The sequence below is a fragment of the Meriones unguiculatus genome, chromosome 7, assembly GCF_030254825.1.
Source record: "Meriones unguiculatus strain TT.TT164.6M chromosome 7, Bangor_MerUng_6.1, whole genome shotgun sequence".
Taxonomy (NCBI): Eukaryota; Metazoa; Chordata; class Mammalia; order Rodentia; family Muridae; genus Meriones; species Meriones unguiculatus.
Window position 1 is genome coordinate 40,193,197 of NC_083355.1, and position 129,111 is coordinate 40,322,307.

General features: G+C 41.2%; 2 protein-coding genes across 3 annotated transcripts; one reads left to right on the top strand and one right to left on the bottom strand.

The window, feature by feature from the left end:
• The first annotated feature begins 12,125 nt into the window (after positions 1 to 12,125).
• Crlf3 (cytokine receptor like factor 3) lies at positions 12,126 to 50,514 on the top strand. The gene is made up of 8 exons (XM_021630965.2): positions 12,126 to 12,329; positions 28,826 to 29,033; positions 32,528 to 32,615; positions 33,697 to 33,874; positions 37,364 to 37,586; positions 38,863 to 38,995; positions 47,998 to 48,110; positions 48,967 to 50,514. The coding sequence occupies exons 1-8, from the start codon at positions 12,201 to 12,203 to the stop codon at positions 49,221 to 49,223; spliced, it is 1,329 nt and encodes a 442-aa protein (XP_021486640.1). The 5' UTR covers positions 12,126 to 12,200; the 3' UTR covers positions 49,224 to 50,514.
• Positions 50,515 to 58,737: 8,223 nt separating this feature from the next.
• On the bottom strand, positions 58,738 to 106,193 carry Suz12 (SUZ12 polycomb repressive complex 2 subunit). 2 transcript variants are annotated; one of them, XM_021630966.2, is made up of 16 exons: positions 105,667 to 106,193; positions 103,738 to 103,784; positions 103,592 to 103,656; positions 98,034 to 98,102; positions 86,973 to 87,022; positions 83,234 to 83,319; positions 80,280 to 80,511; positions 78,179 to 78,272; positions 74,679 to 74,784; positions 68,841 to 69,018; positions 66,900 to 66,991; positions 66,615 to 66,758; positions 65,878 to 66,035; positions 63,841 to 64,039; positions 63,347 to 63,426; positions 58,738 to 61,602 (listed from the first exon to the last, which is right to left on the bottom strand). In XM_021630966.2, exons 1-16 carry the CDS (start codon positions 105,953 to 105,955, stop codon positions 61,257 to 61,259), a joined length of 2,235 nt encoding a protein of 744 aa, XP_021486641.2. In that variant the 5' UTR covers positions 105,956 to 106,193; the 3' UTR covers positions 58,738 to 61,256. The 2 variants fall into 2 exon arrangements, with proteins under 2 accessions (XP_021486641.2, XP_021486642.2); XM_021630967.2 differs by lacking the exon at positions 98,034 to 98,102.
• Between the last annotated feature and the right edge of the window lie 22,918 nt (positions 106,194 to 129,111).

Sequence of the window (129,111 nt, forward strand, 5' to 3'; positions counted from 1 at the left end):
GCCTTTAATTCCAGCACTTGGGAGGCAGAGGCAGCCTACAAAGAAGGGTTCCTGAAGCTCAGGCAAGAGACTCTGCAGTGTTACTATTAATTAATTAGAGGTAGAGGAGCCGGGCAGTGGTGGCAAATGCATGCGGTTTTTAACCTTTATTTTATGTGCCTTGGTGTTTTGTCTGCAGGTATGTCTGTTTGTTTGAGGGTGTCAAATCTTGGGAGTCTGTTGTGAGCTGCCTTGTGGGTGAAGGGATTTGAACTTGAACCCTCTGGAACAGCAGGCAGCGCCCTTAACCGGTGATCCATCATCCAGACCGCATGCATGCCCTTAATTACAGCACCTTAATTACACAAGCAGGCTGATCACTCTGAATTCGAGGCCACCCTGGTCTACAGAGTGACCAGTACAGTTCCAGTACAGGCAGTGCTCTAACCCTTTCTCAAAAAGAGAGAGATAGTGTAAAGACACCTCATATTGACCTTTAGACTCTACATGTACACCTGCCCTAACTCACACAAACACATACCACATGCACAAATGTACATATATATATATATTTGGTTGTTTTTTTTTTAAAGATTTATTTATTCTGTATAAAACGATCTGCTTACATGTGTGCCTGCATGCCAGAAAAGGGCACCAGATCTCACTATAGATGGTTGGGAACCACTATGTGATTGCTGAGAATTGAACTCAGGACCTCTGGAGGAGCAGCCAGTGCTCTTAACCTCTGAGCCCCTTGTTTCGTATTTTGAGACAGGGTTTCTCTACGAGTTCCTGGCTATTCTGTATTAAAAATTTTTTTTTAATTTTAAAAAATATTTGTTTTATTTTATGTGTGTGAGTGTTTTGCCTACATGTATGTCTATTCACCATGTGTGTGCCTGGTACCTATGGAGGACAGAAGAACTGTCCTCTGGAACTGGAGTTACAGGCAGCTATGAGCTACCATGTAGGGGCTAGAAACCAAACCCAGGGCCTCTGCAAGAGCAACAAGAACTCTTTACAGCCGAGTCATCTCTCTAGCCCTCAGATATGGAAAGCATATGCCCTGTTACTGAGCTACATACCCAGCTCCTGATTTAACCATCATAAACAGTATTCATAAAACCCTGTGGTTTTTACAGTGGCTGAAGATTTAACTGCCAAATGGCTCAGCAATTAAGAGCACTGTCTGCTCTTCCAGAAGACATGGGTCCAATTCTCAGCACCCACATGGCAGCTCACAACTGTCTATAACTCCCAAGAGCTGACACCCTCACACAGACATACCTGCACGCTGAACACCAATGCACATAAAATAAATTAATTATTATGAAAATATTTAACTGCCCTCTAGCATCACCTACAATAGCACTTCTCCTTTCACCAGGTAGGTTAATAAACATACTGTGGCATAACCATACAATGGAATCCTTCTCAACAATCAAACAAGAAATGAGGGCCATGGAGGTAGATAATTGGAAGAGTACCTACCATTCATGAGGGGGTGGGATCAATCCTGGTCAGTGGCAAAAAGAAAAACTAAACCAATAAAAAGCCAAGCATGGGGGCTGGAGAGATGGCTCAGAGGTTAAGAGCACTGGCTGTTCTTCCAGAGGACCTGAGTTCAATTCCCAGCACCCACATGGTGGCTTTCAACCATCTGTAATGTAATCTGATTCCCTCTTCTGCTGTGCATGAAAACAGTGTCCATATACATAAAATAAATAAAGTAAAAAAAGAAAAAAAAAAGCCAAGTATGGGGCAGGGAGTTCAAGCGATGGCTGAGAAGTTAAGAGCACCTGCACTTTTTACAGAGTTACTAAGTTCAGTCACTAGCACCCACGTGGCAGCTCACAATTGTCTATAACCCCATTTCTCAGATATCCAACACCCTCTTCTAGTTTCTTTGGCACCAGGCAAACACACAGTGAAGACACATATATGCAGGTAAAACATTCACTCATCTATATAAAAATCCTGGGCTGGAGAGAAGGCTCAGAGGTTAAAAGCATTGGCTGTTCTTCCTTAGAGGTCCTGAGTTCAACTCCCAGCAACTACATGGTGGCTCACAACCTTCTATAGTGAGATCTGGTGCCCTCTTCTGGTACACAAGTGTACATGCAGACACAACATTGTATGCATAAATAAATAAATAAATAAATACATTATTTTGTAAAAAATAAAATAAAAATAAATAATCTTTGAAAACAAGCACGGGGCCAGAGAGATGGCTCAGCCAGTGGTTAAGAGCTCACACTGAACTTTCAGAGGGCCTAAGTTTGTTGCCAGCACCTAAGTCAGGCAGCTCACAACATGTAATTCCAGATGCCCTGTTCTGAAATTCACAGATATGCAAATACACATAGCCACACACAGACACATATCTATACACACAATTTAAAAATAAATAAGCAAATAAGTAAAATGCCAAGCATGGTGTTGGAGAAATGGCACCATGGTTAAGAGTGCTTGGTGCAGCCGGGCGCAGTGGCACATGCCTGTTACCCCAGCACTCTAAGAGGGAGAGGCAGGCGTTCCTCTGTGAGTTTGAGGCCAGCCTGGTCTCTAAAGTGAGTCTAGCACAGCCAAGGCTACACAAAGAAGCCGTGTCTCGAAAAACAAAATAAACAAACAAAGATGCTTGGTTGGTGTACAATTGTGATCCTGGAATTTCGATCCCAGCATCCATCTAGCAGCCTGGGCATTCTGTGTGTGGCTGTAACCACAGCTCTGAGACCGGCAAAGACAGGAGCATCACAGGGCCTGGCCTCCAACCTAACTGAGAAATCATGAATGCAGGTTCATGGAGAAACTGACTCAAAGGTTATTCCTTTAAGTGACAAAGGAGGTTACCAGATGCCCTCTTCTGCCTCCCAGAGTACACAGAGGCACACACACACACGCACACACACACACACACACACACACACAGAGAGAGAGAGAGAGAGAGAGAAATAATAAGTAAATAAGTAAATAAAATCTTTTGAAATACTAACTTTTTTTAAAAATCTATTTTTATTGATGAATGTTCAACCTGTGTGTGCCTAATCCCAGAAGAGCACATCAGATCCCCTGGAACTGTAGTTCCCTCTGAGCTGGGAATTGAACCTTGCTTGGTCTTCTGCAAGAGCACCCAGTGCTCTTAACTGCTGAGCTACTTCTCCAACCCCCTAAAAATAATATTTAAACAACCCCTCCCCCCAATAAGCACAGGCCTGCGATTCCAGACTTGGGAAGCTAAGGTAGGATAGTTGCTGTGAGTGGTAAGCTAGCCTGAGCCAAATCATGACTTCCAGATCAGCCTGGGGTACATAGAAAAGTTCTGTCCAAAAATAATAAAAGCACCTAGTAATACATGAACAACATAGATAAAGCTCAGAATCCTTATCATGGAGCTAAGAATGGTGGTGCATACCTCTAGTTCCAGCTACTTGAGAGACCAAAGCAGGAGAACTTCTTGAGCTCACAAATTCAGGATGAGCCTGAATAACAGTAAGACTGTTTCCACCTAAAATTCTTTATTATTTAATTTTAATTTAATTTTATGTGTATGGATGTATTGCTTGTATAAACATCCATGAACCACATGCATGTTTGGTGCCTGAGGAGGTCAGAAGAGGGTGTTGGATCCTCTGGAACTGGAGTTACAGATGGGCTGTGAGCTGCCATGTGGATGCTGGGAATCAAACCTGTATCCTCTGCAAGAGCAACAAGTACTCTTAATTGCTGAGCTATCCTTCCAGCTCCTAAAGAAATCCCTTAAAGCAGACTGATGGAGCAACAATAGGTCACTTAAGTACAAGAAATGTGGACTCAAGAGACCTATCTCTGGGGCTGGAGAGATGGCTCAGTAGTTAAAAGTGCTGGCTGCTCTCCCAGAGGACTCAGGTTCAAATCCCATCACCCACATGGCAGCTCATAAACGCCTGTAACTCCAAGATCTGACACCCTCACACAGACATTCATGAAAGCAAACACCAGTACAAGGGATGGGAGAGGTGGCTCAGAGGTTAAGAACACTGGCTTTTCTTCTAAACGTCCTGAGTTCAATTCCCAGCAACGACATGATGGCTCATAACTCATCTACAGTAAGATCTGGTGCCCTCTTCTAGTTTGCAGGCAGAATGCTGTATACATAATAAATAAATTAATCTTAAAATAACACCACTGTACATAAAAATGAATTATATATGTAAAAAAATAGATTTAACTCCAATTTTCACCAGTAATCCTCTCCTTCAAGATCATTTCTCTCACTGTCTTCCATGGTATATTTCTTTTCTTTTCTTTTCTTTTTTTTTTTTAAGATTTATTGAGGGGCTGGAGAGATGGCTCAGAGGTAAAAAGCACTGGCTGCTCTTCCAAAGGTCCTAAGTTCAATTCCCAGCAATCATATGGTGGCTCATAACCATCGATAATCAGATGTGATGCTCTCTTCTGGCCTGCAGGTGTACACATAGACAGAATAATGTATACATAATAAAGAAATAAAACTTTTTTAAAAGATTTAAAGATTTATTTATTATTTATATATCATTCTGCCTACACACCAGATCTTACTATAGATGGTTATGAGCCACTATGTGGATGCTGGGAATTGAACTCAGGACCTTTGGAAGAATAGCAAGTGTTCTTAACCTCTGAGCTATCTCTCTCGGCCCTATGGTATATTTCTATCATCCATCCATCAATCCATTCCTTGAATAATATTTTGTGCTTGGTCTATGCCAGCTGTGAAGAAACATGTGAACAAAACAGATAAAAATCATTGTCTTCTTGGAGTTTATATTCTAGTTAAAAGATACATTTGTTAGAGTAAAAATAAAGTATAGGATAGGATGTGTTAGGTAAGGACAAACATAGAAGGGAAAACAGTGATGGAAGTGGGAAGTAAGGAAAAGACAGGTTTCACTCAGCAGGCTAAGGTCTTTGCTGGACTCCTGATGACCAGAGTTAATTATTTCCCAGAACTCACATGGTGATGAAAGGAGAGAGCTGACTCCCATGGGCTGTCCTCTGACTTCTGCACACATGGCATGCGTGCACTACCCCTCTACACACACAAAAGAAACCAACATTAAGAGGAAAAGAGTCTAGCTCAGCTGTTCAGAACTAGCTGAACAGGAGGAGCTGAGCTCAATCCCCACCATCCATAGCTGCTCACAACCATTTGGAGCTCCAGGCCCAGGGGACCTGATGCCTTCTTTTGGCCTCCATGGGCAGGGGCGCTGCATGAATGGGGTGCACAGACATACATGTAGGCAAAACACACACACAGTGGTAAATGTGTATCTGGAGCTAACTGGGTGTAGTGGCACATACCTGTAGTCATAGTACTTAGGAAGTAGAGGTGAAAGATTATCACTGCATAGTATGTTTGAGGCTAGCCTGGTCTACAGGAGACCCTATCTCAAAAAGATTATATCTGGGTTCATCTGGCCTCTTCTAACCTGAGTTCCTCAGGCATCTTCAGATGGCAGTTAAGCCAGCTGTGAGTGGTTCCTCTCTGCAAATTAGGATGCAACTTCCTTCTGTTGACAGGGGCAGCCACACCTCTTTCATCTGCCTTCCAGTTTCCAACCATTCCCAGGGCTCTCTGAGAAGTCTTTTGTGTCCTCCCGAGCTCCAGTGTTCCTCCTACTCCTGCTTGTAACACGAAAACTCTTTACTATTATTTGACAGATTTTTGGAAAGGAAAGAAGAAAAACAGAGACCACCAACCCCAAAAGGGCAACAAGATCCAGCTCACGGGTTGACTTCTCCAAGAAACTTTCCCAGAAACCCCTGAACACCCACTTAGCCTCTGTCAGAATTCTGTAGTTTAAACCTAAGTTTCCGGAGCTTTCACGGTACTTGATGCCTCATGTGACGCATTTCTGCTTATGCATGCGCTGCCACGGCTGGACTATGAAAGCAAGTAGAGGGCTCATTACTGTTTCTTTTCCCAGTTTCTCTTTAAACGTTTTGTGGATGTGTGTGGAGTGTGTGCAGTGTGTGCTTGTGCAGATCATGTGAACCAGCCTTTGCAAGTAAGCGCTTTGACATTTTCATTTCCTGGTGTTCTGTTTCGAAGAGAAACTACAGCGTAGAGATGTTTCCTTTTGGTGGTGGTTTTTTTGGTTGTTTTTGTTTGTTCAGAGACAGGGTTTCTCTGTGTAGCCTTGGCTGTCCCAGATTGTCTTTGTAGACAAGCCTGGCCTCAAAGTCACAGAGATCAGCCTGCCTCTGCCTCCTCAATTGCTGAGATTACAGGCATGGGCCACCATGCCTGGCTGCTATTATTCTTTTTTTTTCCATCTTTTAAAAACATGATTTTTTTTATTAATTACAGTTTATTAACTTTGTATCCCAGCTGTATCCCTCTCCCTCAACCTCTCCCATTCTTACCCTCCCTCCCTCTTCTCCTCCCATGCCCCTCCCCTACTCCACTGATAGGGGAGGTCCTCCTCCCCTTCCAGCTGACCCTAGTCTATCAGGTCTCATCAGGACTGGCTGCATTATCTCCCTCTGTGGCCTGGTAAGGCTGTTCCTCCCTCAGGGGGATGTGATCAAAGAGCCAGCCACTGAATTCTTGTCAGAGACAGCCCCTATTCTGCTTACTAGGGACACCACTTGGACACTGAGTTGTCATGGGCTACATCTGTGCAGGGGTTCTAGGTTATCTCCATGCATGGTCCTTGGTTGGAGTATCAGTCTCAGAGAAGACCCCGGTGCCCAGATTTTTGGTTCTGTTGCTCTCCTTGTGGAGCTCCTGACCCCTCCAGGTCTTTCTATCTCCCCCTCTGCCCAAAAGTTGGCTATGAGTCTCTGTTATTATTCTTTTCTTTAAAAAAAGAAAACAAGATTGATTTATCTATCTATCTATCTATTTATTTATTTATATTATATATAGTGTTCTGCCTGCATGTATGCTTGCAGGCTAGAAGAGGGCACCAGATCTTATTATAGATGGTTATGAGCCACTATGTGGTTGCTGAGAATTGAACTCAGGCCCTCAGGAAGAACAGCCAGTGCTCTTAACCTCTAAGCCATCTCTCCAGCCCCTCTGTTATTATTCTTAATGATATACACCACTATGTGTCTGTGTGTGTTATGTGAACATGAGTGTGAGTGTCTGGGAGGGCCAGAGGCATCAGGGGCCACCCTATATGGGCACTGGGAAACAAACTCAGTTCCTCTTCAAGCACAGTTTTCACTTGTAACTGCTGAGTTCCTCTTTTTAGTTGTTTTTGTGTAGTGCTGGGATGTCAAACCAGAGGGGACCTTGTACATCTTAGGCATGTACTGTCACTGAACTGTGTCCCCTCTCAAAGTCCCCTTTTTCTTTATAACCTTTTCTCTTGTCATTTTTGTGTCAATACATCCCCCTGCTTGTCCCACTTACTAGAAAAAGGCTAATTCCATCCCTTCATCTGGATCTGCCTAATTTGTGCCCTGTCCCATGGCCAGCTAGCATCTGTCCTTGCCACCCCTGGACTCTCTTCCTCTCTTCTAGGGACAAGATGATTCAGTCTTTAGGAATTTACACTGTAAGATTAACAATAGTAGGGCCTGCCAGGTGTGGTGGTAAATACCTTTCATCCCTGCAGAGACAGGCCAATCTCTGAGCTTGTGGCCAGCGTGGCCTATGTAGTGAGTTCCGGGACAGGAAGAAAGGAGGGAGAGAGGGAGAGAGAGAGGGTGAGACCTTGCTTCTAAAACAAACAAACAAAAACAAGAGTGGATAAATGTCCCCGCTAATAAGACTGATAACCTGGATTTGACTCCTGGGACTCATGTGGTGGAAAGAGAAAAACTGACTTCAGAAATTTTTTTCTCTATTTCCATTTATGGCAGAATAAAAAGAAACAAGCCAATAAATAAATGTAAAGTAAAATTATAAAGTTCAAAATGTGATGCATTTCCAAATTTCATGCCTGTGAAGAGTACTTTCACAAAATTTCATTCAGATGCTCTTTTCCCCCTTTCTTTTCTTGTGTGTAGTAAGGATATTCTACATACAGAGTTTTGCCTTCCATCTCTATAGTAAGAAAATGGGGGCTGGACAGATGGCTTAGTGGTTAAGAGCACTGACTGCTCTTCTGGAGGACTGGGGTTCAATTCCCAGCACCCACATGCAGCTCACAGGTGTCAGTGACTACAGTTCCATGTGATCTGTCTGCAGATATGATTGCAGACAAAACACCAGTGCGCATAAAATAAAATTTAAAAATTGTTAAAAAAGAAAACAATGTTGGCCAGATTTGGCAGCTCACGCCTGTAACGTCAAGGGGCAGTGGCAGGAGGATTGCCTCAAGTTCAAGACCAACCTACTCTACATATCAAGTTCCAGAGCAGCCAAGGCTATGATACAAGACTTAGGAAAAAAAAAAAAAAAGCCCCAACACTGTTAGTATAATGTTCTTGTGGAATGTATACTATTTACCCTTGTTCATTCAAATGCTGATTTCTCTACCCCACTATCTGGTTTCAATCTGGACATTGCATTGTGATGTTTATTATAAGCATCACCTGTCTCAAGTCTGTGTAAACATGCCGCCATTTGTTCTCGGTATTTTCAATAAGACAACCAGCCAATGCTGTGCAATGGAGAGAATAGGGTGGGACATCCTGGTCCAGAGAGGAGGAGAAGGAAGAGAGTGGGGCTAGAGGAGAGCAGAGATTGGCAGAAGAGGACTTGGAACCATGAGGAGAGTTAAGCAGGTCCTAAGAGATGACTAAAAGCAAGTATAATGTGGGAGATCTGAATGGGAGGAAACTATGCAGGCTTAGGAGGTTTAGGATGGAATAACTATTGTCTAGCATTGTGCTCTAGGTTAATTATGTAAATCCTAGTCACGATGTGGTGATTTGGGTATACAGCTGGTTTAGGAATAACCACTGTTTAACTAAAAGATACACCAATATTAAATATTAATCACCAACAACACAAACACAAATATTTAGATAGCCCTATTTTTTACTGAGTTTCTTTATTTTCATTTATTTATTTATTTTTACTGAGTTTCTTGCCCAAACCCTACTATTCTCTTGAACCATTAGACCAACTTTCCCTTCTTTTTACTGTTAAACATCTCTAATGGCCACCATCCTAATGCAAGCCTCTGTCATAATTATATTTATATTAACGCCATAGGTTTTTTTCTTATTTACCCTACTCTTCATCTATTATATATATATATATTCATTTCACTGAATAAACATTTTTGAGGATTAACTGTATGCCAACGCTTTATCTTAAGCTAGATAAGATGGATTCATGTCCTACTTACCGTTTATTTTCCTAAAATATTGGTTTACAAATGACAATTCACAGTGCACATGACTCCCCCATGCACTTCTGTCTTTGTTTTTGCTACATGTTTAACCTAGAGCCTTGGACGCACTAGGTGTGGTAGTTTATATAAGAATAGCCCTATAGGCTCATATATTTCAGTGTTTGGTTCCTATTTAGTGGAACTATTTGGGAATAATTAGGAGGCGTGGCCTTGGTGGAGGAGGCACGTCACAGGGGGTGGGCATTGAAAGTTCAAAAGCTCACTCTAGGCCCACTCTCACTCTGCCTACAATTTATGAATCAGACATGAGCTCTCAGCTACTGCTCCAGTGCCATGCCTGCCTACCTGCTGCCACATTTCCCTGCTATGCTGATCGTGGACTAATCCTCTGAAACTGTAAGCAAGCCCTCAATTAAATGTCTCTTCATAGCAATAGTAATTAAGACACTAGGCACGCACTCTACCACTGAGCTACATTAGTACCATAAATCTTGGCTGTGTGAAACAGGATCTGAGCGGGTAGTTCAGATTGTCCATGAATTCTAGACAGCCAGGCTGGCCTCAATGATCCTCTACATCGGCATTCTGAGTTCTGGAGTAACTGGCTTATGTCAACATGCCTGGCTAAGGAACTATTCAACCTAAATACCAAGGCCCTTGCTCTCTCTTTTTTCTTCTTTCTCCCCTCCCCCCCCAAACATAATTTGTCTGTGCAGCCCTGGCTATCCTGGAACTCTATCTGTAGACCATGCTGGTCTTGAACTGTAGAGATCTGCCTGCCTCTGCTTCCCAAGTGCTGGGATTATGGGAATGTATTACCACTACCTGGCTGGACCTTGCTCTTCTTAATTATTTTATTTTATTTTGTGTATGAGTGTTTTGCCTGCATGTATATTTGTATACTATGTGTGTTACCTGGTGCCAGAAAGGGACATCAGATTCTCCAGGACTAGAGTTATAGACAGCCATGAGCTATCATGTGGGTGCTGGGAATTGAACCTGGGTCCTCTGGAAGGGTATCCAGTGACTCATCTCTCCAGCCCTCTCTAACCCATTTTAAAAAGATGTATTATTTGTTTTTATTTTGTGTATGTGAGGTTCTGTCTGCATGTGTGCATTACACCATATTCATGCAATGCCTGTAAAGCCAAGAAGAGAAGAGATGGGTATAGATGATTGTGCGCTGCTGTTTGGGTAAGCGGGAGTCAAACCCCAGTCCTTTGGAAGAGCAGCCAGTGCTCTTAACCACTGAGCCATCTCTCCAGTTCGTTTTCTTTAATCTTCACCTTCCCATATAGTATGCAGTTCTGTCTTTCTAGCAACACCCATCTATTTGTTTATTAATGAGTCTCCTTTTATTCCTATCTTCACGATTTTTCTTTCCCACTTTATCCTATCTGGGACACTGGGACAGCACTGTTCTTTCCTACTTTGTCCTACTGTTTTCTGCTGATTCCGTTAATAACTTAATTCATTTAGCAGATACCAACTATTTACTAAGGACCAGGCTATGTTATCTTTAGGATAAAACCAGCCCTCTTGGCTACCCTCCCGTTTTTCTTTCAAAAGGGCTTCCCTTGTATTTACTTTACTTTCTTATTTTATTTATTTATTTTTTTTCGATACAGGATTTCCCTGTGTAGCTTTGGCTATTGTGGGATTGCCACCAGCCCGGGATATTTTCCTTACTTTCAAGTGTTCTTTTAGTTCCTCTTTTCTCCTCTCTTCCTTTCCTTACCCTCTTCTGACAGGGTCTTCTATAACTCAGCTTGCCCCCAGACTCACTATGTAGCAACCAGAGAATTATGTTGCGCTCAGGATCCTTTCAAGAGCCAGGATTACAGATTTATGACTCACGTCCAGCCAAAATGTAGGAAGAGCAGTAGTCTGGCCCAGAACATCTGAGATATTGCCTCTAATACAAATTCATTGCATAATCCTGTACAGTATCTGGTCCTGCTGAAGCCATTTACACACCTTTGGTTATTGCTCAGCCTAGGACTCAAATCCAAGCAGTTTTTTGTATAGCTTTTTCAACAGTCCACTTTTACCATTTTAAATAGTTAGGGGGAAAAAATACAAAGACTATGTTGTGACATGTGAAAATTATTATGCCATATCTAAATTTCACTGTTCAAAGGTTTATTTTTACAGCCTCGGTGTCTAGTCTGCCCTCCAGCTCCCGGTTCCAAGCAAACCTCCCTCCCCAGCCTCTCCGGTAGTTGGGACCACAGGAGCATGCCGCCCGGGGATAAGTTTTTACTGCACATGGTCACACCCGTTGACTTGAGAGAGAAACACACACTTCATCGCATGCCAAGTGGATATTTATTAGTTGGCCCTTACAGAAAAAAAACCGTGACCTCACCCGCCTTGGACTTCTGCCAAGATCGCTGTACAGCTGGTCATCACCTGGGCCTCTCTCTTACCTGGTGGCGCCTGCGTCACGGTACCCTCCCAAAATGCCTGCCTCCACTGGCATTTACGAGGGAGGCAGTACAGCGACGACTTTAGGGCCAGAGCTGTCGCTCCAACCTGGGGGTCATCACCGAGCTAGGGAGAATAGATTCCCCTCTGTCCCTTCACTTCCTCCTCTGTGCAGGGCAGATAACTGAGCGCTGTGAGATAAGAAATGGGAAGCACTGGCGTCGCGTTCACGTGTTTTCACCCATGCCTCCACTTGTTTCCTGAGGAAGTGTCCCGGCCGGGGCAGCACAGAGTCCGGAGGAGCCGCTAAGCGGGAGGCCCCGCAGCTCCCACTCACTGGGACCAAGACGCCGTTAGCGCATGCGCTCCCTCCCAGTCCCTCGGCGTCTGTCAATCAAGCGGGGGCGGGGCGTGACGGGCAGGGCGGGGCGGGGCGGCGCTTCCGCTGCGCAAGGCCGCGCGGGGCGGCTCGCGGGAGCCCGGCGCAGTCGGGAAGCCGGCGGGCCGCGCGGCCGGATGAAGGGCGCGATGGAGCCGGAGCCCGAGGTGCTGCTGCAGGAAGCCCGCGAGAACGTGGAGGCGGCGCAGAGCTACCGGCGGGAGCTGGGCCAGCGGCTGCAGGGGCTGCGGGAGGCGCAGAGGCAGGTCGGAGGGCCGCTGCGGGCCTTGGAGGGCGCGGGCGGGAGGGTGGGCGCGCGCCGGGGCCGCCCCGAGGCTCTGACGGGGAAGGTGGAGGCTGCAGAGTTTGTGAGGGGAAGACAAGCTTGGGGGAGCGAGGAAGAGTTCGGGGAGCGCTCCTAAGCCGCCGTGCGGGTCACTTGCTGGGAGTAGGGATGGCGTCCGAGGTTGAGCCACCGGAGCAAAGTCTGAGGGATCTCAGGGATGACCGAAGAGAGAGAGGAAGAGGGGAAACTTGTGATAGGTTCTCGCTTTAGAAAGCCTGCGACCAGTGACCTGGGGACAGTAAAGTTGGAGACGAAGTAGACAGGGAGAGGGAACAAGTAAGAAGAAATGGAGAGGTTGAGCAACAGTGACGTTAATGTTGAATGAATGGGATTAATATTTGAATATTTCACGTGCCCTCCAATGCCTTGAAAATCATTTAGAGCAATCTCTAGACAGGCTAGAACTTAAGGTGAAGGGTGTTGAAGGGCAGAAGGAGGAAAACGAGATGTTTCAGGGAGGGTATACAAAGGTGAAGGGAAGTTGAAAAACAGATTTCAAGAGAGGACTGGTAAAAGAAGAAGCTAAATAGACCTTCAAGTGGTGCAGTTAACCTCTCCACAAGGAAAGGTCTAGGAGAGATACAGGAAAGCCAATGGCTCCTCTTCACTTTCAAACATACACAGAAAAAGATACGATCCTCTGCTAATGCTAGATAAGACAGATAATTCTCAGGTTACTATTAAGTGCTTAGTTTACGCTCTTTGAGCAAATGGAATCCCATTAGAATTTCGCCACGAATGTGTATCATCACACTGATAACTCCCATACTTGCTGTGTAGAGCCTGAAAATGGTGAGATAGTGCTGTGATAGCCTTTGAATGTCGTCATCACGAAGAATTCTCCATAAGCTTTGAGGTTTACGTATTTCGAGTCTTTGGTGTAGGCCAGGCGTTGTCATTTTAGAAAAAGAGGGGGGTGGTGATGAGAATCTAGATATGACATAATTAAACCTGGTAAATACTTTCAAGATCATCAGGATTTCCTTTTGAAAACATCTGCATTATTCCTTCTGCTATCTTGAAATAAATGTTGAAAATCTAGGACTTTTTTATAAAAAAATTAAAATATTCCTTTTTATATAATCTTGTTCAGTCTGAGACTCTCATGCATGTATACAGTGTATTTTACCCTCAACCTCCCACTCAACTCCTTGCAGCTTTTTTGAGAAAGGGTTTCTCTGTGTAGCCCTGGCCATTGTGGAACTCACTCTGTTGGTCAGGCTGGTCTCAGACTGAGAGGTTTGCTTGTCTCCACCACTCAGCATTTTTTTTTCTTGCTAAGCTGCCAAGGCTGTTCTGGGACTCATTATGTAGCCCGAGCTGACAGCAAACTGGAACTCCTCTTGCTTCATCCAGCACAAGGTGGAGGCAGGCAGATCTCTGTGAGTTCCAGGCCAGCCTGGCCTACAGAGCGAGTTCCAGGACAGCCAGGGCAACACAGAGAAACCCTGTCTTGGAAAAAAACAAAAAACAAAGCAAAACAAAAATAAATAAACAATAAAGTGCCCCTTAATAAATGACTAATGTTTCAGCCAGTCCAGGTATCTTATACATGAGCATGGCTGTTGTTTAGCTGCCTCAGCAATTAAGACGAATTAGAGTTGGCAGTAGAAGAATGACATAAGCACCTGGGCGTAGTACTTATTAATGTCTGTGTGTGTGTTGAGTGGATTTTTTTTTAGTGTGATTCCCACCCTAGGTACTTAAATGTTCAGTTTCTAAACCTAGGTAAATGGGTGTGGCTCAGTGGTACAACACTTGCCTAATTAGGTCCCCAGCATTGAAAGAAAAACTAAACCTGTGTTCTTTCATTTTCTACTGATTTATCCGTTGTGTTGGGGACAGAGCCCAGGGCTTTAGGCATGCTGGAAAACTGCTCTACCTCTTGAGCAGTTAAGTTTTGAATCCAATAATTTAGATACAGAGCATCCTCCTGTAATTAGTGTAGTTGCGTATGGTTTTCGTTTTGTTTTGTTTCTGAGAGGCATTGTCTCATGCTTGACAGGAAAGCCTTAAAAGCTATCCATCACAGTTCATATTTCTGAGGAGATTACATTCTGACTACACCAGGTAACAGTGTTGTCTCTTTGTCGGCTGGAATGTGTGTTTTGTTCCAGTTTCAAGTCACCACAGCTACCTGCAGCTCATTGTGCTTGTTCGGATTTGTAGAATAAGGTCCCTGCCAAAAGTCAGTTTTAAGAAAGTTCGGTGTTACGAAAATGTTATCAAAATATTCAATGCCTTTGTTTGGTGGTTAGGATATTTTTTAGAGTTCCAGTTATTTTCATGTTAACTACATCAAATGTGTGGTTTTTTAATAAAACTGTTTCTTTGGGAAGGATGAGAAGGACAGAGAGGAGGGCATGCTGCACTGGGTGCATTTTTACGTGTTTTACCTCCTCCTGACTTTTTTTGAGAGGAGGTAGAATCCAAGGCCTTGTGCATGCCAGGCAAATGCTTTGCTGCTGAGCTATTCCCCAAGCCCATGAATTTTTAAAAATTCACTCAGTAGTTTTTCGTGTACTTATAAAATTGGTTAGCCATGGGGATTGGAGAGATGGCTTAGAGGTAAAAAGCAGTAGCTGTACTTCTGGAGGGCCTGTGTTCAATTCCTAGCACCTACATACAAGACAACTCTCAGTTCTGCACCTCTGGCCTCCAACGTCATCAGGCACACACATTTTACACACTTATTTAGACGAAATAACCAAATACATAGCATAAAATAGCAATTAAAATTTTAATTAATAATTGTTTAGCCATCATGATGTGTTAATTCCAGAATATTTCATTATGCTTTAGAAATACTCTGTATTCATTAAATGTTACTTTGAGTAACCTAATAGCAACCTAAACTGTTGTCCATTTTTATGGATTTATCTACTTTAGAGCTTTCTTTTTTCCTTCTTCCTCAGCTTCCTTCCTTCAGACGGCATTATGTAGCCAATGCTGGCCTTGAACTCTGAGCAGCCGGGTATGACCTTGAATTTCTGATTCTCTTGTCTGTATCTTTCAAGTTCTTGGATTACAGGCATACACAACATCACTTCTAGAGGTGATCAAAACTAGCTACATCCTTAGCCCCTATTCTAGATATGTTGTATAAAGAGAATGGTGCAGTATGTAGCCCTTTATGACAGACTTTCTTGGCTTAGAATGTATTTCCAGCTAGGCAGTGATGGTGTGTGCCTTCCATCCCAGCTCTTGGAATACAGAGGCAGGCAGATCTCTGAGTTCAAGGCTAGCTGGTCTACAGAGTGAGTTCCAGGACAGCCAGGGCTACACAGAGAAACCCTGTTTCAGGGTGGGTGGGGGTGGGGAGAAGAAAGAAAACAAAGAATGTATTTTCAGGGTTCTTCTATGTGGCAGCATTTCATAGTACTTAAGTCCTTCTATGGCTGAATAGTGTTTGTGATATGAATATATGTTGTGTTATTTGTCCATTTATCAGTTGGTGGACAATGGGATTAATTCTACTTTTTGACAACTATGAATTACAAAGACCTCTATACTGTTTTTTGTGTGAATATGTTTTCAATTTTCTTTATAACATACCTATCAATTACTGAATTACATGGTAACTTTTTTCATTTAAGATTTGTTTAACTTTCAGAAATACATGGCATACATTTTATCTTTTCTTTGGTTTCTTTTTTAAAAATTATTTATTTTTATTTCATGTGCATCGGTGTTTTGCCTGCATGTACACCTGTGTGGGGGTGTCTCTGGAACTTGAGTTACAGACAGTTTTGAGCTCTCATGTGGGTGCTGGGAATTGAACCCAAGTCCTCTGGAAGAACAGCCAGTACTTGTAACCACTGAGCCTTCTCTCAGCCCTTTTCTTGCATTTCTTACTATATAAAAATCTCTCATAATTTTTGTTGAATGGTAAGAAGTGGCATATATGAAAGTGGGGGAAGAAGGATAAAAATATTTTAAATTCTTCTGTTAAAAACCTGTAGCAGTTTCTCCTCTGTGGTTAAGTTTAGGCCCTACCCCCTGTTTTCAGAGAAAAGGAAGTTCTGTGTAGGAACGAAGGGTTGTCTCTTAACTTACTGTTTTGTGTTTTGTTGTTTGCTCTTTTTTTGAGACAAGTTTTCTGTTGTCAGGGCTGGCTTTGAACAGGATTTTTAGATGAAGATAATCTTAACTCCTGCCTCTGCTTCTGAAGTGCCTAGAATGCAGACCTATCACCCAGCTAATCTTACCCTTAAGTAAATTAAAGGCTAGAGAATGTTTGATTGTCAGGAAAGCAGATAATATTCACAGCCAGCCTATTCTGATATGGAAACCATTAAGAATCCCTGGAATCTTTGGTACTAAGAAATGACTCTCAAAGAAATTAACTCCCATGCTCTTTAAATACTCACTTGTTCATTCACTCAGTAAATATTTATTGTGTATTAGAAGTACTTCTCAGTCCTATATACTGAGGTCAGGGAAATGAACCTTCATGAATTTACTCCAGTCTTGGTGCCTGACAAATAGGTTATCACCCTGAAAAAAAAATAAACAACAGTTTCAGTCACTGTGTGTTCATTTTAGGATTTTGCCTTGGCTGTATTTCTCCTCACCTGTGCTGTTTCTAGGACACTGGTTTCTGCTTATAAGCACAGTTCACAGGTCAGGGGTGCCAGGGTACACAGGCCTGGCAGGGGCAGTACCTTGAAGACATGGTGTAGTCTCAGGCCTAAGACTTTTGCAGATCTAGAAACTTCGTCTTTCCTCACTGAAGGAGTTTCAGTGTGAGGTATTAGGAAGAGCCCACACCGAGAACTGCCAGTGTTCAGTCTGTGTGCAGTGATAGCTCACCCTCTAAAATGACTGTCTTGCCTTTTCTGTGTCTTTGCTTTAGCCTCCAGGCATTGACCAATGCAAGTCTTTGCTCACTCAGAGTATATGCTGAGATCCTAATTGAGGGACTGTTTGGTGAAGGCTCTACCTAGCTCTGGCCAGTAGTGACCCCTGAGTACTTGCTACTATAACTGTGGCCCATGCCTTGCTGCAGTGACTTATTCTTGAAAAGAATGCAGAACCTTGGCCTTCAGATCAGACCATTGAATCTACTTTAGCAAGATCCCTAGGTGTGATAACACATACAGAGGGCTGGAGAGATGGTTTAGTGGTTTGGAGTGCATACTGCTCTTGCAGAGGACCTAGGTTCTGGCCACAGCAGCCATGTCAAGTGCCATACAGCTACCTGTAACTCAAGCTCCAGAGGGTGCAAAACCCCGGCCTCCACTCCCTTCGTAGGACCTGCACTCACTTGCACATACCCAGTAAATAATATATATAACTACAATGAAATAAATGTATGAAATAAAAAAAATACACATTTAAGACTGAGGTGCACATACTCAGGGTTACAACTTGAGTAGATCTTCCCTGATTTCTAGGGTTTAAACTAGGTTGGTTTTCCTTTTCGGAGGGAGGAATTTTCAAGACAGGGTTTCTCTGTTTAACCTTGGCTGTCCTAGACTGGCTTTCTAGAGCAGGCTGGCCTCGAACTAACAGAGAGCTCCACCTGCCTCTGCCTCCCTAAGTGCTGGGACTACAGCTGTGCACCACCATGCCTAGCTCTACGTTGATTTTCATGAGTTGCCATGTTTTTTTGTTTTCTCCAAGATTAAAATGTTGTTTGGGGCATGGAGGTGCATTTTGGAAAACCCAGCACTTAAGAGGTTAGAGGAGGAGGATGGCAAATTCCATGCTAGCCTCGGGGACCTAGTGGGACCCTGTCTCACAACAGTGTTTGGAATATCATACAGATGTAACTGAGTAACTGATGGTCTTATTTTGTTTGTTTGTTTGTTTGTTTATTGCATAGGGTCCCACTTTGTGGCTTTGGCTGTTCTGGAATTTACTGTGTAGCTCATGTTAGGTTGGCCTTGAACACACAGAGATCTGCCTGTAAAGGCTTGCAACAGCATCCCCAGATGAGTAACTGGTGGTCTTCAGCCAGTGCTTGTCTTTCTGTGACAGTATAGTGGCCTTGAACTCTTACTGGCAATTCTCCTGCATCTGTCTCCTGAATAGCTTGTATTATCAATCCATGCCACCACTCTGGCCAGCATATCTATAATGTGTCCAGTCAATGAATAAGTTTTCTATAATACTGTGTTTTTCTTTTTAATGTACTTTTTGTGTGTTCTCTTTCTTTGCTTGGTTGGTCTTTGAAGTATGGTCACATTGTCTTTCTGAAGGGCTTAGAACCCACTGTGTAGTACAGTGGGTTCAAATTTTGTTATTTTCCAGCCTTGCTTTTGTTTTTGAAGCAGGGTCTCACTGAGCTGCACTCCTGAACTCAGAAGATCCTCTTGCCCTAGTCATGTTACTAACTTGTGTCTGACATAGTGATATGTTATGTTATGCCTAGCTTAGTATTTTTTTATAATTGATTTCAGATTACTTTTTGAAGATTTAATTAGTATCCTTATTATTGTTTTTCTGTGTAATCCTAGGTTCTCTATAGATCTTTATTCCCACAGGATTTGAAAACACGCAGCAAACTAAAGACTCATGGAGAAAAACATAGGTTATTTCAGAAAACCAAGACAGGAAGTCTTAGTAGCTCAGTGAAGAAAAGAAAGCTATTATTGCTGCTTTTATCTCTCACTTCCCCTTCTGTTACCACTTTCAAAACAGTGCAGGAATCTATTTAGATATAATTTGTTACAGCAGTATTATTTTAATATAATTTGTTTTAATTTAAGACACTCAAGGTGGCATATGTCTTTAATCCCAGCAGTTGAGAGGCACACAGGAGGATTTCTCTTAGTTCACAGCTAGCCAGGTCTACATAGAGATTTCCAGAGGGCATTGTACCCACAGGTGATTGTGACCTGCCTTGTGTGTGTTCTGGGAATGGAACGTTGGTCCTCTGCAGGAGAAGCGAGTATTCTTAATCATTGAGCTTTCTTTCCAGCCTATAAGCTACTTATAGATTATTTTTAATATGTATTATTAAATATACATACTTTTTGAAATTTTCATTTATTTTTACTTTATGTGCCTTGGTGTTTTGCCTGCGTGTATGTCTGTGTAAGGGTTTTGGAGATAGAGACAGTTGTGAGCTGCCGTGCCAGTGCTGGGAATTGAACCCAGAGCAGTCAGTGCTCTCTACCTGTGAGCTATCTCTCTAGTCCCTACATCTTATTGTTTTTCGATACAGGGTTTCTCTGTGTAGCCCTGGCTCCTGGAACTCACTCTGTAGACCAGGCTGGCTTCTAACTCAGAGATCCTGCTGCCTCCGCTTTGCAAGCGCTGGTATTATGTATTTCAGTTAGACTTGTTTTTAAAACTAGAGCCTAGGGAAAGAAGACCTGCTCCCTCACCCCAGCTGGGATCAAAGGTGTGCACTACCACTGCCCAGCCTATATTTACACAGGCACATTCTTAACAATCTTCATTTATTTATTTCCTTACTTTGAGAGAGAGAGTGCATGCGTGCACACGTGCATATGTCTGCCCACCATATTCATGCGGTGTCTGCCGAGTCCAGAAAACAGTGGTGGAGCCATTGGAACTGGAGTTACAAGTGATTTGTGAGTGAGCTGCCTGATGAGGTGCTGGGAACTGAGCCCAGGTCCTTCAGAAGAGCAGTGAGGGCTTGTAGCTGCTGAGCCATCCCTCCAGTCTCTCTATATTATGTATGTTTATTTTATGTATATGGTGTTTGCTTGGCTATCAGTGCCATCGTGTGCATGGCAGTGTCTGTGGAGGCCACAAGAAGGTGTCCGATCATATGGGTGCTGGGAAATGAGCCCAGATTTCTCCAAGAGCAGCACATGTTTAGCCACGAGCCATCTCTCTAGCCCCCATCATACATATAATTTTGATAGAGCAAAACTACACTTACTTTTAAACTGAAAGCACAGCCAGTTTGCCTCCTACGAAGTCCGTCAAATGTAGGGCAAGCTTTTATTATCGGGGCTATCAGTGAGCCACTAGTTATTGCAGTTATAGTCCTTTTTAGTTAGGAGAGCGAGTGAAGTTTGACTTTTGCTGAGCTCCAGTTGCCTTATTTGCAAATGAGGGTAAAATACGGTGCTTACTTTTACCTGACCAGTGTGGAAATTAAAATAAGTACAGCTGGGCTTAGTGGTGTAGCCTTTTCGTCTCAATGCTTAAGAGGCAGAGGCAGGTAGATCCTGGAGACTTTGAGGCCAGCCTGGTTTACATAGAGGGTGTTTCACAGCAGCCAGGGCTACTTAGAGAGGCTCTGTCTCAAAAACAAAAGTAAACAAAATAAGTGCTGTGGCCAGTGAGATAGCTCTGGAAGTTCAGTGCTTGCTGCACATGCCTAGGATATGAATTTGATCTCTGAAGCATTCATTGAAGGTGGAAGGAGAGAACCAAATCTACAGAGTTGTCCTCGGCCTTCACATGTGTACTGTGGCACACCTGCTCACTCGCGTCATGTACACACAGAATAATAAATGAGAATTTTAATGGGCTATTTAAAATGTTTAGCTTAATGCCCAGGACCTATTAGCCACAATAATAGAAATTCCTAAAGATTGCTAGTCAAGATGACATCTCTTGCTTCTCTGACTGACCGCTTATTTTTTAAATGTTTGCTATGGTTTTCTCCAACAAAATATGCTTTTTGAATTCTGGTGGTAGCTTTTAGCTGTCCCATTTAATAAGAATGTAATACATTTTATTACAGTTACTAGTGTGGGAAACTTTCTGTCTCTTTCCAAAATGAAAGTTTTTTGGCTTGTGAGGTAGGTCGGCTTGAAACTTGTATTCCTGCCTCAGGTCCTGGGATGCTGTGAATGTGAGCATTTGCCACTATCCCCAGTAGAATGAGGGTTTTTTAGTTGAAGGTCATGCCTTATTACATGCGTTTTTACAACCTCAATTACTGGCACATAATTTGTAGAGAGCCTTCTTAGATTGTAGTGTTGATTATATACATTCTCTTCATTAATCAAGAAGTAAACATCTGTCTTATCATGTGGTTTGGTTATCTCCTGCTGCTTAATCTGCCAAAGTTCAACAGCTTAGGAGCAAAGATTAAATTTTAGTCCTCATAATTTTATCACTAAGGCTGAGGGAGGAGGATTTCTAGGAGTGTGGGGCAAGCCTGAGCTACATAATGGGTTCCAGGCCAAGGCTACATAATGAGATTTCCTTCTCTCTCTCTCTTTCTGTTTTTTGAGACAGGGACTCTCTATGTAGCTGCTGGCCCTGAACTCACAGAGATCCACCTACCTCTGCCTCCCCCGCCCCAGTGCTGGGATTAAAGGGGTGCACCATCATGTCCAGCAATGAGACACTTTCTTAGGTCCCCACCCCTCCCCGCAAAAGCAGTCATCTTTCCTCAACAGTTCTGGAATTTAAGTGGGGTTGAGTTTGGCAGTTCTGGTTTTGCTCAGCAAAACTCTTGGTACTGCTGTCAGATTATAGGGAGTGTCCAAGAGGAATGTAACTTCATTTCAGAGCCTGTGTATTGGTGGGGCTCCAGGAGAGGTCTAAACACCTTACCATCAACCCAGTCTTTCTCTTTCCCCTTCCACCCCACCTATCCCCCCACCCTCTTCTGCCTTTCCCGTTTCTCTACCATGATAGTCACATCACTTTCATGGTGAGTCAGGGCCTCCAAAAGTACCAAAACAGTTGTCAGCTCTTAAGAGTGAGGCCTGGAAATAGCTAGGCATCATTTCCTGGAGTTGCTGTGAACATGTGACCTGCTGCTTGTTGACATGGCTTCTAGGTGGGGAGGACTATACTAGTCCTGGGATTTCACTGTTTCCTCATGCACTGGTATAGCAGACTGCCAAATCATGCCGTAGACTTCTTCTTTTTGAAACTTTTCAACAAAGCCAGGCCCGGTGGTCCATGCCTTTATTTATCCCAGGACTCAGGGTACAGAGGCATGTAGAGTGCTGTGAGTTGGAGGCCAGCTCTACTAAGCGCTACTTAGTGTGTTTCAGGGTAACCAGGGCTATGTAGAAAGAGACTCTAAATCTAAAAATATTTTTTGTTTGTTCTTTTGGTTTTTCCAGACAGGGTTTCTCTGTGTGGCTCTGGCTCTCCTAGAACTCACTCTGAAGACCAGGCCAGAGGGAGTCCAGGACAGACAGAACTATACAGAGAAACCCTATCCGAAAAAAAGAAGGAAAAAGCACTATCACCTGGCTAAAATAATTTTATTTAAAAAAAGGAAAGAAAAAATTTTAAAAGCTGTCATGTTTACCCCTCCCCTCCAACAACAATGAAAACAAATAGCTAGGCATGGTGTTCCCACAGGCATGCTACATTTTTGAAGTTCCTGTCTAGCCAGGACTATTATCTAAGACCCAGTCTTAAAACTGAAATAACTGAACAGCTGAGCCAGGTGGCACACGCCTGTAATCCCAGTACTCTGGGAAGCAGAGACAGGCCATTTCTATGAGTTTGGGCTAGCCTAGTGTACAGAGTGAGTCCAGAGCACACAAGGTTACACAGAGAAACCCTGTCTCAGGAAAAATAAAAACAAAAAAACCCCAAAAAAAAACCACACTCAGCAAAGCTGAAGATGTAGCGCTTGCCTATGCCTAGGTGTTTGTTGTCATTGTTTTCGTCTCTGTCATTAATAATATATTTTGAACTAATAGTATTATGCTAACATATCAAGTATATGGCTGTTTATGAACTCAGTATGTGGCTGTGGATGACCTTGAAATCTTGACTACCTCCTAAGTGTTGAACTATAAACATGTATAATCAAGTCTGGCTAGGGATATCTTTAGATTTAAATACAATTTTTTATTTGCTTTTTCAAGACAGGTTTTTTTTTCTGTGTGGTGTTGGCTGGCCTGGAGCTCGCTCTGTAGACCAGGCTGGCCTCAAACTCAGAGATCCACCTGCCTCTGCCTCCCAAGTGCTAGAATTAAAGCTAACACGCCATGCTAGGTTTAAATATATTTTATGGCCTCTTTAAATTACTTCCTTTTTTTATATTTTATGTTCATTAGTGGTTTGCCTGCGTGTATATGTGTGTGAGGGTGTCAGATCCCCTGCAACTAGAGTTATAGACAGTTGTGAGCTACCATGTGGGTGCCATGTAGGTTCCTCTGGAAGAACAGCCAGTGCTCTTAACTGCTAGGCCATCTCTCCAGCTCAACTTTTATGACTTTAACAGCTAAACACTGGAGGAAGGTATGTCAGTTGTGTGTGTGTGGTTTTGTTGTTGTTGTTGTTTTTTTATCATTGGGTCATATTTTGCAAGCTCATTATCATGTTAACTTATAAAAAGTTAAGTTTAAACTCAGCTTTAGTGAATACTTCATTAGTTTTAATGATCTTGCAGGGTTGATAACAGCATCTTTTAATTTTAGCACTGTGGAGGCAGAGACAGGCAGATAGATCTCTGTGAGTTTCAGGACAGCCAGGGCTATGTAGAGATTTGCCTCAAAATAAATAAATAAATAAATACATTAAATTTTGATCTGTCACACTGGTGGTTTCAGTAGGAGTGACTGAATATAAATTTTATACGTTACAGTGTCTTCCTGGAGACGTTGAGTTGCCTGCCATTTATACTTTCTCTCTTGGCTGGCCTAGAACTTGCTATGTAGACCAAGTTGGCTTTGAGTTCAGAGGTTCGCCTGCCTCTGCCTCCTGAGTAATAAGAGTAAAAGGTATGGTGGCTGGCCATGTATATTCTGAAATCTGCTTTGCTATAAACAGAGATATTGTCCTAGCTCAGTGGTTCTCAACCTTCCTAATGCCATTTCATATAGTTCCTCATGTTGTGATGCCCAACCATAACATTTTTGTTGCTAATTCATAACTGTAATCTTGCTACTGTTAGAACTGAAATGTAAAGATCTGTGTTTTCTAATGATCTTAGGTGACCTGTGAAAAATCATTAGATTCTCACAGGGGTCATGACCCCACAGGTTGAGGAACTCTGTCCTAGATGGTTAGGAAACATTTGAGGGTGACGGTTGTTAAATACATTATGATTTGCGCAGGTGCAGCGCAGGGAGTGTGCGTTATGAAAGCTGAGGATTCATTGTAGAGTTGGTGGAGTGCTTATCTAGCATGAAGCCGGGATCGGATCCATAATCTCAGGTGCATAATCTCAGTACTTGGGGTGGAGGCAGGGGGATCAGTTCAGGGTCATTTTTGAGTGGGCTATATAACAAATTCAATGCCAGCTTGGAATACATCTAAAAAAATAGTTGGTATGATAGAAAGTATCCTCAAAATTTACTGGTTTTCCTAGGAACCATTTATAAATGAACATTGTTTCATAGTATAGAAGTGGCTAGTCTGGAACTCACTGAATACACCTCTAGCTCTTGCCTCCGCCTCTTTGAGTGTTTAGGTTACAGAAGTGTGCCATTATGCTTGGAACTTCTTAAAATCACGTCTATAAGTAAAAACCACCTCAATGGAGAGAACATGGCTCTTGGCGTCAGGGGCAGAGCACAGTGAAAGTCTTGCTGAGCTGTGTGAGTTTTAGTGCTGCCTTTTCCAGTTGTATTCATTGCAGACCGAGAGCTACGGTGCTTCAGTGAGATAAGAGTGAGAACATTGGACCACCTCAAACACAAGGAGACTTTTCTCAGTGAGCTTCTATTTTAAAACTCTTTATAACGCCAAGAAAATGTACTTGATTGCTTATGTGGTTGGATTAATGTTGACTGAGCTTTAAATTGGGAACTGCTTTTGGAAGAAGAAAATGATCTAAGGGTTGAAATGGCAGTGGTTGGTATTCTGTGAACAGAAGATAGCAAATTTACGGTGAGCACACAGGAGGTGGGTTTAGAAATGGATTCTCCCTCCCACGGCCCTCACTGCTGGTGTGTACATACTTCCCTTTCCCCCCAAGGCTCTGAAAGAAAACAACATAACACGGGCCTGCAATGGTTGAGGAGCTTTTGAACTCTTTCTAAAGAGGAAATTGACTTTACCTAACCAGTGCGCTTCCTGCATTCGCTATATCCGTTAAAGGCCCAGGCAATGCCGTGCTGGTACAGTGCTGGTGTAGTCTTCTCTTGGAGAGAGGTGTGAAATGTAGCACGGTGCTGACTTGATGAATCAGCTGTGGCCTTCAAAAATGCAGGTTCTGGGGTTCAGAACCTGGGGATTTAGCTCAGTTGGGAGACTACTTGCCTAGCATGCATGAAGCTGGGCATGGGGGTACCTACCTGTAATACCAGTGTTGGAGAGGTGGTAGAAGGAGGATCAGAAGTTCAAGGTCATCTTGAACTACATATGAGTTTGAGGCTTGGTATCCCTGAGATCTCGTCTTAAAACAAAAAATGAACAACAAAAAATGCGGCAGGTCTAGAGCCCAATACTACACATTGCTAACAATATAAACATTGTAAGGCATTCTCTCTGTAGTTTTTTTCTTCATTTTATTTTTATTTTTCGGTTTTTGAGACAGGGTTTCTCTGTGTAGCCCTGGCTGTCCTGAAACTCTCTCTATAGAAAAGGCCTCAAACTCATAGAGATCTGCCTGTCCCTGCCTCCCTAGTGCTAGGATTAAGGACGCATACCACCACCACACAGTTTGAACAGGGAAATTGTGTGTGTGTGTACATTTCTCTGTGTAGCTGTGGCTGCCCTGGACTCTCTTGGTAAACCAGGCTGCCCTAGAACTCAGGTCCAGCTGCCTCTGCCTCCCTGAGTGCTGGGTTTAAAAGCATGCACTGCCATATCCAGCTTGGATTACTTTATTTTGTGTGTGTACATACTTCTAACTCTGGTCAAGAGAAAGCTGGCAAGAAAATTAGGTAAGTATATAATATGTCACGAAACCACTATTGATTGTAAAGCAAAATGATGGTTTTGGGAACTTTAAAAAAATTTTTTTAAAGATTTATTATACAGTATTCTGCCTGTATGTATGCCTGCCCATCAGAAGAGGGCACCAGATGTCATTATAGATGGTTGTGAGCCACCATGTGTTCTCTGGGAATTGAACCCAGGACCTTTAGGAAGAACAGCCAGTGCTCTTAACCTCTGGGCCATCTCTCCAGCCCCAGAACTTTTAATTCTTATTGCTGGAGATTGAATCCAGGACCTTGCACTGCTGGGCAAGTGCCCTGTTACCAGGGCCTATCCCAGTTCATGTGTTTGCTTTAACTTAACTGTCCAATTTAGAGTTAGTATTGTACTGAGGGGAAATGGACTGTGTTATCCAGATTACATATAAAAACACCTGGTGATTGTACAAACAGCTTAGTTGCTTTCAGAATTCTGAGCTACAAAGACTTTTCTGTCATAATGCCTAGAACAAAGACTCTTAAACTTGGCCCTGTGGACTGAGGACAGTGTGTCTCAGAATGTGGGCAGAAGCTCCAGTGTGCCTGCATCAAGTGAACATTGGCCCTCCTGTTCCTCCTCAGATTTGTTCAGTCAGCCTCAGGAGGAAACCTGGTGATCCGCATTAACAGGGAGCACATGGAATCCCTTTGCAAAGAAAATTTTTACTACTTGCTTCGATTATTGGCCAACCAGTTTAATCAATCATTGATCTCTGTGATCAGTGAGAGACCCTGTTCCCCAAAATGAGGTAGACAGTGATCTAGGAAGACATCTCTGCCCACACATGTGCTCACATGAACATACACAGACCTAAAAGTAAACTAAAAGCAAAGCTAAGTATTGGTGGCACATGCTTATCCTCAAGAGGCCAAGTGGAGCAAGCAAACACAGAAGGGAAGTGTTCTATGACCTCACTTCTGTGGAATCTGACAACAATCCAATTTGTAGGAACGTGGAGTAGGACACTGGTTAGAATATTCATTTCTATGAGGGGGAGAGAAATAGTGAGATGGTGGTCCCAAGGCTCAGTGTTTTAGTGATATGCTGGACATATTCTGGAGCTCTGATGTACAGGATAGGGACTAATACTGTATTGTGTTTTGCAGAATACTAAGATAGAGCTTCAGTATTCTTACCACATATAAAAAAAGTAATCATAGGGCTGATAAGATAGCTTGTTGGGTAAAGGTGCTTGCCCCAAGCTTGACAAACTGAAGTCAGGCCCTGAGGCCCCGCATGATGGAAGGAAAGAACTGACTACCAAAAGTCATCCTGTAACTTCTACATGCATGTAAAGAAAGGCCCAGGCGCTATGGCACAGGAGCACCAGCTCCCTCCCTCTTTCTCTCTCTCTTACACACACACACACACACACACACACACACACACACACACACTACAAAAAATTTTAAAAGTGTTCTTTAACTATATCAAGCTGGGCGTAATCCCAGCATTCTTGGATCTGAGTTTGAGGCCAGTGTGGTCTACAGAGTGAGTTCCAGGACAGTCAGCTAAACAGAGAAATTTTGCCTCAAAAAAACAAAAAACAAAACAAACAAACAAACAAAAAAACGAAAGATGGGCTGGAGATGACTCAGAGGTTAAGAGCACTGGCTCTTCTTCCAAAGGTCCCGAGTTCAATTCCCAGCAACCACATGGTGGCTCACAACCATTTATAATGAGATCTGGTGCCCTCTACTGGTGTGCAGGTGTACATGCAGGCAGAATTCTATATAAATAATAAATAATAATCTTTAAAAAACAACAAAGAATAAGTAAATAAATAACTGTCAAAAAATGGTTAAAAAGATGATTAGCTTGACAGACGTATCAACTGATTATTTTATATCAAAACACACTGTGGAGCTGGAGAGATGGCTCAGAGGTTAAAAGCACTGGCTGCTCTTCCAGAGGTCCTGAGTTCAATTCCCAGCAACCACATGATGGCTCACAACCATCTATAATGAGATCTAGTGCCCTCTTCTGGTGTGCAGGTATACATGTAAACAGAACTTTGTATCCATAATAAATAAATAAATCTTTAAAAAAAGTTGTTCCCTAAAACAAACAAACAAACAAACACTGTATATAATTCAATTAACAAAAAAGTTCTTTGTAAGACAGGGTCTTTATATAATCTGAGCAAGTTTCAAATTTATGAAGCCTCCTGAGTGTTGGTATTATAGATGTGTTCTGACACCCTTGGCTACATTAAAATTTTCTACTAAGCTGAGGTCAGAGGATTACAGGATCAGAGCAAGCTCCAGGCCAGAGCTATACTGAAGACCCTGCCTCATCTCCCACCCCACTGTTTAAATAAGTGTGATCAGGGCTGATGATGCACCTTAAAATCCTAGCACTTGAGAGGCAGGAAGATTTTAAGCTTGGGGCCAGCCTAGGCTACATAGTAAGACCCTGTCTTAATTAACAAAAGAAAGGGGAGGGTGCACTGTGGGTATATAATGACTCCACGGTAGAATACTTGTCTGGCCTGTGTGGGGCGATAAGTTCAACCCCAGCACAGTATCTTTTTCTGATGAGTAGAAGATGGCAGTTGTGTGGTACAGTTAGGTAATTATGAATGATGTCTATGTTTTAACTTTTTCTAGAGATTATAAATTTGAATTTCTGTGTTCTTTTCAGATAAAGGAGAGTGCTTCACAGACAAGAGATGTCCTCAAACAGCATTTTAGTGATTTGAAAGGAACCCTTGGGAAGCTGTTGGATGAGCGGTTGGTGACCCTCTTGCAGGAGGTGGACAATATTGAACAGGAGACCATCAAACCACTGGATGACTGCCAGAAGCTCATAGAGCACGGGGTTAACACCGCGGAGGACCTGGTCCGAGAAGGTGGGCATCCAGGGCACCTGTTACATCCTTACATTCTGGTTGATACCCAGCCGATTTCTCAGGATACTACAGGCTTCTTAACATCTGAAGGGTGCCTGGGATGCTTCTGTCTTCAAATAGTTTATAATACAGGACTGCAGATAAGCTGTGAGAACCTTAGTCTAAGCCCAATCAAAGTGTCGACTGGAATAATTTGTAAAACAAAGAGTGAGTGTTTCAGAAGGTCCTGTGATTATGGTATCTAATTCACAGTTTTTATTTTTTTCCTGAGACAGGATTTCTCTATGTAACCCTACCAGTCCTGGAAGTCTGAAGACCAAGATGGACTTGAATTTATAGAGATCTGCCTGGCTATGCCTCCCAGTTCTGGAATTAAAGGCATGTGCCCTGCTTCACTAATTTAAAAAAAAAAAAAAAAAAAAAAAAAAAAAAAAAAAAAAATATATATATATATATATATATATATATATATGTATACCTGAACGGCAGAAGAGAGCACCAGATCTCATTATGGATGGTTGTGAGCCACCATGTGGGTGCTGGGAATTGAACTCAGGACCTCTGGAAGAACAGACAGTGCTCTTAACCACTGAGCCATCTCTCCAGCTCCTACAATTTTTTTTAAAGGAGTATCCCATGTATCCCATGGATAGAGCTCAGGTCACCAGGCTTGGTGGCAAATACCTTTACCTCCTGAGCCATGTATGGGTTCATGCATTACATTTTCAATCAGTTACTCAGCATTTAATTTCAAATTATCTTCACAGCTTCTTGTAAGTTTTTGTATATTTATTTTTTTTGTTTTGTGTTCTTGAGACAGGATCTCCTTTTACTATGCAGGCAGCCATGAATTCTCAGTAGTCTGCGTGAGTAAGCAGGATGTGTACTAGGCTTATTGGTATGAGCCATCATTCCTAACTTCATTTTGAGATTTTATAGTCCAGTAGTTAGGCAGGTTTTATTGTTATTAAGTCACACATAGGTCTTAGATTGTACATCCCTCTCTTTCTTCCTTGATGTTGACACAGGGCAGGCATTTGGTAGGTATATTAAATTAAAAAGTAAGAGTTCTGCTCTTTGGGGTTTGTAATTCATGAGATTCATGCTGAATAAGATCTAAAATCTTACTGAAGAACAAAAGTGTCTGTCTGGGGACATATAGGATAGCCTTGTGTGGGAGTTCCACAGAGGCTTGAAGAAATTCATCAAGCAAAGGAAAAGAGGTAGCTGAGGTTCTCAACAGAAGTGACTTCAGGAGAAGAGGGAATGTCAAAGATCTTTTGCAAGCGAGAGTTATATAAGGAGAGTAGCCCAGGCCTCACAGTTGCTGTGTAGCTAATTGTAAGCCTCAGTGAGACATGTTTATTTTTACTGACATAATAGTGCCTTTGAGAAAATTCTTTTTAGCAGAACCACAGAACATCTTCCCCTGGAGGCTGTAAATTTGGAAGCAGACCCAGAAGTAGGTCAGCACAAGGCCCAAGTGTGCACACCCATCACAGTGAGGACTGTGCTTTCATTTCTGAAAATAAAACCTTTGAGGCTCATACTTGTTTGTCATAGCACTTAATGCTTGTATTTTTTTTTTGTTCAGAAATATTTCTAATTTTGAACTTTTCTCTCTCCCTCCCAAGAGATAAAAGCTTCTCTGTATTTTTTAATTAAGTTTTTCATTTTATTTTTATAAGCGTTTTTCCAGCATATATGTATATATACTTCTTACATTTGGTGCCTGTGGAGGCCAGATCCCCTGAAAGTGGAGTTGCAGATGGTTGTGAATCGCCGTGTGGGTGCTGGGAAATAAACCTGGATCCTGTATGAACAGTCGCTCTTTTTTTTTTTTTTTTTTTTTTTTTTTTTTTTTTAAGATTTATTTATTATTTATACAACATTCTGCCTGCACATCAGATCTTACTATAGATGGTTATGAGCCACCATGTGGTTGCTGGGAATTGAACTCAGGACCTTTGGAAGAACAAAGAGTGTTCTTAACCTCTGAGCCATCTCTCCAACCCGAACAGTCGCTCTTAAATCTCTGAATTATCTCTCCAGTCTCCCCCTCCTTTTTTTTTTTTTTAAGTGCTTTATACCCAGGCTAGCTTGAACCTCTTAATAAGAGGGTCTTAATAAGCTAATTATCTAATGGTGGCTAGGAGTCACTTTGCTTCTACCTTCCAAGTGCTAGGAACTTTTGAGGGAGTGTTCAGTATGTTTGTTTTTCTTTCAGTAAAGAATGTCATATTCTCTCAGGAAACTTGAGTTGAGGCTGGCAAGATGGCTGATTGAGTAAAGGTACTTGCTGCCAAGCCTGACGCCCTGAGTTTGGTCTTGGGACCAAGTGGTAGAGGGAGAGGATCAACTCCTGTGAGTCATCCTCTGACTGCCACTAGCATGGCATGGTGTGCATGCTCCTACACATACAAATACACATTCACACAAAGTCAGTAAATGTAATTATTTAAAAAAGAAAGTTTTAGTAACTCCAGGGTGCATTTCAACAATATAACAGTATCCTTCATCATTGGGGAGGATGTAGAGTTTGGCCATTTTCATACCCTCTATATGGCATTCCTTATTCTATTGAGTAATTTCTGATGCAATGTATAGTATGCTTTCAAGGGAATCTGACTGCATCATTTGACTTTTTTTCTTTTTCTTGTTTTTTGAGGCAGGGTCTCATTGTATGACACAGGCTTGTCTCAAACGCAGCTGTATTCTTCTGCCTCAGTCTCCTAAGTGCTAGAATAGCAGGCATGTACCACCTAAGGCATCATTTGGTTGTTTAACATCCTGTGTCCTATTGCTGGTCTTACGAGGATTCTTTGTTCCTGTTAAAACTGACAAAGAGGAGCCAGGAGTGTGGTGGCTCACCCCTGGCATCCCTACACTCAAGAGTTGGAGCCAGGAATATCTTGAGGCCAGCCTGGTCTACATAGCAAGTTTTAGGCCGACCAAGATTACATAGTGATATCTTACCTCGAAAAAGTCAGAAAAAGTGCTGGCCAGGTGGCTCAGTGGGTGAAGGAGCTTGGTGCCAAACTTGACAGCTTGAGGTAGGTCCCTGAAAGTCCCATGGTGGAAAGAACTAACTCCCACAAGTTGTCCTCTGACTTATAAACTTATAAATGTCCTCTGCACATGTAAATTATCTCCCCCAGTAAATCAGTTTAAGAAAATGTAGGATGAAAAAAGCCCCAAAGAATTGATAAAGAGGAATGAGAAAATGTCCCTGGCCTTCTCCTCTTATAAACTTGTTTGTTGAGCTAAATTTGCAATTGTAGAACCGTCTCTTTGGTCTGGCAAAATTTTGCCAACCCCTTTTCTCTCTGGCTTACCAAGTCACCTCGACAGTTTGATTGTATGTCACTTGGGAGTTAACGTTTAACAAAGCTGGAAATTCACAGTAGATATGAGTTATGTTGATTACTGTATAGTAATTAATGACTTTAGACTGTGGCTGTTTTTTTACTCAGTTTTCTGACCTTCAATTATAGGTGAGATCGCGATTCTTGGTGGTATAGAAGAACAGAACGATAAATTGTGGAACTTTACCAAAAAGGCCTCACACATTCAGTTGGACAGGTAAAAGGATTTGTCCCTTTTGGATTTATTTATTTATTTTTTAATTTAATTTTTTTAATTTTTATTTTTTCTTATCAATTACATTTTATTAACTCTGTATCCCAGCTGTATCCCGCTCCCTCATTCCCTCCCACTCCCACCCTCCCTCCTTCCTCTCCACCCTGCCCCTTTCCAAGTCCACTAATAGGGGGGGACCTCCTCCCCATTCATCTGACCCTGTTTTATCAGGTATCTTCAGGACTGGCTGCAAAGCCCTCCTCTGTGGCCTAACAGGACTGCTCCTCCCTTCGGGGGTGGGGAGGCCAAAGAGCCAGTCATTGAGTTCCTGTTAGAAATAGTCCTTATTCCCCTTACTATGGGAAACCAATTGGTTACTGATTGGATTTATTTTTAAGAACTTAATGTACTTTGCCTTTCTCCTGATCTTCCCTGTTAAAAAATTCTGATTATAGGAAATAGAGAATCTGTTTTTAAAGGCCTTACTTCCCGTTATCATTACTACTAGTGTTAAACAGTTGTGGTTGAAATCTTTGACGTAGTATTATTATAGATCTTTTTCAATTCCAGTAGATAAGAAAATTGTTAAATTCTAAAACTTCTGGTGCCTGCTTTCAAAGAAGCACACATAATGAAATTAGAGCAATATATAAAGGATTGTCATAGTTCCTGGACAAGAAAAAAAAAACATTTTGAATACCTTATTGAAACCAAATCTTATTTCAGTAAACAAGATCTTTTCATATAAACTCAGCAGTTGTGAGTTTATCTTTTTTTTTTTTCTCTCTCACAGTTTTTTTTTTTTTTTTCTCTCAGCTAGCTCAGGCTGGCCTTTGGCTTGTGTTGCTCCTGTCCCAGTCTCCCACGTGCTGGCATCATAACCATGTACTACCACACAGTTTCCAGCTTTTTGTCTTGCGTATACTTATTTGGGAAGATGAAAGCGCCTCGCAGCACAGGCTTCGGCTTCTTAATTATTTGCCGAGGCCTTCGGTATTCTTCTAGCATGTGACCAGTGTGAAATAATGCTTGCATTTTCATCTGCAAGTTGTGCGCCTTAAACACATGAACTCTGTCTCCTCAGCTTACCAGAAGTGCCTCTGCTGGTTGATGTGCCCTGTTTGTCGGCTCAGCTGGATGATTCTATTTTGAACATAGTGAAAGACCACATTTTCAAGCACGGAGCCGTGGCTTCCCGCCCCCCAGTGCAGATTGAAGAGCTGATAGAGAAACCTGGAGGGATCATAGTGCGATGGTGTAAGGTACCTACAGAACGGCAGAAGTGGCTTCAACGTTACGGACTTGTGATTAGGGGCTTTTAAGATTGTTTTTCATTAACAAATGCTTTTTTCTCTTTCCAAACAAAAGTCCCCCAGCCCTTTTTTCTAAAGTATAGGCCTGTTATGAAGATAGAAAAAACAATTGTTGTTTTTTGTTGTTATTGTTGTTTTGGTTTTTTTGCTTGTTAGTTTGTTTTTGTTTTTCAAGATAGGGTTTCTGTGTGTAGCCTTGGCTGTTCTGGAACTCACTCTGTAGACAAGGTTGGTCTTGAACTCATAGATATTTGCCTGCCTCTGCCTCTCTGAGTGCTGGAATTAAAGACGTGACCCACCATTCCAGCACTTATAGGAGATAGACACAGGTGGATCTTTTTGAGTCTGAGGCCATCCTAGTCTACTATATATTGAGTTCCAAGACACACACACACTATATATACTTTTCATATATACATGTATTCAATATTTATATTCTTTATATATATATGAGTTAACTATATTTTAATTAGAAACCAAATCCTAATTAGCCATTTTATCTTGGCTGTTGATAAGTCATTCAGGGCCAGCAACATAGTTCAGTAGTTAAAGGCACTTGCCACCAAGCCTGGTGAGTTTGATTCTGGGAATCCACATGTTGGAAAGAGAATCAGCTGGGTGGTGGTAGCACATGGCTAACCCCAGCGCTTGGGAGGCAGAGGCAGATGGGTCACTGAACTTTAGGCCAGCCTGTTTTACAGAGTGAGTTCCAGGACAGCCAGGGCCACACCCTGGCTTGAAACTCTGTTTTGATGAAAACCAGAGAGAGAGAGAACTGATTCCCTAACATTGTCCTCTGACTTTCATATGCATGTTGTGGAATGTGTACAGAAACACACACACACATGCCCATACCAGTGTACACAAAACGGCATCTACAAGCTATTTTCTTAATGAATTTTTAAAAAATTGAAGCCTTCATATAGAAGAAAGAAACAAATGCCTTTGCTGGATTAAACAAGGGTTCTCAGTACCCATCTTCTCTACTACTGTCGCCACTAACAGGTCCAACAACAGAAACCCACAGGGACTCTGCTTATTTCCAGGGCTTTTAGTTGCTTTGTTGTTTTTAACTATAAGTGTTCTTATCTGTGTTTCTTTGTGCACACGTATAAGATTTTTTTCTAAAGTATATCTCACTGTAAATTACAAGATCTTCGTGTATTGGATCTGTAGGTAATGCCTGGTGTTTTTAGGTAATTAGGTAATGTAACTGGTTTTTTGAGTTGGTTTTGGAGGGGGGCCAGAGCCTTGCTACATAGCCCAGGTTATCCTCAATCCTCCTGTCTAGGTCTCCCAGGTGCTGGGGTTATAGATACATGCTACCACACCTGGTGTGAATACCCACTGTCTCCGCCAGTACTTAGGATTGTTAGACTTACGCTTTGCCCAAATGCCATCTCATGGTTTTACATTGTATTTCCATGTTTGATTATTGGCCATTCATAACTTTTTTATTCATATCTCCTGCATTTTTTTTTCTGTAGCTGGTCTTTGCTACTTTGTGGGTTCTTCCCTTCACCTTTCTCTACCCCTTTTCTTCTACCCTTTTAACTTTTAACCCCCTAACACGAGATAAAAGAGGAAAAAGGATAGAAAGGAAAGAGATCCCTGAATAAAGTCAGAAGTCAGAAAGGGGTAAAGTTATCACGAGACTGCTTCCTGTTAATTGGGGGCATTGATGTCTTTTAGGTAAATTTGATTTTCACTGTAGGATATCTAATTTCTTGTTTCTTCTTTGCTCCCAACTACTTAACAAACCACAACCAACAACCTACCTATCAGGGCTCTAGCATTTTGAGAAATTCCCAGAATTCCAAACATCACACTATTCCTGCAACTATTTGCAGCTGGCAAAATCACACCCCTGCTAGAGTGTGAGGCAAGTCATAGTCAGCTGCTGTGGACAGTCTGATGCAGCCCTGTACCCCACACCTGGGGTTAAAACAAAAACACATTCCCATAACATTTCTGTGTTTTTCAAAGGAATCACAACTCTAAAATTGTCTCTATTTTTTCTTTCTTTCTTTTTTCCTTCCTTCCTTCCCTCCCTCCCTCCCTCCCTCCCTCCCTCCCTCCCTCCCTCCTTCCTTCCTTCCTTCATTTATTTGATCTGTGGTTGACCTAGAATTTGGTATAGAGCTGAGGCTGTGACTCAGTGGTAAAATGCTTGCCTATGAAAGGTACAGGCTCAATCCCTAGAACTATACACACAAAGAATAAACAGTTTGGTGTGTGGCCTGGGCTAATTTCAGGTTTGTGCTCCCCTTGCCTTGTCCTTCTAGGTGCTGGGATTATAGCTGTGTGCCTCTCTGTTTAGCTGTTCTTTCCCTCAGCTTTTCTTTTTCTTTTCTAATTACGTTTTGTGTGTGTAGTGTGGACATACATGTCCTGTCATATGTCTGGAGGGCAAACTCCTACAGGAGTTAGCTCTCATTCTTCCATGTGGGTGTCAGGGATTGAACTCAGGTCTCCAGGCTTTGTGTCAAGGCACCTTCCTGCGGGGCCGTGATTCAGAATCACTTGTAGTCCAAGCTACCTTGAACCTGCTTTGTAGTTAAGGCTGAGCCTCTTGTCTGCTTTCCCAGCTGCTGTGATTAGAGGCAGGGCTTCCTCCCCCAGCTCCACATTCCAATTTTTTTTTCTTTTCTTTTTTTTTTTTTTTTTTTTTTTTGATTTTTTTTTAAGACAGGTTTCTCTGTATAGCCTGGCTGTCCTGAACTCACTTTGTAGACCAGGCTGGCCTCGAACTCCCAGAGATATGCCTCTGCCTCCTGAGTGCTGGGATTAAAGACATGTGCCACTATGTGCTGCTTCAATTTATTTGTTTGTTTGTTTGTTTTAAAATAAAGGAGAAAGCTGGGAAGATTCCTAATTTCATTTTTGTGAAGCCTGACAAACTGAGTTCAATCCCTGGAGCCCACATGGGAGGACAGAACTGGCTCCCACAGTTGTCCTCTGACCTTTCATGTGCTTTGTGATATGCAAAAGTATATGTGTATACACACACCAATGGAAGGAAGGAACTAGGCATGGCAACATAGTGTTGGGATGCCAAGGCAGGAGGATGATGAGTTGAGTTCAAGGCCAGCCTAGGCAATAGAGTAAGACCCACTCTTTAAAAAAAAAAAGAAAAGAAAAGAAAAGGAGAAGCAACTGGATATGGTATTACATACTTATTGGTATGTATGGTATACATACTTATCTGTAATCCTAGCTCTAAGGAAGTTGAGGCAGGCAGATCGCCAGGACTTCAAGGCCAGCCTGGGCTACATATAGTGAGCCCCTATCTCAAGGAAAACAAAAGGAAGATAGCATGTGGCAAGTGCCTTCCCCCACAATGTTCTGTATTGTCCCTATTCAGCACCCTGTATGCTTTGTCTAAATGTACCTGTTTGTTCTGTGGTTTTTACCTAACTTAAAAATCTTTCTCCATAGGTGGATGATGACTTTATAGCCCAAGATTATAGGCTCCAGTTCCGTAAATGTACTGCAAATCATTTTGAAGATGTGTATGTAGGTTCTGAAACTGAATTCATAGTGTTGCAAATAGACCCCAACGTTGATTATCAGTTCAGAGTCTGCGCCCGAGGAGACGGCCGGCAGGAGTGGAGTCCTTGGAGTGTTCCCCAGACGGGGCACTCCACACTGGTGCCTCATGGTAAGTGCTTACCTTGTCACACCATAAGTTCAAAGGGGTGTGGGAGCATTTACCTCTGTGCTGAGAACGATGCACAGAAACCACTTTGCTAAGGATAATCCTGAGCTGAGGGATGTGGAACCTGCCTTTACTCAGATCACTCCATGTAAATTGTTTTCATCAGATCTTGCCTTTGGAATTCAAGATTGAGCATCACCTAAAACTGTACATCGAAAATGGTGCCTAGCACACTGATTTTTCTAGACTCTTGTAAAAGTGTTAAGAACTTGAAATTGAGACCAATCTCCTCCATTACTGGCTGGAGAGACATACTCTTTTTCTCCTATTTCCTGGAAGAGTTAGGGTCTCGCTGTGTTGCCCTTGATTACCTTGAACTCAAGAAGTCCTGTTTCAGCTTTCCAGGTAGCTTGGCTATAGCTATGTGCCCCATTCCTGGCTACCTGTACACTTAGTAGTTGTATTTTGTTTTGTTTTTCTTTCCTTTTTTTTATTTAAAGATTTGATTTATTTTATGTGTTTGTTCACATGTTTGCTGCTGTTAGGTAAGCCGCTGGAGTGGTTATGGTTATAAGCTAACCGAAAGGGAGTGTTGGGAACTGAACTTTGGTCCTCCACAAGTGTTCTTCACTCTTCAGCTGTTTTCTTTCTTCATTTCCAATGTAGTACTATGGATTGAACTCATATCCTTAGACGCTAATAAACACTTGCTGGATTACAGATCTTGTCCACCCTCATTAATAAGTCATTCTTAGTCAGGTTGCCATAGCCTCAAACTACTAAATGTGAACATAATTTTTTTCAGATCCTACAGCAATTTTCTTTTCTGTAATTTGTGGGTCTAATACCAATACCCTGTTACTAAATCTTTTATTAAGTTTAGCCAGTGAAATGATGATGTGCACAACAGATACTATATGAAAGAGGTTTATTGGATGGAAGGGGGAGTGAGAGAGACATGATAGGGGTAGAGGTAGGACGCTCTGACAGAGAAAGGGGAGAGAGCAGGAGACAGCGAGAGAGCGCAAGAGTAAGAAGGCAATAGACAAAGTGGCTGGTTGGTCCTTTTATGGAGCAGCTGGACCGTGCCTGTCAGGTATGCATCTGTCTGGTGGGTGACACATGATGACATAGGTTGCTAGGCAACCCAGAAGCAGGCTCCCTAAATACTGCCAGGACTGCTCCAAGTAGTTAGTTTCACTCAGCTCTGTTTACTGTGCCTGTATTCAGTATACCCTTGAAAAGACTGTAGTCGTTTTTAATGTGTTTCCTTTTAAAGAGTGGACAACTGGGTTTGAGGGCTACAGCCTGAGCAGCCGAAGGAATATAGCCCTCCGGAATGATGCTGAGTCCTCGGGTGTCCTCTACTCCAGTGCCCCCACCTACTTCTGTGGGCAGACGCTAACATTCAGGCAAGTGGACAAGTGGCAGGAAATGCTTGATGCACCTCTAGCAGTGTATTGGAGTGTGTGGGGGTGTGTGTGAGTTTGAGTGTGACATGTCCTAGATTTAGTCCATCACTTACAGTGTCAGTTTGTCAAGGTTTTTGTTGTGTTTTGTTTTGTTTTATTGAAACAGGGTCTCACTATGATCCCTTCCTGGCTCAGAACTCGAAAAGACTGGACTGGGCTCAAATTCAGAGAAATCTGCTTGCCTCCCTTTTCCTCTGCTGGGATTAAAGGTGTACGCCACCACAGTAGAGGCTTCAAATATTTCCTGTTGCAGTTTTCTCATCTGTGTTTGTGGGGTTATGCATACAATGCTTGGTACTTGATCCATTTGTCTCTCTTGCTCGTGGTAAGTCGGGATAAATAGGATGCCTCATAAAAGTGTTTGTAAAAGTCAGGCGTGGGGCACGGTGGTGCAGACCTGTCTGTCCCTGCAGAACTCAGGAGATGAAGCAAGTCCAGCATGGGCTGCAGAAGACTCTGTATGTCCAACAAAGCAAACCGGAGGCCAAAAATTGTTTTCCCTTTGTCTAAAAAGTAGCTCACCATTGTGAACATACCATGTGTAGAGCTGTAGAACAGAATTGAAAGCAAGCTCTCCTGCCATCAGCTTTCCTTTGCAGGAAAGCTCCTGCTTTTCTATACAGGAAATCGGGAAGTGTTTCCTTCTCGTTAGCCGAGCAGTGTGTTCTGTGGTTATATTTCTATCTAAATAGCCCTCTGTGGAAAACCAAAGCCCGGATGTTTGTTTTGTTTTCTTTTATGCACTTTTGGCAAAGCCCAGTTTTGATTTGAGCGATTTGGAGTGCGTGCCTGGTTTTCACCATGCTCACTTTGTTGGAGCAAAATCTCCTCTAAGGTTTCAGTCTCAAGATTGGATATTTTTGTTTCCTTAAAAATGCTTTTCATTACATGTGTGTGTTCTGGGGGCTCCATACTTGTCAGGAGTCAGTCCTCTCTTTCCAATATGTTAAGTCCTGGAGTTTTAATCCACTTCCTTGGACTTGATGACCAGTGTCTTAATCAACTGAGCCGTCTCACCAGCCTCATATGACAGGATTTTTTTTTTTTTCTGTTTTGTTTTCTTTGTGTAAGTCATAGGAGAACATCTGAAAGTTTTATCTGAGCTGTTTTCTTCCAGCCAAATCATTTGAACTGACACCTCCTGTTATCCATTAAATCAGAAAAAAATGAATCACCAGAAAAATGCCAAGAGAGGAGAAAAATGGGTCTGTGTTGGCTTTCCATTTGTACAATAAATACTTGAGATAATCGGCTCACAAAAAGAAGTGGGCTGTCTGGTTCATCTTCTCGTAGTGCCTTAGCCCATGACCGCTTGGCTCCATTTCTTTGAGGCCCGTGCCAGCAGTCACAGTGTCAGGATTTTCACCCATTTCTAACAGTGCCAGCTGAGGACCAAACCTTTGACACTTGTGCCTTTCAAGCATTCTATATCTAAATGTGGCAGAACCTGCAACCCAAAACCTATCTGTGCCTTACATAGTGAGTTTTCTATGTGAAAATACTCCTGTGTCTGTGTCTGTGTGCAGGTGCAGGTCAGAGAGCTCAAATTAGGTAAATAGTTGCAGTTGATATCTAACTGCTACTTACTCTGTGCCAAGCACTAGTGCATATATTCTCACATACTCCTGGCTGTGTAGCTGGGGAAAACCTTGAACTTCTGATCCTCCTGCTTCCCGAGAACTGGGATAAGCGCTGTGTACTACTCTGCTGGCTCATTGGTTCTGAGGACTGAGCTCTGTAAATGCAAGGCGAGTGCGCTGCCATCCGAGCTGCACAGCAGGCCTCATTTTAGTCTCAGGGTAAATTAATTCCATAAGAGTGATTGACCATTTTAGGAGAGAGGAAATCGAAGCACGAAGAAGTTTTTTGGTTTTATGTTTGTCTGTTTGTTTGTTTGTTTTGCTTATTTGTTTGGTTTTTTGGGACAGGGTTTCTGTGTGTAGCCTTGGCTGTCCTGGAACTCACTCTGTAGACCAGGCTCGCCTTGAACTCACAGAGATCTGCCTGCCTCTGCCCCTGCCCCTGCCCCTGCCTCTGCCTCCAGAGTGCTAGGATTAAAGCTGTGCGCCACCACTGCACAGCCTACAAAGCTGTGAGACAGCTAGTAAATGGCAAAGATGGAATTGAAATCCAGGTGCTGTCGATGGAATCTGTGGTTGTGAATCCTTGCCTCAGCAGGTTTGAGTGTGGGATAGGCACGCATAACCAGAGAGAGCTGTGGTCCTAGCCACTAGTCGTTGTCTTTTTTTGTGAGGAGGTCAGTGTGAGTCTTACTAATGTGGATCTGCAGTCTCACTGCCGCCTCCTTAGCACATATGTGGTGGCGGTGCTCTATAGCTGAACTTCGGGCCTCAGGCTTGCAAAGCATTTGTTCTTCCACAGGGCTATCTGCTTCCTTTTCTATTTTTAGTGTTTTCTCTCCTTTTTTTTTTTTTTTTCCATAAGACAGGGTTTGACTGTGTAGCCTTGGCTGTCCTGGACTCGCTTTGTAGACCAGGCTGGCCTCAAACTCACAGAGATCCGCCTGTCTCCCTCCCAGTGTGCTGGGACTAAAGGCGTGTGCCACCACTCCCACTCTCCGTATTTCTTTTTACTTTCTTCCTTTCTTTTTTTTAAAGATTTATTTATTATTTTTAATGTTCTGCCTGCATGTATGTTTACGTACCAGAAGAAGGCACCAGATCTCACTATAGATGATTATGAGCCTCCATATGGTTGCTGGGAATTGAACTCAGGGCCTTTTGGAAGAACAGCCATCATTCTTAGTCTCTGAGCCATCTCTCCAGCCCCTCTCCATATTTCTTAATCCTGTGCTGATTTATGTTTCAATTCTGTCTCTGGGTACAGGAATATTTGATTGATGGCTTGCATATGTGGTAATGATCTAATCCCACTGTTTCCTGTCTGCTGACTGGTCTGACAGTAGGCCTCAGTCAAACATTGCTTCTCTGTCCTCTCCCAGAGAAGAGGACATAAGCCCCTCTTGGTGGGCGATTAACTAAAACTCAGTTAAGCTCAGCCTTAGCCAGACTTTTCATTTTTGTCATTTTTTTCCTTTTAAATATGGACTCAGAGTTTTCTCCCCTTATTAAAAGGCAGCAGCACTTAAACCAGAAGGTGAATGGGAGGGGCAGATGGACATGCATAAATGAAGGTCATCTTAAGGACCACTGTTTCGGAAGGGTGGCTGTGCTCCTCAGGCACTACTGTGGCCAGTTTGTCTTGCTGTGGTTTTAGAAGGGCTCGCAGGTGTGGGCAGCCTGTTTGCATTGTGACCCAGCATTCTCATTTAGAAAGTGTGTGCTTGAGATCTGAGCAATGCTGTTATGGAGGGGAAATAGCAAAAACCTTTTTTTTTGTTTGTTTTAATGATTTATTTTTATTTTATGTGCATTGGTATTTTGCCTGCATATATGTCTGTGTGAGGGTGTCAGATACCCTGGAACTAGAGTTACAAGCAGGTGTGAGCTGCCATGTAGGTGCTGGGAATTGAACCCAGATCCTCTGGCTTAGAACTAAACCATCATTCTAGCCCTGAAAAACTTTTCTAAAAGTCAAAATATCTTAAATAAGTATACAGTTCTGTCTTGTGCTGACTTCATAATTATCTTTGGCTGCATGTGGGCTGTGGACCAGAATTTGCTTGAAGAACAGTGAGGCTGTTTCTGGCTGAAAGTTAAGCTGGTCTCAGAGCTTCTCTGCCCTGGTGCCTGCGGCCAGCCCTTCTCCGGGCCTTTCCTGGGTAAGCATTCCTGCTTCTTTGCTTGCTTTTAACTTTTCCTGGCATCATCATTGATTTTTGTTTGTTTGTTTGTTTGTTTTTTGAGGTAGGATTTCTCTGTGTGGCTTTGGCTATTCTGGACTTGATTTGTAGACCAGGCTGGCCTTGAACTCAGAGATATGCCTGCCTCTGCCTCCCGAACCCTGTGATTAAAGGTGTGCACCACCATGCCTGGCCCATCAATTTACTTTTTAATTATGAGTGTCTGTGCCTGCATATACCCTATGCATGCAGGTGCCCTTGTAGGTCAGAGATTCTGGATCCATGGAGCTGGTGTTACAGGCAGTTGGGGCGCTGGGAACCTAACTCAGTCCTCTGTAGGAATAGTACTTGCTTTTAACCCTTGAGTCACCTCTCCAACCCCTTATTTTCTAAATTATGTTTACCTTCTCTTTTCTATCATCTGTTTTTTTTTTTTTTTTTTTTTTTTTTAGTTTGTTTTGTTGATTTTGAGACTGAGCTTTGTGTATCCCAGGCTGCCCTCAAGCTATATAGCCAAGGATGGCCTGAATTTCTGGTCTTCCTGCCTCTACCTGCCTATTGCAAAGATCATGAGTATGCCTTCCTTTTATGCTATTCCAAGGATAGAACTGAGCTGCATACCAAGCCCAGTTTTTTAAGGCAGCTTCCTTTTCTTTCAATGCTAACAGCCTTCCTTAATCCTGGAAGCTTTGGAGGTAGACTGCTCCTCTTCCTTTTTCAAGTAAAGAAACAAAAGCCTGTGGAGCTCATCATGTTGGCTGTCACATTTTAGAAGTGTAGAGTAACTCTGGAATCTATGTTCTTAGTGCTGTGCCCTGCTCTCTTGCCATAGTTTGTCTTCGGTTGCTGTGATAAAACACTGAAAAGCAACATGAGGAAGAGTTTATTGCATCTTACAGGCCATAGTCCATCACCAAGGGAAGCCAGGGCAGGAGGTCAAAGGAACCCTGGAGTCAGGAACTGAGGCAGAGAGGGTAGAGGAAGGCTGCTGACTGGCCTCTTCTGGCTTGCTTAGCTACCTTTCTTGTATACCCCAGACCCGCCTGCTCAGGAATGGCACATCTCACAGTGGGATGGCCCTTCCACATCAGTTGCAACTTTAAAAAGGAAAAGCAAAAACTTGCCGTTTGCTTATATTTTGAAACAGCGTCCCACTATGGTACCCTGGCTGGCTTACAATTTATTATGTACATTCCCATGCTGGCCTTGAACTTGCAGCAATCTCTCTTCCCCTGTTTACAGAGTGCTAGTATTAGGACAAGTGCTACCATACCCAGAGGTTAATGCTTCGGGATGTGTGGAATTTAATTCAGTGTTTGCTTGTGGTAGCTCCCCCATTCCCCACAGTAAGGCTCTTACTTTGTAGCCTAGGTCAGTCTGCATGGAATTCAGTGTGTGTCCCAGGCTGGCTTCACATTTTCAGCATTCCTCTTTTTACCTTGTTGGTGCTAGGATTACAAGTATGTGCCATACCTGGCTTGTTTTATTTATTATTACTGTATGTGTATGTGTGGATGTATATACATATATATGGAGAGAGAAAGTGTGTGTGTGTGTGTGTGTGTGTGTGTGTAGGAGCACTCATCCTATGGCATGCATGTGAAGGTCATATTGCAGCTTTCAGGAGTGGGTTCTCAGTTTCCACAGTGTGAGTTCTGTGACTCAAACTCAGGATGTCAGATTTGTAAGACAAGGACTTTACCCACTGAGCCTTCTCTCATACCTTGTTTTTTTTTGTTTCTGAGACAGTCTTTTTATGTAGCCCAGGCTGGCCTCTTACGTGCTAGGATTACAGGTATGTACCAAAAAGCTGGCAGAGGTACACCAGTCTCTGAGTTTCAGGTCAGCCTGTTTTGTAGAGTAAGCAGCCAGGCCTACAGAGAAACCTGTCTTGAAGGAAAAACAAAAACAAGAATGCACCAACCATTTCTTGCTTTTTTCTTTGGTCAGTACTGAGGATCAAGCCTGAGGCCTTTCACATGCAGGCAGAGCCTCTGAGCTACACCCTCCCTGTTTCCCTTTCATTAAATATTAACATTATTATCATTTTTGAATGAGTTTAGCTCAAGTAGATCCCTACTTTCTGTACATACCTCATCTCTGCCATTACTAGCAATGTCTTGTTAGCTTCTTATATTCAAAAAGTAGTTTAGGACTGGAGGTGCACTCGGTGCTGCTGTGTGCAGTTAGCGTACAGGAGACTGAGTCTGAGCCCCAGCACCAAACAAAGCACTCAAAACCACCAACATAATTGAATGTTTTCTAGAAGAGCCCAGTGGAGAAGCTGCTAAGGGAGGTGCTTTTTATTTAGGGGTAGGATGTGTTCCTTAGTGGGTTGGCCTTGCTCAGTGGATGGTCCAGGTGCATATAGCAGCATTAACTGTATTCTGCACTATTAAAAAAAAAAAGAAAAGAAAAACATGAAGTTGAGAGGGGGACATGTTAGAGGGTTGTGTCGGGAGGAGCCGGAGGCAGGAAGAAAGGTGGTTATGATTAAACTATAGTTAGTTCTTGTAGAAAATTCTCAAAGAATAAAAAAAAATTTTTTTTAAATATTTTTTACAAAGTTGGTGTTTGAGTCGGCACAACACTATCCCTTCAAGCAGCTAGGAAGCTGGGGCAGGAAGGTTATGGGCTAGTTTAGGCTCCATAAACAAGCCCTTATCTCAACACAAAACAGAAATGAAGTTAATTTGTTTTTAACTAGGATCTTTGAATCTTGTTCGTTCCTTCATCTGTTGTGTGGAGAGGCATTACATAGACCCAGGGAGAGTGCAGATGGGCTAGGGCCCTGTGTTTTGCTCCAGTGAAACCCCTAGAGGCACAGTGACCGGATGAAGTAGTCTCTTCTTACAGACATGGGGAATGTCTCCCAGAGGAATACCTCCCACACCCCATTACATCGTGGGGGAGATAAGCCAAAGCTTGCCAGTAGATCACTCAGGCTTTTAATGTGTTTGTAGAGGGAGGATTACTAAATCAGGGACATTCCTTGGGGTATTCCTTTGGGTATTCCTAGTTATGACAGAATTAATTAATAGGCTTTCTTTTATATGATTCTTGCTATCATTTTTCTCTTGATTGACTAGTGTTGTTTGTTGTTTTTCTAAGTGACCCATATCATCTCATTGAACTTTTTTCTCACTTTGGGTATACAGCCCTGGGTGTCATAGAGAATTAGGGTTTAGGAAAAAGAAATGCCAGCTGTGGTGCATACCTTTAATCCCAGCACTCACGAAGCAGAGGCAGGCAGATCTCTGAGTTCAAAGCCAGCCGGTAAGTGAGTTCCAGGACAGCCAGGGCTACACAGAGAAAACCTGTCTCAAAAGACAAACAAAAATTGATCTAGCAGTTGTGAAAGATGGTCTGTGGGAAAAGCTCCTTGCCAAACAAGTGTAAGAACCTGAATTTGAATCCCCATAAAACACATGAAAACCAGACACGTAATATTAGTCTCTGTAATCCCTGTGTCTTAGTTAGGTTTATTGTTGCTGTGACTTGGGAGGAAAGGGTTTATTTCACTCATAGTTTCATATCACAGCTCATCATCAAAAGCAGCCAGGGCAGGGACTCAGATAGGGCAGGAACCTGGGGACAGGAACCCATTACGGGGTGCTGCAATGGGTTACTTGCTTGCTCTGCCTGCGTATTAGAATGGAGGACTACCCACAGTGGGCTCCATCAATCACTAATTGAAGAAGTGCCCCACAGGCAGATATTAGGCAGGCATTTCTCAGATAGAGGTTCCGTCCTCTTTCAGATAACTCTAGCTTATATCAAGTTGGCATAAAGTTGGCGGCACACTCAGTGTCTGTGTGGGAAGATGGGGCGGGGAGACAGTAGAATCCCAGGAGGCTTGCAGGCCGACTAGCCTGCTGTACACGGTCTCCCAAAGAAGAGAGAGAGAAAAAAGAAGCCAAGCCTTAAACAAGGTCAAAGTCCTTTTCCAGTTCCTGGTGGTGGCTGAGTGCCGCTAGGACTTCTTGCATCTCTATGAGGCAGACAGAGAGCAAGAAATGTTGGCGTCCTCAAGATTTCTTCATTTTCCCGCCGTTGTAGTCAGTCTGGAGCTGAGGTGATGCCAACATGTAGAAGACCCCTTCTTTATTTAAATCTCAGAAGTTCTGACTAGGTGATGGCTTTTGGGTTGGTTTGTTTGTTGTTGCTGTTGTTGTTTTGCTTTTGGGAGAATTTTGGGTTTTTTGTCTGTTTTTTGGTTTTTCAAGACGGGGTTACTCTGTGTAGCCCTGGCTGTCCTGGAACTTACTCTATAGACCAGTCTGGCCATGAACTCAGAGATCCTCCTGCTTCTGCCTCCCACGTGCTAGGATTAAAGGCGTGTGCCATCAGTGCCCTGCTGTTTTGCTTTTTTAATTTTTGTGTATGGGTGTTTTTGTCTGGGCACTGTGTGTGAGCGTGCCCATGGGAGCCAGGGAATCCCCTGGAACTGGAGTTACAGAAGTGTGTGGGCCACTATGTGGGTGCTGGGAAATGAACTTGGGTCCTCCGGAGGAGCAGCCAGCCACAGCTCTTAACTGCTGAGCCATCACTCCTGTACTCTGACTAGATACTTTATGACACATGACTCTGTTAGGTATCTAAAGCTGCACCAGGCATAAGTTCCTAGTCATTTGCTATTATTATTTAGAAAAAGGCAGTTGGGATGAAAATGGTCCTTTAAAGGTAGTAACTGTTAGGGATCATGTTGTATTTATGTACTTGTATTTGTTTAGTCACTTATTTGTTTGTTTGTTTAACAACAAAAAAAGACAGGCTTTCTCTGTTTAACCCTGGCTGTCCAGAAACTCATTCTGTGGATCTGGCTGGCTTCGAACCCAGAGATCTGCCTGCCTCTGCCTCCTGAGTGCTGGGATTAAAGGCTTGTGCCACCACAGCCCAGCTAACATACTCTTTTTTTTTTTTAAGAATTTTTTGTTTGTTTGTTTATATGTATGTGTGTGTTTGTGTGAATGCATGTTATGTGTATGCAAGTGCCTGTGGAGACCAGAAATTTGAGTTACAGGTAGTTGTGAGACACGTAATATGGCTGCTGGGCACTGGGCTCCTGTCCCCTGAAAGAACAGCAAGTGCTCCTAACCACTGTGCCATCTTGTCAGTCCCATGTTGCACTTAAAAAGAGAGAAAAATGGACGAGATGACCTTTCTGCTTCAATTACAGAGTTGAAACGGTAGGACAGCCAGACAGAAGAGACAGTATAGGAGTGTGTGCAGAAAAGCAGAATGGCTGTGACTCTCTGCAGCGGGACCAGGCCGTGTGCATCAGCACAAATGGTAAGACATGCACGGCTGTGCCTTAACACAGACCACTAGCTGGAGCTGACTTGAAAGCCTTCTCCCCAAGACTAACTTACTGGTGCCAAAAGGCACCATGTAAGCCCGCAAAGGAGAGAAGCGCCCAGCAGTCCTACCCAGCAATGAAAAAAACACACAGACTAAACTAGGGCCAGTGAGCTGGCTCAGGAGGTGAAGCACTCACCATGCAAATCCCACAGCCTGGAACCCACATGAAGGTGGGAAGAGAGAACCAACTCCAGAGTTGCCCTCGGCTTGCATGTATGTGCTGCAGCGTGCACAGGCCACATTCCCCTGCATATCACACACATAAAATAATAAGTACTTTTAGCTCCTTACTCCATAGTGTTTATGCTTTGAAAGTCATTACCCAAATCCACGTATGCTGGCATACACCTCTAACCCCAGTACTTGTGAGGCTAATCTGGGCTTTCTCCCCTCCATCTCTAGAGGAAGAAAATAAATCACTACTAAGCCAACAGTTAATCTTTTGTGGCACATAATCAGAATTGAATAGAGCAAGATTCTTGTTTATTCCATAGGAAACAGTATTCCTGTTGAGGGCCGAGCTCTCCAGTGTTTCCTTCAATGCAGTTCTCATGGGAAACTCATAGTCTCTCCTGGAAGAGTCCAACCCCATGCCAGAATTCTGAAATGGGATTACAGCTCTGGGTTTTGCTCCAGCTTTGGGAATGGGGGTTAGTCTCTGTTTAGATTCATTATTAATATTTAATTTTCTGGAGTTTTTGATTTTTTCCTGAACTAGAAGAGCTCTCTGTTTTCAATAATCTAGAAGCTGTTTCAGTTGCTAACAGGTCAATGACTAACATTTTAGGTGCAGTTTTTGTCAATGGAAAAGAAATGACTAATCAGTTGCCTGCAGTTACCTCTGGATCCACTGTCACATTTGACATCGAAGCTGTGACTCTAGGAACTGCTAATAACAGTGAAGGTGGAAGCGTCAAGCTCCGGGTGACCATCAGCTCCAGTAACCGGGAGGTGGTATTCGACTGGCTGCTGGACCAGTCTTGTGGCTCTCTTTACTTCGGATGCTCGTTTTTCAACCCTGGATGGAAAGTGCTGGTGTTTTAGCGTTGTGAGGGCTTGGCTTTGGTTTGAGGGTTTGCTGTTTCTGTCCTCGGCCTAGTTTAGTTATATCTGATTTTGAAAAGGTGAACTTAACCTCTTGGGCCACCAGAAATGGAAAGTGTTCGCCTTTAAATATTTCAGTAAGAAGTAAGCTAAATGGGGTGGACAAAACCAAAGTTCAGTTTTGTTTTTAGCATAAATATCAAACTAGCTTTAAAAGTCTGGATACTCTTCGCCGCTGTTCTTCCTAAAGTTGGTTGTTAAAATAGAAAAATGTCACATTATTAAGTCTTCATCAAGGTCAAAGGCCAGAGGCAAACAACAGAAAGACAGCTGGAAGCCAGGGCTCTGTGGGACTGGGCAGGCATTAGTTATTGCTTCTCCTCACTCCCACGCCCTGAGTGTGTGACTTTGCTCCTGTGTTCAGTGATCTCTGGGGCTGGAAAGCCCAGTGGATTCTGCATTTTCACAGTACCTGAGCAAGTGTCTGTCGTAGCCAATGTTAGCATCTTTTCTCCTCCCTGAAAGCGTGGCACAAGACAGAACAGAGGAGGGCCTGTGGTTCCTCACGGTGAAGCTACTTACGGAAATACACAGCAGTGTTAGCTCATATGTGCGTAGCCTGCACCAGGTGCACCCCGTCTCAGCCAGGCCCGAGGGGCTGTGCGGAGTGTTCAAGTCCAGGGTAATGTCAGGTTAAGCAGTGGTCTTTTAGTGGACCAAAGAATAAAGGGTAAATACTTGACCTATTTTTTTAAAGCTTAAATTTGTGTAAAATATTTATTTGACTTAATATGTAAAAAATTGTGGTCTTAACTTGTTATACCAGCGTACAGATAATCTTTAATGTGAATTTTTTTTGTTTGTTTTTACCAGTAGTAAAAAAGTGGAAAAGCAAGTGTGATATTTTTGTAAGATAATTTATTTGGGGATTCACGTTCCCTTTTTGACAATCATGACTTTCCTCCCTTTTTTATGTATAACTGGGTGTCCTTTCTCGAATGTTGGCAGGATGTTCTGGAGTATAGGTGCCTTATCCAGCCTTCTGAAACAAAATAAAAAATGAAAAGTTAACAGTGTATATGCTGTGGGTTTTGTGAGCATAATGAATCTAATTTTAATTCGCTCTTTGTTAGAAAATTTAGAAAGTGTGTATTGTAGTTGCAGGCATTTTTGTTAGATGTTATTATAACTTGTAAAAGACTGCTTCCATATGCTAACCTTCTGTATCATCTCACACCGAGCACAGTGCCTTACACGTAATGTGTGCATAATAAAATGTGAATTGAATGAATGAGAGGAGTCCTTTTCTCCAGACATCTTCATCTCTGTCTTCATTCATTAAATGTATGTTTAATGTGGGGATTTTTGTGTTTTTGTGGGTTTTTGTTTTTGGTTGGTTGGTTGGTTGTTTTTTAAGACACATGGTCTCTGTGTAACCCCAGCTGGCCTGGGACTCAATATGTAGACCAGATGGCCTTGAATTTAGAGATTTTGGTTGGTTTGTTTTTTCGTTCATCTTTCTTTCTTTCTTTCTTTCTTTCTTTCTCTCTCTCTCTCTCTCTCTCTCTCTTTCTTTCTCTTTCTTTCCTTCATTTCTTTCTCCCTTTCTTTCTCTCTCTCTCTCTCTCTCTCTCTCTCTCTCTCTCTCTCTCTCTGTGTCTGTCTTTCTCCCGGGTTCCTGAAACTCACAGAGATCCACCTGCTTCTGCCTCCCAAGTGCTGGGATTAAAGGCGTGCGCCACCACTGCTGATTTTTACTTTCTAAAGCAAATGTGTCTTAAATTTATGCCTGTGTGCAAAACTAACTTAGAATGAAAAATAGCTAGGTGTCGTAAAGAACAATTGTAATTTTGGAGGTTGTGGCAGAAGGGTTCTTAAGAGTTCAGGGCCAGCTTGGCTACAGTTTTGGTGCTTTCTCGACCAAAAAATAAGGAAAGGAGATGATGGCAGTGATGTATGCCTTTAATCCCAGGTCTTGGGAGGCAGAGACAGGAGGTTCTCTGGGTTCCAGGCCGACCTGGTTTACAGTGTGAGTTCTAGGACAGCCAGAGCTGCACGGAGAAACCCTGTTTCAAAAAAACAAAATAAAGAAAAGAAAAAGAAAGGCAATAACAACAACAAAACCGACCCAGAACTAATGTAAGAGCCAAGAATTCTCCTGTTTTGAACTATAAACTGAAGTTTGTTACATGAAGTCCTCCTGTCCAAATGGATAACGCTAAGAGATTTTGGTTGATGATAAAGTGAGAACTGGCATTTGTTGTACCCCTGCTACATGCCAGGCATGTTCTGAATTTTCAAAGAATGTTCTCTCCTTTAGTCCATGCACCATACTCAAGACATTTGTAGTATTACTGTTATTTCCACTTTGCAGGTGAGAAAATGAAGTTAAAGAGATGCAAAGTAGTGTGGCTGAGGTCATGGCTAATAACTGGTCTTGTCAAGATGCTGGGACATGTGTGTCAAGATGCTGGGACATGTGTCTCCAAGAAGCCGCACCCTCACCCAAGAGCCATCTTACCAGCAACACCACCCGTCCTCATGATGAGTTAACATGAAGGTCACAATCAAGGAGCTTGGTCAACCTGGGGACACACTGAACTATAAAATGAGCCAGGGACAGTAGGAATCTATAACCAATAGAGAGAGCTTAGTGACAGTGTGACTGCTGAGATATAGAAGAGGTTCTAGTTTGCCTCTCAGTGGCTAAGTATCATGACCACAAGAACAGGTTTGTTTGGCCTATGGCTTTCAGTCAGTCACCTAGGGAAGCCAAGGCAAGAACTCAAAGCGGAAGTTTGAAGAAGAACCCAGAGAAATGCTGCTCATGGGCTCGCTTCCCCTAGAGTCGGTCACCTTTCTCATACAACCCAGAGCATCCCGGTGGATGGCAGAGCTCACAGAGGGCTGGTCACTCCTACACCACAGTCAAGGAAATGCTGATAGATACACCCACAGGCCAGTCAGCTCCTCAGCTGTGATTCCCTCTTCTCAGGTATGTCCAGGTCTTTGTGAATTGATGGAAACTGTAACGAAAGAGGATTAGGTTGGCTTTCTAACCTGACTGATGGCTTCCAAACCAGTCTGCCCTTGCTGAGGTGAAACATTTACATTTTAGTTGTGGTTTTGAAGGAGGACATCAGCAAAAATGCAGCTGGCCAGGTGTGGTCGTTCATAACGTGAGAATTAGAAGTTAGAAGCCATCCTCTTCTACAAAGGGAATGTCTGATATCTTCTCTGGGCTTCCTATTTTCTCTTTCTACTTCTTTGTGAACAAGAGGGTTTCAGGTGAGTGTTCACTAATCTTCATTCCCTACATTCTTTATACACTCACTTGTTTATACTTACCGAGTTTTTTACAGATCTTGATATTTTCATTCATTAAGCTAAAATTTTAGATTCCAGGGAGTTTGTAGTGATGACTTTAGCCTTTTATATCTCAGAATCTCACATGGAGTAGCTAGCCAGGTGTGGTGGCACACAACAACCTTTGATCCTAGCGCTCGGGAGGCAGGGGCTGGTGGAGCGCTGAGTTTGAGGCCAGCCTGGTCTACAGAGCGAGTTTCTTGATAGTCAGGCCTACCTAGTTAGACACCATTGTAAAAGAAAAGGAAAGAGAGAGTGTACAACTAAGGCGTGGATGTAATTCAGTGGGTAGAGTGCTTGCCTGGCATCCATGAAGCCCTGAATTTGATCCCCAGTTATTCATAAGACAGCAAGGCTGAGCCAGCCCATAATTCCAGCATTCAGGAAGTAAATGAAGGCAGAAGGATCAGATGTTCAAGGTCATCCTGGGAAACATTTTTGGAAGCATTGCCAGTAAGTAGCAAGCCTGGAGCACAGCCATATCTGGGGGAGAGTAAGAGAGGCCAGCAAGATTGTTCAGCACGTAAAGATTGCCATTAAGCTGGCACCCTGAGCTCCATCCCTAGGACCACATTGTAGGAGGAGAGACTGGACTCCCCTGAGTTGTCCTCTGACCTCAGCACATGCACATATACACAAACAAATGAAACAGAGCAGCTGCATAGATACCCAATTACATGGGTAACACTGGAAGGCTGTGGCAGGGAACTCCCATGAAGCACAAGTCCAAGTTGGCAGAAACCACAAATGTTGCAAGAACAGTGTGATCTTAGTGTCTCTACAGGAAGAGGAAGTAGGAGACTCAAATACGAGAACAGTAGGAACCCCAGATCAGCAGCAGATGCTCCCTGGAAAGCACCGTGGAGTAGTTTGGAAATCGTAGTGAAATTTGGGGGATTTCCCATCAGTGCTGGTTGAACATGGCTCCAGCGAGCATTTGCAGGTACTCTGGCCGCCCTCAGAGCTGGTCCTGGTGGATGTACGCCCCTAGTCCCAGCATGTAGGAGGTCTGGGCAAGGGAATCTGGAATTTCTGCCCAACACAGGCTACATAGTGAGGCCCTGTCACAAAATAAAGGGGCTAGAGAGGTGGCTCTGGTTGAGAACACCTTATTGCAGAGGACATGAGTTCAGTTCCCATCAGGCAAGTCAGTCAGCTCATGACTAACTGTAACTCCAGTTCCAGCAGGCCCAACCCACTCTTCTGACCTCTGTGGACACCTTCATTTGCGAACGTGTTGATACAGACACACACAAAATTAAAAAGAAAGTAGGCTAACCCTTGGGTTCAGTGATCTGCCAAGACATAGAACATAGAAAAGCCATGTTTGTTACAGGGGAGCTGGCTTGGCAAACACATGCTTCCTGAGCGGTGACCTGATTTCAGATTTCCAGAAGGCATCCAGGGCCAGCCTGCCTGGGATACCCAGCGGAGAACCAAGGAGACCCAGCCTCTAGCAAGGTGTATGTTGGGACTGACGTCAGAGGTTGTCCTCTGACCTCCAGGTGTCTGAGTTCACTCAGGAATGTGTGAAGGTCATGGTTGCTGTGAATACAGGAGAAAATAAGCAATACTGAGTGATCATGTCTTAGAGAAGCCCCCGTGAAGCTCCAGTCTGTCTCCTCTGCGTGCCCCTCTCTCCGTTAATCCTTATAGTCACACTCTGTATTAAAATATGTTCGGGGCTGGAGAGTGAGCTGAGTAGTTAAGGGCAGTGGTTGCTCTTCCAGAGGCTGGATTCAATTCCCAGCACCCTCATGGCAGCTCACAACCATCTATAACTCCAGTTCCAGGAGCTACAATACCTTCTCCTGGCCTCCTTGGGCAGGAGCCATGCTCATGGTGCACGGACGCATACTAGATAGTCAAAACATTCCTACCTATGAAAATAATAAAATACCTTTATTGTTTTTGTTTTCTGATGCAGGGTTTCCCTGCGTAGCCTTGACTGCCTGTAACTGGCTTTGTAGACCAGGCTGGCCTCGAACTCACAGCCATCCGCCTGCCTCTGCCTCCTTGAGTGCTGGGATTAAAGGAGTGCATTATTGTGCCCATCCTAATAAAATATCTTAAATAATTCCAACTCTGCTTTGAACAACAAAAATTTCAGAAAAGGGGCTGGAGAGATGGCTCAGCAGTACTCTTCCAGAGGTCCTGAGTTCAATTCCCAGCAATCATATGGTGGCTCACAACTATCTATAATGATACCCGATGCCCTCTTCTGGTGTGCAGGTGTGCGTGCCAACATTAACGTGGTACACAATAAATAATTTTTTTTTTTTTTAATTTTCAGAAAAGGCACACACAAAAGACAATAGTGAGGTCAAGAGAGTCCAGGCACATTTCCTTTTGAGTGTTGTCTTTTATTCAGTGTGAGCTCTTTCTAAACGTTGATACAAAAAGTGAGTTTCTACTGAAATGTGGACATTTGGCTGATCTTGGTGATAGGATCCCACAGCACCGGAGGCCGAGCCAGCCTGGGTTCTTAGCCACACCCCGTCTGAAATCAACAGAGGGCTAGAGATGGCTCATTTGGAAAAGTACTTGCCACGCAAGCAGGAGGGACCGTGTTCGATTCTCAGCACCTGTGCGAAGGCCAGGCATGGTGGCACCTGGCTACTACAGCATTGTAGAGACAGAAAGGATTCCTAGAGCTCACTGGCCAGCCAGTCAAACCAGGTCAGGAAGCTTGGTTCAGCTAAGATCATGGCTCTAAGTAAATAAAGTAGAAGGTGGGTGAGAAAAATACCTGATTGTCCACCTTTTCCCACATGTACACATATACACACATTTACGTGGATGCAAACAAGCAAATGGACAATTTATTTATGAGACTCTAGACCATATTAGATCTGGTGTGTGTTTGTACACGCATACTGCCTGCTTTCCTGCCTGCACATATATATATGCCATGTCATCTGTTTGGAGGCCAGAAGGCTTGAGGAAGTGGGTCCTGGGGATTGAACTCAAGTCACCACTGAGCCATCTCAGATGTCCCTTCTGTCTCTTATGGACTTAGGGCCCACCCAGATCATCCACAGTAACAGCATCTCAAACTCCTTACAGTGTTGTTTTTTTTTTTTTTTTTTTTTTTCTTTGAACTCCTTGTTTTTCAAAAACCCTTTCCCAGTGTGTTTTAGGAGGCAGTTGCCTGAGTCCAGTCTCAGGAAAAACTTCCACCTTGCTGGCAGTGTCAAAAGAGTTCATGTTCCCAGGCTCCAGAACCAGCTCCTATCCTGCTTCATCAGATAGTTCACGTTGGTCTGTTAACCAGTAAAGAATGTAAAGAGGGAAGTTGCTGATTATCAAAGCTGAGGCACACAAGTTGCAAATGTGTAAAAGTTGCCTGTCGTGACTTAATTGACTTTGTGCAGCTTGTCCACTCTTTTGTTTCCTTATCATTCTGAATTCTGGGCCAGAAGTCCAGGAAGTGACTTGACTGCAAAAGTTGACTCAAGAACCCTGAAACCAGGTGACCCAAATAAAGCCCAGTCACTTATCTTTTCTGCTCACCCCTTGCATCAAAAAGATTGGAAAATGTTACAGCCTGGCCCACTCCCCCTCGCTTTGGGATTCCATCCTTTAAAAACGCTGTACAATTTCTCTTTGTGGTGGCAGTTCAGCTCCTGAGCCTGTTAGGTGGCACTGCTCAGTAGTGGCCTGAATACTATAAAAACTTGTCAAATGCTTAAGCACTAAGATGCACTTTCAAATACACAATCAGCTCCTGAGTCTGTGCTGTTGTCCCTGACCTGTCAAATGAAGTTTGTGCTTTGCTGGACTCTTGTGACTGCCCGTGTTTGGGTGACTTGGGTTTTTCAGAGCCTGACACTGTGCATGTCTCAATCGTGGCCACTTCTTCCAGAATAGTATAGTAGTGTTTGGCTAGAGCTAGAGCAGCAGCTAGAGCTGCCTCTTTCTTGACTTAGCCAGAGTGGACTTCAGTCTTTAGGAGAGAAGGAATACCCTCTGCCCCGTGGATTGTTTTTGTGTTCCGAAGTCCCTAGCCAATTAGCATTCTTTAAAAAAATTTTTTTTTAAATGTGTGTATCTGTGTGTGAATGTATGTATGGGAGCATAGTACCCACAGAGGCCAGAAGTCACCAGATTCCCAGGAGAGTTACAGGGAGTTTTGAGCCTGCTGTAGGCAGGGGACCAAATTCCAGCTCTCTGTAAGAGGAGCAAGTGTTCTTAACTGCTGAGTCATCCCTCCTACCCTGATTTTAATATAAAAATTTACAATGTGGAGACAAAGAAAAAAGTAGGCCTCGAGGGTTTGCTGTGTGGTATGGCATAAGCATTCCTGTCAAATATGAGTGACTAAGATCCGAGAGAGGTTAGGTTTCCTGTTATCTACAGCAGTGAACTACAGTGACAACTGTGCTGTGGACGTTTTGGTTTATGCTATGTAAACATGTCTGTTATAATTCCAGGTTGGGGATTTTAGTTTGTCCACACCTGTTAAGTGTCTCGTGCTGAGTGTGGTCTTTGCTGGGTGGAATTAGTTGAAGTCTGAGGACTTTGAGTAGTAGAAATCGTCCTCAAGGAAGAAAGATCGGCTGCTTGCTGCTGTTTGCTTATTCACTGATTATCTGGACTTCTGGATCTCTTGACAATATTAGCACGGTAGAGAGGAGCTCTTTGCCAGATGCAGATGGCTCAAATCTGAGGACTCTGCAGAGAATAAATGCCAGAGCCTAGACAGTGAGTGAGGATAAAGAACAAGGCTGCTCCTGCTTCCTCCTTGCTGCTCCTGGTTGCTGTTGTGAACTGAAAAGAAACCCAATGACCTGACCAATAGGAAGCAGCTAAGAGAACTGTGGCCCCCACTCCCTCTCTCTCCTTCCTTGTGTTGGGGTGTTACAAGAGATTGCAGTGGAGTAGGGAGAAAAATAAAAGCCAGCAGGAATTTTCTCCATGGAGATGTACCTCACCTTTTTCTTTTTAAAAAACTAAATAGTAACTTGTTCTAAAGCAAATACATTTCCATAGGAAATTATTTGTTGTATTTAAATCAAAGTTTATTTAAAAGAATATACTTTATCAGCATACCCATCTTGCTTTTCTTTTGTTCTTTTCTAAGATAATCTGTAGATGGTAGATTTTTTTTTTACTTTTATACATCTAGGACTGGAAAATTTATTTAAAATTACACACATAGGGTCATGATGCAAGTAAACGCACTTACTGTAAATCGTGATGGGCTGAATTCGATCTGATTCCTGGATCTCACATGGTAGAACTCTCACAAGTTATCCTCTGACACAGTGGCACAAAACGAGATAGACTACTTTAAATTGCACATTTTTGCTGGTTGATAAAAGTTGAAAGGTATGGGACATAGGTTTCTTGGTATATGGACATCTAGCATTTTTAAGACTTTAGTTTCCTTTTTTGTTTCTTGAGATCTTGAATTTACTATGCGGCCAATGGTAGTTTTGAATTCCTGATCCTCCTTCCACCTAAGTGCTGGGATTACAGGCTTGTGCCACCAGCTGTGTATGTTGTACTGACCACTGAGTAAAACATGCATGCTAGGCCAGGGAAGCACTCTGCAAGCTTAGGAGCATCCCTAACTCCAAAGTTGTTTGCTCAGCTTCATGACCTTCACCCGCTAAGCTGTCTTGGGTGGGACTGGTGGTCAATCTCTTTAGTGTTATTGTATGTTAAACCTCCAATAGCGATGCCTTCCTTGGTGGGTGCTGTTACTGGTGAAACTGAATTTTGATTGCATCCAAGACTCCTCTGCAGGGTTTGCAGCAAGAATTACATCGTGGTTTCTTAGCCAATATACCAGATTTTTCCCTAAAAGCTGTATGAATAGTATATAGTTTAGTTCCTGTTCTTTAAATCTCTCCAGATTTTGTGGGGGCCTGTCTCAAGTGCATGCAGGTGATAGGTTATTGGCTCTCACTGTTGAGTTGCTTACCTGAGTACAGGGAACTGAATTCAAGTCCTCAGCAAAACCGCTGACTTGAATTCAGTGTCTCCCCAGTCACTGGCCTCTTACAGACCACATATATAAACCAATCATTGTTATGTATTTACTTGAACTCCTAACTCCTGCTCTGTCAATTTTTTGAAGACCAAGATAAATTCACTTTTATTCAGTATATTGAAGGAAAAAAAAAAAAAAAAAAGCCAGGTGCAATGGTATACACATTTAATCACAGCACTGGATGGGGGGTGGGGATGGAGCAGGGAAGGCACAAAGGCAGATGGTCTACAGTGATGGTTCCAGAACAGCTAGGGCTACACTGAGAAAAACTGTCCCAAGTGGGGCATGGTGGCACATGCCTATAATCCCACCATAGGCATGTATCTGTGAGTTCCAGGCCAGCCAGGGCTGCAGAGATTGACTGGCTTTGCTCTAAATAATGATCCTTAAAAAAATAAAATAAAGGGGGGGGGGCTAACAATTTTCTATATTAACTCAGAACAGGGCACTTTTGAATGGTAGGGCCACTGTTTGGCACAGGCAAGGCTCCAGTTCAAGGCCACACACAGCATATACAGATTCACTATGAATGACAGCATATCACCCATGAGTGTTGAAAGTGGCTTCATTTTTGTTTTTTTCATTTCCTAGTGGGTATTTCATGAAATTAGTATACTTTTCAAGAGCCTTCATAAGCAAGCCATCTAAGCAAAAGCCAAAATGCACACTAACAATGCAGACTGTGAATAAAGAAAAGCAGAATACAGCTTTATATTATTGAACTTTATGTACAAAATCATTTGATTTCAAATAAACATTTAATGTAAAAACAAACGTTTCTTTTAAACTGAATTTTTTTTTACATCTATTGTACCATTCAAATGCTTTATCATCTTACATGATTTCTTCAAAATCTGTTATCAAGGGTACATATAGAAAAGCTTTTTTTTTTTTTATAAATAGAAACAAAGGGCATTTTTAGCTTTTATAAGATGACATAAAAAGTTTACTCAACAGAAGTAATTTCATTACTATTCGGGGGAAGGAAATCACCAATTTTTGTGCAAACAATGCTAGCCTTCTTTTAAGCATTAAGAGCATAACTGCTTAAGAAATGACATAAGCAATAATTCTACACCTACATCTTCCCTAAAATAATCTATTTGTTTTTTACATATATGCACAGCTTTAGCAAATTAAAGCCCAACAGAAATGTTTAGAACCCACTACCCAGCGGCAAAATGAGAGTTCAGCGAACTCATGAGTAGAGTTTACCAGTCAGAGAGTCTGCAAAGAAAACTGCAGTTTCCCTCTTTGCTATTTTTTAAACACAAAAACCAGTAACTAAGAACTTAATACTGGATGACAAATCACATCCACACTATTTAAATAGCCTCACAGTTAAACACATCATAAAGACCAGCCAAATCAGTATTTACATTTATAAACCTCTGAAGACACCATGAGAAAGCTTCTGTCCCTTCACTAAGCAAAAATAGGGAACTGCATCTGATGGTGGTGGAATGAAATTAAAACATTAAAATACCAGTATTTACAGCAGCATTGATCCTTTATAAATAAAGAATATGAAAATGCATTATCTTTAAAGGATAATAAAAAAATTGAGGTGATGTTATTCAACCACAGTGCTTGGAGTTGGAATAAAAACCTATTGGTGCTTCTTAATACGCCAGTAGTGAAACCACTTTGTTGGAGAAAACCCAACCGCAAATATGTGCGTAAAACACACAACACAGGGAAAATTGCTCAAAACAATTCAAGTCAGCTTATCTGCATGGATATTCTAATCATGAAAATAGATCACAAAGAAAACACGGTGTAACATCTTCTGGTTCGTTTTCAAGGACACCCTCCACCCCAAAGTGGCATCTTACAAAATCTCCAACTGTCTCTCTTGCTTTACAATCCTAATGCAAAGATGTGCACAGAATGACTTCCCATGGGATTACCTAGTTAAGAAAGAAAAACTAAAACATGTTCAAGTCAAAACATATGTTAAGGTAAACAAGCATTACAAGATGGTGACCTCAGTGTCATGTGACACTGCCTGGTCCACATGGAGAAGAAGATGAGTAGGTACTATTTTAAACTTGCAACAGGAACTGATGCACAACTTGCTTTGTAACTTTTCATTCCAAATGCATTAATGGTTTCTGAATCAAGGGTCAAAGTCTGAGGGAAAGTGGCAGTGTGACAATTTCAAAAAATTCTCCATCTTTTAAAAGGGTGTAACATCCCAAACTTCCCTGCCCAGAAAATGTCTCATAATTACAAAGCAGAAAAATAGCCAGTCACAAATTTAAATTTTAGGTGTGAAATTTCTAGATTAACCCAATATATTTCAAAAAATGACTGCTGCACCTAAAAAAAAAATTCTGTGAAGTACTGCTTTTCAGGTTCAAAACAAATTGATGACATCACTAAAGCTGATAAATGTGAGAATGAAGTGAAGGAGACTCATATAACCTCTGCACTGAAATTGATGACTTCATCTAACACTGCCTGTTCAAAACCCATGATTAAAAACCAAACAACTTAGAACCAAAACTCTTCCTTATTCCAAATTCATGATTTAAAACCAAACAACCTAGAACCAAAACTCTTCCTTATTCCAAATCCATGATTAAAAAACCAAACAACCTAGAACCAAAACTCTTCCTAAAGGCTGAATTCCCTAGAAGTAATTTCAGTGTCTGTCCAACATGGGATCAGAGTTTTTGTTTCTTGTTCTGTTTTGGAACCCCTGAGACACCATCTGTTTCCACAGCTTTCTCTTTTGAGTTAGTTTCACTGAATCCATTTGCTGTCCCATTTTGTTCCTCAGTTATTTCTTCATTTGCAGGGGTGGCAGATTCTCCTTTTTCTAGTTTTTGCTGCATTTCCCGAAGCTTGGTGACAGCTTTGTCTATTGACATTATACTAATAAGATTAAAGTCATGCATGCTGACTAGATGAAGCATGAAGTTTCGACATAAATTCTTCTTAATTATTTTCTGTCCATAATTTTCTACAAACAGCATACAGGCATGATTCATTTGATTGTCAGCAATAAATCTATTCAAGAAAAACAAAGCATTAATAATGACATAGATTCTCTGTGAAAACAGAGATAAGCACTGTGTAACATGACAAACACACCCAAGCTTAGCAAACAGTAAGAGTGAGAAATGACATTTCGGCCACTAGAGAGCCAGGTATTTACAACTTAAACATCTAAATAGATGCTAAGACAGGAGCCTCAAAAATAAACCTCCGTAACTATCACACTTAAATATCTGGATCAGAAAATTAAACAAATGAAACTTGACTAAAATCAGTCTGTGCTGTGAGCGATGATGTCCTGTACATGGAAGGTAAGCATTTACCTAAAACATTTAATTTCCATCCTAAAAATGGACTTATCAAGGGAGAAAAAAGTAAAATACTTAATGCAAACTTTTTAAATGCATATGGACATTTCGCTTGCATGTGTGTCAGTGTACCACATGTTGTCTAAAATCACAGACAATTGTGTGGGTGATGGGAATTGAACCCGGACACTCTTCTTTTAACTACTGAGCCATTTCTCCAGTCCTTCATCATTTCTTTTTTATAAATAATTTTCAGTATTGTATATGTGCATGTTTTGGTCAGGCTTGAGTGGCAAGCAACCCCACCTAACTTTCATAATTTTAAAGGACATCACATATTTTTATAGTCATTGACAAAAAAAAAAAAATCAAGGATGGTTGCACATGCCCATAACTACAGCTATACGGGATGATGAATCAACAGGATGGGGTGAGGGATCAAAGTCTTTTGGCTTCTACAGTTAAAAAACATTACACACCCACATTCACAGATAAGACACACACATACCATAAATACAAAAACAAAATGAAAACAACTCCCCACATATGTAAATACTTAAAAGAATCTCAAAACCCTTTAAAAAATCATGCAGTTCACTGTGTAAGAAGCATCATTAGCTAATTCAAACACATTTTTAGATAAGGGAAATGTTTAGGCAACACATATAAATAGTTTAAATAAAATTCTGTCAGGTGATTCACAATCATTATCAACTACACCCTCTGAAATCTTTGCAGGGAACTATATACGTTAAAAAAACAAACTAACAGTTTGATGGTGTGGTGGTGCACATCTTTAATCCCAGTACTCGGTAAGCTAAGGCAGGCAAATCTTTGTGAGTCTGGGGACAGCTGGGGCTCTGCAGAGATGCTGTCTCAAACAAACAAATCTTGTCTATTCAAAAGGTAAAGGGGGAATAAGACAGCTTGGTGGAAAAGCACTTGTGCCATGTTCTTTGACCCTTTGGCTAGGAGCAGATTCCCAAAGGATCTCCACACGAGTAGTGCTGCATATGCCACACACCCACAGCATGAGTCAGCTACACTGGCATTACACAACTATAATCTTAGCATGGAAATAGGACTAAAGGTCATCCTTAGCTACACAAGGAGTTGAAAGCTAGCCTAAACTACATGAGGCACAAATAAACTGTCTCAAGGTGGGTGCCAGAGAGATGTCTCTGTTGTTGAGATCAATTTTTGTTCTTGCAGAGGACCCGGGTTCAATCCCCAACACCCACAAAGCAGCTTACAAACACCTACCTAACTCTAGTTCTGAGGGTGAGAAAGTGTATTTGTCTTCTGGAGGCACTGGACACACAGAAGATGCAAAGACATACACACAGGCAAAACACCCATACACATAAAATAGTAACTAAAAAGTCTGTACAGACGCATAGAACGAGAAGCAGCAAAAAGAACGAAATAATGGAACAGAAACACTCTACCCATGCTTCATGACATGGAGATTCCACAGTTTCATTACTTCTTTCTCTCCTTCATTCACATCAGAAAATTCTTCAATTTGCTGAAAGAAAAATACATACTACATATGTAATTTATGCACCATTTCTAAGAAAAACAGACTGTCAAAGTACAATTTTTTGGAGCTAAAAAATAAACATTTTCGTTCCTTCCAAAGACACGGTCTCTCTACACAGCCCTGGCTGTCTTGAACTGCCTCTGTAAACCAGGCCATCTTCACACTTAGAAGTCCACCCACCTAAGCTGCCAGAGTAATAAAAGAAGCTTTTCCTTAAGCACTTCTCTTTTTATTTTAATGAAATAAAGATTAATATTATTAATATAATAAAAATAGAAATGAAAGTATCAAATACAAACTCAAACAAAAGAGATTTTTCCTTACTTAAATAACTACTTAAAAGATAGTTATAAAACTTATTTGAACACTGCCAGGGACAAGAAAAACAGTAGTAATTACAGTAATGGTTTTTTCTCTCAGCCACTCTGGATCTTTTTCATCTTCACTATCTACTTCCATTTCTTGTGGCCGAAGAGGTAAGCAGGTGTCACTGTGGAAATAGAGACGATTGTGGCCACTACTGTATGTTCTTTGCTGTTCTACTTCTCCATCTTCAGATTCAAGAAACTCCGACATGCTTGCTTTTGTTCGTTTTGGCCTAATGAAAAGAAATCACTGCTGAAACAAGACAACTTCTACACCCATAAGACACTGAACATGAGCCAAGATCTGTAACATTAAATGCTATTTTGTAAAACGAAGATAGTACTTGAGACAGTACCCCTTTATACTGCTTTCCCCCTAATATATAACGGTAAAATCAACACAACACAATTTCCACTCCAAGAACTTAAAATCAAAGCCCTTAGTCCCTTATACCCTTAGTCCCACATATTAAAGTTTTGAAGACAAAACTGTATTCCTGGGTATAAAAAACTCAGAAAGTTAAAAATGAGCTTAAAAAGAGTTTAAAGGATACAAGGATACAAGGATAGGGGAGGTGGATCTCCAGATTGAAGGCTAGCCTGGTCTACACAGAAAGTTCCAGGACAGCCAGGCTACAGAGAGCAATCTTGTCTCAAAAAACAAATAAACAAGAATGTATATTAGGAAAAAACGATAAATATTCAAGAACAGGCGTGGTGGGTCAAGCATTTAACCCTAGCACTCTGTAGAGGAAGGTGGACCTCTATGTGAGTTCAAGATCTACACAGTGAGTTCCAAAACAGCCAGGGCTAGGAGAGAAACCCTTTCTCAAAAACAAAAACAAAACAAAGAAACATTTGAGGGAGGTGAAGAAATGGTCAGTGGTTGTGTGTGCTTGCAAGATGATCTGAGATCAGTTCCCAACACCACATGGGGTAGATCACATGTTCCTATATTTTCCAGCTTCAGGGGATCTGACACCCTTTCTGGCTTCTTGGACAGCCACATATATATAGTGTATATATATACAAAAATGCCAGTGGACAACACAGCAGAATTGTCTCAAAGATAACTTTTTATACATCAGACATGCTTACTATAGTATATATTACTTTGGTTGTGAGCCCAGCCTTTACTGGCTGAGTCATTCATTTCTTCAGCCCAATATACATATACACAAAGTGGAAAACCAGAATAGTTACAGATACACATCTAGCAAAAAATTCTGGCTATTAAGAGTTTATGATGATGAAACTCTGATATCAGCAATCAAATCTGCTGCTGTAAATTCACTATTGCATGTTTATAAAACTCACGGTAAGGAGGAATAATCAGCTCTCTCAGGACTGCATCATACAAGACATTAGATGATGGGGACAGAATCACTCATATTTCACACTATCCAGTGCATCCTTTTAGCAGGTATGTATCCTATGTATACATGCATACAGACCTGAGTCCTCTGCAATATAAAGGAATTCTAACAATCCAGCCATCTCTCCAGCACCTATGCGTATTCTTTTAAGCCCACAAATCAATATAGGAGTGGCTAGGTACCAGTCTGGATTGTTGGCACACATACACTTAATCCCAGCATTTGGGAGGCAGAGGCAGACTGATCTCTGGGCTAGAAGCCAACCAGGGCTACATTGAAACCAAACCTTGAAAAAGCCTAGAAGGAAAAAAAAGTTTCTCTCTATAGAAGTGTATACATATACAAATAGATACACAACACATGCATGCATGTGTGTGTGTATTGATTAAATCCTTGGCGGGGGGGGGGGGACGGCTGCATCTATAGTGTTGTCTAGCATGCACACAGCAATGTATCAACAATAAAACTTGATAAAGTTCAAAGCAAAGAAAACCCCAGTAACAACAGGATTTGGGAAGGCACACAACTTCAGAGACTAAATAAATAAAAGAGCATACAACTTCAGAGACTAATCTGAAATGCTAGCCTTTTCTGAATCCCCTTTGTTATTCCAATATCAATAAAAGTAGGGAACACGCCACACACACACACACACCAATAAAAAATAAAAGACAGAACATAAGCTTTCTAACTACCTGCATACAAGAATGTGTGTGATAGGTGTTCTCTTTACTGGTCCATTTCGACTAAAAGCAAATCCGGGCTGGCGATGAATATCCTGAGGGTTTCCTGCATAGGAGCCATCATAACACTCATTGATAGAAACATCTATCCTAGCACCTTTTGGATGATACTATAAAAACAAAACAAAAACAGGGTGTTTAGAAAGAGAAAATATCATCCTATTCTTTCAATTTAACTAAAATACAGTTATGGGTGCTTAATGTTTTGAAACGAAAGTTAGGCAAGCATTATTAACTTGATGGAAAAGCATACTTGAAGACAATGTGCACAAAAGAGAAGTCCTAAAAGTCCCATTTATTGATCTGGTGATTTATTTATCTATTTATCTTTGGTTTATTGAGACAGGGTGTCTCCATATACTTGGCCTGGCTGTCCTGGAACTTACTTTGTAGACCAGGCATTCAACTCCAATACTGGGATTGAATGAAGGTGTGCACCACCACGCTCCGCTGGTCTGGGGATTTTGTATAAGCCATTTCTTTCTTAATCAAGAAGAAAATTCCCCTTAATTATACTCAGGAAACATGATACGATACATGCACATATTATTATTCAAAGTGAACACAATGAACTGAATCACCCACTGTAAGCCCAGCAGAACTTCTACTATTTACATGCAGAGTACACTTTATCTAAGGTTGTTCTAGATGAGACATGTATTATTGGTAAACAAAAATAATAAACTTACTACATAATTGAAGATAAATCTGCTGTGGCAGAGTTTTAGATGCTTGAGTAAACTATACAGCTTCCGGCAGTTCAGAGTGCACCACGGGCAGTGCAGATCATCTCTGGCTTCGGTCTGCTGTCTTGTATTATTGTTATAAAGAAACTAAAATACAAAAAGCGTCAAGCTCACAACTTGCAACATTTCTAAGAAGGTTCATTATCACCTCTAATTTAACATGTGAAAAATATTTCAGATACAACATACAAAAAGAAAGTATTTCATGGACCAGTCAGTTGTGTTTACCTGATAAAATATTCTTAATTTCTGGCGATTTTCATTTGAAGTATCCTTTTCTTTTCTTGTTTGCAGCTCTGTAGTCAGTGTCTCCTTAACAGCTGAAAATATATACCTGTTTATTTGATGAAAAACTCCCTTCTATAAAGTAACTTGCCAAAATTATTAAAGATTTATAACTAAATTATTAAATAAAATTATTAAATATTTATAATAGTGATGCTCAATATTTTTGTTCTTAACATCAACTGATAATGAAAGGTGTATTAGGAAAAAATTATTTAATACTTGATCATTAATTAGATACCAGTCTGTATTGAGAACACATTGTTTTCTTTTCTTCCAAGACAGGGTTTCTGTGTAACCCTGGCTGTACTGGAATTCACTTCATAAACCAGGTAGCCTTGAACTTGGAGATCCACCTCCTTCTGCTTCCCAAGAACTCCAAGGCATGTGGCACCACCGCCCAGCAAGAATTCATCTTTTTTTGCATTAAAAAAAAAAAAAAAAAAAAAAAAATCCCACAAACCTCCAAAGAACTACTCTTAAATTAAAGACCCTCCGATGTGATCAGCACAAATGTTTAAGTACACAGGTCACCGGTGTTTTTGTTTAGGTGGTGCTGTGGCTGAGCTGAGGCCTTCCCACATAGCAGTCATTGACTATAAACCTAGGCCTGACCATGGTTTTGATGGTTTAGTAGTTATTAGCAACCAGTCATCCCCTAAGAGCTGGCTTAGAAAGTAAAAGCTGATTGTATGTTTGTTTTTCTGAACAGGGTGTAGGCTTGGCTGTCTTGTAGACCAAGCTGGCCTTGAACTCAGAGGGATCCACCTGCTTAGTGCTAGGATTAAAGGCAAGCACCACCATGACCAGCTGGAAAGCTGTTTAAAAATATATAAAGTAATCATTCTTAAAAAGGCTAGTATATTTCTTCAGACTTAGAGGAAAATATTTAACTAATGTAATTATTTAGTGCCTGACAAAACTAATGATTGCACATGTAATATTGTCATAAACTTTTGTTTTAGTCTCTCTGTATTCTTTGCCAGTTTCATTAGTTTAACAGTATTTTTAGAAGTGCCCAAAGCACAAATTACATAGGTAAGGTTTACCATGATACAGGTCATTTCTTTACCCTTTAAAAAAATCTTTCAGCACAAGTTTTAATAATCAGGTGCTAGGACACATGTGTGGAGGTCAGAGAGCAGCTTTCAGAGCTCTGTTCTATCTTTCTACCATGTGGGGTTTGGGAATCCGTTCACGGTGTCAGGCTTGCAGAGCAAACAGACAAGGTCTCGCTATAAGCCCTGTGAGGCCTCGAACCTCCCAAGTGCTGAGATTAAAGGCACCTACAACAGGTCACTTCGCATCAGTTTCACATGATCACACAATGTCAAAGTCAAATTTCCCTCTTCAAACAGACACCTAGATGTTCTGAAGTTCAAAGCAGATTTAAAATATCTTAAGTAGGACTCAATACTGCAGAGTTCTTATTCTACCTGTACCAATAGTAGCAGTACTGGGGATGGAACCCAAGGCTTTGGGCATACTAAGCCAATACTCTATGCAAACCAATGCTTTACATTTTCAAAATGCATTGAAAACCAATCACTTTATCTGTGGCAAATCAGTGGGAAAATGTGTTCTAAACTGACACAGGGTTATTTCCAGACCCACCCGACAATGGTAAACATACTACACACCAATTTCTGAAATGTTAAAGACAGTCAAATTCTCAAAAACATCTGTCAAAGATTCTAGGAACAAGGAACTGTTAGTATTTTATAACAAAGCTTTGCATTTACCATAGGCAAACTCTAACCACAACTAATAATATGGGTAATTAATAAGACATTTCCAGACTAATTATGCACAACAAAATACAACTGAGTTACTGTAAAGCCTAAAACATTGAAAATAGTACTGTGGCAGCAATGGTGTTTTTACCAATAGTTTGTGCAGGTTTTACTGAACCAGGCTTATTTTCCTGATGAAGGCTCTCTGAATTTCTTGTGGCAAGAGGCTTGGCAACAGGAGCTGTAGACTTATCATTGGTTTCTCCAGTCCAACGAAGAGTGAATTGTAATGTAGGTCCCTGAGAAAATGTTTCAAATGGAGGCAGCCTCTAAACAATAAAAATAAATAAAAAATAGTAAAGAGTTATGATGACTTCAAAGACATTACTAGAACAGGGTATGTGTTTGTTTATTTATTTAGTTATTCCAGACCTTGTTTCTTTGTGTGTAGCCCTGAACCTTGAAACCCTAGTTTGTTAGTACCTGGATGAAAGGCACCACCATTACCAAATTTTTCTTTCTCTTGATAATGCAGTTGTATTATGCAGCTTAGGCTGACCCAGAACTCACCATTCTTCTGTCTGAGATTCCTCAATAGTGGAACTAGGCTTGGATTTCTCAAGATGCAGAAAACAAATTTATCTTTTGGATTACATTTTTCAAAGATAAAGCAAAACAAGGCTGGGAATAGAGGCAGGTAGATCTGAGTTTGAGGCAAAATGATCTACAGAGCGAGTTCTAGAACAGCCAGAGCTGGATAGTGAAACCATGTCTTTTGTGACAGAAAAACAACAACAACAATCAAACAAAACAAAGCACTACTGACACCCAAAGCCTAATGGCCAGCAAAGCACAATCTCAGGTGACCTAACCTATCACCCCAGCAGATTAACAAGTAGTGATTTTTCCTACAGCTCCTGACATGCTTGCTTGTGCATCCTTGGTTTGGGGATGAGAAATTATCTCCGCTGTCTGCTGTTTCCCCAAACCACCTAATAAGACAACTCTATCCTGGGTCTTCATAGGCCTTCACTCACATTTTGCCATTTGTTTCAATTTCACACCTATCCTTCACTAATTCATCTGTTAGAATGACTGTCTCTTATTTAGTATCTGAACTCTAATCTTACTTTGTTGAATTAAACGCTTTTTCTAAGCCCGCTCTAGATCCCACATAAGACAGAAATAAATATATTAGTTACATTTACTAATAACCCGTAAGCACCATAACCATAACTGGGCAGATACTGACATTTTAACCCATCTATGCTAGCCTTGCCTACTTCCCAGCCGCATACTGTTACCTGTCCTCTGGTCTCGCTCTGGCTGCCTCTGCTCCATCTTTGTCCTCCTCTACTGCCCTTCTCCTGTCCTCTCCCCCACCTCCCCTACCTGGAAACCCCAGACTGGGATCAGAAACTCCGCCTACCCTCTGTCTCCTCTGCTCAGCCATAGGCTCTTCAGTTCATTATAAGCCAAACAGGAGTACTTTTTTTTACACAACTTTAAGACAGGAGATTCCTCAATAGCAATGACAATAGTAGAATCTGTTAGCATTCAGCTCACAGCCGGCTGAGCAATTAACAATTGAATATATAAAGACACACCTTAATACAATACAAGGTCGAGGAAGGTCACCTCTACATTACTTCTCCAATTGCTTTACATATTGCCACAGACTGTATTCATGTAACCTTTGACTGGCAGTAGTTTATCACGCCTTTAATCCTAGCACTTGGGAGGCAGAGGCAGGTGGATCTTTTGAATTCAAGACCTGGCATGTCTACAGGGTGGGTGAGTTCCAAGGCTACACAGAGGAACCTTGTCTAGAAAAAGAGACAGACAAAAACAGAAATCCCCATTCTTTCTGAGGTATGATTATTTTTGCTCCTGGCATTTGTTCTATTTACCCTTCCTTTCATTGCTCTTGTGGAATGACCAGGTCCATTCATCCTTCCTTCCTCCCTCCCTCCCTCTCCAAGGATAAGAAAGTTCCTTCTGCTACAGCATCTTAGCTGCTTTCCCTGATTTTCATTCTTAGAAAACAAATAATCTGAAAGAATGACTTTTATTTTTCTCAAAAAGTTTTTAATATATTTAATTATATGTGGGTATGTGGACATCAGTGCCCTTTGAACAGAGACATGTCAGATGCCCTGGAGATGGAGTTACAAATGGCTGTGAGCAAGGCAATTGTGCACCAGGGTTCTCTGGAAGACCAGTTAATGCTCTTAAACAACTGAGCAATCTCTCTAGGCCCTTAAAGTCTTCTTTATAAAATTAATTTACAAACAAGCAAGGCACCCACTATTTATAACAATAAAAATTTTAAATTATCTTTCTTTTACGTGTCTGGGTGTTCACGTATACATGTGTATCCCAGGTGTGGCTGGTACACTCCAGAAACCAGAAGAGGGTGTTAGATCCCTTAGATAAGGGTACTTAGGGAAAAAAATTCCTGAATTTCATTTTCTACTTAGAAATTCTACTCATGCTCTTATGAATAAATAATATACTAGAAATTATAAATTAAGTGGAATAAATGGCACCCTAAATCCTACCACTCAAGAAGCAGAGGCAGGCGGGCATTTCTGTAAGATCACCCTAGTCTACATACCCAGTTTCAGGTCAGTCAGATCTATACAGTAAGACCTTGACTCAACTGATAAATAAAAAGTAATGGGGGTGGGGGAAAGAGTTAGTTCAGAGGTTGAGAGCACTGGCTTCTCTTCCAGGTCATGAGTTCAATTCCCAGCAACCACATCGTAGCTCATAACCATCTATAATGAGACCTGGTACCCTCTGTTGGCATGTATGCAGACAGAATATTGTATACATAATAAACAAATAAATCTTTAAAAAAAAATAAGTAATGCAGGGGAGCAGAGGCAGGCGGATCTCTGTGAGTTCCAGGCCAGCTTTGTATACAGGGTGAATTACGGGACAGCCAAGGTTACACAGAGAAACCCTGTCTCAAAAAAAAAAAAAAAAAGAAAGAAAAATTATTTGAAATTAACTTAATTCCCATTCCCTAGAGTTAACCCACTATCACTAATTTTTACAAAATGCAGGTTATTTGTAAAACAAACAAACAAAAAACAATAAAATTAAAAATAAAAGAATAAGAAATCCTGCCAGGCCAGGTGGTGGCGGTGGGGACGGAAAATTTTAATCCCAGTACTTAGGAGGCAGAGGCATGAAGATCAAGGCCAGCCTGGTTTCCAGAAATCTTACCAAGTATCTTTTTTTTAATGGCTACTCTTTAGGTGTTTTCACTGTCTGAAACTTGCCCGCTGCTAGGATAGCTACTATAGATAGACCCCCTAGCAAGCACGGTGACCCAGATCCTCACAACACAAGAACAGCTTCCCGAAAATCGTGCCGAGACCTCCGCACGTGTACTGTGGCATCTGTATCACGTCCCCCCATCCCCCACAAAACTGGTTCAGACTGCTGAGTTAATCACATCCCCCAGAGGGGGAGGTGGACGCTGGAGGAACGGCTCAGAAGTGAAGAGCACTAGAAGCTCTTTACAGATGCAGATTTGGTTACCAGAACCTGAAGGGTAGGTCACAACCACCTGAACTCTGGTTCCAGGGGACAGTCTCTGGGCACCAAGAATACATGTAGTGCACATATAAACAGAGAAACAAAATACACTTTTATTAAAAATGGGGTTAAGGGCAAATAGAGATGGCTCACTGGTTAAGAGTGCTTCCAATGCAGGACAAGAGCCTGTGTTTGGATCCTAGCACCCAGATGAAAAAAAAAAAAAATCAAGTGTGGTCACGTGCTTCCTTGTAAGCCCATTGTTTTGTGGGTACTGACAGGAGATGGCTGGGAGTTGCGGCAAAGCTCCAGTTTCAATTAATTAGAAATCCTACTATAAAGATAATAAGGCAGAGCATGATAAAGTAGGATAGCTGAGGTCATCGTTTTTGTTTTGTTTTTCAGAACAGGGTTTCTCTGTGTAGCCTTGGCTGTCCTGGACTCACTTTCTAGACCAGGCTGGCCTCGAACTCAGAGATCAGCCTGCCTTTGCCTCCATTAGTTCTGGAATTACAGGTGTGGGCTACAGCACTCGGCAGCTATGGTCTTTTTGTAGACTGCACACACATAAACATGCAGGACGACCTCAAAACACAGATGTGCACATACACCATACACAAAACACACACAAGCACACAAAACAGAGGGCTGAGAGTGTAGCTCAGTCTGGCAGAGTGCCCTATCTAACGTGAGACTATCCCAGGCAATGCATGGGAGAAAAAGTGACTTGTTTTCCCTGCATATGTCTTTGTCCTTAAGGAAGCCAGAATAGGGTGTCAGATCCCCGTAGAACTAGTTAAAACACCATGTAGTAACTGGAATCTGAGTCTGCTAGAAGAGGAGCAGTGCTCTTTTATAACAAAACAAACAAAGATGACTCTCTAGGTTGAACTTTCTTGAGACAAAACCTTGCTACATAACCTAGGCTACTCTCAAACTCATGATCTTCCTGTCTGCTCCTGAGTGATGAAATTACAGAACTGCCATCTATTTCTTTTCTTTTTTTGAGACAGAATTTCTCTGTGCAGATTTGTTTGTCCTGGACTCATTTAATAGGCTAGCCTGACCTTGAACTCAGTGATTTGCCTTCCTTTGCTTCCCTGAGTGCCGAGATCACTTGTCCATGCCAAGCTCTCACCATTTCTTTTAGATTTTTGCAATTCAGAAAGGATTCATTTTACTCTGAAGCGCTTTCTTAAGCACAAATTTTCAGTAACACAGATCAACATTTTTTCTTGAAGTTGTGAGGTTTTAATTTTATATTTATATTCATAAACCTTCTGGAACTTTTGTTTTATTCTGTCTAGAAAATTCTTCCAATTCTTTCTTTAGTACTTTTATATACTAAAACATTTAAAACTATTATTATATCCTACTAAAACAACTTGAGACTATTTTTAAGTCTAAAAATAAAAAAAATAAAAAAAAAAAAAAAAACAAAAACAACCACTTGAGATATTGCTTGTTAGGCTACACTGATGACACTTTATTATTTTGTTGAGACTTCACACTGAGAAATGTGTGCTTACTTTATAAAACTTAGAAGTTATATTGGACACGACTTATCTGGTTTTTGCAGATTCTCAATAAATTTATTAGTAGTCTTACTGTTACTATGAATGCAATTTAAAATAGTATATAGTATTTATTAAGTAAGGCACTGGCAGGCACAGGCTAAACATATTTCATAATTGAACGATATTTCACCTCTCAATTCTAGGCCTCATTTTACAGAAGACAGAAACAAGGCGAATGAGCTAATCTGTCAAATGCCATAAATCCAACAGCAGAGATATCAATCAGACAGCTAGAATCCTAATCACAATGCCCTCTGTTACATACTGACTAGGCTGTTTTACTTGTATTTTTCCAAGTATTAAAACCAAAGGAGGCTGGGCTGGTGAGATGGCTCAGCAGTTAAGAGCACTGACTGCTCTTCCAGACGACCCAGGTTCAATTCCCAGTACCCACATGGCAGTTCACAGCTATAACATCCTCATACTGATATATATGTAGGCAAAACACCAATGTGCATAAAAATAAAAATAAATTGTTTAAAAAAAAAAAAAAAACAACAACAAAGGACGCTAAGAGAAAGCAATATGGCTCAGTGAGTAAATACGCTTCACACCAAACCTGATGAGCTGAGTATACCATCATATGCAGATAAATAATTATGTTGAATGTGGGGGTGCATGTCTTTAATCCCAGCATTTGGGAAGCAGGAGGATCTTTGTGCCTTTGAGGCTAGTATGGTCTACAAAAAGTTCCGGGGAAGCCAGAAAGCTATATAACAAGTACTTAATTAATTTAACACAAACAACAACAAAAACCACCCAAGACTCCTTATTTCAAATACAATTTGTATTTGGTGAAGAAAACATCAATCAAAGTTAAGAGTTGACAACTACAGTATAGTCAACCTCTAAGTCATCCATACCTTCCCATCAAGAATAGTCTCCCATGTTGCTCTCTTCTTGCTTATTGGACATTCTTCCATTTCCTGCATGGCTACTTCATATTCCCCATCTAAAAGCTGTAAACGCCTGTCAGACAAACATATAAACTTTATTTTTGTTTTTTTAATTTTAGTTTATTTACTTTACATCCCAAGGGTCCCTTCCCCTGTATTAACCCTCCCCACATACACTTCATAAACAAACCTGTGTATTATTATAAAGATAAAGCCTACATTCTAGATTTATACTAAACAGCATTAAAGTGGTATACTAGCTTACATACACAGGATTTTAAATTATCTACATCCCAGGTCTGACAAAAGCAATTATTAAAAAAAGTGCAACTACAACCATATAAATAGAAAACGGTATTATTATAGCTACATAGACATAACTTTAAGCTTTTGAAATATAATATGCTTATCTCAAAACCTAGTTAACCTTATATATTATGTATGAATTGGCTGTGCGGATTTCACACTTTTGAAATCAGGACAACAGTGTTAAAATTCTTTCCACAGGGAATCACTACAATGTATGCATGTCAGTTTTTGAACTGTAATCCTTACTTTCATATTTGCATGCTTTTAATCCCAGCATTTGAGGGGTAGAGACAGGCAGATCTCTGTGAATTCGAGGTCAGCCTGGTCTACAAAAAAGATAAAAAAAAAGCAGGACATCTGAATTAAAAGTACACTGAGATGTCATTTTTTTTCACTTATCAGATTAAAAAATCAAAAAAGTTGATAAAGCACTGCTTATCTTTTTAATTGTTTAAGAACCACAAGTATGGGTGCTGGAGAGATGGCTTAGTGGTTAAGAGCATTGGTTGCTCTTCCAGAGGTCCTGAGAACTCCCAGCAACCACAGGGTGGCTCATAACCATCTATAATGATATCTGGTGCCCTCTTCTGGTGTGTAGGTGTACAGGCACAAAACACTGTATACATAAAATTAAGAAAGAAAAAAAACCCACGCATATTCTCTTTAAAATTACCTCCTTCGTTGTTCTGTTGGAATGTGAGATATTTTTGTTAATATTACTAACTTGAGACAGTGTCTCCTCAAGCACAGGAGATCTATTTCACTTTCCTGAGGCTTCAGTCCTGAAGAGCTACTGCACAACAGTTTTATATCAGAGAAAAATGAATTTTCAACATATTTCAAAGCTATTTCCCCATCTGTGACTTTTTTTTTTTTTTTTTTGAGACTAGTAATGAAATCTTGGGCACATCTGTATGAACCCAGGTCCTTTGTGATTTTTTTTCTAGACAGGAGTTCTCTGTGTAGCCTTGGTTGTCCTGGAATTTAGTAGACCAGGCTGGCTTTGAACTCACAGAGATCTGCCTGCCTCTGCCTCCCAGAGGGATTAAAGGCAAGGGCCACAACTGGGCCTAGCCAGCCTCCAACACCTAAGACCTTATCTCAAAAAATGGTGCTGGGTCACCTAGCTTTTAGTGGTTACTCCCACCTTTGCACCCTGCCTTCAGGGCATCTTTGGCCTTAGGTGAAAATGGATGTTTTTCTCGGTGGGTGTAGCTTTCAGACCTGGAAGGAAAACCAAGAACTGCATACCAAACTCAAGCAAGCATCAGATTGTTTTGGAATAGTCTAGGAACAGAGCCTTACTATTCTGTAGGTATTAACCCTCCCTAAGCTTCTACCTCAAGATTGTGGTTCATGAATATGGTTTCTTTACTAAATACCAGGACTACTCAAAGAATAGGTAATCTGAGAAGAGTTAGGAAAAGGAGATTTTAAACCTTGAATAAGAAAAACCTAAAAAGTAAAAGAGATCCTGGAATTTGCTTGAAAGAACTCCTTACTGTGAAACTGAGCTAATCTGAGCAGTAAAATGAGTAACAACAAAACAGATGAGAACAAACTCACTAAAAATAATCTTCTAATCCACATACACACAAAACACAATCCCCTAAATTAAAAATTCTTTTAAAAACAACAATAAAAAAAAGTGATGGGGAAATGATGGAAGGAAAAAGCATGCCAACAGCCAAATCAATATCATTTAAAGGGGGAGGGGAAGGGGTTGGAGGGGAGCTAAACGGGACACTTGCCTGCCTGAATTCCCAGCACTGGGGAAGCTGAGGCAGGAAGATCAAGAGTCTGGGCTAAATAAACAGTAAGACTGCAGCAAACAAAACAAAAAGACATTTTTAGTGTCAAATGGAAAGACATTGTTAGTTATGCTGTGTGCAGGTAAGTGGCTATCAGGAAACGCCTTTGATCTTTGGAGATACATGCTGAAGTGTAGCAAGGCAGAGATGAAATATATTTTTCCATTGTTTCAGCATAAAAATGAAACACACAAAGAAAGCAAATAAAATAAAACGTTACAAATCAAGGTAAAGGGTGTGTGGATGCTATATAATTATTCTTTGAACTATTCTACATATTTAGAAATTTTCAAGTATTTCAAACTTCAAAAATTCACCTACTTTCTTCTTAGCAGTCTTCTTCATTAAAACAAAAACAGGAATCTACAGCATGTATTAAGGAAGAGAAAAAGAAAAGGCAACACAAAATAAATTATCTGGGCACATGCCTTTAATCCCAGTACTAGGGAGGTAGAGGCAAGCAGATTTTTGATTCTAGGCCAGTCTGTTCTAAGTAGACAGTTCCAGATAGTTAGGGCCACACAAAGAAATCCTCTTGAAAAACAAAACAAATAAAATAAATAAGCAAACATATATATGTATATTAGCATGTATGGTGCAAAGAATGAAAAACAAAACATAATAAGCCTCTAGTGGAACAGAACACAGGATCAGTACCTATCTGTAACACCTACTGCAGGAATCTCAACGATTTCCAGTATATTTCTGTGGTTCTACCTGTCTTAGTCTCCGTATTAGGGATCAAACCTCAGAGCATATGCATGGTAGGTTAGCACTCTATGGCTGAGCTACATGCTTCCCTCCAGTTGTTTCCAACTGATCACCCTGACCTACACGCAATCAAACCTGACTTTAAAAACATTTTCTTGAATTATATTGCTAAGGGCCAGCAATCAACATAGTAGTTATCTTAAGATCTGTCTAAGACCCATTTATTTAGGCCTCTGTTCAAACACTACTACCTCGTCTATAAACACCATTTATTTGCCAATTCTTCACAGCACTTAGTGATTTATGTGCAGTTGTATACAGCCTACATTAGAAGTTAAGCAGCATGAAGACAGGGAATTAGTGCCGCCTCAATGTTTTGTGCCTCCTCACTATTTAAAAGTGTTTGTCAAAGAACAGAAACTAAAAAAAAAAAAAAAACAAAAAAACAAACAAACAAAACTCAAATAAATAGGTTTAATTGAGCCACTCAGTTTCCCTATGCTTACTGCTCTAAGATATAGAAAAATTCTGTAAATTTCTTTTTCCATCCATTAGAAGAAAACAAACACAGCAATATCATTATTCTGCTTCAGAACAAAAACATTTGTAGAAACTTTATTTGCCCATCAATATTACCTGTTTTTGTCAAACACAGTCATTTGTGCAACAAATGTCTTTTCCCCATCTTCACGATTTCGTTTTCTTCTGGCTGGAAGTTCTTCACTGACATCTGAATTAAATAAATTTTTTGAAAAACAATTACTTAAAAAAAATGTATGTGATCTGTGATTCATGGTCCCTTTTAAGGTTCTAAGGTAAAATGCACTGTTTATCCAAATAGGTAAAAATTACCTCAAACTCAAATGCAAGAGCTCTGCCTGCCTCAGCCTCCTGAGTGCTAGGATAAAAGGTGTGCACCATCACTGCCTGATTTTACAATAATGTTTTATTATTCACTCACTTGTTTCAACTTTGGGTTTTTTTTTTTAAATAATTTATTTAACTTTATTTTATGTGCATCAGTGTGAAGGTGACAGATTCCTTTGAACTAGAGTTATAGACAGTTGTGAGCTGCCATGTGGATGCTGGAAATTGAGCCCGGGACCTTTGGAAGAGCAGACAGTGCTCTTAACCACTGAGCCATCTCTCCAGCCCAACTTTGGGTTTTTAACGTATCATATCCATCTTTTTTTTACAGTATGACCTTACAATATATCCCAATCTGGTCTTGAAATGGCTTAGATGTTGGCTGGCCTCAACTTTAATCTCCCTGACTTGATCTTGGTCTACTGGGAGCTGAGACTAGTCCTGAGACTAGTCTGGGTCTACCCTCACTTCCTAACATAACTGACCATCGGAACTCATTTTTGCAAACGCCAACTTGTTTGGAATGACTCATGCTATGTAGGTTCCTCATTATTACTCAAGATTTCCATTGTAAGAAATTATTTTTTAAAAAGGAGAGATTTGTTTTTATTTTATAAGTATGAGTGGTTCTGCCTGCATTTATGTTTGTGTACCATGTGCATACAGTACCATACAGCCAATAAAGTGTGTCAGATCCTTTAGGATTGGAGTTATGGATAACAGTTAACTGCCACATGGCTGATAGGAACCAAACCTGGGTCCTCTGTAAGAGCAACAAGTCATAACCACTAAGCTCTCTCTCCAGCTCCTTCTAAGAACTTTCAAACAGTAATCTCACATATACCTCTGTTCTACAACTAGTTGCTCATTTCAATGCAATTATTTATTCCTTATCTCTCTCCTAAATTAAGTTGTAAGCCTTTTGAGAATAGCGTTGTTTAATTATCTTTGTGCTGACAGCACCTACATATCAACTGAATGATTACTTCAAAGATGAATTCAGATCTGCTGGATGAATAAAGGAATGGGTACAGGGATCAATATATGTACATGTATACATATATCAACATGTATTACACTGCTCATGTTCAAGATAATACAACGGCATACACCTATAGTCCCAGCACTCTGAAAGCTGAGCTAAAAAGATCACATGAGTCCAGTTTGAGACCAGCCCAGGCAATGGTGAGACCCTATATCAAGATAAAAAGGAATTATGCAAGAAAGCAAGACAAAGAAAGGCCGGGAGCTGTGGCACAAGCCTGTAATCCTAGCACTTGGAGAGAGAGAGAGGCAGGCAGATCTCTGTGAGTTTGAGGCTAGCCTCGTCAGAACGAGTGCAGGATACCCAACGCTACATAAAGAAATCCTCTCTCAAAAAAATAAAAACAAAACAAAACAAAAGACAGAAAAAGATAAAGAGAGGAAGAAAGACACAGGGAGGAAAGGAAGAAAAGACAGGCAAACAGATAGGAAAGCAAAAAGGGGAAGCTTATGGTTAAACAAAGTTGCATGAGGAAGGCTTTAGGTCAATCTCCAGTATAGTAAAACAACAGAATAATAATCTTGAAACTTTGGAAAGAAGCAAAGTGTTATGGGTTCTTTATTTAGTTTCTTATTAATTTGTTTTTGAGACAGGGCCTTGTTACATTATGTAGCCAAGGCTCGCTTCAAACACATGTTGTACTGACTAAGATTTCTGAGCACTGGATGACAGGAACAAACTACCATGCCAAACAGAAAGTCAACACTTAAAAAAGGGGGGGGGCTACTTTATACACAGTGTTCAAGAAATACTAACTCATATGTTTTCACTGATTACCTTAAGCTCCAATAATAAAATATAGTGAAATTACAGAAATGAAATTACCAATATTTTCATTGGTTTCTCCATTAATCATTCCATTAAATTCTCTTCTTCCTGGACGAGTTACTCTAAATAGTAATGAGTAAGACTTCACCATATGGCTGTTACTAGGTTCAAATTCATTACTGGAAACTGCCAGGGATGGGAAATTTCCTGGTTTTGTTTGATTGAGGTCAGGATTCAAAGGCACCTGCTTTTTACCAGTAGGAACTTGCCTTATTGGACAACTTACATCCTGCAAAGTAAAGATTCACAAGTTATATTTATACTAATGCAAAAACAAATCACACTGAAAACTTTAAGTCACAGCTACAGAAAACACGGTATAAGCCACGATTCTCAAAATGTCATGTTAAACATTCTGTTGAAAATTGTGAAGCAAAACTAAAAAATGAACATTTAGATTCCCAATAATAAGGCAATTGAAGATCACTACAATATAATGAAAACAATGACATAGTATATCCAGTATTGAACTAATTGTTTCAAAGTTTTATATTAGCAAGATGGAATAAATGAGCTGAAGTAGAGATATGGGGCCTGAGAGTACAGAAGAGTGATTAAAGCACTTGCCTACTACGTGCAAGGCTTTGGATTCAACCACAAGCAATAGAAAAAAAGAGAGAGTAAATAAAACAAGACTGGGGATATAGTACAGTTAGTAGAATTTCCCTTGTATGCACAAACCACGAGTGCTGTGCTCAATCCCAAGTATGGGATCAATAAGCATGGAGGTACAAGTGGTGGCTCAAGTTCATCTTGGACTGTGTAGTGAGTTTGAGCAGCCCAGACTATTTTAAGATCATTCCTCAAAATAAATATAAAATAAAGAAAATCTAAAATCTAAACAAAGTAACTGGAAATACAAGAAAAAGAAAACAATTAAGGGGATGGTGATAAAGGTCAGTGGTAGAGCATGAGAGAGTCGTGGGGTTCAATACCGAGTACTCTCATTAAACAGAAAAAGGACTGAAGAGATGGCTCAGAGGTTAAGAGCACTGGCTGCTCTTCCAAAGGTTTTGAGTTCAATTCCCAGAGACTACATGGTGACTCACAACCCTCTTTAATGAGATCTGCTGCCCTCTTTTGGCCTGCAGGCAAAATGCAGGCCTAACACTCTATACATAATAAATAAAACCTAAAAAGAAAAAAATAGAAGGCATGCTTAAAATACTCAACTGCCCTAACTTCAACATTCCCCTTTATTATCTATTTTTGACATAACAAATAGGACTATCAGAAAGGGAAAACACCCATAAACACCATTACAAAACAGTAAATCCATATCCATTTTATATGTTCTTTGACAGAAGAGACAGTATTCATCTGGAAAAGTCACTACATAAGTAATTATACGGAATATAAAAGAAAAAAAATACATCTTACATGGTAACTATTTTTTAAACAGAACAGCATACAAGGTGGCCTCAAAGCTGTAGTACTCCTGATTTGCCTTCCTTGTGGATTGAACATAGGCACGTGCCTCCACAGGCAACTTAACAACTTCTTTTAAAGAAATACAATTGGGGCCGGAGGGATGGCTAAGCAGAAAAAGAGTACTGGCTGCTCTTCCAAGGACCCAGGTTTGATTCCCAGCACCTACATGGTGGCTCACAAGTTCTAGGGAATTGGATGTTATCCACTAGACTCTTCAGGAACCAGGCATGCACATAGTGCACAGATACACACACAAGTGTAATACCTAAAACATTTAAAATAACAATAATGACGATGATGACAGTGATAATAAAAAGAACTCTGTACTTAGAAACTAGAGGAAAATTCTATTCTACATGAGAAATCTAAGCTTCCCCACACCCTAAGCATTATATTTCACAAATTACTTAAAAAAAAAAAAAATGGGTATGTATGTCCTTTGAAGATGTTTACAAGTGTTATTTTTTTTCTGAAATGTAACTCTTATAACTACACAGCTTTTCTCATAAATAATATACTTTAAAAGTTTACTTTACTTAGGAATAACTAGTGGTATTTCCTAACTTTACATTTACTTTTTAATATATGTTACAAAGGGTATCATCCAGACTGCTCCCTATTAGGGCTCAGGCAGTTTTCAAGTCTCTCATCACTTTCAGACCATCTGGAAGAACATCACCAACAGGAGCTCTATATAGTTCAACTCCTGTTTATAGTGTAATGATACATATGTGCATTGTAACTGAAAAATAGTAACAACACAAAACCGTCTCATGTGCTTATTGGAGATATGCATGTGTACACACACATCCTCATTCTCTTTGGAAAGAAATACACATTCCCATTATAGCCACTGTTAATTTTGTTGCCTTTAATAAAAAGACTCAAGAACTTAAGTCTACTAAAAGTATAGCCTATTGGTGTTGGTGGGTTGCTCAGGAAACTTAACCACTGTTTCTATGATGCAATGATTTCATCTTCTAAATAAAATATCAAGAATGCTCACTAATAAGTTAATGGCTGATAATGCTGACAGTTAATTTTTTTTCCCTCATTGTGTTATAAAAATAGTAATCTTTTAGAACTGTAGAGATGACTGAGCAAATAAAGGCTAAGCTTAAAACCAAATACATAAAAAATAATCATTTGGGGAAAAACTCTCTTAGCCCTTATTTAAAAGGATACAAATGTAGCTAAGCAACAACCTACAATACTAATAGTAGAAGCAGCTGAATCTGTCCTAAGACCATGGCTTCTTCCTGGGACATGAGGACAGGCAGTGACAGGTACTTCTCTCCCGCCCTCTCTGAGACAGGGTCTCACTATGTAGATGGCAGGCCTGGGACTCACTATGCAGACTTGGTTTGCCTGCTTCCAACTGCTGAGACTAAAGGCGCGTGTCACCATGTCCAGCCTCAACATAATTCTTTCTGAGGTTTTAAAACTGACTCACCAATATAGGAGATATACAGAAACATGTTCTAATATTTTACTTCATCTATTAGTATTTTATACATTACCTTTCTTTTTTTGTGGCAAACTTTCACAAGCAGGACTTCCAGGGTAACAGAATTTTGTTCATTTTCTGAGTTTTGTGATGGCTTATCTAAATAGAAAAACCAATGTCTTAAAAAAATTTTAATGTATACACAACAACAAAAAGAATAAAAAATATTTTCATAAGTTAAAAAAAAAAAACATCCTCAAAAAAGAAGCTGGGTGCAGTGGCACAAACCTGTAATCCCAGCACTCAGGGAGGCAGAGGCAGGTGAATCTCTGTGAGTTTGAGGGCAGCCTGGTCTACAAAGCAAGTCCAGGACAGCCAAGACTACACAGGGAAACCCTGTCTTGAAACCCCGGGGGAAAAAAAATCTCAAAAAAGACTTCCTATAATGAAAACATATCCTCCAAATTCAGCTCAATTTGCAACACTTTTTTAAAAAATAAACCAACCTTTCATAAGACAAATACACATATCTTCCTATAGACTGATTTTTTTCCCTTCAACTTAAATAAGAGGGCTCAATTACTTTAATTTATAGTAAATCTATTTACTGATTTACTTCCCATCCAAAAATTTAACATTTGTAACACAGAAAATCTGGTCTTCAAAAGTGACAAAGATAGACAAAGATTCTTGGTAGGAAGTGTAAGTAAAATAGATCTAGGGAATTACACTAAATGTTTAATGCTTTATTCTTCTCCCAAAATCCATTACTAGAAAATGTATTTAGTGGGACATGGTGGCATGTATCTTTATTCCCAGCGCTTGGGAGACAGAGGCAGGGAAAGATCTCAGAGTTTCTGGCCAGCCAGGTCTACATAAGACCTCGTTTAAAAAAAAAAAAAAAGGAAAAGAAAAAAAGGCAGGCACAACTGCACACAACTGTAATCCCAGCACTCAGGGAGGCAGAGACAAGTGGATCACTCTGAGTTTATGGCCAGCCCAATCTACAATCCAGGACAGCCAAGGCTACACAGAGAAACTGTATCTGAAACACACAAACACACACACACACACACACACACACACAAAGGAAAAAGAAAAAGAGAAAGCTGGGGCAGGGGTGGAAGAAGGAGACAAAGGGAGAGAGAAAAAAAAGAAAAGAATAATAATTCTTTTTACTACTTGGAGATGATTTGGCTTACAAAACTTAGAAATTGTAGTTTTGAGTATCAGAGTCTATACTTTCTGACTAAATAAAAAAACCTTTGCAATCCAAGACTCCAGAATACTGCTCTATTATTTACTGTCTTTAAAATTCTGAAGTTAATAATAGTTCAAACCTAAATATTTAAACACTAAACTTCAATAACATGCCAAACTATTACTAAATGATTAGCACAGCTATATATACTGAAAGCAACTTTTTTTTCTTAAGATGTTTAAGTAACTTTCTTTCCTACATAAATTCAATCTTCTTGAGCTATGGGCATTGCTCAGGGGCAGACTGCTTCCCTAGCATGCTTAAGGTTTGGTATCTAGCACCCAAAACCAGTAACAAAAAGCACTAAAAACAAACAAACAAACAAAACAAAACAAAAAAAAATCCACTTTTTTAATGCAGGGTATATTCAGAGAAAGTGGCTGAATCAGTCTTTTTGAAAATTATAATCCAATAAAAGTATTTTAAGACGGCAAAAATAATCCAGTGCCCAAACAAAAGGTTGTCAAAACAATGCTTACCATGAGAATAGAGCCCTAACAATGTATTTAAATTAATTCTCAGATCTCTCAATAACTACTGCTATTTTACACATTCTGTTTGTTTGAAACAGACCCATGTAAGCCAGACTGGCCTACAACTTGCAGAACTTCTGACCCTCAGGCCTAGGCCTCCCAGGAGCTGGAGTTATATACATAGGCATGTGTTACCACATGCAAAAAAGTTAGGAACATTGAAGCTGGTTTTCTATTCTAAGTGTTTTTTTCCAAAGCAAAAACAAAACAAAACAAAACAAAACAAAAAACCCTTAATTTTCTCAAACTTCCATTAATTTCAATTTGAGACAGTGTCATGTCTCTCTGGCTGGCCTAGAACTTTAGAGATCCAGCTGTCTCTGCCTGAGTGCTAGAATCAATGCTGTGCGCAACCACATTTGTAAAGGAAAACTTTATCAGATGGTTCCCAAAGATAACATTTTAGTCAAAATATATGTATGTTTTTAACAACTCCCTGGAAATAGAGCTAACAAATCCATAATGCTTAAATTAAATTATAGCTTCTCAAATATAAATTCATTATAAGTACTGCAGAAAACAAATAGATGATATAAAATAAGAATTGTAGATAATCATAGCTTGTTTAAGGAAATAAAAAAAAGACCAGAAATTTTATTTGGGTTACCTCCATATACAAAACAGGCCAGATCTAAGACAAAGCCTGAGAACTATGACCTGACCAGATTTTTAGTTTCTAACATAAAAACCATAAATCCCTTATCAAGAACGTACCACACTATTTTATGATCACCCTTATGTATCTGTTGCTGCAAGGCTGCAGACAGGATGCAGGACCTATCCCAAGCTAGGCAATCACACCACTCTCTACCCCTCAGCCCTTAAACTTTATTTCTTTTTTTTAAATAATTTTTCATCTTTTCTTACTTTTTTTTTTTAAAATATAATTTATTTAACTTTTATTTATGTGCAATAATGTGAAGGTGTCAGATCTCCTGGAACTGGAGTCACAGACAGTTGGGAGCGACCATGTGGGTGTTGGGAACTGAACTCTGGTCCTTTAGAAGGGCAGACAGTGCTCTAACCACTGAGCCATCTCTCCAGCACTAAACTTTATTTCTTACTGAACAATTCCAAGGAAAGCTTAGCCTTTTTCTTACGAAAATTTTATTCTACTGCGTAAAAGGATATATAATCTTAAGACGGACCAGCTGACAGGCACTATCCATTCTCTTCACATTCATTCATTGTTTATTTTGCATGTGTGTTTGTTCATGGGCATGTAGAGGACAACATGTGGGGTCTGTTCTCTCCTCTCCTCTGAGCTCTAGAGATCAATCTCAGTCATCAAGCTTAGTCACAATGTTTATTTGCTGAGCCATCTCAACAACTCCCTAGTCATTTTTTGGAACCTTTTTGATGTTTGAGTTACAGTCTTACTATGTAGCCAGGGATGACCACAACATAGACCAGACTGGCTTTCAACTCAAGAGATCCACCTGCCTCTGCTCTGCCTCCTACCTGCATGTCTCACCATGCCTGGCTCTTAACATGCTTGGTCCATATCCATTTTTTTAAAAATTCAAGTTTCCCAACATGCTTTATGTTAGTTTCAGTAAAATTAACATAAAAAATATTATATATGCTCTTGGTACTAACTGACATTCTGATAATATCCCATTAGCAGTAATAGTTATTTCAGCTGCTTATTGTTCTATTTGAAAATACCAAAAGAAAACCAAAGCAATACTTACAAGTTAGCACCAACTCAACACATCTATGTAAATAGGTCATATCAATATCCTTGGCCTCTTGAACTTGCGGTAACTATTTAAAAATTTTTCATCATTACATTTTTAAACTTAAAATCAAAAAGTATCATCAGAGGTCTATGAGTATAGCAAAGTGGTAACACAGTTGATTTGTTTGAGACAGGCACTGGGTTTAATATCCAGCACACACATAGAATAAAAACAAGAAACTCCAACAAATGAAAACTGGGAAAAAAAACACACAACAAAAACTTAAAACGAACACAAAAGACTTAGAATCAACATCTTTTCCATTATAATACTTACCATTTTTATGGAAGAATCCGGTAAATGTAAGTTGCAGATGAGCAGACAAGCTGAATAAAACAAAAGGTTATCATTTTAACATTCTGTAATAAATGCAGTACAGAACTTAAAACATCCTAAGAGCACAGAAGGGTAATGTATAAATGTTTGATTTCTCTCTTAACTACTGAGGCTCAGAACCTGATATACTTTTCCTCTTACGTGTCACAATCAAAACAATATATGCCTACTTCTATTACAACACAGAAACGTCCCATAATCACAGTGCTTTATTGTTCTTTGCTATAAAGTAGGTTTTCCATCATCCTATGCTACAAAAGAAAAATACTGAACATGGATGCTGGATCAATGTTGAATATTTAATACTTTCCCATGGTGCTAGGAGTTATCAGGCAACTGTTCTATCTCTGAGCTACTGCCCCAGGCTTTCAAATACAGTAAAGCAATAGAAATTCATGTTTCCTAACATATGACGTGGAGCCATTGCTTTATTCTACAATTAAAAGTGAAATACATAATCACAAAATCACTACAGATATGTAATTTACTATTTTAACATGCCATTTTCATGTAGGAGTTAGAAGCTCCCAAATAAGAAAAGGAAACATGAACTACTGGGAACTTTTAATCTGAAAAAGTAGCTAATAGAAAATCTCTTAGAGTAGGATAATATAAAACAAATATCAACAGGCTTTTTTTAGTATTTTTAAACAGCAAAATAAACATTTGTTGCAGTTAGAACCAGGATTACAGAGGACTAAAGAGAAATAGCAGACAAAAAAACAAGCTATTTTAGGAACCCTGAATCTAGGAAAAGGCACTTCTAGAATGGCATTTCTAAAGAAGCTAATGAAGATTGGAACTAATGAACAGATTCACAATTATGAGGACATTACTGGGACATGCCTATGTGTCGTTTCTCTACTTCCTAGTTGACACAATATGGAGTTTACTACTATTATATGTTTACCACGCCAACAGACTGACACTTTGAATCTATAAGCCAAAATAAAGGTCTTCTTATCTTGGGTATTTTGTTCATACCTATGCAAAAAACATATAATCCAGTACAAGTGTGATTGTCTTTTTTTGTGTGCTGGTCTGTGAGAAGTGCACCACAATGCACATGTGTGGTTGTCTTAGATGGTGATGACACATGGGTATTTGCATAGAAGGGGAGTTACAGACAGACTACAGAGTATTATACAAATAATGACTGAAAATGAAAACAGAACAAAGAGGCTCACCTGAAAAATATTCCCAGGACTTCTATTTTTTTTTTTTTTTTTTTTTTTTTTTTTGAGAGAAATCAGAGGCAAGTAAACTAAGTTTTGTTTTTTAACAGATTTGGGGATACCATTATCCTATTTCTGTCAATCTAGGGCAGGGGTGCTGAGATGGCATTTCAAGAACAGTGTTAAGAACGCAAGAGGGGCTTGTTCTACAGTCTGAGTTCCAGGACAGCCAGAACTACACAGAGTCCCTATATCAGAAAAAACAAACAGGCCAGGCAGTGCAGTGTCACACTCCTTTGATTCCCAGTACCTGAAGCTGAAGCCTGCAATTCTGTGCCAGAACATCTAGGGCTATTAGAGAGAAACTCAAGAACAAAAAACAAACAAACAACAACAAAAAACTCCCTCACCAAAACGAAAACCAAACCAAGGGGCCAAAGAGATGGTTCAGAGCACTGGTTGTTCTTCCAGGAGACCTATCTAGTTTCAATTCCCAGCACCCATATGGAAATTCACACGTCTATAACTCTAATTCCAAGGATCCAACAACCTTAGATAGATGCAAGCAAAACATCAATGCACATAAAATTATGTGTATATGTGTGTGTGTATATATATATATATATGAAAAACAAAAACCAAATAAACAAAATAGAGTATCAGTAAAAGACAAATGATTTAAGTGCAGTAAAGGCAGAAGCAGAGTTAGAAAGCATGAAATATGAAGAAAAAGCTAAGAGCAACAACCATAACTTAAGTACCAATAAAACTGTTATACAATGGGATTAAGATTCATAAAGCAGGACTGTCTGGTGGTACAGGCCTGCAATCACGACACTCAAGGAAGCAGCAGAAGCACTCAAAGCCATCAGCAGCTACACAGGAAATTTAAAGTTAGCCTTAAACTCAAAAGATCTGCCTGACTCTGTCTCCCAAGTACTGAGAATGAGTAGCTTCCCACCCCCCTTAGAAATAAACAAAAACCAACCAGCCAAAAAATAAACAAAAAACTGGTCTGCTGAGATGGTTCAACAGTTAAAAGCACTGGCTACTCTTCCACATTATCTGGGTTCAATTCCCAGAACACACATGGTAGCTTTCAACCATCAGTAATTTCAGTTCCAGGGACTCCAACAATCTCTTCTGTTCTCTTCTGTCCTCCTCTGCAGGCAAAGCATGCAAGTTGTATACAGACAAACAAGCAGGGAAAACACCCATAGGTATCAATACACATACACACACACAGTGATTCAAAGAAGGGGGGGAAAACACAGCACATTGGCAAAGGCAATCATAGAACACTGGAGGCTGAGGCAGGAAGTTGACAAATTCAAGGCTAATCTAGGCTACCTATAGACAGATTATATCAAAAGCAAAAAATGATTCGTGTATTACAAACACTTTCACATTACTCACATTCTGACTTAACTCAGGAACTTTCAAAAACATGGCTCAGGGGTCTATGCATAAGAGGAGGCAGAAAGATTTTAAGAGCTGGAGGTGGTAAATGATTCCAAGGAAACAGCCTCTTCCAGACATAAGAGGGCTGATAGGTATCTGAACACAGAGACTGTGACAGCATGCATAAGACCACACAAGTTCACACCAGACAAAACCCAATATGGAGACAGGGAAGTAAGCACAAAGTCCTACTCCCAACATACAAGCTATCAGCAATGGACAGCAGACAGAAGGAAAAGTCAGTTTTCTTTAAAAGCATGACACTGGGTATATAAATTTCACTCAATAGCAGGCCACATGCTCAGGAATAGTTGGCCAACACAAAACAGATTCCACAGTTTTCTTTCCTGAGACAGGATCTTATTATGTAGCCCTGGCTGGCCTGGAACTATGTAGATCAAACTGACCAGTACTGGGATTTAAAGTCACACACCACTGCACCAAGCTGGCTTTTTGTTTTAAAAGGTCAAGAAAAAAGTATGAAATCGGGTGGCATATGAGGAGTCCTAGAAAAATCTGGGGGAAGGGGAAAACAAGAAATTAGAATCAACAAACTCCAAAACATGGAGGACGTTAAAAACAATTTAAGTTCACAGTAAAATTGATTTTAGGCTAAAAGTTTATATAACCAAGATAAAACATATGGATTAGGTCCAGTATGGTTGTCCAGAATTGTAATCCCAGTATTTAGGAGACCTCAGAGGCAGGTGGATCTTTTTGAGCTCTAACCCAGCATAGTCTACAAAGTACTTCTAGGTCAGTCAAGGCTAAACAGTAAGATCCTAGTTGTGTACAACAGTAGGAGTTTAGGGGGACACATGCAACACACATAGGATTTTGTTATTTATCCATATATCCTCAGGAAAAAAGCAATATGATAACAAGACAATGGGTAAATTATGTGCAATTTTAGATTTCCAAGATTAAATACCTGACAGCTCTGAAGCAATTTGAAGAAGGAAATAAAACAAATCCTTAAGGGACTAATATTCTGAAACAAGACTCACATAGAAACCTCAAATCTAAATACTTGATCTAAGCAAGCAAACCAATTTTTTCTACTTTAGAGTCTGTGATCAGTACCTTAAATTTATATACATTACTATGATAGCAGCATGTATAATGCTTTATAACTGTATGACCTCAAAACAGGAAAAGTCGATGATACTCTAGCATCTATACCACGCAAAGATAGTTACTTCTCTTTTAAACAATCAATTATTTTGTGTTTGGTGACAAGTGCTTTAGTAGTTGAACCATCTCACTGGCTTAACTTTCCATACGTATTTTATCATATAAGGCTAAAAATCTGATGACTATACTACCTGATCTATTATTCTAGAATCCAAGGTCTCAATATAGCATTTAGACATACAGGTAGGAAGATGCTGAGCAGCAGATAATGTTTATGTCTATTATACAGAAATATATTGTTCTAAACTATGTAGAGTGCTTAAGTGTTGTTTGGTGGCATGTACCTATAAATCCCAATACTTAGGAAGTGGAAGAAACAGGAGGATCAGTTTAAAGTCAACCTCAGCTACAAAGAGTGTTCAAGACCAGCCTATACTATAAGAAACATTATCTCAAAAAAACAAAAATAGGGCAAAAATACCTTATAATCATGACTGGACTGCTTAAAAAGGTAAGACATTGGAGAAAAACATACAATCAATTAAAAAAGCCTGAACACTATCTACAAAATAGAAGGACTGTTAATGCAATGATACAGTTTAAAATAACTTCATTAGGCCAGCAAGTGATGGCACATGCCTTTAATCCCAGCACTCAGGAACACAGAGGCAGGTGGACCTCTGTGAGTTTGAGGCCAGCCTGATCCCAGAGCTAGTTGACAGCATAGGCTACACAGAGAAAGCCCATCTCAAAAAAAACAAAAAGAAGTGCCTGATGAGATGGCTCATCCGTTAAATGCATTAGCTACTCTTCCAGAGACCCTAAGTTCAATTTTCAGGAACTACATGGTGCCTCACAACCATCTGTAAAGCAGCTTGATTCCCTTTTCTAGTGTGTGTACACACAGACCATACATATACATAAAAATAAATATTTTAAAAACTTCATTAATAATTAAATTCAATGACAGAACAACAGTCCAGCAAGTACAAGGTTCTAGGTTCCAACCCTAGATCTACAATGATACATATGTACAAAAAAAGACCTTAACAGCTTTGCTAAGATAAAGGCTTTTTCATCTGTTGACTGATTGGTGATTTTGGAAGCAGGTCTCACTATGTAACAAAACTCTTTACTTATAAATGTATCTCCATAGAAAAGCACATCATGGGCTGGAGAGATAGCTCTGAGGTTAAGAGCACTGGCTGCTCTTCTGGAGTTCCTGAGTTCAATTCCCAGCAACCACATGATGGCTCACCATCTATAATGAGATCTGGTGCCCTCATCTGGCCTGCAGGTGTACATGCAGGCAGAAAACTAAATAATAAATAAACCTTAAAAAAAAAAAAAGCACATCATACAAAAATTTGAAAATTGGTAGTTTCTTTCAAACTTATCTCCTAGGGCCAGATGAGAAGTAAAATGTCTTTTGTCTCATTATCGTGTTTCGTTCTTGGTTTAGTATTAGTTACTAGAGAAATCCCTTGAAAAGTTACCTAAACTAGAATTTTTGTTTTCTTATAAGCTATATTTCCTAAGCAGGCATTCGATTTGCTATTCTCCTACCTGCCTTTCCTTCCCAAATTCTGGAATTACATGCACATGGTACAAGCCCTGCTGAAACAACTTTTATTAGTTGGTTTTTATAGTTGTTTTGTTTGCTTGTTGGGAATTGAACCCAGGACCTTATGGTTACTAAGCAAGCTAGTGTAAACATCCCTTTCAGTAAGCTTCTTTTTCTAAAATAACAAAGTCTGAGCCAGGCACTGGTGGTGCAGCCTTTAATCCTAGCACTTAGGGGCAGAGGCAGGGGGCTCTCTCTGAGTTCCAGAACAGCAAGGGGTGGGGGGTGGGGGACACAATATGGAGGGACCAACACAAAGCAAAAGCCAAAGGAGAGTGTCATTTCCTTAGTGTACCATGTCCAAAGCACTGTACTTAATTAAGCCTTAGGGATATACTGGTAAGCAAAACATTTCTGCTTTTATGCAAAATACTTCTGCATCTAATAAATGGTGGGAAAGAAAAGTATAGGAAACCCACATGTATAAACAATAAAAGAAGCAGTTCTTGTTTGAGTTGCTGAGTATGAAAATGGAATGACCATGTCTGGAGAATGTAATGGCCATATCTTATGTAGAGAAGCTGAAATCTGAAAAATGAGAACAGGAGTAAAGTGGTGAGGAGGGCTAGGCAGGTTAAGTGGTTCTAGAAGAAGAAACATGTAAATGGCCTTTGAGACCAAGGTGACTGAGAAAAAAGAGCAGGGCAAGTTGCATAAGGAGCCTGGAAACGATGCCTATGACAAAAAAATACAGGGTCTTAGAGGCTATATAAAGATGTGGTCTTAGCCAGGTGCAGTAGTACATGTCTATAATCCCAGCACTCATGGAGGTACAGGCAGGCAGATCTCTATCCAGATCTCTGAATTCAAGGCCAGCCTGGTCTACAAAGTTGAGTCCAGGACAGCAAAGGCTACACAGACAAACCCTATCTTGGAAACAAACAAACAAAAAATTAACCCAACACCAACCCCGCCAAAAAAAAAAAGGGGGGGGGAGAGGGGGGCTTGATTAGAGAATCCTAAAACCAGTAAAGAATTCCCTGTGATCCTATTACTAGGTTAAACAACTATTCTATAATCTATAATCATGAGATTTATTGATTCTAGTAAGCCATAACACTTGGCTAAAACCCACAAATTCAAACTAGAATACCAAAATCAGGAGTTTAAGAGAACATAAGGTATTTTAAGCATTCTACAAAGGGGGGAAAAAAGATGTGTATTTAAGTATCCACAATCACATCAAAAAAAGGAGAAACAGGGGCTGGAGAGATGGCTCAGATGTTAAGAGCACTGGCTGTTCTTCCAGAGGTCCTGAGTTCCATTCCCAGCAACCACATGGTGGCTCACAACCATCTATGATGAGATCTGGTGCCCTCTTCTTCCCTATAGGTACAAATGCTGGCAGAATACTGTATAAATAATACATTAAAAAAAAAAAAAAAAAAAGGAGCCTAAGAAGCAGAGGTGTGATCCTGCTGAGTTTTGAAACTTTGCTAGGTGCTTTGAAGTATGCTACTTCCCCAAATTTGTACAATTTGTTTTATCATTGGACTTTAAGATCAAAACAACTTGTCTACTGTGACAAACTAACAGCTTAGAAAAGCAAAACTGCAAGCTGGGACAGGGTGCACACCTGTAATCCCAGCAGAGGAGGCAGAAGCAGGAAGATCTCTGAGTTCCAGGCTAGCCTGGTCTACAAAGTGAGTCCAGGACAGCCAAGGTTACACAGAGAAACCTTGCCTTGAAAACTCCCCAAGAAAAAGCAAAATTACAGAACAGTGTTGCCCAGTACTCAGGAGGCAGAATCAGGTGAGTTTAAAGCCAGCCTGATCTACAGAGCAAGTTTTGAGACTAGTCAAGACTACTCAAAAAGACCATCTTGAAAAACCAAAAAGGAAAAACAAAAAACATTAAAAACCATGACATGATGCACAATCTTTTCTCTGTCCATAATTTCTTCTTTTAGCAAGTTCCTGTAACTAATGTATAAGACAACTATAGATCTAAAGTATTACAAACCATGGAATACCAACTTGTTTTGCATAGATAAATGTTAGGTTCATTTCTGTTTATAGTTGCTATAAATTTTAAAACTAATTTAGGCATTTACACTAGATTTTGGTTTGCAGTACTATGATATTCTTGTGAATCTAGAAAATTCCCTTCACTTCTAGGGAATGAAATACACTGGACATCGGAATAGAGATACTAATCTAACTCTGGAAAGTATGTGCTGAAAGAATATAAATTCCTTCAGAAGACATTCATAATGCTGAACAGACACAGCTTTGATCAAACTGAATGAGGTCCTCATGTCTGCAATGATGCAGAGAAGATAAAAGGAAGAGAAATGCTCTGGTATATGATTTAAGATTTTAACTTTAATATCATGGAACAACAAAGACTTGCAAACTTGACAAGATAAGGTTTTATAGTTCCAGTATTACACAGTTAATCTGAGATAGAAGATCACTTAAATAATACTACTGGAGGGCTGGCAGTGAAAAACTTTCTTAAATTATCTTAGTACCTCAGGGAACAACACTGAGACATTATACAAATCTTGGAGGTTAAAATGACCAATTTACTGAAGAGGCAGGTAGATCTCTGAGTTTGAGGCCAGCCTAGTCTACAAGTGAGTTCTAGGACAGCTAGGGCTGTTACACGGAGAAACCCTGTCGGGAAAAACTTAAAATAAGAGATATCTATCTAAGTTTTGGCTGGTAGAGGGATCTCTGTGAGTTCAACGCCAGTCCAGTCTACAGAACTAGTACCAAGTCAGTCAGAGACACACATAAAAACCCTGTGCTGAAAAACTAAAAAAGAAAAATCCAAAATTTGTCTTTCAAAACTGGATAGTCAGGACCTGATCTGAGAACTTTCAAGAGTTCTATACCGCCAGGGAGGTGTGGTGGCTCATGGCCTAACCCTGGCTCCCGGGAAGCACAGGAAAGCAGACCTGTGAAAGCTGCAGCCTGGTCTACAAGGCCTTCCAGGCCACCTGGGGTTGTATGGGGTGGGAGCACCTAAAAAGACATTTTATACACCACAGTGAAATTAAGACAGGGAGAACTGGCGCCAACTGAAAACAGTGACGAAGACACAGCTTTAGCCTCAGCACTTGGTACACAGAAGTAGACGGGTCCTTGTGAGTTTGAGGCCAGCCTGGTCTGCAAAGTAAGTGCCAGGACAGCAACGACTGCAGAGAAACCCTGTCTTGAGGGAAGGGAGAAAAATAACTTTATATAAAATGCTGATGTTTCTACAAATTCCACTGTGTTAAAAGGAAGAAAACTACCATAGAACAACTGATCAGAAGAACTGACCAGTTCATCAGTTCATGTACCATCCTGACAGGACACATTCTTAGAGAAATGCTGTTATACTTAACAAAGACACTGTTACAGTGACATAGTAGTAAGGTTTAGTAGTGATGAAGCAGAATTTTGGTAACGAATGAATGAATGAATAATAAAGGGATCACATTTCTTATTAGCTCATTATTCCTAAAACCTTCAAAGGTCTAGAGAGCAAATTATGAAAGTGATCGGAGAAAAACAGGTCATTGGATCAGGTTCTACTGGTACATGAGGCACTAACACTGACAGGAGATGTAGACATGTAGTAGGCCAGAGGATCAATTTCCACCTCGACCACCACCACTTATTACTACCACCACCACCACTACTAAAAATTCCTTTATAGCCAAGAGGTCTGTCAAGGACAAGGAACCAGTTAAGCATTTGGAGTAAAAATTGAAACAAAAACTAAGTTTGCAGGCCCTGAGAATTTTCTCAATTCTATCCTAGAGACTATACAGACTTGATGAGGATTTAGGACCTCAGTTTCTAAAACTATCATAGCTTACTTACAAGTTTAAAATGGCATAGATATAAATGGAAATACAAGCTACACATCAATCATACAAGATATGAAGATGTATAATTCAAGTAACAAAACCCAATGGACTCGAGCCCACGTGGGGGAATTAAGATCTTTATGAAAATCACTAAATGAGAAAGCAAATTAAGTATATTATCTGTGTTAGTTTTGTGTCAGTTGAGGTCAGGGACAGAGGAAGCAGAAGATGGACCTTGGCATTAGAAGGCAGCCTGAACTACATCATTAGGTCTAGGGCAGCCAGGGCTACACAAAAGAAAGCCTGTCTCCAAAACCTGGGAAAAAAAAAAAAAAGGGAGGGGGGAAGATTCCTCCACTAGATATGCCTGAGGGGTATTTTCCTGATTGATGATGGGTATAGAAGGGCATAGCTCACTGTGGATGGTCCCACCCTGGGCTGAGGGTCAGGAGTGAAAGCAGGCTAAGCAAGCCCTGGGAGATACCCAGTAAATAGCACCTCCCCATGGCTTCTGCTTCAGTTCCTGCCTTCAGGTTCCTTCCCTTCTTGACTTCCTTCTCTTTCCTCAGGGATGGACTGTGAAGTGGAACTAGGCCAAAATAAACCCTTTCCTTCCCAAAATGTATTTGTTCTTGGTGTTTTATCACAAAATACTAGAAACCCTAAGACAATATCCTATCTTGTTTAGAAAAATATTAAATGGCATATGCTTATCCTATACTTGAGAGGCTAATACAGAATGGTCATAAATTTGAGGTCAGACTGTATATATAATGCAAGAAGACCCTTTTTCCACAGACAAAAACTTTAATAAAAAGAACATACACTACCACAATTTTTCTATTAAAAAAGTTTTTTTGAAGGGACAGAATATATAGCTCACAGCTGGAGCACTTGCCTAACATTCACAAAAATCTGTGATTAATCATCAACACAGAAGCTTGACGGAAGATGGAAAGTTACCCAAAATTTCCAGTTTCTACACTCAATGTTTTTTTCTTTTTTGGTTTTTCAAGATAGGGTTTTCTCTATGTAACAGCCCTGGCTGTCCTCTGAATATCACTTCATAGACCAGCCTACCCTCGAACTCAGAGATCCACCTACCTCCAGACTGCTAGGATTAAAGGCATGTGCTACCATGCCCAGCTAAAAGTATGAATATTTTACATTTAAGAAATAAATAGGAAAAAGGAAAAGGGATCCCTCTTTCCATATTTACAAGTAATTGCTTAGAGCAACAGCTCTCAACCTGTGGGCTGTGACCCCTTTCGGGGGGGGGGGGGCAGACATCACCTGAAGACCATGGGAAAACACAGATAAAATACATTACAATTCATAACAGCAACAAAATTATAGTTATAAAGTAGCAACAAAAATAATTTTATGGTTGGGGTCACAACATGAGAAAGTGCATTAAAGGGTCACAGCATTACGAAGGTTGAGAACCACTGACTTAGAAACACCTAGCACAAAATAAGTATGCCATAAACTTTAGTCACCACTTCTCCTCAGGTGAAGCAGTAGAATTAAGACCAAGTGCCTATGTTAAAGAATTTGATTTGAAAATGCCAGGAATTGGTAAGAGAAACAATGATGATATATGTCCTATAAAACAGTTTCTAACATTAGAGATGGTCAAACAATCTTGAGGAATTCTTGCTACAAAAATTAACTCCTGTACCTGGAGCAACTGATTCTAAGGTTTTGTTGTTTTTTTAAACTAACAATCTTGCAATGATTGCTACTGAAATGGTCACTAAATTGTCCCTCTACTTATCACTTAATGTAAACTGACATTATCTTACCTATGAGATTCTTGCTCTCCTTTCATTTTCTCTACTTTTGATAACATATCATCAACTTTAAATGTTTTCCTGGAAGAAACAGATAAACAAAATAATCACTTCTCAACTGGGAAAACACAAAATTATACTGTAATCAGCAAAGTAGAAATTTGATTTTGATTATTTTAAGATAAATTAGATGGCTAACCATAACAACGCACACACTATTGAGACAAAATGTTATAATAAAGCAGACAAGTCTTCAAGCTCAACTATAAATGTCATTTTTCTTGAAACCTCCTGTAATGATATCTTAGTCAACAGTAATTCTCCATGGTATTTCATTTTACTTTGGTTGTTTTTGTTTTGAGTAGGGTTTTTCTCTGTGTAGCCTTGGCTGTCCTGGACTTGCTTTTGTAGACCAAGCTGGCCTTGAACTCACAGAAATCCTCCTGCCTCTGCCTAGGATTAGAGGCATGTGCCACACCACCAGGCCTCTTCACTCATCTTTTAAGTCTCCTACATATAAAACCTCTTGTGTTTTATCTCTACTAAGAGACTGTAAGTTCCTGAAGGGCAGTGAGTACTTGTTAAGCAGATAGTTTTGCTCTAAGGCCTTAAAATAGTAGGTATTTATGCATCTATCATGTTGAGCCAAACAAATGTACAGTGTGTGTGTATATATATATATATATTTCCAATGTATTCTTCTTTTTGGAACATTCATTTTCTTTCTTTTTTTCTTTTTTTAAGACAAGGTTTCTCGGTGTAGCCCTGGCTGTCCGAGAATTCACTTTGTAGACCAGGCTGGCCTTGAACTCTAGAGATTTGCCCGTCTCTGCCTCCCAGTGCTGGGATTAAAGGCATGTACTACCATGCACTGCTGCAACATCTATTATTTATTAATAACAAATATAGACCAGCACCAAGATTATTTTTATTTATTTATTTATTTATTATTTATTTTTTGAAATAGTGTTTCATTGTGTAACCCAACCCAGACTTGAACTCAGGATAATCCTTCTACCTCAGCTGCTCAAATGCTGGTATTATAGTATGAGCCATCACATCTGACTATAAAATATTAACAGTCATAAAACATCCTCAAAGGTCACTGCCAATTTTTCAGTTAAATGATATTCCACACCAAAAAGGTTAAAGCACAAACAAACAACCACCCACAAAACCCAACAAACCATAACAATAAAGTTAGGACACATATCATTCAATCGTGAAATTATGTATTAACCTTTAACTTGACAATTTGATTTTTGATAAAGGGTTTTGTTCGATAGCTTTAGCTGGCCTAACACTATATATAAGCTCAGGCTAGCCTCAAACACCTGAGCACCGGGTTAACAGGCATACCCCACCACACCTGGCTTAACCTGTTTAAGAAAAAACAATTTGTTCTCCTAACAAAATAAAAATAAAATCTTCCAAAGCAATAAAAGTTGAATGGATTACAAAACATGCCTCATCTTACTTTTCAAAGTGAGCTACATCCTAGGGATAGAAGTTAAAAGTATAGGTTCATGCTGGACAGTGATGGGGCATGCCTTTAATCCCAGCATTCTGGAAGCACAACCAGGCAGATCTCTGAGTTTGAGGCCAGCCTGGTCTACAGAGTGAGTTCCAGGACAGCCAGGGCTACACAGAGAAACCCTGTCTCAAAAAAACAACCAACCAAACAAACAAAACAAAAAACTGTTCAGTATAAACACTGAAGATCTTTTTTTAATTACTCGAAACATTAAAGAATAGTAATAGGAGGGAGAGGGGCTAAAAACGATGTCTCAGCAGTTAAGAGCATGCACCCAGATTCAATCCCCATCATCTACATGGCAGTTCACAACTGTCTGTAACTCCAGGATCTGACACCCTCACACAAACATACATGCAGGAAAATACCAATTCACAGAAAACAAAACAACAACAAAAAGGATAGTAACTTTTTTTTTTATAATAACTCAGGAAAAATTTAAGTTCTGTCTGCAGAAAGGTAAGACTCAAAAATTCAAGCATTTCTTCCAACGTTGAGTTTCGTTTACAAGAAATCAACAGAACTGAACAATAGCAACCACTAAAATAGTTAAGATCATAAAGATAATCCAGCCTTCTATAGAGAAAAAGAAAGCAACTACAGAAAAATAGCACCTCCCCAATCCCAAGCACTTTAGAAAAGCAGCACCATGCCAGAGCTAAGTTTAACAAGTAAGTAGTAACCGTAGGCCACCAAAGAGTAGAATGAGGGACTGACAGGGCTCCAAATGACTTAAAAAAACACCTAATAAATTTAAATAAAAAGATCTTTCTTGTGCCGCCAGGCTGTGATGGCACAAGTCTCTAAATCCCAGCACTGAGGAAACAGAGGCAGGCAGACCTCTTGAGTTCTAGGCCAGCCTGGTCTACAGAGTGAAGAGCCAAGGCTACACAGAGAAACCCTATCTCGAACAATTAAAAAAAAAAAAAGATTTCTCTTGAGTCAGGTTTATAGTTACATGCCTCTAATCATATTCCCTGTAATCAGAGGCAGGAGGGTTACAACTTCTCAAAAAAAAAAAAAAATTCTCATTTTTAATCCTATTAACTCAAAGCAGAGTAAAGCTATAGTACTTCCATACTATGAAATAAGACTACCAGCATTAACATTGTAACTGTTGGTATGACTTCAAAGAGTAACAGGAGGACTAAGGATGTAGCTAAGTGGTCAACAGCTAAATGTCTAGTGTGTCTAAAACCCTGTATTCAATCCCCAACAGTGCCCTTCCCCACAAAATACTGTTATACTAATAGTACATAGTAAAAATGTAAATGTATACATTATGGTAAGAAACAAGTTCGAAAAACATCAAGAAAAATGCCTCACCATCTAACATATACCTTAAAGTCAGAGTGAAAATAAAGACTGCTCATCTAAAGAGCCTAGTCCTAAAGTTAGATATAACAAGAGAACTAAATAATCCCTATGTATTTTTGCAAGGAAATTATCTTAATGAGATGTAAATGTATCTAGCCTAGCAAATTTGCTTCAATATCCCCCCAAGACAGTTCTAAAATCCAAAGGATGATTTTCACAAAACCATTTTTTTTCTTTCTTTTAAGTTTTTCAAGACAGGGTTTCTCTGTGTAGCTCTGGCTGTCCTGGAACTCACTCTGTAGACCAGACTGGCCTTGAACTCAAAAATCACCTGCCTCTGCCTCCCAAGTGCTGAGATTAAAAGCGTCTGCCAACATGCCCAGCTCATGCACTTTTTAAACTATTAGCATATAATACATCCCACAATGTGACAATATAACAAGCAAAAATGCTTTGAAAATTATAAATTTTAAAATGTTTCCAATCTATTTATAAATTAATCCAAATTTAGCTTTTAATTAATTTGTTTTTATTTCATGTACATTGGTGTTTTGCCTGTGAGTGTTATCAGATCCCCCTGGAACTGGAGTTAGTTGTGAGCTGCCAATGAGGGTGCTAGGAATCGGGTCCTTTGGAAGACTAGTCAGGTTCTTACCCACTGAGCCATTTCACCAGCCCCCTTCAAAGAACTTTTTTTTAAGATTTACTTATTTATTATGTATACAGAATCCTATGTGCATGACAGAAGAGGGTACCAGACCTTATTATAAATGGTTGGGAATCATCATGTGGTTGCTGAGAATTGAAATCAGAACCTCTGAAAAAGGAACCAGTGCTCTTAACTATGAGCCATCTCTCCAGCTCTCTCAACTTTTTAGGTTTTAAAAAGTTTATCATTTTAAAAATCAAAATCAAGTATATCCTAGAATAACAAAGTATATTAAAAAAAACTCCAGAATTCTACAGAATAAATCAAGGGTAAACTAACTACAGACCGCAAACCCAATCTGGCTTACTGTTTTTGTATAGCCCACAAGCCAAGAATGGTCTTTAAAGATAAAGGTGAATGGCTCATCTAATGATAGGAAGGAAAACACTGAATCCTTATTAAGTAAACTATTCTTTACTTCCCCAAAGCAAAAAGGACTCCATCTCTCTAGGAGGCTTATGTTACAAAATAGTGTACTTTGTACCCTTGCAAGTTTAATTTCATTAATAAAACATTTATAGACAATGTTCTTGATTTTGTCTTCTGGCCACAAGACCCAAAAATGTTTACTATTCCTTTAACAGAAAAAGACTGATGATTCTTGGCACAGATCAAATGCAGTAGATAGGCAAAAAGCAGACAATTTAATTTGTTATCTTCTTCCTAGTTATTTGAGTGCTTAAGCAAGTTTTAACGTTTACCCATTAAATACAATTAATTTCTTTCTCTCAGCTCCCTCGATTGCCAGAAAAGTCTTACATTTCAAGTCTTCATAATAAACTGATGCATTCACAAAACTGTATCTTGCTCTAGAAATGTGATGCCTACATAGTAACAAAGATTCTCCTAAGCAGTGTAATTTCAAAATGTATACAGCGGTTGTCTTCAGTCCAGACTATTAAAGTAGACAGGCATGATGACTCACACCTATAATCCCAGGAGGGAGGTGGAGAGCAGAGGCGGAACAGTCACAAGTTTGAGGCCAGTCTAAGTTATGTAGCTGGTAATCAGGCCCGCACTGTCTGCCTAGCAGGACTCAGCAGACAAGCAATAAGACTATATTGACCCAAAAGGTTTAGTGGAAGGTCTCTTTTTTTCAATTTAAAGTTGTTCACTTTGATATGCTCAGTAAATGAATCTTGCACATAAATCAAGAAACTTGTCTTCTGCTATTACCTTTGATTAAGTACTAAACATCATACAGGGAAAGCTCATTCAGTAAAAATGACCCTACTTGAAGATCATAATGACCAAAACATCTTATCTTTAGAGATCCTTCTATTAACTTCAAAAGTACCAAAGATAGATATCCTGAGCCTTTCAGAAACCATTTAAGTCCTAAACAACAATCAAACTTGGAAATCATAGCACACAGTAAAAAATATTAGTCAGTAAAATCACTTTACTAAATTTCTAAGAGAAAAAAACTAGTGACAAACTAGAATAACAAAAATGATACTTAAAAAAAATTCAACTAGTTGCTCTTTCAGTTTTCATAATTAAAACTTTTAAGACAAAAACTTTAAAGACACTTTTTCTTTTCTATTTATTTATATTTTTTCTTCTCTTTTTTTTTGTTTTATTTGAGACAGGGTTTCTCTGTGTAGCCTTATTTGTCTCAGACTCACTTTGGAGACCAGGCTGAGCTGGAGAAATGGCTCAGTGGTTAAGAGCATTGTCTGTTCTTCCAGAGGTCCTCAGTTCAATTCCCAGCAACCACATGGTGGCTCACAACCATCTATACTGGGATCCAATGCCCTCTTATGCAGGTGTACATACAGATGGAACACTCATACACATAAAATAAATAAAATCTTAAAAAAAAAAAAAAAAAAAGACGACGACCAGGCTGGCCTCGAAATCATGGAGATCTGCCTTCTTCAGCCTCCCAGAGTGCTAAGATTCCACAGTGCCCAGCTTCAAGGACTCTTTCTTGAGAGACTCCCACCCACTCTAAGACAAAGCTTTCTATTAGTTTGAGCGGCTTGAAATAAGTTTCATAAAATGTACCTTTTGATGTTTGTTCTGGAGTTTCGATGAGACATGTAAGTGAGAGTTCTGTGCAAAAATATTGGCTGTAAAAAATTAAAAATATTAAAATTACAGATGAAATAATAAGAATGAAAAAATATTGGTGAATTTTATTGACTACTTACTGCTATAAGATTTCGAGTTCGAAGAAATCTATAGATCTGTGTTGGTTCTAGATAACAGAAAACAAAATTCAAATATTATCTAAATGTACTTTTTAATGAACTCATCAGTAAACTATCAGCTCAGCCCATGCCAACCCACACCCTAACCAATACAAAACAATCTCCGGTTAAGAAAATGGTATACTACATATTTATATCCAGATAATTAATAAACACTAACGGTCATTCAATCTATGGCATATACTCACAAACTCCTCTTTCTCCCTCCACCCTCTCTTTGGGGATGTTAACCCCTAAGGCTCTCTACACTCTTGCATTAACCCTTTCTAAAGTAGCTTGCCATTTACTGCAAGGAGCAGTAAAAGTACCTTGAAGTAGCTCTATTCCACAAAAACTATGCCAAACAAGATGAAAATTTCATCTTAACTGGCCATTAAAAAAAGTGTGACTAGACAAAATATTAACTCTTTCCAAACATTCTAATACAGATATCAACATCCATATTATAAAATCTCTGTATTTTAAAGTTATAACTGAGAAGCTCTCAAACAATCTTTTTTTCTTAATGCTTAAAATTTAAATTTTTATAAAGGACTAAAGTTGGAAATATACCCAATACCCCCCATTCCAGTGATCTAACTACCAGAATCACATTTAAGGATTATTAATCTAATTATGAATACCTTCATTAATAATTATATTAAGAACTTGAACGTCTAGAAACTGAAATCAGTATTAGGGGAAAAAAAATCTAGTAATGATAACTGGCTTCTGGCAGGTGGACTCATCTAACTCTTAACGGTAACTGGTTTCTTGCAGGTCAGCAGTTAAAACCTTCCTAGAGGATCTGTTTTCTCATAACATTTAGAAAGTTTTAAATTTCCACTTAATCTTCAGTTTAGTTTTAGTTTCAAATTAGGAGATGAGATATTTCAGAAGAGTTGCAAACAAGAGACTGTTTATTCTTATTACAGTCCTTCGGTTCTTTTTCCACTTAAAAGCGTTTTATAAAAGTACACTAAGCAAAAGAATAACTAAGCAGAATAATATTTGCTTCAATATTAAAAACTCGAAATTGTCTGTATTAAATCTCAGTAAGAATTTCATGTAGCACTAGTGAAAATAAAGGAGCAGTAAAACATCGTAAAACGTCTTTCCAAGCACGGCAGACACCGTACCCATAACATATGCCACGGTAATATTGTAAATAAAGAGATTCGACGGTAAATCTGTAAAACGCTTGGCCAGGAGACTGCCAGATTACAGTATCTACACAAAAGCCAAGCAAAACAATCAGGATATAAAATCCACCAAGTAACAGTTTTATTTATAGTTATAATGTTTATAAATTCTATTGTTTGTTTCCAGACACTGCGCTACCCTTTCCAAATAAGTCAGAGTTTTCGCCCTCCACGCACGTTTTCTAACAGAAATCTGAAATAAGAAAACGTTCTGGAAGGAAGACACTGCTCCGAGGCTGTCCCCGGAGAGGACGCCCGCCCGCTCCGTCCGTCCGTCTGTCTCTCAGTCTACGTATCCATAAAATGGGCGGACAGGTGTGAGAGGCTTCAGAGGGCGAGTTTTCCCCACGCGGCCCATGTGGGTGCGAGGGCGTCCGCGGCCGATGACAATCTCCTCGGCTTCGCCCCGGTCGTCTCCGCACAGGACGGAGTCTCGTCCCCCCGAAACCCACAACTGGAGCCCCGGTACTTGTGGAGTAGGCGAGGCTCCCGAGAGCCCGAACCCGCCTCGGAATCCGACCGCTCGCGCTTCAACCGTCACGTCCTCCCCACCAGGCTGCCCGGACGGTGGGGGCCCGGGAGCCGCCGGGACCCCGGGACCCCGGGAGCCGGGACGCCCCCCCCCCCCGCTCCTCCTCCCTCCACCCCGAGCCGAGCGGCCCCGGCCGGCCGGGCCCCCCACACTCACTCTCAAAGGCCTGGAGGAAAAGCTCGTGGTCAGCCTGGACGTGCTCCATTTTCGGCTTCTTCACCGGTAACACCGCGGCGCCCGCCGCCGCCGCCGCCGCCGCCGCCGCCGAGGAGGAGGCCGAGTAACCGCCGCCGCCGCCGCCGCCGCCGCAGCCCCCGCCGCCGCCGGATTTGCCGCCCGAAGCCGCCGCCGCCGCCGCCGCCGAACCCCCGAAGCCGCCTCCCCCGGACCCCGCGCTGGGCCCCGAGCCGCCCCCTCCCCCACCGCCGTGCTTCTGAGGCGCCATCGCGGTTCCTGCCTCCTCCCCCCGCCAGCTACCCGCCGGGCGGCCCCGGAGAGTGAGCGCCTGCCCCACCAACCGCTCGCCCCAGCAGGCTCCGGCGGACCGAGGGGGGAAGGAGGAGAGAGGGGAGGAGAGGGGAAGGGAAGGGAGGAGGAGAGGAGGGAAGGAGGGAGGAAAAAAAAAAAAAAAAAGTGCCTCCTCCGAGCCCCGCTCCGCGTCGGAGGCCGCTCACCCTAGCCTGGCCTCGCTCCGCCCACCTCCCCGCCCGGCGCTCTGATTGGCCGGCGGGGGCGCGCGCCGCCCGGCCGCCCAGCCCGTTGGTCCGCGGATTCCACCGTCAGTCACGCGGAGGCGCTTCTCGCGGAGGCGCGGCTTGGTTGGCCCGTGCGCGCGGCCGACCGCGGGCCCGGCCGCCTCTTTGAACTGAATTCGCGGGAAAATTAGGGGTCGGAGCGGCCTTCCTGCTGGTCCCGGTGCATTGTGGGCAGAGGGGGACCGGTGAGCGGAGGAGAGAGGCGTTGCTCGCCCGGAGGGCTTCGCCCGTCGCCGCCCCCGGCCGGGCAGGAGACCCCTGAGGAGGGGCGGCTGTCTGGGGGCGGGGGCGCCTTCGAGAGACCCCGCCGTCCTCCGCGGGCCCCGTGCTCTCGGGAAGTGACCTGCCCCGAGGTGGCTCCTGCTCACGCTCTCCTCCCCGCCGAGGCGGAGAAGCTCGGCTCCCCGGTCCCCTTGCCGCCACGTGCCCCAAGCCGCCCGCTGTCCACGGCCGCAGCCGCGGGGCCGTCGCCGCGGGCTCGCTCCTCCGAACCGAGCTGTCTTTTTTTGTGGTGGGCGTGTCTCCAAGAAATAAGGAGACTTTCTTTTCTTCTTTTCATTTTTTTCTTATTTATTTTTTTAGTGCTGTGAGGCTTCAAGATCCTTCCGGATTAAGATTGAGGCTCCTCCACCCACTTCGAGCAGAGGAGATAGTTTATTTAATCGGAGACGAATGGTGGATTCGAAGTGGGGACACTTTTGAGACTCTATTCATTGTACTGTCAAAAGGTTGTGTTTGGATTGTCTTGCTTGAAAAGAAAGATGAACAGGCCCGACGAAGGCTTTAGGTACAAATTAGCTTACTGTTGAGCCAATACTCGTTGGACAACATAAGCAGCCTATATTTTATTTTATTTTTTTTATGTGTGCCTTCTGTACCACGGTGGTGCTGTCCTTGCAGAGGATGTTGGATCCCCGGAATCTGAATCACAGATAGTTGTGAGCCTCCTGGTGGGTGCTGGGAATCAAACCTAATCTTCTGAAGGAGCAGCCAGTGCTCTCAACTGCAAAACCATTATGTCCAGCCCCAGCCCGTATTTTATATTCTGACAAAACTTGAGAATGCTTTTTCACTGTACTAGTCTGTTTATTTAGTAATATTTCTCACCGCAAAATAAGTATATAGATCTTTTCTTTAGATATGTGAAGTACATCCCTAATTAGTGCGACCCCACTGAGATTTTGGGAGTTTTAGCTGCCCATCTTTTGCATTATAGTGCTAGGAAATTCAGTCAGGGTCTGGATAAGTAAATCACTCTAAGCAAATCCGAAATCTCGGTTACAAACTAGAGTGCTAATTTAGCCATAAATACAGCTGTCAAAATCCGCCATCTTCATCATTCCTCACGGTCAGGGGATAAGGGAGGAAAGGATGGAGGGACAGATAAAGGCAAATAACCAAGTGAAAGGTTATCATGAGTATTTGATGAAAAGAGGAATGGACCTGAGGGATTTGGGGTATTTTTAAAGGAAATGGTAGTAGCAGGCATTGATGTGATGTAACACATCTGTACTAACCAACAATGATCATGAACAAGACCATCATGCCATGAGAGAAGCACTATGTACGTATGACTGGAAAAGTGACAAGTTACTGTCAATGATATGGCTGTTTAATTCCCCTACCAAACAATGACTTTGGGTTGCTTTCCAAATGGTTTGTTTTGTTTTTTCCTTCTTGCCATATCTGGGATTGAATGTAAACTAATTCAAAGGCCATGCTCCATTTCTTTTACATTTCCTAGCACATGACCAGATGTGCCTGTAAGCAGCGAAGAATAGTAATTGTTTTATCACTTGCAGTTATCAATATATTTTTATGGACACTAACTCACTTTTTCACAATGATCCTTTGACACTGCCATTACTTCCATTTTACAGCTGACAAAACAGACTCTGAGCAAGGTGAAATGACTTACTTAGTGGCTCTCTAATTTATGACTTCAAAACAGTGATATTTTTCTATGCTCTTTTTACAATCAAAATAAAGTTAGTCTATGTTTAAATTTTTTTAAAAAAGATGGCAACCTAGCTTCTCTTACCAAAAACATCATCTCCTACCAAAACCTTATCTTCTCCCTAGTGTGCTCTCTCATCAATGCCTGTACCTTTCCTTATGTAGATTTCTATTCTAGGGTTGTTGTTTTGTTTTTTTCAACATTTTTGTCCCATGGACTTTGGTAGTCTAGTGAAGACAAGTACATACGTAGAAAACAGATTATAAAATAGTATGTTAATATCAAAACAGCAGAAATCTACAGTTATGATATAATGCTGTAAGTTTTTCTTTAAGAATGCAGTAAATAAGATTTAGTCCCAGGTCAATCTAACTATCAGAACAAAATAGTGGCTGGATGGTGGTGGCCCACACCTTTAAACCCAGCACTTGGGAGGCAGATACAGCCAGATCTCTGTGAGCTTGAGGCCAGCCTGGTCTACAGAGCAAGTACCAGGATAGCGGATAGCAAGGGCTACACAGAGAAACCTTGTCTCAAGAGAAAAACAAAAAACAAAAAACAGTGATAGGATAAGTTGCATTTTGAAATACTGAGAGAGCTATAATGTGATACAGAAATTGTTGTTTCTCTTGGTAACAAAGCCCCCAGAAATAGCTAGCACCATTATGATTTATCCCAACATAGTAATAATTTAAGGAAATAATAAATTTCATTTAGAGACGTTTCCCCCTCATCCAGATCCACAAATAGAATCCTTTTCAACTTAAAGTATGTACCAGAGAGAGACTAGCTCCATGCTAAGCATGTTCTTATCAAGGCCAAGGCCCTGAGTTCAATTTCCAGCATCAAAACAAAGCTAACACCTCTGGGGCACAGCAGAAAATCTTTCGTTGTTTTAAGACAGACTCTTACTCTGTAGCTCAGGCTAGACCACGGTACATAGCAGTCCTCTTGCCTCAGCCTCCTGTATCTTGGGGCTACAGATCTGCACCACCATGTCCAGCTAGCAAATCTTGTCTAATCTGTTCTGCGATAAACTGTTGGCCAAAGGTAGTGTCTGTCCCAGGGTCTGGCATACATAAGAGCCAATTCAAGAATGAAACTAAGGATGGTCACCAGTGCACAATTGTAAATTATAACAATTGAGTGCTTACTATGTACCAAACAATATATTAAGTTTTTAACATTCTAGCTCATTCAGTCTGCCAAGTAACCATCTAAGACAGTTGTTTTTTGTTTGTTGCTTGGGTTTGTTGTTTTTTGTTTTTTTTTTTTTGGGGGGGGGGTTGGTTGGTTGGTTGGTTTTGTTTTGTTTTGTTTTTTTAAGACAGGATTCCTCTGTATAGCCCTGGCTGGCCTGGAACTCTGTAGACCAGGCTGGCCTTGAACTCAGATATCCACCTGCTTCTGTCTCCTGAGTGCTGGGATTAAAGGCATGCACACTCACACCAACCTAAGATAGTATTGTTCTATTTCACTGATGAGAAAAAAAATAATGAAACAGCTGCATGGTCAGTAGTGGAGCAGAGATTATTTTTGAAATTACATGTCTGTATGTGTGTGGGGTCGCGGGTGTGCACTGTCAAAGACAACTTGCAGGACTTGGTTCTACTACATGGCTGCTAAGAATCCAACTTAGGTGGTTAGGCTTGTCAACAGGCACCTTCACCTGTTGAGCTATCTCAGCCTCCCTGGGGCAGAAATGCTACTCCAGATAGTCCATCCCCAGAAGCCTCGCACTTGAGCATCATATGACAAAATTACAGTGTCTTACAGAGAGAAGAGGCTATGCCTATCATTATAAGGGCAAGAAAAGTAGTAAACATTACCCCCGAGACACAAGCCAGTCATAAGTATCTGTGCATTTTCCAAAAGTTAACCAAGACATCAAATCTGGTCTTATTTTACATTTGTACAATGTCTTTCTACCTACCATCTACCCTTCTCACTTTAAAGTCAAGGGCTAAAATTACTAAAATAAGCCTACCAATACTGTCACGAATATATGTCACGCTCTAAGTAAACTAGTTATGTTTTATAGTAATTTTGAGAGAAACAGAATTAAATTCAGCTTTAAAACAAAACAGAAACAAAAATGCCCCACGATAAGAAAACAACAATGATCTGCTTACTACTGTGAAGAAATAGCTTCACTTATCTTATTTGAAACTTAAGACCAAACGTTAAATCACTTTTGTTTCCTTTGTCTAGGAAAGAAAAACCTAAGAACCATGGGATGTGTGCTGTGTGTTATGAGGCTTGCAGAATAAACCACTGATGTGTGTATGTGAAGTTAACTACAAATAATAAGGACGGTGGTAAGCCATCTTTAGAACCCCTGGGACAAAAAGGAACTTGACACTAATTACCACAGGGAAAGCAAACCACCTGAGGCCAATTGGAACTATCTAGACAGATTTTTGAGAGGCCTGTCTGGAAACAGCTACGCTTATTTTAAAAAACTGTGGCACAAGTTATTTTATGTTTGATTTTAAAACTGAAGTGAATTGCCAAGCAGTAGTGGCACATGCCTTTAATCCCAGTATTCTGAAGCAGAGACAGGCAGATCTCGGTGAGTTCAAGGCCAGCCTGGTCTACAAAGCAAGTCCAGGACAGCCAAGGCTACACAGATAAACACTGTCTCAAAAAAAAGTGATTTGATATTTATTGAGCATTCTATCCATAAAGTAATAATAGTATCTGAAACATTTCACACACATGTAAGTAAACTTTATATTAAATAATCCTTTTACCAGCTTGCAAAGGGAAAAGCTAGATTTAAACCCAGTTACATAGCCAACAATTGGGGTCATTGTGCCAGTATCCCAGCATTCAAGAGGCAGAGGAAACCAGGATCAGAACTTCAAAGACAGCCTTGCCTACGTAAGGTTCTCTCTAAAAAGAGAAAAAAAGTTAAAAAATAAATCTGGGCTGGCCTTGATGGGTTCCAGGCCAGCTTAGTCTACAAAACAAGACCGGGACAGCCAGGGCTCTCTGTTACACAGAGAAAACCTGTCTCAAAAAAACAAAAACAAAACAAAACAAAAACCAAAAACGTGCACACAAACAGTTTTCCTGAATGGCACAGAATCAGAGTGCTATCTGGGAAGCCCCACAGTTAGAAGAAGATTCTCGGGGAGAAATCTAAGCTCCACTGTGGTAGGGTCTTACCTTCAGTGCAAGCTGTTCAGCTGCTACCCTTTTATACATTGAAGGCAGTGCTGCTGCTTGCTAAGTCTCTTTTCAACCTCTGCATTCCACTGGTCTTCTAGAGTATGCTAGTGAGACTCACTGAAAGCATGAATTATGCGTTCTGGAATATACCTCAAAATTCAAGAGCCCTGGAAACAACCTAAGGGTGATGATTATTTTGCCTCAGTAAGCAGTAAATGAAAAAGTTTATTCTGTACAGACATGGCCTATAATTCATATTATTTTGTTTAGTTTGTGGGTTATTTTTTCTTTGTTTCTGAGACAGGGTTTCTCTATGCAGCTTTGGCTGTCCTGGATTCGCTTTGTAAACCAGGATGGCCTCAAACTCAGAGATCTGCCTGCCTCCTCCACCTCCCTGAGCGCTGGGATTAAAGGGATGTACCACAACTTCCAGGCTATGCCTTCATTCTTTAAAATCTAACTTTATTATTGTTTTGAGACAAGGAATCATGTATGCCATGTTGGCCAGCAACTAGTTCAGGCTAAGGATGATCTTGAATTCCTGATCTCCCTGCTTCTGTGCAAGATTATAGGTCTGGTTATTTTTTGTTTTGGGGTTTTTGGTTTTTCAAGACAGGGTTTCTCTGTGTAGCATTAGCTGTTCTAGACTCACTTTGTAGACCAGGCTAGCGTCGAGCTCACAGAGCTCCGCCTGCCTCTGCCTCCCTGACGGCTGGGATTACAGGAGTGAGCCACTGTGCCTGGCTTACTAACACCCCTGTTTATGTGGTGTTAGGATTCAGTGCCAGGGCCTCCTGCACACTTGGCTGGAACTCTACCAACTGGGATGTAGCCCTAGCCCTTTTTTTTTCCTTTTCATTTTGTGAGACAAGGTCTTGTTATTTAGCCTAAACTGACCTTGAACTTTCTGTACCCACATTGCCCAGGAGCCTAAGATCCTTCTATCTTCTCAGAGATAGGATTATGGGATGGGGTGTGGGAGGCTGTGATTTCTGTTTTTGTTTCACAGGGCTATGGTCCAGACCCAGTACCTCCCATATACCTAGGCAAGGGCTCTCTATAACTGACCCGCTTTGCTAAACCTGATTCCTGATTTGTGGTTGAACTTACAATTTTTCAACCTTAAATATGATATGAAAGTAATATGTATTCAATAGAAACCTTACTTGGAAGTTCCCATTTTGGCCTTTTTTCTTTTTTTTCTTTTCTTTTAAGTTTTTCGAGACAGGGTTCCTCTGTGTAGCTTTGGCTGTCCTAGACTCACTTTGTAGACCAGTCTGGCCTTGTACTCACAGTAATCCATCTGCCTCTGCCTCCCAGAGTGCTGGGATTACAAGTGTTCCCCTTCCCCTTTGGCCTTTTTTTTTTTTTTTTTTTTTTTTCAACAGTGTGGGGAGGAGGGAGGAGCCAGGGTGCTAAAGTAGAGGTGGAGGGATGGCTTACAAGAGTTGTCTTCTTCTAACATGTAGGTTCCGGGAGGTTGAACTCTTGTCCTCAATTTTATTTTAGTCATAAGCTGGTGATACATAGTGTGACAGTCCCTCATGGCCCTGGCAGCTGCAGCTTCTCATTCTGTGACATGCTCGCAATGGGAAACAAATGACATTTTCTGTGCACTGTGTTGCTGAGCTAATGTGGCAATATTAAGGGCAAGCAAACCAGGTTTGATTAAAAAGTAAAGTAGCAGCTCCCTGAAGCAGGGTTGCCAGTGAATGTATTTTCTTTTTCAATTTACAAGAACTCACAAAGATACAACCATAGTATAAGCAAAGGAGTATCTGTATTTCTCATATACAGATATCTTCCTAGAAGAAAGTTTAGTCTTGTCACAATTACTTCTAAGTTTTGCTGCTTTTTTTTGTTGTTTTGTCCTTTGTTCTGTTTTGAGAAGTTACATTCTGTAGCCTTGACTATCCTAGACTCTGTAGATCAGGCTGACCTTGAACTCACAGAGATCCACCTGCCTCCCTGAGTGCTGGGGTTAAAGGACTGCACTACCATGCCCTGTTTTTATTGCTTCTAAAATAAATATTTGCTTCAATATTTCACAGAGGTTGGGGAGTACTATGTTTCTTAGTCCATTCTGACTGCTATAGCAGCATTCGATAGATTGATCAATTTATTGATTGATTGATTTTTGCGGCAGGGTTTCTCTGTGTAGCCTTGGCTGTCCTGGACTAACTTTGTAGACCAAGCTGACCTGGAACTCACAGAGATTTGCCTGCCTCTGCCTCCCAGAGTGCTGGGACTAAGGCACATGCCACTGCCCCTGACTAGATTGAGAGATTTATAAACAGAGAAATTCATTTGGCTCCCAATTCATGAAGTTGCTCGAGCATCTCAAGATCCAGGCTACATCTGGTGAAGGCCTCCGGGCTGCACTGCTGCTGTGTGACAAAACCTTCCCTGAGGACAACCAATGAGCTTTAGTGAGGTTACTTACAATATGGGGTTACTTACAGCTGACTCCAGGTCAGCTGATCACCGAAGCCCACCCTAGCATGGGTGACAGCTCACAGAGCGAAGAGCCTGGGGCACAATGCACAACCTCCTGGCGCTCAACAGTTTGGAGAGTGTCATTTCCTGGTGCCTCAGCTGGGCTAAAGCTTGTCCAGGCAGCTCTTGTGTGAGTCTTCAAGGCAGTTCAGCTTTACCTCCTGCGAGAGGGTCTAGCTTTCATTGCTTACTCTAGTGGGCAGAGGCCTAGTGAACCTGGTCAGTTTAAGAGACTTCCTGCTAAAGGATCTTCCTGGCCAGATGGAATGTTTCAATTTTGGAGGAAACTTTTACACAATAACTGCCTTATCCCTTGACAGAAGGCATCAAAAGGTTAAAACAAAAATAAATCCTCACCAAAACTGAACCCAAACTAAAACTAAGACAAGAAAGTATTGAATTTGGTTTTCTAGCAAACCCAACTATCACAAACATAAACTTACTCCAGCAACAATGTCATTGTTCTGTTATGCCCAGATCTTAGGGTACCCAAGACCACCAGGAGCTGGACTACATATGGAAGAGCAAAGAGCTTTATTCGGGCTTAAACTTGGTCTCTGCACCATCACCAATGCAGTGGATCAGAGAGAAGAGCCCCAAGCAGCTTCACAGTACGGTTTTTATTGGGGTTTGAGGAAGGACCAAGAATTTCCAATTTAGCAGTTACAGGATTGGGTGACCAAGGGCAAGCTTGTTAGAAAGTGATTGGCTAACTAACTTGACATTGAGCGAGTTATCTATAGACCTCAGGAATGTACCCTCGTTTGTTCAAACTTCTGACTCCAAATGATTTTTCACACATAGCACAATTTGGTGTAAACCATTCTGATGATAATTAACTCAATCCTGTGAGCACAGCAAAACATACATAAATCTCCTTGAGGAAAAGTAAGGCTTTGGGGAAGGGTTCAGTACTGCAAATGTCTCTGACTTCATACATAGAGCAAAGGTCAACAGGCTCGGAAGCATGTCCACTTCAGCCTTCTGAGCAGGTAACAGACACAGCATTCCTTCCCCAAGGAACAACCCAGTTTGCTGAGCATTCCAGGTTATCCTAGTGCTTATCTGTGATAAAGACCTCTGTGCCTTCCATACTCATGACGTAATCACCTCAACACTGAGGCCCTGAGTGTTGTCTGCCAAAGGACATTGGGGGATATATTAAAGCCACAAGACTAGATCATTGTCCCTCATTAATCATGTCTATACAAACAAGCATATAATTGCCTATTCCTGCGATCTAGAGTTCTACCGAAGTTTTAGAAATGCATGTCATCTTACAATTGCTAATTTATTATGGTTAGTAAGAACAAAGGAGACTGGCAGTGGTGGCACACCCCTTTAATCCAGCACTCTGGAGGCAGAGGCAGGCAGGTCTCCAAGTTCAAGGACAGCCTGGTCTACAGGGGGTGTTCCAGGACAGCCAGGGCTACACAGAGAACCCTGTCTTGGAAAATATAATAATAATAACATAAGCAGCAAACAAGGTGCTACCCTCATGGTTGAACTGAATAAAATAATCCCAAAGAGGATGCTGAATGATTTAGCATCTGCTTTTGCAAGAACAATAAAGGGTTCTGTATTTTGCCACTGTGATATTTTGTACTCTGTGCGCCCAGAAAAAGAGTTCTTGAGATTATAAAAGCATTCAACAACAGAATACGACAGAATTCAGAATTCCATTTGCTCTCAGAGAGGAATTGTACATAGACTGAATGATTGGCAGGTCAGAATTTTGATATCAAAATAAATTTCTGTACTTCTAGAAGTTCAGGATCAAAGTAACAGAGACACAAGACATTTTAATTTGGTTGAAAAAAGTTCTTTTCATGGAAGAGAAATGTAACTCCAGCACCCAAGCTTTCCTCAGATTTGTATTAGCAATACCCTGTAGCCTGTTGGGTGTTGGGATGGCAGGCATTTACTACAAGAGCTCTCTGTTTCTGTTCTTAAAAACTACTTTCTTCCCAAACTCTACTTGAAAAAAAAGGGGCTGGAGAGATGGCTCAGCCGTTAAAGAAGGCTAGGCTCACAACCATAAAATATAAGAGATTGGTTCCCAGCACTCATGGCTGTCTCTCCAGCCACACACACACACACACACACACACACACACACACAAATAGATTTGTACTATATATCAACACTTGAATTTGTCCTCAATTCAATGTAGTTTTCAGGAATTTAACTTCTCTGGCTCAGAATCTTATCTGTTTAAAATGTGTGTGTGTGTGTGTGTGTGTGTGTGTGTGTGTGTATGTCAGGAGTTACAGGCACTTTAGTCCAGGTGCCTTCAGAGGCCAGATGTGTTGCCCCTGGAGCTGGAGTTACTGGTGTTATGAGCTGCTTGAGGTGGGTGCTGGGAATGGAACCCAGGTCCTCTGGAAGAGCACTATATGCTTTTAACCACTGAGACATTTCTCTAGCCCCATGTCTGTTTTTGAGACACGTTCTCACATAGCTAGGCTGATCTTGAACTTGCTATGTAGCTAAAGATGACCAGGTCCTTCCTGCCTGCACCTCCCAGGGATCACATCTCCCACAGGCATGCACCAACAAACACACTTGGCTCACTCTTCAGTCTTCTGAGATGCCATATAGTTCCGTGTTTATGTGCACTGTGAAGTGTCAAATCAGGGATAGTACACTAGTGTTATCTACGGTCATGTGTTTTTTAATTTCAAAGTTATATTGCTTTATTACTTTATGTGTGTGGATATTTTGCCTGCATATATTTTCCATAGTTAAAATTTATGATCTTGTGCTTTCCTTCTTACCTTTGTATAGAAGCATATGAAATATATTAGATACTTTAAAAAAAACACTAAAGCAGATTCTAGAAATGTTATCTATTATACTACCTTTTTGGCCAAATCCAGCAACTAGAATATAATTTTCTTCAATGATGTTTGAGCAGCCAGCACTGGGCACAAAAGCAGTGATTTTCAAGGCTGGAGAGATGGCTCATCAGGTAAAAACACTGGCTGCTCTCACAGAGGATGTGAGTTTGGTTCCTAGCACCCAATAGAGGCTTGCAATCATTCATAACTCCAGTTCCAAGGGATCCAATGCCTTTTTCTAGCCTTTGGCAGCATTGCACGCAGACAGTGCACATGCAGACTATAGGCAAACACACATATGAACTAAAGTAAGTCTAATTCATAACCAAAAACCACCCTGTAATTTCCTTCCTTCCTTCCTTCCTTCCTTCCTTCCTTCCTTCCTTCCTTCCTTCCTTCCTTCCTTCCTTCTTCCTTGTTGTTTGTTGAGACAATGCTTCTTTGTGAAGTCCTAGCTGTCTTGGAACTCACTGTGTAGACTAGGCTGGCTTGAACTCAGAGATCCATTGCCTCTTCCTCCTGAGTGCTGGGACTAAAGGCACCAACACCGACGGCCTCCCCATGTGCCCCACCCTTCGCCTTTTATCAGCTGGATCCTAACATACTTACTGATAGCAGAATTTGGCTGTTTGGCTCCAATCCCTATTTTCTCTAGCATAGTTTCCTTCACGTGAGAAGCATTTAAATAGGCTTCACCTTCAGGAATGTGCCTCAGTTGAGTTTCCTGTACTGTTGTTTCATGCTACTCCTGGTCCTGTTGATGAGCACAGAGACTTTTGGAAATTTGAAAGCCATGATACTTAGTCATCCTGATGGTGCTAGGTGCCTCCAGTGATTTTATTTGGTTTCTTTGTTTTAGACGGGATCTCACTGTTCTGGCCTGAAGCTAGCTATGTAGAGAATGCTTGCCTTGGATTCAGAGATCTGCTTGCCTCTTGCCTCCAAGTGCTGGATTCAGGGTCTCTACTGTTATGCATCTTAAAATTTTTGTTTTACTATTACCATGTAGGCATGTGTGCTTTGATGGAGGCAGGGACACGCACATGCTGTGGCATGCTTGTGGAGGTCAGAGGACAACTCTGTGGAGTCAGTTCTCTCCTTTTACCTTACATGGATTCCAGGGATCAAGATGAGGTCATCAGGAATGTGGGTCAAGCACCATTACCTGCCGAACCTGTTTTTTAAGGAATGGCTTCTGCAGTCTCTCTTTTCTCAATACTGACTCTAATGGGTCCCATGTGCTGCTTTTAATATGGTTACTAATGTACTTACCAAGTGCCACTATGCTTTAGTGAGGAAGACTTTCTCTTCTTTAGGACCTTGAAGTGTTAGAGAGGAAAAGAATGACCACCAAATCCTGGAAAACTTTTCACAGTGCCCCTTGCCAGAAGTGCTGAAGAGAGAGACAATGGGACTAGCAAATGAGTTGAAGGCCTGCCTGTTAGTTTTGCCTCACTGTCTAGGCAGGAGATTTCCTTCTTATGCATTAAGTCCACATCATAAAGGACATTGTCAATTTTAACATGAAAATTCTAATTTTAGATTCTTTTTTTCCAAACAGGGTTTCTCTGTGTAGCCCTGGCTTTCCTGGAACTCACTCTGTAGAGCAGGCTAGCCTTGGACTCACATAGATCCACCTGCCTCTGACCCCTGAGTGCTGGGATTAAAGGTATGTTCCACCATGCCTGGCTATTTTTAGGATTCTAATCATGTTGGTTAAGCCATTAATTAAAGTGAAGTTCCTTTTTCCCTCCTTAACTGGCTGGAGATATGGTTCAGAGGTTAAGAGCAGTTCTGCTGGCTGCTTCTCGAAGTTCTGAGTTCAATTCCCAGAAACTACGTGGTGGCTCATAACCATCTATAATGAGATCTGGTGTCCTCTCTTGTATGCAGGCAGAATAAATTAATAAACAAATCTTAAATAAACATATCTTGGTTTTATTTGTTTATTTTTAAAATATCTTTATTTATTATATGTACATGTCTGCCTGTAAGCCAGAGAAGGGAACCAGATCTCATTACAGATGGTCATGAGCCACCACAGGGTTGATGGAAATTGAACTCAGGACCTTCTGGGAGAGCAGCCAGTGGTCTTAACCTCTGGGCCATCTCACTAGCCCACAAGGCTTTGGTTTTTAGTTAAGTATTTGAAAAGCAGAAGAAAGAACAGGGCCACAAACAGAATGGATTTACCAAAAAACTCCCAGACAGAATTCGGGAACTTGGCCTATCAGGAGCTCAGTGTTTTGTGATAGTTGAAGCATTTTCTAGAGAGAGAAGTAGGGTACATAATAAGTAACTGGAAAGGTTCTGAGTCATGAAGACTTTCTTTTTTTTCAGTTTTTTTTTTTTTTCAAACAGGGTTTCTCTGTGTAGCCCTGGCTATCCAGGAACTCATTCTGTAGACCAGGCTGTCCTTGAACTCAGAGATCTGCCTGCCTCTGCCTCCTGGATGCTGGGATTAAAGGCGTGCACCACCTCCAGGCCATTTATTGGCTCTTAAAACTTCAAGAAATGTTTAGAGAGTTTGGGGAATGTAGCTTGCCTGTCTCTCTTAGGGTCTTGGGATCGTTTGCCAGCTTTGCATAAGCAGGGCGTTCTGGCATATTATGTAATCCCAGTATTTGAGAGATGAAAGCAGTCCCAGTTCAAGATCATCCTTAACTACGTGAGAAGTTCCAGACCAGACTGGGATCCATTAACACCCCATTTCAAAAAGAAAAAAAATTATTAAGATCGAACCAAGTATGATGATACTCTAGCACTTGGAAGGCAGGGGAAGGATTGCTTAAAGTTTGAGGTTGACCTGGTTATTTTAGTAAGTTCCAGGCCAGTCAGGGTTTCATTTTGAGACCTTGTTGTAAATTAATTGTCCTGGTTTCTTTTTTTCAGATAAAAACCTTGAAAAACCAAAGTGTTGTTTGTTTTTTTTTAACCTTTATCTATCTATTTTTGGCCAGATTCCCATTCTCCAGTCATGCTACACTCAGCATTATTCCACAAATATTTCTTATACTTTTTTCATATACTTGAAATGTTTCATGCCCCCAACTTTAAAGTTCTAAGACTTCATCACTGTGATCTGAATCTATGAAGTGAAAATCTGTCTTCCCAGACAGAATGAGCTTTCCATAATGCTTGTATTTGTCTCTAATGAAAGTCGGGGTGTGTCCAATATCACCAGTGTATCTTTAAAGCCAATTGCAGAATAGGTATTCAATAATTGCTTGTTAAACTAATTGATAAAAGGAATGAGCATACCGACACTTCACTGCTTCCAATGCTGCTTAGGAGAATTCTCGGCTTGCCCTCCAGGTAAACATTTAGAAGACATTGAAGGGCAAGTTAAATATCTAGGTATTTAATCCTTGCTATAGGCCCTGTGTACAGATGGTAGAGAACTTTTTTCAACTTTCTGAACCTGTTTCTACATACATTTATAGAATTATACAGTATCTATTGATCTTAGCCTGTAATGGAGTCATAACTTTAAATATTTTAGGTCAGAAGCTGGGTGTGGTGTCTCACGCCTGTAATCCCAGCACTCAAGGAGGCAGAGGCAGGCAAACCTCTTGAGGCCAGTCTGGCCTACAATGGGAGTCCAGGACAGCCAAGTCTACACAGAGAAATCCTGTCTCAAAAACAAACAACAACAACAACAAAAACAACAACAACAAAACCAGAAAGAAAATTCAGGCCTGGAAAACCTTTGTACTACTTGGATAAAATGTGAACTAATTCCATAAAAAAAAAAAAAAATACATTTGTGACAGGCACAAATATATGCTTCACATGGACAGTTACAGATTTTAAGCATATTCAAATATATTTATGTATTTTTTACAGGTGCATTTTTATTTTTAGACAAGATTTCACAGATGAGATATCTCAGCATATATGGACACTTGCTGCCAAGCCTGATGACCTGCATTCAATCCCAGGACCCTACATGTTGGAAAAACAGATTTTTACAAGTTGTCCTCTGACCTCCACATGCATCTTGTATCATACATGCGTGCACACACACACACACACACACACGCCATTACAGTGTAGGTAAGAGGACAACTTTGTGGAACTGGTTCTCTCCTTCCACCTTTATGTGGGTTCCAGGGATTGAATTTATGTCATCAGGTCTATAAACTAAACACCTTCACATATTCTTGCCAACTGAGCCATCTTCCCCTCTCATGAAGATTTTGTTTTTTTTTAACCTGACTGAGCTAGAGGTATATCTCAGTGACAGAGTACTTCCCTATTTTCTTTAGGTCCCTGGGTTCAATTCTCAGTACCAGAAGAAAAAAAAAGTTACCAGAATCCCAGCATACAATAGTAAAGCAGGAGGCTGGAAAAATACAGGCAGAACACTGTGTAAGTAATAAGTAGTTAAGAGGATTGGCTGCTCTTTCAGAAGACCCAGGTTAGATTCCCGGCACCCACATGGTAGCTCACAAACATCTGTAACTCCAGTTCCAGAGGATCTAATGCTCTCTTCTGACCACATGGTGCACATGCGCACATACATACATGATGGCAAAAACACTCACATAAAGAAAACAAAAATGTTAAATATTAAAAACAAGCCAGGTGGTAGTGCTGCATGCGCTTGGGAGGCAGAGGCAGAGCGAGTTCCAGGACAGCCAAAGCTACACAAAGAACCCCTGTCTCCAAACATAAAGAATGAAAATAAAAACAAAAAGAGACTAAAGCAGAATGACTACCACTGGTTTGAGGCCAGCGTGGTCTACACAGCGAGGTCCAGGAGCCAGTTTGGGACACACAGTGAGATCCTGCTCAATCTCACACTTTCTAGCCTTCCAAACTAAAGAAATCAGTTGGCTAACAGTTTTCAAAGCAAGCATTAAATTTTCCTTGGTGATCTTTAATGACAACAATGCAGCCAGAAGTAGACCTGAAGGACAAGGAGTAGGATTGGTGGTGTTCACCTGTAGTCTGAGTTGCCCGTATGGCTGGCCTAACAGGATGGTTTGAGCCCGGGAGTTTGAGTCCAGTCTGGGCAACAAAGTGAGATTGCTGGGCCAGAGAGATGGCTCAGCAGTTAAGAGTACTGGCTGTTCTTCCAAAGTTCCGAGTTCAATTCTCCACAACCACATGGTGGCTCACAACCATCTATAATGAGATCTGGTGCCCTCTTCTGGCATGTAGGCACATATACAGGCAGAACACTGTGTAAGTAATAAATACATCTTAAAAAAACAAAACAAAAAGTGAGATTGCTGTTTCTAAAGCTTCTACTGCTAGGAAGATCGCTGCTAGTTCAAAGCCAACTTGGACTATATAGTGAGAGCCTGCCTTAAAAAACAACAAATCAGCCAGACATGGTAATCCCAGTACTCAGGGAGGCAGAGGTAGGTGGATCTCTGTGAGTTCTAGGGTAATCTGGTCTACAAAGTGAGTCCAGGACAACCAAAGCTACACAGAGAAGCCCTGTCTCAAAAAACAAAAACAAAAACAAAAAACCCTCAATGACAACAACAAAATACATGCTAAGTTTTTCTTTGGCGGATCCCTTCAGGATAAATTAGTTATTTGCGATGTGTTCTCTAAGGCTTTTGTAGATCCTTTCTATTGCTTATCTCGTTCAATCGTACTGTTTGTACTCATCTTTTATTCCTTCTACTACACTAGGGAGGCAGAGACAGGAGGATCTCTGTGAGTTCAACACAGTCTACATCGTGAATTCCAAGGCAGCTAAAGCTACTTAGTAATATCATATTTTGGAAAAAAAAATAAGTGGAAAGAAAGAAAAATGTTTATATATACTTATATGCTGAGCATCTTGGTTTCTCTCTTCTTCTTCTTCTTTTTTTTTTTTTCTTTTTTTTAGTTTTTTGAGACAAGATCTCACTATGTAGCTCTGGCTGTCCTGGTGTTCACTCTGTAGACCGGGCTGGTCTCAAACTCAGAGATCCACCTGCTTCTGCCTCCCACGTGCTGGGATTAAGGGATGTGCCATTAAGCTCTACACTTTGCGCATAGCAGGTGCCTAATCAATATTTATTTGATGAACTAACAAGAAAGGTGGATTGTAAATTAAGCTTTAACTGTTGAGAGTTTCTGTAGGCAGATTAGTGTGGCGAGCTGCTCGTTTGTCAAGCTGCTTTGTTACTGAGTATTCATCCAACAACATGTTTTCACCCTGGCCTTCAGCTTGAGACAGAGATAAGAGGACGTTCCGCCAAGTTCCTTAAAACTTGTTTGTGTGACTGTGGACCATATCTGCTATGGGGAAATAGTTTTAGAAAACAAGTCTGGCAGTTCCACGAACTTCTTTCTTGTATTGAAGTGACTCGTTTTTTTGCTTTGGCTACAAGAAGGAATTGTGGAATAAACTCGCTGCTGCAGTCTTACTGACAGCCCTCTCGAGCTGATCCCGTGTGTAGTGTGACTTACTTTAACTATTTCAATGCTCACTCTCCACTCAGGAACTGTTCAACTCTGCTGGTAGGTTCCAGCAGAGTAGTAACTTAAAAAACAACATTTTCACTTTATTTATTAATTCTTATTCTTCTTATTCTGAGACAGGTTTCTCTGTGTAGCCTTGAGTGTCCTAGTCTTGCTTTATAGACCAGGCTGTGCTCAAACTCACAGAGATCCCTCGCCTCTGCCTCCTTGAGTGCTGGGACTAAAGGCATGTGCAACCATACCTGGCCTCCACTCACTTTATTATATTAGGGACCACAATTATTTTAAAGCAATAATTGCAGGAGCTAGTTCATAAGTTCATACCAGATTGCAAGAGCCATTTGTTGAATTTTCAGGAATTTTGCAGGCTAGTTGATAAAACATTCATTATTAAAAATCAGGTTTTATAATATTCTGATTAAATAAATTATATTTGGGGCCATAAAAATGGCAAAGTAGGTGTCATGTTAGCCTGATGAGCTAAATTTGATCTCCAAAACCTGTAGAAAGGTGGAAAAAGAGAAACAACTCCACAAAATTGTCTTCTGACCTCCACATGTGTACTGTGGCATACATGGGCACCCTACTCTACTCAGATAATATATTTAAATTGTATTTGTTTGTTTGTTTTGGTGCTTTGAGGCAGGGTTTCTCTGTGTAGCCCTGACTGTCCTGGACTCACTCTGTGGACCAGGCTGGCCTAGAAATCACAAAGATCCACCTGCCTCTGCCTCCCGAGTGCTGGGAATAAAGGCGTGCACCATCACCACCCAGCTAATATATTTAAATTTAAAAAGTAATATTTAAAGCTTATCACTTCAGATGCTCTTATTATTATATATGTTCTTCTGATAATGTCCATTCAATCTGTATGTTAAAATATTAATATGATTTACTACTATTATGCATCTATTTCCAGTGATATGTTCCTTGATATAATCTCAGCAGCTTGAAACCAACATGATGGACAGATTCACACTATGCAGGTGGCAAGTGCTACAAATCAAGGCCTTTCTTTCCTTCTTCCCACCTTAAGAGGTGGTTGCTAACCATTGACCAGCATACCACTGTTAAAAAATAAAACTGAAATTCTGGGCCTGATGGGACACACCTATAATCCCAGCACTCAGGGAGGCAGAGACAGGTGGATCTCTGTGAGTCTGAGGCCAGCCTGGTCTATAAAGTGAATCTAGGACAGCAAAGATTACAGAGAAAAACCCTGTCTCAAAAAACCAAAACCAACAACAAACAAACAAACAAAAACAAAAAAGCTGAAATTGGGCAATGAAAGAATATAGGAATGGAAGAAACTTGCAGATGGTAAAAAGAAAAAAAAAGATGAGAGGTGTGAGAGAAATAACAAACAACAGGAATTTTAAAAGAAATAAATAAATGCAGAGATGGTGAGTGGAGTGTGTGTGTTATTTGTCAATTTTACTCAGTCTACAATCTCTTGGGCAGCTCAGTGTGGGATTGTCTAGATCAGGTGGGCCTGTGGGCACATCTGTGGGAGACTAATCTGGATGATGTGTGAAGGCCCAAGCCACTGGGGGCAGTGCCATTCCTTAGGGAAGGGGTTGGCGGAAGGTCTAAGTTTAGAGAGGGTGTTGAACACAGTAAGCCTGTGTGCCTCTTTCTCTGCTTTTGACTATGGATGTGATTGACGAGCTGTTTTTAAGCCCCGGTGCTTTGACATCCCCCACGATGATGGACTGTATGCCACCCAGAATTGTGATCTAAGGGAGATTCTTCCTCGCTTTAATTGCTTCTGTCTGGGGATTTTATTACAGCAAGAGAAATGAAGCTAGGACGGAAATATAATGGACAATGTAAAGGAGGCAAAGTGACAGAAGAAAGTTTGCAGAACTAAACTCTGAAGTTTATAAGCCAAGCTTGACTATCCAGCTCCATGAATGAAAAGATGCACATCTGGGCATGTCTTCCTGCATTTCAGAATATCAAAAATAGAAGCTTCCAGAATTAATAATGAAACCAGGTCCTCACACAAATGTATTTCTATATGTAAGTTAAAAAAATATTTCATTAAATTGTTCAGGAGTTATACTGGAAGGCAGGACATGAATCACAGTCATGAAGTTTCCAACTTAGAATTATATACTCAGACAAAATTATGACATTAATCAATCAAGTGAGGTGCTCAAATAAAGGTATTTTGAGAGAATTAAGATCTTTAAGATTTTTTTTTTTTACCCTCTTTCAGAAAGTTACTGGAGGATGTGCTCTACCAAAATAAAAGAAGAAAATAAACACAGAATCCAGAACACAAGGGACTTACACAAGGAGTGAAATCCCAGGATGATATGAAGAGAAATCCCAGAACAACGGTTGTGCAACTGGCTTCGTATTCAACAGTTAAGATCGCATTTGCAGGGCGTTGTGAATACAGTTCTGACTGAGCCTAAGAGAGGAAACAGAAAGCTTAATAAACTAAAAATCGCAGTAACTGATCCCGGGGAAAATAAAAGTCTGATAAAGAAAATGCAGCTGTATTATACTACACAGGTGCTCTGTGACTAGTAGTTTTGAATCCATAATAAGGTAAATTAAATTTTTATTTAGCGCACAAGTGAGTTGACGTTTGGAGAGGAGGCCGGCGGGAAGATGGATGAAGGGCAGAATTGGCGAGGGACCAGTAAGACAGTTAGTGGGGAACAGACTCCCGCTGGTCTCTGTATAGATACAGGAAGTTTCCCCGCAGTCTGGAACGGCTTTGGGTTGATGAAGCCTTTATATGGAGGGGTTGGTGGAGCGGGTCCTGGGGGCAGGGTGGTGCTGGTCCCACCTGCCGGGGAGGAAGCGGCGGCGGCCAGGGAGCCTGAAGCCCCGCTGCCGCCCTGGGCCCCGACCTGGCCCTGCTTTCGCCAGGGACCCGCGCCTCGGCGAGGCCGACCCGCCGGTGGGCAGAGGGCTCCGCGGTGGGGCAGGAGTTGCAGGCGCCGACTCCCCGCGGAGGACCTCGGCGCTGAGCCCGGGCGGGAGGACCAGGCCGGGCCCTGCCGTCCGGGCACAGTCACGGAGGTCCCCCGCCGGGCGGCGGAGAGGGAGGCGTCCGCTCCACCCCGGCACCCTAAGCCGCCACGCTTAGCCGAACCCGGCGCCTGCTCGCTCGCACTCCGGACTCCGCCGCCGTCCTCGGCCCTCGCTCCCACCCCACCTCGGACCTGAGTCCCCACCCCATCCCCACCCCGCCCCAGACCTCTCTCACCCTCGCCTCACTCCCCACCGCACCTCTCCAAACCATCACTTAAGCCCACACATCCTCTGCAGGACCGTCCCTCACACTCCTTCGGACCCGGATCCCGCTCGCCCATCACCTCAGGTCTCGACCCACCACGGGCCTCTTCCACGCCTAGGACCTATCCCCGTCCTCACGGCCGCCTCGACCCTTTCTTCCCACCCTGGCCGGGCCGAGAGTCTCCCTCCCAGCCCTCAGCCCAGAGCGGTGTCCTCACTGTGTTACCCTGACCCCGCCCTCGAAGGGTCGGCAGGGTCCGAAATGCGGGAGGTTGGAGGGTGGGGGCCTCCCCTGTACCCCCTTCCTCTCCCAGCCTGGCTCCCTAGTCCCTGCAGGGTGTGCGCGGATCTAAGTGAGCCACGCAGCTGTCAACCTGTGCAAGAAAAAAGACTCTGGACTGGGATGGAAAAGAACCAAGGGGGCTTTTGGGAGGGTCGTATTTGGGTAACCTCAAGGTGCTGCGCGTTGCTTTTAAGGAACATGTAGAAATCTGGTGGCAAATCAACAGAAATAGCTGGAGGAGTTCCATATGATTGCACAGTGAAGTTAAAATGTGAGAGAGGGGATGCAAGCCTACAGGGAATGCTTTTTTGTTCTTCCCCACAACCTTAGGGCACTCCTTGGCTTTTAAGACGAATGTGACCAAGTACCGTTTAAAGGAACCGTTAGTCACCTTTGTTTACTCAAGTCTGAAATTTCCCAGCAAGCTCCCCGCTCGCTGGCTGCGTGATCTTGGCCAAGTAACTTCATTTAGAGCCTGGTTTGCTTGTCCGTTCAATGAGGGTAGCAACACACAGCTGCTTCAGAATTAATGACAGGGTAGGCAAAAGTGCTTTGTGATGCCTGTGACGGGGACAGACAGAGCTGTCCAATGAACCTTGTGAATGAAGTTATTCTAAATGAGTAAGGCAGTTTGTAGTCAAAAAGCGGCGTCTTGTCCACAATACCTGTGTGTTGAAGAGCAGGAGTGGAGGCGATCCAATTTGAATGTGGGTTTTTGAGCAAACCAAAGCTGTAAAAGAGCGGCCAATAATAGAGCTGCCTGTGTGAAGGATTTGAGCTCTTTTAAAATGTTAATGTGTACCTGGACAGTTCCCAGGTTGTGGAGGCTTACGGTGAGATGGGGGACAAACGGGGACAGAAGCTTATGAGAATCACATTTCATCTTACAAAGAGTGTTTCTTCTATGACCAATGAATCTCAAGTTTCTTTGGGAAGACGTGATCCTGACAATTAAAACTAACAATGTCTGGAAGAAGAGCTGAGATATTTGCTGTGATGTATCAGGGAGCAATCAGTCTACGGTGTAAACTCACCTTACTACTATCCTACTAAAACTAAAATTATTTTGAGCATGTCACTTGAACCAGAGCTTAACTGAAGCTTTTCTTTAGACTCTATTAAAATGTTTTCCTTAAACAGAAATTACAAAATCAATATGCCTCCATTTTATTATTCGCATCGGCTACACCGTTTCCTTGACAAGGAGTATGAATGGTCTGGGGAGCAACCCTCCCAAATTTATTTACCAATTAACTTCTATTTATTTGTCATTCTGTGTGTGGGTAGCCCTGCCGTAGAGGTCAGAGGACAACTCTGTGGAGTTCTTCCTTTTCTTCCAATTGCACACGGGCTCCAGGGGTCAAATCCAGGTGGCCAGGCTGAGAGGCAAGTGCCTTTACTCACTGAACCATCTCACCAGCCCTTGTACAGTTTTGTCTAAATGGCTCCCACCCACTCCTGAAGTGGATTATACAATACATCACTCCCCGATTCACTTTTAAAAACTTTAACTTATTTCCATGTGTGTTTATGTGCACACTCTCCATCCTTTTCCTCGTTGTTGCTCTTCTGTTCTGTTGTTGGTTTTGATACTGTGTAGTTCAGGCTGGTCTTAAAATCATGATCCTGCTGCTGCGGTCTCCTAAATGCTGGGATTACAGGTGTCCCACTCTGTTGAACAGTGTTCTCTTTAGCAGGTCTGTACGAGGAACTGGGGAGCTGGCTTGGAGGGTAAAAGCGCTTGTTGCACAAGTGTAAGGATCTGAACTCTAATCCCCAGCATGCAAATAAAAGGCCAGGTGCGATATCATACACACCTGTAATTCAAGGGCTATACACATGCTTGCACGCGCGTGCACACACACACACAGAGTCACAAATAGTTCCACAGTTCACTATTGTATACATGTACTATTTAGTTACTTTCCTGGAAGATAATTTCCCCCTTTTTTTTAAAAAAAAAATTAAATATTACAAATAGTGCTTCAGTCGCTATTCTTGAACAGGACAGGTTAGGAAATGTTGAAATTGCTGGCCCTAACTAATGTGTGTTTTAAAATGTGGATAGATATTGCCAAGCTGCACTCAGAATAGTGCGCAGTGATCTTCACTGTAAGCCCCACAGTCTCTCAAAAAGTTGTGAGAACATTTTTTGTTTTGTTTTGAGGCAGGGTTTCTGTGTAGCCGCTGGCTGTCCCAGAACTTGCTCTATAGACCAGACTGGCCTCAAACTGCTTCCCGAGTGCTGGGATTAAAGGCATGCAATAACACCACCTCGCCTGACCTATGAGAGAACATTTAAAAAGGTAAACCTTGCCAGGAGGCAGAGGCAGGTAGATCTCTGAGTTAGAGGGCTACAGGATGAGTTCCAGGACAGCCAGAGATAAAACAGAGAAACCCTGTCTCAAAAAAAAA

Excerpts from the sequence above, each read along its gene's own strand:
- Crlf3 (XM_021630965.2), top strand. The coding sequence starts at position 12,201 with ATGAAGGGCGCGATGGAGCCGGAGCCCGAGGTGCTGCTGCAGGAAGCC. Across the intron at positions 32,616-33,696 it reads TCACACATTCAGTTGGACAG|CTTACCAGAAGTGCCTCTGC; the intron begins GTAAAAGGATTT and ends CTGTCTCCTCAG. Across the intron at positions 37,587-38,862 it reads CTCCACACTGGTGCCTCATG|AGTGGACAACTGGGTTTGAG; the intron begins GTAAGTGCTTAC and ends TTCCTTTTAAAG.
- Suz12 (XM_021630966.2), bottom strand. The coding sequence starts at position 105,955 with ATGGCGCCTCAGAAGCACGGCGGTGGGGGAGGGGGCGGCTCGGGGCCC. Across the intron at positions 103,785-105,666 it reads TTTCCTCCAGGCCTTTGAGA|AACCAACACAGATCTATAGA; the intron begins GTGAGTGTGGGG and ends TCTGTTATCTAG. Across the intron at positions 78,273-80,279 it reads AGAAACCAATGAAAATATTG|ATGTCAGTGAAGAACTTCCA; the intron begins GTAATTTCATTT and ends TATTTAATTCAG.